The sequence below is a fragment of the Malania oleifera genome, chromosome 1, assembly GCF_029873635.1.
Source record: "Malania oleifera isolate guangnan ecotype guangnan chromosome 1, ASM2987363v1, whole genome shotgun sequence".
Classification (NCBI taxonomy): Eukaryota; Viridiplantae; Streptophyta; class Magnoliopsida; order Santalales; family Ximeniaceae; genus Malania; species Malania oleifera.
In genome coordinates, this window is record NC_080417.1 from 146,991,790 (window position 1) to 147,135,968 (window position 144,179).

The 144,179-nt window shown below is 36.9% G+C and overlaps 5 protein-coding genes and 1 pseudogene across 10 annotated transcripts in view; 1 reads left to right on the forward strand and 5 right to left on the reverse strand.

Moving 5' to 3' along the window:
- Nucleotides 1-40,741: 40,741 nt before the first annotated feature.
- LOC131145849 (microtubule-associated protein TORTIFOLIA1) lies at nucleotides 40,742-51,672 on the forward strand. Its single transcript, XM_058095030.1, has 6 exons — nucleotides 40,742-42,069; nucleotides 43,086-43,277; nucleotides 48,595-48,697; nucleotides 48,789-49,507; nucleotides 49,583-50,467; nucleotides 51,263-51,672. Exons 1-6 carry the CDS (start codon nucleotides 41,362-41,364, stop codon nucleotides 51,458-51,460), a joined length of 2,805 nt encoding a protein of 934 aa, XP_057951013.1. The 5' UTR covers nucleotides 40,742-41,361; the 3' UTR covers nucleotides 51,461-51,672.
- Nucleotides 51,673-53,580: 1,908 nt separating this feature from the next.
- Nucleotides 53,581-56,210, reverse strand: LOC131145857 (uncharacterized). Its single transcript, XM_058095038.1, has 2 exons — nucleotides 55,003-56,210; nucleotides 53,581-54,824 (listed from the first exon to the last, which is right to left on the reverse strand). The coding sequence occupies exons 1-2, from the start codon at nucleotides 56,043-56,045 to the stop codon at nucleotides 53,687-53,689; spliced, it is 2,181 nt and encodes a 726-aa protein (XP_057951021.1). The 5' UTR covers nucleotides 56,046-56,210; the 3' UTR covers nucleotides 53,581-53,686.
- A 17,472-nt stretch (nucleotides 56,211-73,682) lies between these two features.
- On the reverse strand, nucleotides 73,683-99,644 carry LOC131145865 (DNA polymerase I A, chloroplastic/mitochondrial). 2 transcript variants are annotated; one of them, XM_058095044.1, is made up of 13 exons: nucleotides 99,237-99,644; nucleotides 97,311-97,717; nucleotides 96,042-96,490; nucleotides 95,666-95,857; nucleotides 93,048-93,721; nucleotides 92,243-92,714; nucleotides 82,589-82,684; nucleotides 82,083-82,175; nucleotides 81,803-81,997; nucleotides 79,681-79,773; nucleotides 79,370-79,582; nucleotides 79,172-79,261; nucleotides 73,683-74,313 (listed from the first exon to the last, which is right to left on the reverse strand). In XM_058095044.1, exons 1-13 carry the CDS (start codon nucleotides 99,338-99,340, stop codon nucleotides 74,152-74,154), a joined length of 3,240 nt encoding a protein of 1,079 aa, XP_057951027.1. In that variant the 5' UTR covers nucleotides 99,341-99,644; the 3' UTR covers nucleotides 73,683-74,151. The 2 variants fall into 2 exon arrangements, with proteins under 2 accessions (XP_057951027.1, XP_057951031.1); XM_058095048.1 differs by having other exon boundaries at nucleotides 73,683-74,320.
- Nucleotides 99,645-107,038: 7,394 nt separating this feature from the next.
- Nucleotides 107,039-107,792, reverse strand: LOC131149642 (putative germin-like protein 2-1; annotated as a pseudogene).
- A 1,778-nt stretch (nucleotides 107,793-109,570) lies between these two features.
- On the reverse strand, nucleotides 109,571-113,263 carry LOC131145874 (probable serine/threonine-protein kinase PBL23). 5 transcript variants are annotated; one of them, XM_058095056.1, is made up of 6 exons: nucleotides 113,085-113,263; nucleotides 112,173-112,320; nucleotides 111,123-111,304; nucleotides 110,834-111,023; nucleotides 110,221-110,612; nucleotides 109,571-110,039 (listed from the first exon to the last, which is right to left on the reverse strand). In XM_058095056.1, the coding sequence occupies exons 1-6, from the start codon at nucleotides 113,106-113,108 to the stop codon at nucleotides 109,803-109,805; spliced, it is 1,173 nt and encodes a 390-aa protein (XP_057951039.1). In that variant the 5' UTR covers nucleotides 113,109-113,263; the 3' UTR covers nucleotides 109,571-109,802. The 5 variants fall into 5 exon arrangements, with proteins under 5 accessions (XP_057951039.1, XP_057951035.1, XP_057951050.1 ...); XM_058095052.1 differs by having other exon boundaries at nucleotides 110,221-110,651; XM_058095067.1 differs by having other exon boundaries at nucleotides 110,221-110,651; nucleotides 112,173-112,323.
- Nucleotides 113,264-143,514: 30,251 nt separating this feature from the next.
- The window catches only part of LOC131145896 (uncharacterized), a 2,434-nt gene continuing 1,769 nt past the window's right edge, over nucleotides 143,515-144,179 (reverse strand). Inside the window, exon 1 of the mRNA XM_058095079.1 lies at nucleotides 143,515-144,179. This exon is cut by the window's right edge and continues 1,769 nt beyond it. Coding sequence (XP_057951062.1) covers nucleotides 143,707-144,179 — 473 coding nt within the window. The 3' untranslated portion in view covers nucleotides 143,515-143,706.

The window sequence follows — 144,179 nt, forward strand, 5'->3', positions numbered from 1 at the left end:
TAAATTACAAGTAAAGAATTGAACTTAAGATTTGAAAGTCACTCAAATACAACTTTAAAATAATGAGTCTTGTGTTTAGGGATGGAGGAGGTGGGGGAGGGTTGTGTATTATTTATATTATTTGGAATATTTATACTATTTCATAAACTAGTTAAAATGCAAATGAGGTAAGAGCCAAATTAAAACGTAGTTGGCAAAAGAATAAAAAGTCAAGGGGAAAATTGGTTTTTAAAGTTAAAAGTTACTTTTAAAGTTGTGCTACTATACCGTACCTAACATTCTAAATGAGTTATTAGTAAGTAGTTGATGACATAGTGAATTAGTGAGACCTGTGCTCTTAGCCACGCTAGCCTAAAGAAAATCAATATTTGTAAAATCGAAAACTAGATTTATTCTAGGCATTGATTTGATGTCTCACTTTTTTTTTTTACAATGTCACAAGTCTTTCAAATTATAATTATGAAGACAACTAAATATATCTAATAGGTATTAACTGTTAAGGATATCAAGGATATGAATATAGAAATTACAGGACCCATTCATTGATATGAAGATGTCATATATATATATATATAGTACTTGTATAACGTATGATTGTTACAAATTTAAAAGTATTTGAATACCAAATTAAGAAAATCATAAACTATCAAATACAAACAAATATTGCAGACTATCGGATATCAATCAATTTTCAACTGCAAGGATTATCGACAATTCAGCAACCGGTAGAATTGTCAACAATTTCAGCAAGCCATCGATGGTTTTAGTATTCCGTCGACGATTTGGTGGAAATCGTTGATGGTTTTCTTCTAGAAATGTTTCTGTTTGAAACCGTCAGAGTAACCGTGGATGGGTATATAGTAACTATCAATGGTTAGTTAAAAAACTTCACAATTTCCTTGATAATCAATCTTGTGCTTCCTACAAATTAGGCTATTTGATTTTCAAATTTTGTATTCTATTGGTGTATATCCCGCATATTATGTTGGTTGTTATTGTAATCTGATATCAAATATATCAATCTCGTGCTTCTAAAAAACTAGGTAATTGATTTTTTTTTTTTTATTATTACATAGGAACTCCAGCCACCAACGAGCTCTTCGAAACCCCTGGTGCGGCACCAAACCTACGGATCAGTGTCCTCCGCTTCCAGGTCTCGCTGATCAGGGTAAAGTCCAGAATGCGGAAAAGACTTCTATGCATCTGTTGGACGTTCGGTCAACCCGACCCTCGGGACACATCTCCATTACCATCCACGATCCCCGCTAGCTCATAGAGAACTCTCGCCATCCACAGTCCATGCTGGCTCACAAAGCGAACTCTCACCATCCACGGTCCCCACTAGCTTATAGAGTAAACTCCATAGGTACCACTGGCTCCGTGAGTGTATCTACTTGGAATTGAACATCCGATGCTCCTTCTTACTTGCTGATGTCTTTCTATCATGCCATGCCCGTGGGGGCAAGCTATTTGATTTTTAAACTTTGTATTTTGTTGGTGTATAACCTACATGTTATGCTGGTTGTTTTGTAATCTGACATCTCAACTGTAAAGTCTATATAAGCTTAATGATATACACAATTTTGGTATCTTGAAAAAAATATCTTTCCTCTCTATAATCTTTCAAGGTATCAAGCCAATCTAGCTTACACTTTAAGATTATGCTTCCGCTTTTCTAAACATGGTTGAGTCTGGTTCCTCCTCCTCATCCAATTTTGTTTTTCCCAATCTAACGCAACTTGTATCTATCAAACTTGATGAGACAAACTATCTTACTTGGACTGCTCAATTTAAACCTATCTTCAAGAGTCAGAATCTACTTGGTTTTATTGATGATTCTAAGCCTTGTCCTATTATGTTTGTTGACGATAATGTCGCCAAAAGTGAGTCCGTGAATCTGACCTACACTAGTTGGAAGAGTCGTGACCAATTTCTGCTAAGTTGGATCATCTTCTCTATTTCCCCTTCGCTCGTGTCTTCTCTCTATGGTTTGGATACGTCGTTTTTGGCATGGCAGCCCCTTGCTGCTCGTTTTGCTTCTCAGTTGAAGTCCTGAATTTCCCATTTGAAATCTAAGACTTCGACCGAGAAGCAAAATGAACAACAAGGGACTTGGCATTCACTTGTAGTTTGTAGGAAACATATTGGACGGGATTAATATCCTTAACTACCTTTCCTCTCTATTATCTTTCATGAACAATAGGAGACTTTTGACATTTTATTGTACTTAAAATTTATTGAAGCTTAGGATTGATACATATACTTTTTGTTTGGTTTGCTGAAAATGGAATGATGTAAGAAAGGAATGAAACAAAAATTTGAATGGTAGAATGATGAAATCAAGTAATAGATCCATTTCATCATTACGTACCAAACATATAGTTAGTGTCATGGCCTAGAATTAAGAATAAGATAAATAATATGTTCAGTTCTTTAGAACTAAACCTCCCCCTCCCCCCCACCCCCGCCCCCCAAAAATTTACTTGCATAATGAAATTGAAGTAGGAAAGAAATTGATGAATGAATGGAATCAAGTTAGAAATGAAATTGCATTTGAAATAGTTTTTTTATTATTATCTTTGCTCATTATTATTAATGTTATAGTAATGTATATTATTGTTATTGTAATAACTATTAGTTTTTATTATTTTTATAACAACAATAATAAACTTAGTATTATTATTTGTTACTAGTTTTGTTTGGTTGTTATTATTTATATTTTCATAATAGTAATCATTATTAGTGTAATTATTATTTTTATTGTTGTTATTGTTATTTAATTATTTTTATAAAAATAATTATTTTTAAAATAATATTTTTAGTGACTTTTTATGTTGTTATTGCTCCTTTTGCTATTACTATTTTATAGTAATAATTATTATTTTTATTATAAAGTTATTTATAATTACTACAATTTTATTTTTATAATTATTATTATCCTTAAATAATTATTTTGTCTTTTTATTGTTAATATTATTTTTTATTATTTTTAAAATAATAAATATTTTTATTTTAGTTATTATTAGTTATTATTTTTTGCTATAATAGCAATAACAATTAATATTATTACTATTTTTTGTTTTTCAATAATATTTTTTATTATAAAATGAGTTTGATTTCATGAAATTGAAGATGAATTTCAACCTCTAAATTTTGCATAGAGGAAATGCACATAGACCTCTTTGGTAGTGTTAGATTATGTTTTTAAATAATCCTAGTCTAAAAATTATGCACCTTAATTTCTTTGGTGGAAAATAAAAAAATTGATTGATACATAAGAAGGAAATGAAATGAAATGAAATATAATGAAATTGGTCTTTATAATTTTACTAATTCTTTAGAATTATCAATATATATTATTGCTAATGTTAAAAATTGACTTTTCTAGGCTACTTTTATTTGACAGCTCATTATTTTTGTAATAAAATTTAAATGTAAAATCTCCAATATAAGTTTATGTACTTAGATTATTAGGCTTTTGCACTATTCATAAGAAAGTTCTTCAAATTTTCTTTTCTCCTATTCAAAAAATTATTTTTTCTAGATTTTAATTAACGGACAACTAACTATCACAAATACTAAAATTGTGGCTTTATAATTGAGATCAAATATTAATATTTTAGTGAAAAAAGTCTATTGTTTCAATAAATTAATCATATTATCGAAAAAACCTAAACATGGGAAAAAATCATGTAATATTTCATCCCCATTGCAACAAATTTCTAAGCAAAATGACGCTACATTAATTTGGAGTCCTTGCTCTTAAGAAATTGTTTAATATTATTATTTTAAGAAAATTTTTAAATAATGATAGTCCGGTGCACAAAGTTCCTACGTATGCAGGGTCTGGAGAAGGGGCGGACTACAATGGGTCTATAGTACGCGGTCTTATCTTACATTTTTGCAAAAGAAGAATATGAATATAAAAATATTTTCAATAATTCTTATTTTTTATTTATTTTTGAAAAAAATAAAATCTTCCGATGCCCCTTATCAGTTTTACACATGTATACAAAAATTTCAAAATCTATTTTTGCTCAAATTCAAAACTTTTAATCTTTAAAACCTTATCCTCACAATTAGGCAATTATTAAAATTATTAAACTCCATTTTTAAAGTTACATTTTTATTTTAAAATCTATTCATAACTCTCAACTCCCTTGCTATGTCATAAAAAATAGAAATGTTATTTTAAATTTAAAATTTAGAAATTTATTCACATGTGTCTGTTACCTCAGCTTTTTTTAAATTATCCTAACTTTAACAGCTTTACACGTACCAACAAGTTTATTACAAAAAATATATATATTTTTTTTCAGAATTACTTTTTTTTAAAAAATTAATTCAATTTTTTTTAAAAATAAGAGATAATTTTTTAACCACTTATAAGTGACAATATTTTTATAAATATAATGAATGTAAGTGATGATTTTATAATTTTTTTAAAATATATTAAAAAATAGTCATATAATATTTTATTACGCAGATTAATTATTGATGACATATAGTTCAATTATGGAGAAAATCATCCATTAATTTGAATTAATATTATTAATAATAATACAATTTTAACATAAATCAATATGATAATCATATGTCATAAATATGAATAAGATCATTGTTAATTAAGAATAACAATATTATATTATTTTACTTAATAAATTTTCATTCAAGATTTAATTAAAAATAATAATTAGCATGATTATTAATTTATTTACAATTAAAAATATTCATATTTTTAACATTTTAAATTTAAATTATATAAAAAAAATGATAAAATATTATTTTTGTCATGCATGTATACTATAACATATTAATTATTAATTAAATGTAATTTAATTATAAACGGATAAGAAGAACCATCAACTAACTCAAAATAACATTAAATAAATTAAAATATTAATTTTAACATAAACTGATGTGGTAATTAATGTTATAAATATACATTGATAACAAGACTATTGTTAATTTTAAAAAATGATATTATTGTATTGTTTTACTTAGAAAATACTTAAATATTAATTAAAAATAACATAATTATCAATTTAATTTTTTTGTTATAAAATTTTAATATTTTAATTTGAATATATTAGAGAAAATTTATTTATTATTTTATACCAATTTTTATTTTTTCCCAAAAAAAAATACTAGACTAGCTCAAAACACAGAAAAAGTGTGAATAACAAAAAGGATTTCATATAGAAATGTGTGAAGAAATCAACATATCAAATCAATTTTCACAAAACTTTATTCTTCTTTTTTGTTTGATTATAATTGTTGTAACGTCCCGAAAAAGGGTCTAAAATGTCCAATGACGAGAAATAATAATATTGAAATTTCGATGGAGTCATCATTAACCTATTATTTTCCTAAGTGCGGTTATTTCACCTAATTACTTCACGATAATTGGTCTCTAGACTAATCCTAAGGTCAAGAAACCAGTAGTCTTGATCTGCATTTGTTAGAGCTTGGATTGTGAGTTCAATTATGTGAGGAGAAGGTACTAGCACACACCTGGTCTACAAACGATACCTAATTAATCATGAATTATCCCTAAATTGAATCTAATGGTCTTAATTAATTCCTTAAAACAACAAATAAATACTAAATTTAAAAAGAAAATATGAAATAAAGTACGATCTATGAATGTCTAATAAAACCTCCAAATGAGGAATCTTATTAGATAAACCCTTTCAAAACTAATGTAGGTGAAATTTGAAACATCTCTTTACCCTTTATTTAATCATTAGAATACACACATACAATAATGAAATATATACAGATAAAAATCAAATAAATTCAACAAATTTGATCAAAAAGAACTTTAAAACATTCCCAGGTGTTGACCTTATAGGTCACGTCCGGTTTTGATAATGACAAATACTCATGTATTTAATGAATATCTAGTTCATGTGCAGGTTTATATTAGCAAATATATTGATGACACGTGAAAGCTTAAAGTTAGAAGACCCAATTTATATTATATTCTATTTCATGTTGTAATATAATTCATATGCAAAGAGTCTGTAATAGTAAATATGGTTTGGTTTGTAATAAGCTCATACACATCATATGCATGATATAATAAGTAAGCTCAAACCAATCGTAAATTAAAAATGACCTTAAGGTTTAGGTCGACTGACACCGAATTTTTTCGGTGTCTTTAATTGGACATAAATGACCTTAGGACACACACCATTGCACCTATGTTGCTAGGCACTTGAATAGGGTTTGTGTGATTCAAAACAGGACCGAAATGCACACATTGTGCACTTTCGGTCGACCGACCTTGGCAGTTCATTCTGCCCCGATCGACCGAAACAGGCCTGGGTCAAAGTTGACTAAGGTCCTAGTCGACTGAATAAGTGTAGTTCAAATCCCCCGATCGATTGAAACCTCCTCAGGTCAACAAATTGACCATCTGGTCGACCGAGCCAAATTTGTATTACAACTACCTGGTTGACCGAGGGTCCTCGGGAGAAATCTCAACTGTCTAGTCGACTAAACCATTCAGTTCAAATGGCTTGGTCGACCGAACCTCGAAAAAATGAAAAATCGTCCTTTGGACAGGCACTTTCAGCCGACCGAGTCTCCAGTTCAAAAGTGTCCTGGTCGACCGAACCATATGAACTCAGGTTGACCGAAATTGTTCTGGTCGACCGGACCTCTCGGGTTGCCCTGATTTTTACCGCTGTTAAATATTTTTAAATAGGGTTAATTAGGGTTAAAATGATCTTAAACAATATTAATAATACCCTACATGTCCTAATGACTATAATTCTTCCAATGTCTATATATAACCCATCATTTGATAAGATTAGTAAGAGATTAGCAGATTTGATTAGGGAGAAATTCTCTGAAAATCCCAAAACCCATAATACTCATCTTTGAGCCTCCAACACTTATTCTTACCAGATCTTACTTCTCAAATACTTTGGTAAGTGTGATTTAATTGTTGTTGTTCCTTAAGGATTACTCTCTCAAGATTGTGCTTGTGTGAAATTATTTTATTTGAGAGTACATTCTCAAGTGTTCTTAGGTGACTTTATCAATAAGTTTTTCCTAAGAAGACTTCATTGGAGCTTCTGAGTATTGCATCGTCATTGCAATATCTTGAGAAGTTTATATTTGATTTTGGTTGCAAAAATTCTTTTCAAATCACTCTCAAATATCTAGTGTGTTCCATCTTGATAAATCTTTGAAGAGATATTTGTTTGTGTGACAAAAATCTTTATTGCAATATTCATTGATTTGCATCATTTGTTGAATACAAAGATTAAACTCTTTTTTCCAAACAAAACATATATATTACTTGAGCGTCATACAACTAAGAAGATCTGCTGATTGAAATATACATATATATTGTCTGGCTAGTATCTTTGTGTGAGCTATTAGATTGAGCACATATTGTGATACAAAGATCATACTGGTTGATACTCTCACACACTCATTACACTGATAGTAAATATATATATATATATATATCTGAGAGTTGAAACATTAGACCACACTGAGCTTACATATTAAATCATATTGCGGTGTATGTAATTGTGCGTAGTTGGGTACACATCTGCTTTACTTGAAAGCATAATCACTGTACCGTTTCATTTATTGAACAAAACTGTTGTATTCCAGGCACGGGCCTGAAGAGGGAGACTAGCCCTGGAATAGTCCCGGATTGGCTTTGACCCGATTAGGAAAGCTAGGTGTGCCATCCTGTTAAGGTGTGTAGGTTGAGGTCAGCCTCGCTAATTGACCTGATTAAGGTTGAGGTCAGCCCTGTGCTAATTGACCTGGTTGTAATCGGTGCCGCTCCACCCTTAAGTGAGCTATTAGTGGAATCCTCAGGCTTGCGAGTTAGAGGCAGGGACATAGGCACAGTTGGCCTAACCTCGATAACATATTGTGTGTCTATTCATATTTCCACACTTCATATTTACCGCACGTGTATGTTATTATGTGAATGTTGCGCTTGTTTTAAATTTCTGTATAGTATATTTATTGGCGTATTTGGAACTGCATAAAAAGACTCTAAGTTGTAATATTCAACTAACATCTAATTCAACCTAAGAGAAAAGTTTAAAATTCCAATTCACCCTCCCCCTCTTGGGAATACACCAATTCTAACACTAGGTTTTTCAAAAAAAAATTTAAGATTTTTTATAAAATTTTTCCAAATTTTCTAGAAACTTAAAAAGACTTTTTCTCAATTTTTGGTCCTTTTTTTCTTTTCTTTTTTGTTATTTGAGTCAAAATAACTTAAATATTTTTTATTTATTTTTAAAATTTTTAAACATTTTAATAATTTTTACTATTTTTCTAATTTTTAAAATTAATATTTAATTTTTAAATTAAATAAGTGAATCAGCGATTCAGAAGGATCAAATCAATTTAACAAGTCTAAATCAGGTAAACTCAAGTTGACTCGATTGGGAAAAGGTGGCCATGTGTCAGCCAGCAATGGTGACACTTGGCACTACTTTTTATTACTTTTATTATAATTTTTTTAATTTTCTGTAGTACGGTGACGTCATCATGATGTCGCCCACCATGTGATAGAACGTGGTTGGTTCTGAGAATTTGGCACGAATTGCTAACATTACAACAATTCGGCCATCCAAAAAAACACAAGCTGGACAACCAAGATAGTGCCACATTGCTCCCTAAATGCACGGTCTTGAGTGTGCCACGTGTCCTCACCCGTATGGTGATACATGTCTCACTAGTATATATGAAAACCTCTCTTTTTTTCTCTCTTTCTTCTTTTCTCTTTCTCTCCCTTATGTTCTTTCTCTCTCTCTCTTCTCTCCCTTTCTTTCCGCTTCTATTCTTTCTCTCTATTTCTCTCGCACAAATCACTCTCTGTCTCCCACTCTCTCTTTCTCTTCTCCGTTTTCTCTCTCTCTCCTTCAATTTTCCTTTCTCTATTTTCTCTTTATTTCTCCTCCGATTTTCTTTTTTTGTTTTCTCTTTCCTTCTCCTCTAATCTTTCTTTTTTCTTTCATATGAATCTTTATCTCTGTCTTTCACTCTCTCTTTCTCTTATCCACTTTCTCTTTCTTTCCCCAATCTTTCTTTCTCTTCTCTATTCCGATTTTATTTTGTTGTTTTCCATTCTTCTTAGATCTCACCCTCTCTCTTCTTCATTTTGCAGGTTTGGATCGAAAGAGAAGCACGAGCAGAGAGTTTTGGGCTCTTTGCTTTCAAATTCAGACTCGGGTGAAGATAAGTTCTTTGATTTTTTTTTTTCTTATTTTTCTTTTAACTTTTTTGGCTATTTTCCCGAGTTTTTCTAACACTTTCCCATGAGCCAAACAAGATGGAGTTTTGTTTCAAAATGGGCTAGGCTAAACTAGGGTTAGGCTGAGGTTTAGGCTAAGTTTGATTTGGTTAAACTGAATTTGGGCTAACTTGTTCAGGTTAAACCTTGTTTGGGCTTAGTTTTTAATTTCAGGGTTGGGCTTGGGTTGGTTGGGCTCAAGCTGGTTTTGAGCTAAGCCAAGTTGGAATTAGATTGGGCTCTCGGTTCGTGGGCTTTAGGCAGAGTTTAAGTTTGGACTAAGCTCGTTTGGGTCTGGATTTATAGATGTGTTGTAGGCTAATTGAGTTGAGCTTATTTTTTAAAAGGTTAACTAATTAGGCTTAGATGTAGGTAGGTTCGAATCAGAGTCAAAAGTTAATGGACCCAAGTCAAAGTTGGACCTGGGTCTTGGGTCTTTTTGATAAGCTAATTAGGACTCGAGTCAAGTTGACTTGAATTTGGGGCATTTGAATCCAGGTTATTGAATTCGAATATGAGTATGGGTATGGGTATTGGGTCAAATATTTGATTTGATTTTTTAATATTTTAGGAAAATTTTTGGATTTGTTGATTCATATTTTGTTCAAACTTAAACTTAAATTTCAAAAATTTAAACAAGGCTAATATAAAATTTTAAAATACCAACCTCTACTCCCGAATTCTCTAATGTGCAACCTTTTCTACCTTTGCCTAACCTTCTTGAACTCTTTCACTATTACACCTTCATTGTTACCATAATTCAAGCCTCTGAATTCAAATCTGAACCTCTCATTTTAATCATCAAAATCTCTGAATTCAAATCTGAACCTCTCATTTTAATCATCAAAAATCTCAATGAACAATTGTTTTTCTTTACCCTCTCTGTATCTATCTTAGTCTTTGTGTCTTCCCCACCCCCCTTCTTAAGTTCACTATTTATCGATTTGAGGGATCCAATTCAATCAATTTTGGGAGCATTTAATTTCTCAATCTAATTTAAATTGATAACTCAAATTATGCTTGTATTAAACTCATATTTTATCCATATGTTAATTATACGATCCCACATGTCTAACTCTTTTTTTTTATTGTGCTTGCAGGTTTAAAGATGCTACCCCACTGGATTTTCTACTTTATTTTCCTTTTTTGTTTTATTTTCAATGTAAAAGTTTCATTTTCCCTATATTTTTTATTTTTCCTATATTTTCCTAATTTTATTGCATTAATGGATTTTACCCAATTTATGTTATATAAGTCCCCCCAAAAAAAAAATGAGGTGTCTCAGTAGGATTATAAATTTTGAACTTAAAACCTGTCTCATGAAAGTTCAGAATTTTAACGAAAAGGGTACCAAAACTTAAGATGCTAGTCGAAACAATTTATTAGTAAAATCTCTTTTTTGAAAATATAATGTGTATCTTAGATAAATATTTTTACTTAATTTACTTATAAAATTTTCAAGAAATATGACATTCACACATCGTTATTTTTTAACCCAAACTGAATATGAAATATATGATGATTTGAGCATTATGGTGTTAGACTATCAGAAACTTCAACAGAAAATTCAGGAGCATCTGCACCAATTCCTCACTCCATCCATTCTGTTACTAATTCAAAATGATCCTGTTGTTAGCGTGATTTTCTCCTACAAATGTGCATTTGATTGTTTCCTTATTTTGCTCATAACCGTTAGCATGATTTTCTCCTACAAATGTGTATTTAATTGTTTCTTTATTTTGCTCATTTTGTTTCCTTATTATACGCTTGACAGTTCAATTGTACAACTATAAATATAATGGAGAACTATACAGTTAAGGTGTGTTAGCCAAGTCAAAGATATCTTGTGTTCATTTTTTTCTGTTGAATTATTAAGGTTTTACATGGTATTAGCCTAACCTCCTATAAGTATAAGCTCACGCTTTTCAAACAATCCTTCTGCAGCTTCCGCATCATCCAAATGGCCAACACCGATGACACCTCCATCCCATAACCTATCCTACCACCACTATTTCTGTTAAATTAGATGGCTCCCACAATTATTTGGCATGGAAAATGCAGTTCCTTAATATTTTCCGAGGACACGACTTAGTTGGCTTCATTGATGGTACTGAAGTCTATCCTCCAAAAAATCTTACCTCCGGTTCATTGAATCCTGCCTATGTTGTTTGGCAGAAGAAAGATGTTTGTCTCCTTAGACGGATTCTTGCATCTCTTTTGGAAAAACTTGTTTCCACTGTTTATGGATTGGAAACATTTAAACAAGTCTGGACTTGTGTTCATTTTTTTCTGTTAAATTATTAAGGTTTTACATACAGTACCAAAATTTATGAGGAATTTACGAACCATATATATGTCACCTAAAATATAAATAAAATTAAGGATGAGCATAACTAGATTAGAAATATCTAAGGTTAGATTATTTTTAAAACTTTTTAAAATTTCACCCTTATTAATAGGTTTAAAGATAACAACATGAGTTACGTGAATAAGGTAACAAAGTATTTATTTTGATTCGTTAGAAGAGTTTTATTATTAACGAAATACACGTGAATTTAGAGGTAAAGACATGAAAAAAGCACTAGTTAGAACTAATATTAGGAGATTACTAAAACTTATAAAAAAAATAAAGATGAAAAACTATTTTTGTTGCATTTTATATAAAAAATACTATTAAAAATAAAAATTTATTCTAATATTATTAAAAATTAAGAAAATTAAATAGCAATAGTGTATAGGATTAAATTTTATTTATTCTTTCTCACTTTCTTTGGTAACTAAATAAAACCTTAAAAAAAATTAAAAAAAATCATGCAACCTGAAGAATATTTGATAAACAAATTCAAATCTAAATACTGAATTGAACCAAATGTAAAACAATTTACCATGAAGCTTGGGCCTATTTAAGCTCAGTTGAAAGAACCTATTGACCTCAATAGTTGTAGCTAGTTAGGCCCTAACAAAATTGGGTTGGACACTTGGGCTTAGCCCAGTTAGAGCCACAGCCCAGAGAAGGAAAACGGGCCCAAGGTGACATTGCAAGTTAAAGTACAATTATATTCCCTATTTCTCAAGGTTATGGCTGCATATGTGTAATAAATCGAAAGAAAAAAAATTATAAAAAATAAATAATAATAAAAAAACATGGTTCGGTATGTGCTTGTATTCATGAAATTTATACCGTCCCTTCTCAAAATATTATAATACCATATGGATTTTCTACTTATTTTATAGCTTTTAACTAAATAGTTTTCTTAAATATAAATTGTAATTCTAACAATTTGTTATAAAAAGAAATGAAATAAAAAAACTTTTTAAGCCAGATAATATTGACTCTTTAAAATTTGACAGAAAGTTTTTTGAATCTCTCGTACTATCTCAAAAATCTCACATATTTCAATATATAATTCTAAGATAGTTATAGCGGAAGACTCTCAATAAACTTTGAAATTTTAAGATAAATCTTTTTAATCTTAAGGGGTGGCTAGTGTATCTTGCACTTGTTCACTAGAAAGAGAATTACTTGCTTACTTTGCAAAGTTGTTTTTTATTTTTATTTTTTGTTTTAAAATATTGTTTAAGCACAATACCAAATAAAATAGGGCAAAAAATATAAATCTCAAGATGCAACTTCCTTTTTTTTTCTTTTTTCTTTTTTCTTTTTAAAGAATGACGGCACCTCCATTTATTTATTGATAAACCATCACTTTTGGCGGAGGAATATCGTGATTACAAGATAATCAAAGGGAGAAACAAAAGACAAAACTTTAAAGGCCTCCCAAATAACAACATTAACATCCAGCCAAAATAGAATTACAAATCCAATCAAAACAAAACAAAACAAGAACCTACAAAACAAATATCACGCAACAAAACAAACAAAAGATAAACAACATAAAACATAGACTAAAACCAACAGGAAATTAGCTAAACATACCTCATATAAGCCGTACCTATCTTTTCCAATTTATACAACTCATTGATAACTCTAGGGAGTTAACTATTATTTGTAAACAACTTATCCCTCCCCCCAACACCTTGACGAGCCCAGGCATCTGCCACTTTATTTCATTCTCTATACCAATGTTTTATCGAAAAGTCTACTCCCTCTAACTTCCTTCATATTTCAAAAGCCTCATAAATCTCTTGTGAGACTTAACAAATTGATACAATCCTTCCCAGTACTTGCAAAACTTAAGCATCTATGTTGTTTTGTGTCGTTTCTGTTTTCAGTTTTCTATTTCTATTTCTCCATAGTGAAGAAAAAAATTTATAAAAATGAGTTTGTTTATATTGTTAGTTTTCTATTTCTGTTATTAATTTTCAATTATTTGTCAAAAAAATAAAAATCAAATTTTATGATTTTCAGTTATTTGCCTAAAAACTAAAAACTAAATTTTATGGTTTTTAGTCGTTTTGACAACCTACTGTTAGAAATTTTAATATCTTGAAATAGTTTTTTGGATTAAATTATTCATTTTACATACTTTTTAATAAAAATAAAAATTAAATAATCAAATGAATTTAAATATAATTAAAATAAAAATATACATAAATTTTAAAAAATAATAATAAAGCCAATTGCAAAATACTTTTTACTATTTTTCAATTGTCATGTCTGAGAAAAAATTTATTGTAAAGTAAATATTGAAAGAAAAATTGTTGAAATTGGTGTGATCCTAAGAGGGGGGTGAATTGGGTTTTAAGAACATTTTTGACTAAATTAAACATTTACGCCAATTCACCACATATATAAAATAATAAATGCAGACACACACATGAAGTATATCTCATTTAAAATATAAGTGCGCATGCAAATAATTATAACGATAAATAAAAGCATACACATGCGGAAAATTTAAGTGCAGAAATATAAATGAGATAGAGAGAGTGTGACATAAGATTTGTTATCAAGGTTTGACCAAATAAGCTTACGTCCCCACATTGGGCGAGGAAAATCTCTTTTTACGAGGCGAGAAAAACCTCAACTCAATTACTAGACTGAACCGAACTTGTCTCCCTTACGAGGCAGAGACTCCCTGAGTTCAATTATGGGCTGAACCCAATCGATCTCCCTTATAGGATAGAGACTCCACAGTTCAATTAACAGGTTGAATCCAACCGGTACAATAAAACATTTTTGTACATATAAAAGTGCTTCTAAATACAAGCAGAGATGTACAACATTAAAACTCTAATATGCGCTCTATGATGATATGAGTTGTACTCAGTAGAGTAAAGGTGTTTTCAAAATAAATTTACAATCCTTTAAAAATGATTCATATTATAAATACTCAAGGATTTAAACCCTAATAAGAAATTTTCTTCAAAAAATATTTTTCAATAAAAAGTATAGGAGAACATAGGGTTTTGCATTCAACTAATTTTTGCACAAATAAATATATGTGAATATATATATATATATATATATATATATATATATATGATAAATATGTTCTCCAATAAATATTTTTACAAATAAAAATTATTTGAAGAATCTAAGATTTAAGCTAAAAAAATATTTGTGCAATAGAAAATTTCTCCCAAAAATATTTATGAAGAAAATAATCGGGAGAAAGTTTAATCCAACTCTCAAAAATAATTTTATGAAAAACAAAGCTTATGTAAGAGTAGATGATCTAAAGTGAATGCCCACACAAAAATTTCTCTTTCAAAAATGATTTCACAAAAGCAATAAGTGAAAAAAAATTAGGAGAGAGTAAAATAAATTTGCCAAAAAAAAAAAATTTCAATAAAAATATTGTTGGGGGAACTTTGTTTAACAAAATATTTTGAGAGGATTTGGAAGTTAATCAAAGTCGCTAATCAAACTTATAGAAGGGGTATATATAGAGTTTGGAAAATTATGACCATTTAGGGACACGTTCGTCATTTTGACGTTGTTTAATTAAAAAATTAATCCCAATTAGTGCGGTAAAAACTTGGCAACTCGAGAGGTACGGTCAACCTAAGTACGGGTTGGTCAACCATCCAAGGCAAAATTTATATTTTCAGGCTTGGCTCGGTTGACCAAGGAGCGAGTTAGTCGACCTAACAAAAGGTGATCCGGAACCCTTCGTGGGTTCGGTCGACCATGACAAAGGCCAGTCTACCATTAATGAAGTTCGGTCAACCATGGTGATTTTTGAACTGATAGGTCGGTCGACCAAGGGCAGTGGAAAAGTAAATTTTAAAGGGTCAGTCGACAGTGGAAGCCACATTCAAATAGGTTCGGTCAACTGAGGCTTTGACTTTGGTCAACTTCTTGGGTTGGTCGACTGAAGTGATTTGAACTGGAATAGTTCGGTCGATCAAGACTTTTAATTAAACCTAAAAACCCAACGTCGGTCAATCGAAGGTTGACTGAAGTCTTTGTAAACTTCATTTTGGCCCAAATTTTTGACCCTAAAGTTATTTTAAACCTTTTGTATGATTTTACTTTTTATGAAAAAGGTTTTGTGTGAAAGGTTCGGTCCCTAAGGTCAGTTTACGGTCATTCTAAACATTTCATCTATATCATGCAAATGCATGCATTATTACAGACCAAGGATAAAAATTAAATGCAATACAAATACAATAAATGTCTTCTTCTTTTTTTTACTCTTCAATTCTTCATGGAACAACGAGGATGATGTGAGCTTTAAATCATTTATGACTTTCATCTTCCTCTTTTGTGTGTACATTCCGAATTAAGAACCTGTTCAAAATACTAGACACACACATGAAACTGTGTTTGTCAACATCAAAACAGAGTTCAGACTCAAAAAGCCAATAAAAATAATTAAATAAAATAATTCTAATAAATTTTTTTATTATTGTAAATTTTTAATGTGTATTATTTATAATTATATTATTTTAATCACATGTATAATATTATTTGATTTAAAGATGAAAATGAGTACTTTTTAATTAAGTTTTTAATTTATATTAGTTTCTTTTTATAAATGTTAACCAAATAGATAATTGATTTATAGTTTTCAATTTTTATTTCTAGTTTTTGGTTTTTTGTTTCTAATTTTCATTTCTCTAATTTTTGACTGTGATACCAAGTAGTTTCTAAAAGTCTCAAGAACTTCTTCAAACATTTAATTCATAGGACACAAATATAATTAAGGGGCGGTTTAGTTATGGGAATTATTTTATTTTTATTCTCTAATTTTTTAAAAATTATAAAAATCATAACTCAATTTTTAGTTTTTTAATATTTATAGTAAAACATAGAAATTAAAGAGTTCTTTTAGTAGTACGAAATATTTTTTTTTCAATTTTAGATATCAAAATAATCACAAAAATGAAAACTTGCTTTTCAATTTGTCAAAAATTATATAAAGTGCCATTTGGAAAATGGGGTGACATTTTTATGATTACTTGAAATTTAAATTATAAAATATTTTTTGTTCACAAGTAAACAATGCCAAAACTTTATATTGATATTTATTTTATACAAATGTTTTAGAATTGAAAAATTAGGTAACTTTTTTGGTAAATCTTTAGAAAATTAAAATGTAAAATAAAAAATATTTTTCACAACTAAACAGATCCTAAGTTTTCCACGACTTCGCTTGTGATGCACTTAATGTCCTAATTTTTTCACACATAGCCGATCTCAAGCCCAGGTAAAGGAGGAGGGTTGCGTTAGGTAGCTGACAATTAGTGTAAAAATTGTTAGATCACTATGATATGAATTTTTAACGAATATTTGCTGGGGCGTCCCCTATGAGCGACGCATTGCACTTGAACCACCCGAGTGTAGAGAAAAGTGAGCGAGGGTGGGCTAGGTCGTTGCCCCGAAGTGACGTGCTATGTCGGCGCCCGGATATGGTGTCAAATATGCGAGGGTGGTAAAGACGTTAGTTCAGGAAACTAGGATTAGATTAGCAACTTGGAATATAGGGACACTTACGGGGTAAAAACATGGAAATTGTGGATACAATGATTAGAAGAAGAATTAATATACTTTTCCTTCAAGAAACTAAGTGGGTGGGGGAGAAAGTTAGAGAATCGATAAATAAGGATTTAAACTTTGGTATACTGGAAAAGAAAAACATAAGAATGGAGTAGACGTTATTAGACAAAAAACTTAAAAGATAGTGTTGTGGATGTAAGTAGAGTAAAAGATAGAATTGTAAAAATCAAGATGATATTAGGACAAGAGATAATAAATATCATTAGTACTTATGCTCCTCAAACTGGCTTAGCAGAAAATCTGAAGAGACAATTTTGGGAAGATATAGATAGAATTATACAAGGCATACCAGGGACTGAGAAAATATTTAGAGGAGGAAATCTGAATAGACACGTTGGAAGAGATAATAAAAATTATAAGAGGATACATAGATGATATGGATATGGAGACAAAAATGAGTCTGAAGAGATGATCTTAGACTTTGTTATGTCATATGATTTTAGTATAATAAATATTTGCTTTAAGAAGAGAGGAGAACACTTAATAACCTTTAAAAGTGGACAAAATAGAAGTCAAATAGATTTTTTTTTTTTAACTAGAAGGGTAGATCGTTTATCATGTAAGGATTATAAAATTATTCCAAGTGAAAGCCTAGCCACACAATATAAAGTCTTAGTGTTAGATATATGTAATAAAAAATTTAAAAAAAAATGATAAAATTAACTAGTGTAAGAGAACTAGATGGTGAAACTTAAAGAGGAGAAATTATAATAAAATTTAAAGATAAAATGATCAAAGATGGGGATTGGACCATAGAGGATGGGATAGATACAAATACTCTTTGGAATAGATTAGCCAGCTCTATTAAAAAGATAGTAAAAAGGATTTTAGATGAATCAAGGATAAAGAGGTACAAAAAATCATAAAGATAAAAAAAAATTAGTATAAAACGTGGCAAAAATGTAAAAACAAAAATAACTTTGAAAAATATAAGGAGGCAAGAAAAGATGCAAAAAAAAGCCGTTAGTAAAGTTAAATATAGATTAATTATTAGTTTGTATGATAGATTAGGTACAAAAGAAGGGGAAAGAGATATATTTAAACTTACTAAAGCTAGAGAAATGAATAGGAAGGACTAAGGAAATGTAAAATGTATAAAAAGTGAGGATAATATTGTCTTGGTTAAGGACGAAGATATTAAAGAAAGATGACGAAATTATTTTAGTAAGTTGTTTAACAAAAACCAAATAGAAGGTTTAAACTTAGATTTGTCAAATGAGGAAAATACTAAAAATATAAGATTTATTCACAAAATTAGAGTTAACGTAATTAAGTTTGCACTAAAAAAGATGAACAATGGGTAAGCTATGGGACCGGATAACATCCCAATTGAAGTTTGGAAATGCTTGGGTGATAATGGAATTATATGGTTAATTAATTAATTTAATACAATTGTAAAAACTAAGAAAATGCCATATGAATGAAAGAAAAGCACTTTAATACCTATATGCAAAAATAAAGGAGATATTCAAAATTGAAATAACTATCGTGGAATTAAACTTATGGATCATACGATGAAACTATGGGAAATGATAGTTGAACAAAGATTAAGGTTAGAAATGAAGATCTCAGAAAATCAATTTGGTTTTATACCTAGGAGATCTACCACAGAAGTTATTTATCTTTTAAGAAGATTAATGTAAAAGTTTAGGGAAAAGAAGAGGGACTTGAAATGATATTTATTGACCTTGAGAAAGCATATAATAGGATACCTATGGAAGTTCTACGGTGGGTTTTAGAAAAAAAGGGTGTATGTTATAGGTATACCGATGTTATTAAGGATATGTACGATAGAGTAATGACTAGTATAAGGACTATAGATGAAGAAACTAGAGAATTTCCAATTACCATAGGTGTACATCAACGATTTGCTTTGAGTCCTCATCTTTTTGCTTTAGTGATGGACTAATTGACTAAGAGTATTCAAAAGAAGGTTCCATGGTGTATGTTGTTTGCAGATGATATTGTATTAATTAACGAAATTAGGGACGAAGTAGAGACTGAGTTAGAATTATGGAGAGAAACTTTGGAATCTAGAGGCTTTAGAATAAGTAGAAAATCAGTTTAAGGTCCTGGTCGAGACCATTCCAAGTCAACACGTGTTGTCATACGCGTAGGCTATGTGTGTTCAAGTGTATGTTAGAGTGCATGAATGATGCATGATGCATGTGTGAGCACGAAATGCATGACCATGTGTATGCATGGATGAGCACGTGCATGGATATGCGTGCATGCGCGAATGAGCACGTGCATGAATGTGTGTGCATGCATGGATATGTGTGTGCATGAATGTGTGCACATGTATGGACATGCACGTGTATGAATGTGTGTGCATGCATGATTGGGTATGTGCATGAATGTGTGTGTGAATGACCATTTGCACGTGCCTACATGCATGAATGAGCAATGGCACTGACGCATGAATATGCGTATGCATATGAAGCACGAGTGAGCATGCATGTGCGTGGTGTGTGAACGGGTATGCATATGCGTGTGTGCATGCATGAGTAATGACGTGATGTAATGCATGAATAAGAATGAACACGCATGCATGGTGTGTATGAGCACGCATGCGTGGTGTGTGAATGAACATGCATATGCATGTCAGTGTGAATGGACAATAACCGAAGTGTGATGTCATAGGTGATATCGAGATGCCTAAGTGTATGTGTGCATGGATGGGAATGAGCATGCATGTGTGGTGTGTGAACGAATGAATGAGCACGTGAATGTGTGCGTTTGAGTGTGAGTGCATGCATGCATGCATATGAATGCGAATGTGTGCGTATGTGTGAAATGACATGCATGTACACGCATGAGCACTTGAATGTGTGTGTGTGTGTGTGTGAATGCATGCATGCATGTGTATGCATGTGCATGTGAGTGTATATGAATGCATGCATGCATGTGTGTGTGGGTGTATATGAATGTGTATATGAATGCATGCATATGTTTGTATAGGTGAGGTCACGAGTGATGATGTATCGCATGAGTGTACGTGTGTATGGACAAGAAGGAGCACACATGCGTGGTGTGTACATGGATGTATGTAAACAACATGTGAAAAGTGTGTGGTTGTGGGTGTAAATGTGTGCATGAATGTGTCTAAATACTAGGGCATGCATGAGTGTATGTAATTGGTGTCAAACTCAAACTCCACAACTCAACATCTCTCTCTAACAGCTTGCATGCATCAAATATGTTCCCACATTATCAACATATTTTTTGAAAGCATCAACGAGGAATTGTGAACTATGCTACTCATCCCCAAACCAATCAAGAACCAACATATAAAAAACCTGATGCGATAATTCTAATAAATCTGAACAAGCACAAATACCCAACATGCCAAATACCATGGAAACCCAAGAAATAGCATTTAGGCAGGTTTGGTTCAAGCATTTTATCAAACAAGTGGCAAGGATTTACGAAACTTCTATAAGTGAGAGAATAAAAAACTTGACAGCAAAGTCGGCTGTGAAAATCTAAACCTGCAAACAAATTTTCAACCAAACCAAAAAATCAATAGCCACAGCAAAACAAATTCACACTCACCTGTCGTGATGAATGAAGATCTTACCCAAACGTCACCTCAAAACCGATTCAATCAAAATCTTAGGGGTGAGGTTTAGCCATGGCCGAGCCCAGAGCCTAAAGGGAGAAATAGAAAATGAGAATACCTGCAGAGGCTCAACGCTGAATGTTCAAGACGACTTTGGGTTGGCTGTGAACAGTGCTCACGAGCTCCAGTGCTACTGTGGCTGTGCTAGGCTACTGGCAGCGGAACTTTTGTCATCGAGACCGTCACAATGCCCTCGTGATGCAGGTGAGGATGGAGGTGTAATGACCCGAATAAAATGATAGTTATATAATAAAAGAAAAGGGATATGGGAACTGAAAACAGAGGGAGGCCGTCGACTTTGTCGACGACATTGAACTTTGGAAGGACTAAAGGAAAAGGGGGTCAGCAGGGCTTCGTCAACGAAGGCTTTAAAGATTTCATCAACAAACACAGGGCATCGTCGATGAGAAAATACCGAGAGGGGGTTCTAAGGCAACCTGAATTTCGTCGACGAATACAAGGTCTCGTCGACGAAATTTGTGAAGGACTCATCGACGAAGGTCCCTCATCGACGAAATCCTCTATTTTATAGGTATGAAAAATCTAGAGAAAATATCATTTTTAAGAAGCCTCTCTCTCTCTCTCTCTCTCTACGACTCTCTCTCCCTTCTCTCTTCGTTTCCGGCCCCACCGATCGTCGGATCAACAATCTGAAGTCACCACAATGCTCCTAGCGGAGTTCTCTCCAAATCTGCTAGAGTGGATCGTGGGAGAAAGCTAGTTGAAAATTATCTCAAAGTTGAGGTAATGTTTTTTAAGCCATATTTGGTCTTGTACTAGTTAGAAGAAATGTTATGCACATGAAAATACTGAAGTTTAATACTGGGGGTTTTCAGTTTCAGAGTATTGGTCAGGAAACCCCTCAGGTGTTAAACTTGAATGCTTTTGGGTGAAAACTTTCTACTCAATATTTGAGTTTTTGGCAGTTGAGGAAAATATTGGATGCTTCGAAATACTGAACTTTAATTCTGGAATTTTTCATTTTTAGGGTGTTGAGTTAGGAACCCTGTGGGTGCGGGGCAGTTTTATTAGGGGCTTTCCAGGAATCAGGTAAAGGGATAAACTAAGCTAGTATTGTTTTGAAAAATGCTTTTATATATATATAGTTATCATTTGATTTATGAAAAATGTAATATATATATATATATATATATGTCTTATATTTGCAAAATACTGTGAAAATGATCGTATGTTGAATATGTGGAAAATTTACTGTGTGGCATGAGTAAAAATATTGTGAAATGTTGTTTTTTGGGAATGTGGATGATATGGATTTTTATGATGAAAAATTGGCGTACGGGCCAAGATGTTTATATATATATATATATATATATATATATATATATATATATGTGGATGTGATTTGCTGGCATACGGGTCGTGCTATGTGATTTGCGGGCGTACGGGCCGTGCTATGTGATTTGCCAGTGTACGGGCTGTGCTATGTGATTTGCTGGCGTACAGGCCGTGCTATGTGGTTTGCCCGCGTACGGGCTGTGCTATGTGATTTGCCGGCGTACGAGTCATGTTATGTGTAGCTGGCGTACGGGCCGAGCTATGATAAAATGTGTAATACCGGCGTACAGGCTAATGATTTTCATGATACATGTATATATATGTGAAATGATCTGATTGATGTGAAAATAAATGATCATCTCTCCACCACCCTTGCCCAGATCCTCCCAGCCACGCTCCTAACACCATCCCCATCTCCCTCACAGCTCCCAAACTCTCAGATTAGTCACCATAGCCCCTCACCATAACCCCCACACGGCCGCACGTCCGCCATCCTCTGGCGCGACCACCCAGCCACCTTCATCTCCAAGCAGTAGTGGCAACACCTCATGACCATCTGTAGAGCCTCTCCCTCATCTGTCTCATCTCCTTCATCCTTCGTCAACGCAACAACCAGCAGCAGCGATAGCCACCTGGCCACAGCAAATCACCCCTCGCCCTCACGGCTGCTCTCCATTGCCAACTCGTCGTCACCACCTCTTAGCAAACCGAGCTCCATTCTGTAGGATTTATATCCCAAAGGATAGATCCCACCTGAATGATATGGGTCCCACATGTAGGGTATGTGTCCCATATGATAAGGATATAATTAATGGTTGTATGGATTAACTAAAGGGTTAGCTTATTTAATATGAATAATTAATGGTGGAAGTTTGAAGTATATATATATATATATATATATTAGCTACTATTATGGGGAGTAGCTATAAGGGCATGCTATACATCAAGCTAAGCCCTAAGGGTAAGAAAAGGAGATAGCAAAAGAAGAGAAAGGAAAAGTTAAGCTCTTAAGCTCTAAGGGGTTAGCTACATGGTAATGTTAGCTGCAAAGAAAGGATAGGAAGAAAGGAATTGTCCTCTCTCTGTATTTTCTCATCGATGAGGTCCTGAAGACCTTTGTCGAATAATCCCTGTATTCATCGACGAAGTCTAGAAATTCCTTGAAATTATATTCTCCAAAATGCAATGTCGTCGCGTTCGTCGATGAAGTCTACTGCCTCCTTCTGTTTCTGTTTCCATTTCTCTCCCTCATTATTATTTAAATACTATTATTCTTTGGGTCACTACAAATGGGTTGCTTAATTATGATATTATGGTAATCTCATTGAAAAGTATAAATAAGCTAATGTTTTGTACACATTATGGTTATTTGTTAATCCATATTAATATCATTCATATGAGCCAAGTGGGAGAATGTAGGATTTATATCCCAAAGGATATGTCCCACATGAATGATATGGGTCCCACATGTAGGGTATGTGTCCCATATGATAAGCATATAATTAATGGTTGTATGGATTAACTAAAGGGTTAGCTTATTTAATATGAATAATTAATGGTGGAAGTTTGAAGAGATTCTTATACATAAATATATATACATATATATATAGATATATATGTATATAATATTATATATATATATATATATGTAACGACCCGAATAATAATGAGATTTAAATAATAAAGAGGAAGGGAAATGGAGACTGTAACAATAGGAGGAAGTCGATTTCGTCGACGAAGAAATACTGAGAAGGTGTGAGCTGACTGGATTTTGTCGACAAGGACTGAATTTCGTCGACGAATTTATTAAAGGATTTGTCGACGAATGACGTGGCTCGTCGACGAATCCCCTGTTCTATAAATATCAAAATCCGGATTTTTAACTTACTAATGAAGCTAACTTTCTCCTCTCTCTCTCTCTCTCTCTCCCCTTCGGTTCTTTCTTTCTCTCTCTCTTCAATTTCGGGCTAAATTACGTCAGATCGATAGTTTGAAGCCACCACGACGCTCCTTGGGAAGTTCTCTCCAAATCTATCAGAGCAGATCGTTGGTGAAAGCAAGTGGAAATCATCCCTGAGTTGAGGTAAGACTTTTTAAGCCAAATTTGGTCTTGCGATAATTATAGGAAATGATATACACGTGGAAATACTGAAGTTTAATACGGGGAGTTTTCATTTTCAGGGTATTGGCCAGGAAATCTTTCGGGTGTTAGACTAGAATATCTTGGGGGCTTTCTCAGTAGCCAAGTAAGGGGATAAACTAAGATAGTATTTTATGAAATGAATATATTTATATAATTTATATTTGAGAAAATACGGTTAAAATGATGATATGTTAAATATGTGGAAAATTTGTTCAGTGTGGCATGAGTATAAAATGTTATGAAATACTGTATTTTGGAATGGGATTATGGTACAGATTTTTATAATGGGAAAACCGGCGTACGAGCCAAGATTTTTATATATGTTTGCTGGCGTACGAGTCGTACTATGATGTGATTTGTCAGCGTACGAGCTGTGCTATGATGTGATTTGCCAGCGTACAGGCTGTGTTATGATGTGATTTGCCAGCGTACGGGCTATACTATGATGTGATTTGCCAGCATACAGGCTGTGTTATGATGTGATTTTCCAGCGTACAGGTTGTGCTATGATTCGTCAGCGTACGGGCCGAGCTATGATAAAATGTTTAATTCCGGCGTACGGGCCAATGATTTTCATGATATACGTATATATGCAAAATGATATGATTGATGTGAAAATTAATGATATGAAATATCCATGTATCACAGTTTCAATATATGTTATATGGTATCAAAACCTGGTTGGCTTGGGCTAGGCTAGCACTTGCACGGTACTGTTGCTATGTGTCCATGGTCTTCGTGATCATGATATTTGTGTTAATGCCGCTATACGGAGTGGTGTGAGATTGGATGGTCGATGTGATTTTAAGAAGTGTGTGATCGCCCCTGGTGTATGGACCAGGTCAGGCAGACCCATCAGACTTACAAACTGTACTTTTGACTTGGCAGTGGTCGGCCAACCATTATCAAGTCCCGCCTTCGGGCCACACAACCCAGTTATGTGGGGTTAATACATGACAACAGCCAGCTAACCTACCATGAATGTTTTTATGTTATTATTAATATATGAGATGAAATATGTTTATGAAAATGTAGTATGTTCTGCCATGTTTTGATTATATATATGTTTTCCCAGATTTGACAAACGGTTATCGAATATGTTATGTATGGTATATGTAGAACACGGAATACTCATGTTGCCACACACTGGTATTAGTTTATTTCTCTTACTGAGAGGTGTCTCTCCCCTAAATTTTATAAACTTTTCAGGAGCCCCAAATAGGAGAGCGGGAAAAACCCGCTAAATTAGAACTGTTGTCTGCCCTTTTTGAAGGGTAAGCTTTGGTAGGTACAATTGGATTTTTGGGGGAAATGTCCCTAAATTTTGTTTGAGATGTGTATATGCTAAAATAATGTGGTATAGTGACTCTGGTATTTGTAGTACTGTGATGGATGTTTTGTATTTACAATATTGTGATTATATGTTTCCTGCTGCTTAGGCTTCCGTGTTGTGTTCTGATTTATCTCTGGTACCCACGGGTCCAGGTGGATTATGATCTATTGAGTTGGGATTTGTGATATCAAATTTTTTTTTTTTAATGTGGAAAAAAAGCAGGTCGTCACAATATATATTAGCTACTATTATGGGGAGTAACTATAAGGGCATGCTATACATCAAGCTAATCCCTAAGGGTAAGAAAATGAGAGAGCAAAAGAAGAGAAAGGAAAAGTTAAGCTCTTAAGCTCTAAGGGGTTAGCTACATGGTAATGTTAGCTGCAAAGAAAGGATAGGAAGAAAGGAATTGTCCTCTCTCTGCCTCTACTTCTCTAATCATCAGGAGATCCCATAGATATGGTGAAGGAAGAAAAGAGAAAAAGGAAAAGTGGGAGAAACGATTTCTTCGGATTCTCCGAGTGTTCATCTCGATAGGTTCGATATGGCCGATTCCGTATGTAAAGTTTATAGTTTATGAATTATTTATTTTCTGCATAAAGGTTATTGATGTGAAGATCATGATAATTGAAAATCCTTGGCTGCAATATATTTATAAAAATTTTTCTTACACATTCTCCCTCTGCCTCTCTCTCGACCACTCAAGCTCACCTCCATGGGGCTAAGATCTGTTGGTCATGGTTCGTGACAAGGCACTGTGCTGGCTTTGCTGCTATGTTTGGCTCATCAAGGACATCTTTGCTCGCATTGCTGCTGTGAGCCTCTCCCTCACTCACACTCACGTACACAGCAACACACACACACACACTCACGACTCTCCATTCACCCAACATAGCGAGCCAGTTGCAGCCCAACCATCTCTCGGCTATTCCCCCTTCACAGCACAACCGCCATCCTCCCAGCTGCATTTTCGACTATCCACGACACCACCACTTGCGAGCATCACCGCCCCTCCCGTCACGACCTCCTCATTTTCACACACACACACACACACACACACACACACATATATATATATATATATATATATATTATCAATAAAAATCAACATCATGCACTCCAACTCAGCAGGTCACCATCCACCTAGACCCGTGGGTACCAGGGATATAATAGAACATACAACAGAAGCCTACACAGCAGAAAGTATATAATCATATACATCTCATCATAATGTGCAATACAACACATATACCAGAGTACTACAAACAATATCTCTCAGTATATACATCCCAAAAATAAATCTAGGGACAATTCCCTCAAAACCTAACTGTCCCTACCAAAAACTTACCCTTCGCAGAGGGCAGATAAACAACATTAATTCTGCGGGGCTTTTCCCGCTCTCCTATCCGGGGCTCCTGAAAAGTTATTAAAATTTAGGGGTGAGACACCTCTTAGTAAGGAAAATAAACTAATACTAGTGTGTCGCAACATGAGTAATTCGTGTTCAACATATATCATATATAACACATTTAGTACTGTTTCATCAAATCTGGGAAAACATATATATGTAAATCAACATGGCAGAACATACTGCATTTTCCTAACATATCTCATCTCATATCATAATAATAATAACATAAAAACCATCCTGGTGGGTTAGCTGGTTGTTGTCATGTTTTACCCCTACATGACTGGATTGTGTGGCCTGAAAGCAGGACTTAACAATGGTTGGCCGACCACTGCCAAGTCAATAGTATAGTCTGTAGGTCTGATGGGTCTACCCAGATTGGTCCGTACACCAGGGGCGATAACATCGCACTTCTTAAAATAACTACATCGACCATCCAATCTCACACCACTCCGTACAGCGGCGTTAACACAGATATCATGATCACGAGGACCATGGACACATAGCAACGGTACCGTGTAAGTGCTAGCCTAAAACAAGCCAACCAGGTTCTGATATCATATACATATACTAAAACCGTGATACATAAATATCTCATATCATTTATTTTCACATCAATCATATCATTTCACATATATATATACGTGTATCATAAAAATCATCGGCCCGTACGCCGGTATTACACATTTTATCTTAGCTCGGATCGTACGCCAGCTATAAATAGCACGGCCCGTACACCAGCAAATCACATAGCACAGCCCGTACACTGGCAAATCACCTAGCACGGCTCGTACGCCGACAAATCACATAGCACAGCCCGTACGCTGGCAAATCACATAGCATGACCCGTACGTCGGCAAATCACATAGCACAGCCCGTATGCCGGCAAATCACATCCACATATATATATATATATATAAACATCTCGGCCCATCTGTCGGTTTTTCATTACAAAAATCCATATCATCCACATTCCTAGAAAACAATATTTTACAACATTTTTACTCATGCCACATAGTAGATTTTCCACATATTCAACATACGATCATTTTCACAATATTTTGCAAATATAAGACATATATATATATAAGCATTTTCCAAAATAGTACTAGATTAGTTTATCCCCTTACCTGATTCTTGGAAAGCCCCTAATAAAACTGCCCTGCACCCACAGGGTTCCTAACTCAACACCCTGAAAATAAAAAATCCAAGAATTAAAGTTCAGTATTTTGAAGCATACAATATTTTCCTTAGCTGCCAAAAACCCAAATATTGAGTAGAAAGTTTTCACCCAAAAGCATTCAAAATTAACACCTGAGGGGTTCCCTGACTAATACTCTGAAACTGAAAACCCCTAGTATTAAACTTCAGTATTTTCATGCGCACAACATTTCTTCTAACTAACGCAAGATCAAATATGGTATAAAAAGTCTTACCTCAACTCTGGGATGATTTTCAACTAGCTTTCTCCCACGATCCACTCCAACAGATTTAGAGAGAACTCTGCCAGGAGCATCGTGGTGATTTCAGATTGTTGATTCGACGACCGGTGGGGCCGAAAAAGAAGAGAGAAGGGAGAGAGAGTCGTAGAGAGAGAGAGAGAGGCTTCTAAAAAAATGATATTTTCCCTGGATTTTTCATACTTATAAAACAGAGGATTTCGTCGACGAGACCCTGTATTCGTCGATGAAATTCAGGCTGCCTCAGAACTCCCTCTTGGTATTTTCTTATTGACGAAGCCCTGTGTTCGTCGACGAAATCTTTAAAGCCTTCGTCGACGAACCCTATGTTTATTGACGAAGCCCTGCTGACCCCCTTTTCCTTTAGTCCTTCCAAAGTTCAATGTCGTCGATGAAGTCGATGGCCTCCCTCTGTTTTCAGTTCCCATATCCCTTTTCTTTTATTATTTAAGTACCATTTTATTCGGGTCGTTACATCCTCCCCTCCTTATAAAAATTTCGTGCTCGAAATTTATCGTTCACCTAACTAGTCATCCCTTATAAGGAAAAATGGTCTACTTATTTTATTACCTTCCCTCACTTATGGCGGAGGAATACCATGGTTACATTCCGAGTCTTGGGAGATTACATACACAAAAGAAAACGTCTCCCAAAACTAAAATGCTACTCAAATTAACCATTACATGTACCTGCCATGAAAACTACTTAACTATTTACATTTATCCACTCAGACCTCTTAAAATAAATGTGGATACCTCTGCTTCATCTGCTCCTCGGACTCCCAAAAAGCCTCTTCTACTGCATGATTCCTCCACAAAACTTTTACCTGATGAATCTTCTTGTTATGTAACTCCTGCACCTTCCTATCCAGAATCTGTACTGGTACCTCCTCATACCCCAGTGAATCACTAAGCTCCAATTCATCATAACTGATGATATGAGAAGGATCTGGGACGTACTTCCTCAACATAGCAACATGAAATACGTCGTGGATCCTGGATAACCTAGGTGGCTAAGCTAGTCTGTAGGCTACCAGTCCCACTTTATCTAGAATCTCAAATGGACCGATAAATCTAGGACTAAGCTTACCCTTCTTCCTAAATCGCATAATCCCTTTCATCGGAGCTATCTTCAAAAACACATGGTCCCCCACGTCAAACTCTAATTTCCTGCGGCGATGGTCGGCATAACTCTTCTGTCGGCTCTGAGCTGCACTGATCTTGTCCCTGATAAGCCGAACTTTATCACATGCTTGTTGCACAAGCTCTGGCCCCACTACTCGCCGCTCACCTACTTCATCCCAAAACAAAGGAGATCGACATCTCCTACCGTACAGAGCCTCAAATGGTGTCATGCCAATGCTAGGCTGATAACTGTTATTATACGCAAACTCTACCAGTGGCATGAACTGAATCCAGCTACCCCCAAAGTCCAATACACACGCACGAAGCATGTCCTCAAGTATCTGTATCGTCCTCTCAGTCTACCCATCTGACTGCAGATGGAATGCCGTACTAAACGATAACTGAGACCCCAAAGCCTCCTGCAAGCTCCTCCAAAATTGTGACGTAAATTGTGGGTCTCGATCTGACACAATAGATACTGGCACTCCATGAGAACGAACTATCTCCTGAATGTAGATCTCCGCTAAACGACTGAGGGAGTAGCTGATCTTGATAGGAATAAAGTGGGCGGTCTTCGTCAATCGATCCACAATCACCTAGATGGCATTCTGGCCATGCAACGCCGTCGGCAGTCCTGACACGAAGTCTATGGATATATGATCCCACTTCCACTCCGGGATAAATAACGGTTGCAACTGTCCTGTCGGCCTCTGGTGCTCATCCTTTACCTGCTGGCACGTCAAACACTGGGCTACATACTCAGCGATCTCCCTCTTCATGCCACTCCACCAGTACGACTCTCGCAGATCTCTATACATCTTCGTATTACCAGGATGAACTGTATACAAAGATCTGTGAGCTTCCTCTAAAATGGTCTTCCTGATCTTGATATCTGCAGGAACGCATAATCTAGAACGGAATCGCAAAGCTCCGTCGTCTGTAATACTGAACTCCTCCCCCTGCCCACTCTGTACCCTGTTTATCACCTCTGCTAGCTCTAGATTTTTCCTTTTGGGCAGCTTTAATTCTCTCCTGCAGAGTAGGTTGTAACACAAAACTGGAAATACATACTGGGAGATCACTCTCCACCAACTCTATGCCGAGTCTCTCCAGGTCCATTATAATTTGATGTTGGATCTCCATAGCTGCTAACACCGGTTTCCTGGATTTCCTGCTCAATGCATCAGCTACCATGTTTGCTTTCCCTGGGTGATAGTTGATGGTACAATCAAAATCTTTAATCACCTCCAACCATCTTCTTTGCCTCATATTCAGTTCCTTCTGCGTGAAGAAATACTTTAAGCTCTTGTGGTTGGAGAAGATCTCACACTGCTCGCCGTATAGGTAATGCCTCCAAGAACACGACCTTCTCAAGACAAAATTCACATTTACTGAATTTGGCGTATAACTTCTTCTTCCAAAGTGTCTGCAAAACCTGCCTCTGATGCGTCTCATGCTTCTCGAATAAACTAGTACATCATCAATAAACACCACAACAAACTGGTCTAGGTATCGGTGGAAAACTCTGTTCATCAAGTCCATAAATATCGCAGGAGCATTCGTCAAACTAAACGGCATAACAAGAAACTCGTAATGCCCATACCTAGTCCTGAAGGCCATCTTCACCTGATGGTAGTCGGATCTGAGGTCAATCTTCGAATACACCCGTGTACCCTGGAGCTGGTCAAACAAATCATCAATATGGGGTAGAGGATATTTGTTCTTGATTGTCACTTTATTAATCTCTCTATAGTCTATACACATCCTCATAGTCCTGTCTTTCTTCTTCACAAATAAAACTCGAGCTCCCCACGGAGATACACTGGGTCGTATGAAGCCCTTATCAAGCAGATCTTGCAACTGATTCTTCAATTCTGCTAACTTCACTAGCGTCATCTGGTACGGTACTTTAGAAATCGGCTCTGTACCGGAAGGTATATCAATAGAGAAATCTACCTCACAATCAGGTGGCAAGCCTGGTAACTCATCAGGGAAAACATCTATAAACTCCCTTACTACCGGCGTGCTAGCAAGTTTCGACTCATTCCTTGACATCTCTTTCACAACAGCCACAAACCCCTAATAACCACTCAACAGTAGTCTCCTAGCCTGCACAGCTGAAACTAGCTGAGGCGAGGATTGCACTCGCGACCCTACGAACTTGAATTCCGCTTTCCCTGGAGATCTAAATATCACCTCTTGTGCACGGCAATCTATGCTGGCAAAATTAGCTGCTAGCCAATCCATGCCGAATATAACATCGAACCCGTGCATGTCTAACACTATCAAATCAGCAGACAATATTTTCTCCTGAATCTCTACTGGGCAGTCACGGAGTACCCTACTACACCTCATTACTGATCCAGTCGGCGTAGATACCAACAATTCAACATCTAATGACTGTGTTTCAGCCCCACATAATTTAATACACCCCAAAGGCACAAACGAGTGTGTAGCTCTTGAATCAAATAATGCAATAACTTTAAAAGAAAGCATAATCACCATACCTGTCACCACGTCACCTGCCGTCTCAGCCTCGCCCGGCATCAAAGTGAACACCCTGGCTGGAGCCGTATTCCTCTGCTGGCCCCCACGTAGTGCCTGATAACCTCCCCGGTATGGTCTAGGAGCTGGAACTGCATTTGGTGGTGTAGGGCAGTCTCGTACCATATGCCCTGGTTTACCACAACGATAACACACTGGAACTGCATCTGATGGGGTAGGACAGTCTCGCATAATGTGCCCCGATCTACCATAGCGGTAGCACACCATACCACCAGCTCAACACTCCCCCCAGTGCCTCCTACCACAAGTCTGACAAACTGGAGGACCCTGCCCTGTCTGCACCTCTCGTCCTCCCGTCTCCTATCTCCGTCCTCTACCATGATTACCTCTGCTCCACTGGCCCGGTTTATGACCCTGCTGATAGCCAGTGGATGCAAATCTCTTCTTCTGTCCTTACTCCTCTGCATCAAGACGCTCCCCAATCTCTGCTAAAGCTACCCTGTTGACTAACTCAGCAAAGTCCTAGATCTGCAGCACCACCACCTGCTTGAATATACTCCGCCTTAAACCTCTCTCAAACTGTCTCGCCTTCCTTACCTCATCAGGAACAATATACGGGGTGAAACGAGAGAGCTCGATAAAACGTAATACATACTGCTGGACGGATAACTGTCCCTACCTTAGACTCAGGAACTCCTTTACCTTAGCCTCCCTGACCGTAGCTGGAAAATATCTATCAAAGAACAGATCTTTAAATCGGTCCCATGTCATAGCTATCGGAGTCACCCTCTGCTGCTCCAATAGTCTCACCACAATCCACCACCTCTCAGCCTCTCCTGTCAGTTTATAGGTGGCAAAGAGGACCCTCTGTTCCTCAGTACACTGTAGTACAGCCAAGATCTGCTCAATCTCCTACATCTAGTTCTCGGCGGCTACAGGATCAACTCTGCTTGAGAACGCGGGAGGATTCATCTTCGTGAACTTCTCTATGGTGCACCCATGGACTGCAGATGGACCACTATGTTCCCTTGAACTCCTAGCGATCTTAGCCATAACCTGCTGAGCCACGCTACGTAATACAGCGTCAGAGTCGGTCCCAGCTGCACCGAATGGTCCTGCACCATCACTGCCACTCGCATGGGTACTATTTCCTCCTTCTGGATCCATCCTGAAATAACAAACACGACTTAGAACTTCTATCCTTATAGTTTACTCACCTATCCTCACCACTTATCTTAACATTCCTAACTTATTTCTAATCCCCAGTTCTACATTCTAGGAACACAACCCGACATTAGATTACAATGGTTTTCCTGAAATCGTCATCCCAGGAAAAGCATAGAAACTACTACGGAAGTCCTGCTTCCAGCCTGTAGAACAAAACCTCAAATCATTTCCTAAACTCTGGTATTATTTCTGCTACACTCTAAAGTCTACAGAACCTAGCAACCTAGGCTCTGATACTAGCTGTCACGACCTGCTCATTTTCACATATATATATATATTATCAATAAAAATCAACATCATGCACTCCAACTCAGCAGGTCACCATCCACCTGGACCCGTGGGTACCAAGGATATAATAGAACATACAACAGAAGCCTACGCAGCAGAAAATATATAATCATATACATCTCATCATAATGTGCAATACAACATATATACCAGAGTACTACAAACAATATCTCTCAGTATATACATCCCAAAAATAAATCTAGGGACAATTCCCACAAAACCTAACTGTCCCTACCAAAAACTTACCCTTCGTAGAGGGCAGATAAACAACACTAATTCTGCGGGGCTTTTCCCGCTCTCCTATCCGGGGCTCTTGAAAAGTTATTAAAATTTAGAGGTGAGACACCTCTCAGTAAGGAAAATAAACTAATACTAGTGTGTCGCAACATGAGTAATTCGTGTTCAACATATATCATATATAACTCATTTAGTACTGTTTCATCAAATCTGGGAAAACATATATATGTAAATCAACATGGCAGAACATACTGCATTTTCCTAACATATCTCATCTCATATCATAATAATAATAACATAAAAACCATCCTAGTGGGTTAGCTGGCTGTTGTCATGTATTACCCCCACATGACTGGGTTGTGTGGCCCGAAGGCAGGACCTGACAATGGTTGGCCGACCACTGCCAAGTCAATAGTCTAGTTTGTAGGTCCGATGGGTCTACCCAGACTGGTCCGTACACTAGGGGCAATAACAACACACTTCTTAAAATAACCACATCGACCATCCAATCTCACACCACTCCGTACAGCGGCGTTAACACAGATATCATGATCACGAGGACCATGGACACATAGCAACGGTACCGTGCAAGTGCTAGCCTAAACCAAGCCAATCAAGTTCTGATATCATATACATATACTAAAACCGTGATACATAAATATCTCATAGTTCTGCTCAGGGACTCCCTTTATAGGAGCCTGTAGGTGGTGTTGGGCACACAAAAAGCACGCGGGAAGCAATCCTAACAAAAATATATTCCCTCCCTACTGCACATGGTTCTGTTAGTGGGGTGAGGGAATTAATCCTGTGGATGCCTTTTCCCTTTTTATTGTTGAATTTCTTATTTTATATATATATATATATATATATATATATATATATTGTTGGCCACTTTTATCTTTCCAAAAATGAGAAATTCCATTTAATAACACTTGACTTTCAAAAATTGGGAGGACTCGGGCTCGACGCCACTAAAATACCAGGAGTCATTTAAATTTTAACGGGACTCAATCAAAATACCGAGGCTCGATTAAAATTCACCATGGTTCGATTAAAAAGCCGAGGCTCGATTGAAACTCACCGAGACTATTAAAAATCCAAGGCTCGATTGAAACTCACTGGGACTCAATTAAAATTCCTTGGGACTTCAAAATTTATCGAGACTCAATTTAGAATATTGAGACTCAAATGGATCCTCCTAATCCCGGGATTCAAGAATTTACTGGGATACAATAAGATCCTCCCATTTGTGATTCAAGTCAATTTTTAATACGTTGGGTCTCCTCAAGGTAGCCTGGTTAAAATTGGGGTGTCGACAATAACTATTGTGGAATTAAACTTATGAGTCATACGATGAAACTATGGGAAAGGGTAGTTGAACAAATATTAAGGTTAGAAATGAAGATCTCAGAAAATCAATTTGATTTTATACCTACGAGATCTACCACAGAAGCTATTTATCTTTTTAGAAATGGAAAAGTGTAGGGAAAAGAAAAGAGACTTGCATATGATATTTATCGACTTTGAGAAAGAATATGATAGGATACCTAGGGAAGTTCTATGATGGGTTTTAGAAAAAAAAAAGGTGTATATTATAGGTATACCAATGTTATTAAAGATATGTACGATGGAGTAATGACTAGTGTAAGGACTATAGATGGAGAAACTAGAGAATTTTCAATTACCATAGGTGTACATCGAGGATTTGTTTTGAGTCCTCATCTTTTTGATTTAGTGATGGACCAATTGACTAAGAGTATTCAAAAGGAGGTTCCATGGTGTATGTTGTTTGCAGATTATATTGTATTAATTAACGAAATTAGAGACGAAGTAGAAACTAAATTAGAATTATGGAGAGAAGCTTTGGAATCTAGAGGCTTTAGGATAAGTAGAAATAAAACAGAATATATGAAATGTAATTTTAGTAATGATAGGAGGAATATTGGAGACAAAGTTACACTTGATGATGAAGAAATAAATAACACTTGTAGATTTCGGTACCTTAAATCTATTATACAAGGTGAAGGAGAAATTGAAGATGATGTAATTGATAGAGTTAAAGCAGATTGGGTAAAATGGAGAAGTGTTTCAAGTGTGCTATGTGATCGTAGAATACCCTTAAAATTGAAAGCAAAGTTTTATAGGACAGCTAGAAGACCAGTTATGCTATATAGATCGAAATGTTGGGCGACGAAGAAACATAATATCTAAAAAGTAAAAGTTGTCAATATGAGAATGCTTAGATGGATGAGTGGAATAACATTGAAAGATAAATTAATGAATGAACATATTCGTGGTAAGTTAGGTGTAGCTCCTATAGAAGATAAGATAAAGGAGGGACGACTCAGATGGTATGGACACTTGCAACGCAGGCCACATAGTACACTTGTGAGGAAGAGTGACTTAGTTATTGTGAGGGGCAGTAGAAGGGGAAGGGGTAGGGGTAGACTTAAAATAACTTGAGAGGAGATAGTGAATAAGAATTTAATATCCTTGAATCTATTAAAAGAAATGGTCCATTATTGCATAAATTGGCAGAAAAGAATTCATATAACCGACTGACTTAGTGGGACTAAGGCTTGGTTTTATTGTTATTGTTGTAGGTGAGGTAATTTGTTATGTTTTATGAAAATTTTAAAACTTAAAAAAGATTTGAATCCTTTTTACCTAAGTTCAACAGATGTTAACGATTTTTTGCTCAACAAAATAGAATGACAAAATTATTTATTTACTTTTAAAAAAAAAAAAAACTCTTATGGAAATATAGTCTCATCATGTGCAGCGCCACATTTATCAGTGTGAGATTGTCTCAAATTTGAGAAAATTTGCCTTAAATATATGTATTATCATCAATAAGTTTTGTAAATTTTTAAATTTGTCCTACTAAAATTAATATTATGGGTGTCAAAGTAAAATGATTAAAAGAATCATTTTTTTTTAAAGATTTTATGAAGTTTTAAAAAGTCAATTTTTAAAATTTATTTCAAATGTTGGAATAATTATATATAGAAGAGAAAAGTAACAACCGTAGAAAAAACTTTTTTAAAATTAAAAATTATGAAAAATTAATTGCATAATTGAATGATAATTTCTTCATCATATATAAGTACATTGGCTAAATAATCTCCTAGAAATGGAGGGGCCCAGCCCATTATGTGGTTGAGCTCATAAGTTGGGCTGCTGGGCTATGCAGCAACCCACAGGGCCCATATGAATGGTTGAAAGACCTACACGCAAAAGTGTGCGGGGTGAATTTTATTTCTTAAAAATTATTTATAGGTATTTTCACATTTTTATTTTATGAGATTACTCTAAAAGAATAGTTATATTGAAGATTTGAGGTTTAAATTTTTAAAATTTTAAAATTAAATTAAAAATAAACTACTGTTTTTCTAGAGTTTAAATTTAATAGATATAAGTTTCTCGATAAATCTATAAAAAAAAGTAGGCATGTATTCTAATAAAACTTCGTATTAAATTATACAAATGAGTTGAAAAGTTGTTTTATTTTAAAAATCTTTTTTTTTATTAATAGAATTTAAAAAATATTTAATATTAAGAAATATGTCAATAAATCAAGTATTTATTTATTTTTATCATCTTTTTGTGAGTTTTAATTTTAAAAATTTAAAAACATGGAACTTACCTTGTGAATTCAAGTCAAGCTAAACTTGTTGATTTTAATCTTACCTGTAACGACCTGCTTATCTTAACATATAATAAAATATAATAAATAAAATAGTCAACTCGAATTTGTGGGTAGTGGGGACACTTGTCATACACAGTAGAACTTAGGTAACAGTAAATGTAAATCATCAATCTCATTACCACAAAATACATAATATTAGAGTTAACTGTAATCTCAAAACACAGTATTTATATACAGTCTCCAAAAATTTCCAAAAATATACTAATGTCTAAGGACCTACAATATGAATTTCTCGCCCTTAGATCATAACTTACCCTCCTAACGGGGTAATACCACTCTATCTCAACGGCGGCCTTGATCTATCGGTCTTTTTGGGTTCCCTGAAAATCATTTAATGTTCAGGGGTGAGACACTTCTCAATAAGAGAAAATAAACTAAATACAGCTATGTGATAACATGAATACTTAATGATATTATAGATATATAGTACACACTTCATACTAGAAAACATTCATTATTTAATAATTGCAAAAACGTATACTTTCATATTTCTAATACATCATACTAATCATAACTGTCTAGTATAGTTAATAATACTGAAAACATACCCAGAATGAATAACTAACTGATGTCATGTATTACCCCCCATGACGGGTTGTGTAACCCGAAGGCGGGACCTGACAATTGCTGGTTGACCACTACTGAGTAAAAAATGTCTGTAAGTACGATGGGCCCGTCACACCCTGGTCTAAACTGTCAGGTGGACGTCTACAACTCTACATTGAAAGCCACATCGACTATCCATCTCTCATGCCCTCGTGGGGTGGTTAGCATCAATCTAAACATAAATGTCTGATCTATAAGCTATGGTACCATACTCCTGAAACTGAACTAAACTAACATCGGAGTTCTAATAACATATAGTACATGATAATATAACATTTAACATAAATAGATTGATAGCATTTTTATAATTTCATAAATATGGTATCGCGCCGAAATCATAAGTAAAACACGGCCTCGCGCCGGCTATCAATCACGGCCTTACGACAAATATCTCATACATATCATTCGGAATAAATAAATCATTTATCATGTACTTTAAAATCATAATGTACTGTATTCTTTCATAATATCTGAAAAACATACTTCATCCATAATATTGTCATATCATAATACTTCTCACGTAAAGTAATATTTATGGCACACATATGTTGTATAAAATCATACATTATATTCTAAAATCATAATTTCTGGTATCCCATACATATATATACATTTCAATATAATAGCAGTATTTTCCCAAAATGTGCATTTCCTCATAATATACAGATATAATACATACTTTCCTAAAAATAAATTTACTGATAAATAATAATAATTTGCATGGAAAATAATTGTTTTAGTTTATTCTCTTACCTAACACTGAAAGAAACCCTCTAAAATTTTCGATCCTGCACTCGCAGGGTTCCCCATTCAACTTCTTGAAAACAATAACTCGTAGAATTAAACTTCGGTATTTTCATGTGAATATCATTTCCTATAACTACAGTAAGACCAAATTTGGCATAAAAAACCTTACCTCAACTTAGGGATGAATTTCAACTCGCTTCCACCAACGATCTGCTCCGGCAGATTTGGAGAGAACTTCCCCAGGAGCGTCGTGGTGGCCTCAGATCATCGATCCGACGAGCGACGGAGCCGAAATCAAAGATAGAGGAGAGAGAAACTGAAGGGAGAGAGAGAGTGATTTTTTTCTTAATTTTTTGCGTTTAAATCCGGGTTTTTTCTATTTGTAGGGTCGGATTCGTCGACGAGACACGTCACCTAGTCGACGAGTCCTATAGAAAGTTCGTCGACGAATTTACATCCTCGTCGACAAATTTTAGACTTTCAAAAATTCTCTCTCGATATCTTCTCGTCAACGAAACTTGTCTTCGTTGACGAGACCCTATGTTATCCTCGTCGACGAATCTCCTGTATTCGTCGACGAGTCCTTAATTAAATTTCTCGTTTATTACTTCACGTTCGTCAACGAAGTCTACTGCCTCCTTCTGTTACTGTTTTCATTTCCATTTCTCTCTATTTAAATACCATTATTATTATTCGGGTCATTACATTACCTATATTTAAATCTAAAATAGTTTAGGTTACCCTAAAGAACCTATAGATAAATCAAGACCCATATATTGAAAAATAGAGAGAACTTACATAAATATATATATATATATATTAAAAATTTATTCAACAAATTTTAATTATTAAATTTTTAAAAACCTATAGGATATATATTCCTATATTCCGAATTCTCAAATAAAAATAATTTATTTATTTATTTTTGAAGTTGTGTTAGAAAGTTTTTACAACATTATTTTGCAAAAGATTTTTAAGTTAACATTGTTAGCTTTCTTATTTTGTACCTTAATATCTCATCCAACACATCTAAACAAGCTTTCAACAATTTAATTTTGGATCTAATTCATCAAAACTAATTCCAAAATCGGGAGTCACAATTTTAGTAGATGAACTCTTAAAACTTGTAATCGATCTTGTAAAAACTAATTCTTTATTTAAGACCAAAATCTACTTGAGCAAACCTTAAAAACAACATCAAATTATATTCTCAATTTTGATTAATTCCTAATTGTACCTACAAAAATACTTATCCTCGATATTAATAATCTATCTTCATCTTAGTGTCATTGTCTTTCAGTTAGTAGGTGAAGGTTCCAACTCTTAATATTTGGATGGGGCATAAACTATAGGCTTTTGACGCCAATAATCCACCTTCCCATTCTCATTCGAGGAGATGCGGGCAATCTTCTTGTGAGCATCTTGACATTACTCTGGACATTTATTGATATTTATTGTGATTAGAGTGATCAGGTGTGATTCAGAACTTATCTCCCATCCGACTTCACTTCCATAGTTGGGAGCTCCCTTAAAAAAGCAGTCATTTGAATTATATAAATTTCATGGAAAGGGAAGGCACTTAATCAAAATCTCTAATTATGTAAAGCTATAAAACATTAAATTCATAATAATTGTCAAGGACGGTCCAACTTCTCAAGCCCCTAGGTCTGCTATAGGTTTTGTCCTCATATTTTTTTTTTAAAAAGATTAGCATTATAGCATAAAAGTTAATTAAAAAAACCATGCTATTCTCATGATATGAGACATACAGCAACCAACTAGAAACCTCAGGAAAACTATGAGCACATGACAACCCAATGCTACAAAACATAAAGAGAGGCGACAATTTCTCATGACCCAAACAGAGACCACTTCAATAATTCAATAGAAGCTCCTTTTCATGTGATCTCTCTCCGTCATACCAACTCCCCCTGATTGGCTTCCCACAACCCTACAAAATGTTGACCACCCACAAATTTCCCAAAAAATCAGTGATCCAGATTAGCATAAAGCATTTCTTCTTAATTAATTATTAGTTTCACACGCAATGAACAGTCTGGTGTTTCTAATATTCCATTCTTTGGCAAACGAATCCAACACCCCATGAAGTATGATTATCCAGTAGAAGGTTTTCACATTTTGCATTTCACATTTCACAAATGTTTCAGATCTTAATTTCAAATATCTTCGGTAGTTTGGTTCCCCCAAGGGCAGATCCCATTTTCCCCTTTCCAATGTAGCTTTGATTTTGCTTTCATGGTGGGTAACTCTCTTAAGCCTTAGCTCTCACACTACCCCCACTCCTTTCTCTCTCTCTATTTGGGCCACTGTATTTCTTCTTCTTCTTCTCTGCAAGCTCTCCTCCAGCAACTGCATTTGCGTTGTTTCTCTGTTTCTTAAGTCTTCAACCATGAGTTCACAAGCACCCAAATCCGCAGCAAAACCCTCAAAACCTCCAAACCAATCTTCAAATGCACCTTCTTCAAGGACTTCCTCCGCCTCTCTCTCCTCCCACCTGGCCATGATCGAACTCAAGCACCGAATCCTCACCTCCCTTTCCAAACTCTCCGACAGGGACACCCACCAGATCGCCGTCGACGACCTCGAGAAGATCATCCAAACCCTTTCCCCCGATGGTGTCCCCATGCTCCTCAACTGCCTCTATGAAGCCGCCGGCGACCCTAAACCCGCCGTCAAGAAGGAGTCTCTCCGCCTCCTCGCCGTCCTCTGCTCCTTCCACGGCGATTCCGCGTCGACCCACCTCACAAAGATCATTGCCCACATCGTGAAACGGCTCAAGGACTCCGATTCGGGGGTCAGGGACGCATGTCGCGATACCATTGGTGCACTCTCGGCGCAGTACCTGAAGGGTGGTGATCATGGGGGTCTTGGGCCTGTGGTTTCGCTGTTTGTTAAGCCTTTGTTTGAGGCAATGAACGAGCAGAACAAAGGGGTTCAAGCTGGTTCCGCATTGTGTATGGCTAAGATGGTGGAGTGTGCTTCCGAACCACCTGTTGCTTCTTTCCAAAAGCTCTGCCCCAGGATCTGCAAGTTCTTGAACAATCCCAATTTTCTAACAAAGGCGGCGCTCCTCCCTGTTGTTGCAAGTTTGTCTCAGGTAAGCTCAGTGTGTGTGTTCGAGCGTTTCTTAATAACTCTTATGTGTGTTGATGTTGTTTTCTGACTCGTTGTTACAACAATTCTGTTTAATGTGGTGATTCGGTCAAACTTTGTGCTGGCTTGGTTGCCTAGATTTCATAAGGAAAGAAGTGAGAACTTGGGACATTAATTAGGCTATGGAAGAAAGAAGCATTGAATTTTGATTAACATTCTGAAATATATCTTTGTTTTGATTGTTAAGAACTCTCAGAATTAGAAAAAAAGTTTTGGGGATCTTTTTACTCCTACGCTTATATTTTCTTCCTGTCTTGTAGTTTGTTGAATTCTTCCCAGGGTTGCGTTTGGTTCACAATTTGGAGAGGGAATTTGGTATAATATATCAGTTCATGAAAAAATTAGTGCTAATCTAAGGCGAATGGACACAAAAAAGCGGTGCTATTCTAAACCTTTAGTTTAGGATTATCTATTCCTGAATTTCATCATATGAATGTATATTCTTAAGTTATTTCGGTAGTTAGAATATCACACTCTATTCCATTCAGAGTATGGAACATGATATAGGAGTATTATAGCACTATGTATGTATGTTTGGACTCGTAACATCAGTGATAGAACTCCTATTTTGATCCGATTTAATGCATCTGGTTGAATAAGGGGGCAATTGAATACTGATACTGGCTGAAATAGCCATATGTGTATCTGTATGTGGTTGGTGTGTGTATACTCTATGGTAATAAGCAACATGTTTGTATTTAAATAGTACTCTAATTTATGTTTTTCATCCCTCTTCATTTCAACAGCTTTCATTGTTTGTCATGTGTGATTTTATTTTTGTTGCAGTGTTTGTGTTTTCATGATTGCCATTATTATCTGTTTCTAAGCATGGTTGGTTAAAAGTTTGGGATACTAATGCTGTATGTAAGAACATGAGAATATAAGATATATGTTCTTGAATTGTATAAAAAATGCTGTATCAAAACTTCTAAAGTTCGATGAATCATTAACTTGTTGCAGGTGGGAGCTATTGCACCTCAAAGTTTGGAACTGTTGCTGCAAAGCATTCATGATTGTCTTGGCAGCTCAGATTGGGCAACACGTAAGGCAGCAGCTGATACGTTAAGTTCCTTAGCATTGCATTCGAGGAACCTAGTCACAGATGGAGCTGGCTCAACACTTGCAGTGCTTGAAGCTTGCCGCTTTGACAAGGTAAAGTTCTGCCTATCTTTCCTGGTTAACAATTATATATATGTATATATAAAAAAACAAATTAACAGTCCTATCATTTACTTTTTGTGATCACTATATCAAGTACCCTTATCTATATCTATTTCTAATAGATTACCACTTTACCTAAAAGCTTAGACTACTAGGTTGTGAGCCAATAATGTATATCAAGCTTTAACACTCTCTTGCATGTGCAGCTTGATAGCATGTGGGGAGATAAACACACGATTAATAACACCCATTACATGGAATACAATACTTTTTTAAACACCACATAATAAATGCGGACAACGAGACTAGAATCCAAGACCTCCTTATAACCAACTTTGATACCATGTTAGATAGCACTTTACTTAAAAGTTTAAGTTATTAGGTTGTGGGCCAACAATATATATCAAACTTTAACAGTGTCAAAACACCTTCCCTTGTGTGAACATCTAGGCCTTGTTGCAAAGTCTCCCTTTTCAGTGGGCTGCTATGCTATATTTTTCTTAGCACCTCAGTTTTAGTTGTTGTCTTCTTATGGAAAGTGGAGAATGTGAATGTGAGCTTGCCTTGAGGAACAAGTTGGAATTGATCCTTATTCCATGCATAAGTGACCTTACTATGAATACCCTTGTTTTTTTTGTAGTTATATGCATAAAAAATAGAAGAGAAAGGGTAACATAGGTCATTGTAAGAGACCGAGTTGATGGAATCTAGAGGGGTAAAATATAATAAAATTTAAGATAAAAGATGGTGATTGGGCAATAGGAGAAAACTTAGACATGGACACTCTTTGGAGTAGGTTAACAAGTTCTAGAAAATTTTAGGTGAATCTAGAGAAAGATGCTTGACTAGTAAAGAGAGTTTGTGGTGGATCAAGACGTCCAAAAAGCCATTAAGATAAAAAGATTGTGGTTAGACATGGCAAAAAATATATACACATGGCAACTTTGAAAAGTATAAAGAGGTTAGAAAAGATGAAAAAAAGTTTGCTAGTGAAGCTAAATATAGAGAACATAATAATTTATATACTAGTCCATATACAAAGAAGGTGAAAAAGACATATTTAAACTTTCTGAAGCAATAAAGAAAGAGGATAGACTTAGTTAACATCAATGTGTGAAAAATGTGGATGATGGTGTTTTGGTTAAACAAGAAGATAAAGGAAAGATGGCAATCTTATTTTAATTAGCTATTTAATGAGGATCAAGAAGAATACTTAAACTTAAAATTGAAAAATGAGAAAAAATCTAAAAATTTGACATTTGTCCACAAAGTTATGGAAGTTAAGTTTGCACTAAGGAAGATGAAAATGGGAAAGCTATTAAACATGATGACATCCCAATTGAAGTTTGAAAACACCTAAGTAATAATGGAATTATATGGTTGACTAATTTTTTTAACAAAACTATAAGAACTGAGAAAATGCCAGATGTATGGTATGCAAAGATAAAGAAGATATACAAAATTTTAGTAACTATTGTGGAATTGAACTTATGAGTCATACAATGGAACCTTGGGAAAGGATAATTAAAGTCATTAAACAAAGTCTAAGGTTAGAAATGGTAGGTTTCAAAAAATCAGCTTGGTTTTATGGCTAGGAGATCAACTATTGAATCTATATATTTATATAGAAGATTAAAGAAAAATTTTAGTGCATAAAAGAGAGATTATATTTGCGTCCCCCAAGGATGGCTCAGGTGGTAAACTCAAAGCTCTCTTGGTTAAATGGTTAGGGTTCGAGTTTTGGGGGCTACAACTTTCTATTTGAGATAATATCTTAGTATTTAAGTGGAGAAGGGTAGAGGGGCGGGACCATTATCCTAGTGGATTAGTCGAGTGTTCAAAGGACCTCAAACACCTTCGTTTCAAGAAAAAATAAAATAAAAGAGATTATTTGCGCATGATTTTTGTTGACTTAGAGAAAGCCTGTGGTATAGTAGTTAGGGGAATTCTATGGTGGGTTCTAGAAAAAAGGAGTATGTATCTGATAAATAAATATCATCAAGGATATGTATGATACAGAAGGCAGATAGTCTAGTGAATTTCCAAACATAATAGGTGTACGTTAAGGATTTGCTTTGTATCCTTATCTTTTTGTATTAGTGATGGATGAACTTACTAGAAGCCTCGAAGATAAGGTTTCATGTATTATGTTATTTGCAGATGATATTGTCTTCATTGAAGAAACTAAAGGTGGAGTAGAATTTAAGTTATAACTATTGAGGGAAGCTTTAAAATCTGTATTTTAACATGACTAGAATAGTATAGAATATATGGAATGTAATTTTTGTCATATTAGAATATTGGAAAAAAAAATTAGACTTGATGATGAAGAAATTAATAGCATTGTTTATGTGATAGCGTTGTTTTTCTTGGTTTTTTTTTTGGGCTCATTCCTAGGGTAATTTTCTTTTTGGGGATTCATTGTCTAATCCCCAAATGAATTAGTACTTTTGTAATGGCTTTTAGTTGATTGTTGGAGGATGTCTTGCCCTTCATAGCTTGTATTTTTGTTTCTTTTCTTATGAATGGAATTTTCCTTATAACAAAATAAGAAATTAATAGTACTAGTAGATTTTGATACCTTTGATTTATTGTGTAAGTTAAAGGAGGAATTGAAGAAAATGTAATACAAAGAGTCAAAGTTGGGTGGGTAAAATAGAGAATTGGTTTTGGTGTGTTGGGGTGATTCTAGAAGATCCATTAAATTAAAAGAAATGTTCAATAGGATGACCATAAGACCAGCTGAGTTATATGGATCAAAATGTTGGGAATTAAGAAATACAACAACACAACAACAACAACAACAAAACCAAGCCTTAATTCCCACTAGGTGGGGTCGACTATATGAATCCTTTTTGCCAATTTATGCGATCATGGACCATTTCTTTTGACAGATTTAGGGATATTAAATCCTTACTCACTATTTCCTCCCAAGTTATTTTAGGTCTGCCCCTACCCCTTCTATTACCCCTCACAGTAACTAACTCACTCTTCCTCACTGGTGCACTATGTAGTCTATGTTGCAAGTGTCCATACCATCTGAGTCGTCCCTCCCTTAGCTTATCTTATATAGGAGTTACACTTAATTTACCGCGAATATGTTCATTCCTAATTTATCTTTCAATGTTATACCACTCATCCATCAAAGCATTCTCATCTCGACAACTTTTACTTTTTGGATATTATGTTTCTTCGTCGCCCAACATTCCGATTCATAGAGCATAGTTGGTCTTAAAGCTGTTATATAAAACTTCCCTTTTAATTTTAAGGGTATTCTACGATCACAGAGCACCCTTGAAGCACTTCTCCATTTTACCCAACCTGCTTTAACTCTATGCATTACATCATCTTCAATTTCTTTTTCAGCTTGCATAATAGATCCAAGGTATTGACAATTCATATCATAGTGATCTGACAAATTTTATGTTGATTGTCAGCTACCTAACGCAACCCGCCTCCTTTACCCGGGCTTGGGACCAACTGTGTGTGAAAAAATTAGGACATTAAGTGCATCACAGGCGGAGTTGTTGGGAACTAAGAAATAACATACCAAAAATGTAGAAGTAGCTTAAATGAGAATGTTAAGGTAAAATGAGTGGTATAACTCTTAAAGATAATGCTTGTTGTTTAGCTGTCCCCTTAATTCCAAATTTACTTTCTTGTCTGGACAACATATTTCTTCCATTAGTGAGGATGAGAGAGTGTGGGTCGATGATTCATCGGGTATGTTCACTTCTAGATCCTTTCTCTCACACCTTTTGGAATCCCCCTTTCCTAACCTTTTTCCTTGGAACCACATTCTTTGGAGGGCTAAGGTGTTTGGGATGATTTTGGGCCTTTCTCTAGACCATTATACTAGAAAGGATTAACACACATGATTTGCTTCAGATGAGAAGGCCCTATAAGGCCCTTAGTCTTGACATGTGCACCATGGTTTTGTGGAAGCATGAAATGAATGGCCATCTTTTCATGCATTGCAGGGTGGTATCGCAGCTTTGGAATGCTCTTTTTTCATTTGCAGGGGAAGAGTGGGTGGCACCAGGATTTGTGGGAGAGTTGTTATTGGTTAACTTCAGGGGCTTTGGAAAGGATTGTAATGGTAGAGCCCTTTGATGCCTGGCTGTTTTTGCCATCCTTTAGACCTTGAAGCTTGAGAGGAATGCTAGGATTTTTAAAGGTTGCTCAACCTGCTCATGGCTATTATGGGATTATTCCTCACTTCCTTTTGGGTGCGCTCTTTTGGATTTTTTTTGGGGACTATTGCTGTTTGACCTCATAAGTGATTGGAAGGAAGCGCTTTTGTAGTTAATACGGTATTGTTGCCATTTAGCCCAAAAAAGGAGAAAAAAAAAAAAAAAACTTTGAGGCTCTAAAACATAAATTAAGGAATGAGCTCTCTCCTTGATTCCAAGTTTACTTCTTGGAAGAAAATGTTTTTCTTAAATATTTGACCTTGTTCTGCTGTCTATTCTTTTAACTTACAAATAAAATGACTGTTAAAAAATATGAATTTTCTTTTAAATTAAAATTAAAGGACTGTTGAAAAATATATAACTGTAGATCTGCAGCTTTTGAGGTTGTGGCTAGAGGCTACTGGTTTAAGCAAATAAGCAATTTTGCAGTGATGTGGGATTTTTTTTTTTTTTAAACATATGACTGGGCTGTGGCTAATGATCTATCTGTGTGTGATAGAATGACTTAAAATACATGTGATTTGTATGAAGTCCATCTCCTTACAGTGTCCTTTGGAGAACACAATTTATATAAATCTCTCCATTGTGCATTGAGATTTGCCATTCCACTTTTGCAAATATATTCAAATAGAAGAACTGATTATCCCATTTAGCTGTGGATGTATACTGATTAACCCAGGCATATGTCTTGATTGCTATATTGTAGAGATCTAGATTATCCCATTCTCCTATAATAAAAATTAACCTAATCTATTGGTTGTATGCATCATTCAGTTATGCTTGTGAATCTGTGTGATTTAAGTTCTGGAAAAAATGACAACTATAAGAAGAAACTTTCACAGACTAAATGGTTAAGTTCAATTGATCAGATGCTCTTATTAAAGGTGATTGTTCTTTGCAGTTATGTATATGCCTGTAGCCTAATATTCTTAGTGGTTATGTGGTTTCTATAGTTATGTTTTAAATACCTTTCCCTGCTTGGTGCAAATATGTAATTCAATAAACATGCACAGTAGGTCTAGGTTAAAGGTGTGCTGCTTTAAAAAAAAAACACAAGTTTCCTTCATTTCTGAGACTTGTTCTGCCAAGGTAATTGTTATTAATTGGTTTTTTAGATAAAACCAGTTAGAGATAGCATGACAGAGGCATTGCTACTATGGAAGAAGATTGCGGGAAAAGCAGATGGAGCTGCGGAGGACCAAAAAACTTTGTCTCATGGTAAGCACAGGAGTTATATTTTCTCTTCAAGATCCTCCATTTAGCTGGATCTGTGTTTACATGGTTTGTTACTCTATGCTTAATTCTTCAGAGGATGAAAATTCTGAACCAGCTGAGTTGTCTCAGAAGAATAACCCTAAAATTACAAATCCTGGTGAGAGAAGAGGGGATCCATCAGCAAAAGAGTCATCTAATGGTTCTTCACCTACTTCTGATTCTGTTACCAAGGTGAAGAGCAGCAATATTTCAGACAAAGCTGTTGGGATATTAAAAAAGAAAGCACCTAACTTAACCGACAAAGAATTGAACCCAGAATTCTTCCAGAAGCTTGAAAAAAGGGGTTCGGGTGATTTGCCTGTAGAAGTGATTGTCCCCCGTAGGTGTATTAATTCTTCTAGTTCACACAATGAAGAAGAAACAGGACCAGATGACACGGATTCAAGGGGAAGGTCTAATCATATGGGGGATATCCATCCTGATGAGAGTCATGGTTCTGTGAACATTAAATATCGCAACATGGAGAAAGGAAATGCTGGTGTTTTTTCTAGACAACGAGATTTTGATGACTTTGCACGGGAGAAATGGACTGAAGAGAGAGTAAGTGGAAAAGATTTAAAGACGAGAGCATTTGATGTTGATGATAGAATTGATCCGAATCAGAGGGAGCCACCTGGTATTCGTGCAGGTTTTTCCAAAACTGACAGTCAATCTGATGGATCTTTCATGAATAATAAAGGAAATTGGTTAGTCATCCAGAGGCAGTTATTGCAACTGGAGAGACAGCAAACTCATCTCATGAATATGCTGCAGGTTTGTTCAACTAATTTGTCCTAGAAATATGGTTTCCAAATCGGCATTTCTAATAAAAGCTCTCTTGTTCTGCAGGATTTCATGGGTGGATCTCATGATAGTATGGTAACTTTGGAGAACAGAGTACGGGGTCTTGAAAGAATTGTTGAAGACATGGCACGGGATTTGTCAATCTCATCAGGTAGGAGAGGTAGCAATTTTATGGTTGGATTTGAGGGTTCGTCTAATAGGTCTTTGAGCAAGTATAATGGCTTCCCTGACTATGGTGCCAAGTTGGGAAGGGGAGGTGATGGGCGGACTCCGTTTGGGGAAAGATTTGCTCAGTCTGACAGTCTTGCTTCGGGCATTAGGGGAAGGGGCCTATCTTGGAGGTCTGATGTGTCTGAGGCTTGGGATTTTCAGAGTTATGGTTCTTCTAGAAATGGACAAACAATCTCTCGGAGAGGGCTTGGCGGCAATTCTATGGATGGTAGGTCCATCAAATCTGAACAAGAGAATGATCAGTCTGGCAGCAGGAGAGCTTGGGAGAAAGGAGCTGGATCAGTTAGGCTTGGTGAGGGACCCTCAGCGAGAAGTGTCTGGCAAGCCTCAAAAGATGAAGCCACTTTGGAAGCAATTCGGGTGGCGGGGGACGATGGTGGAACTGCTCGAACTGCAAGAGTAGCAATGCCGGAGTTGACTACAGAAGCTATGCTAGAAGATAATGCTGTGCAAGAACGTGACCCAGTTTGGACTTCTTGGAGTAATGCAATGGATGCTCTTCAAGTGGGTGACTTGGATTCAGCTTATGCTGAAGTTTTGTCTACAGGGGATGATTTCTTACTTGTGAAGCTGATGGATAGATCTGGCCCTGCTGTTGACCAACTCTCAAATGAGATGGCAAATGAGGTTTTGCATGCTGTGGGACAGTTTTTGCTGGAGCAGAATTTGTTTGACATCTGTTTGTCTTGGATTCAACAGGTATGATTTGTTTTCATTTCCCAGTTTCATCTTTTACCTGCCTGATTTTGTTCCATTCATTTATTGAATTCCTTGACTTGCCAAAATAACTAAATTGTGGTAAGAACCTGTTCGATTATGGAATTTTATATTGTAAATTTTTTATGGGCAAAATTTCTCTGACGAGGAAATATCCAGATGTTTTATGTTATGAGGTACAGGCTAATGCCATTAATATAAAAGAAAACCTTGATTAAGAAGCAATAATAAGTTGTGTTGAGGTAAAAAAAAATAGAATTTGAAAATGTAAAAAGTTATTTTCTTTTACTCAAGGCAGTTTTACTCTTTAGATACATTTTTATATCTGTAGTGTTTCATTCAGTTTTAAATTAAGATTGCTTTAAAATAATCCTATACTACCTTACCATCCCCCTCCCTCCTCTCTCTCTCCCTCTGGTAAGGGGTGTTCTGATGGAAATTCTTCAAGCCAAACTGCAGGGGAAGAGGAGCTTTGCACTACCAAATCAATCCTTGATCTCTCTCTTCTTCCCCTGACCTGGCCACACTGCTCATCTGACCCTTTTTTGCTCTTATAATGGCCAAAGATAGAAGGCTACTTAGGTTTCTGATAATTGATGGACTATTATTTCTTCTTTCCTTGCATCATTTTTTGCTCTTTTAGTTTATTCGCATTGAAAAGTTTTTCTATATTTCTGTCATTCCTTTTATTTTATACAAATTAAGTATTGGTTGGGTTTCGATATTCCCATCATCGATGGCCTGCTTTCTGGTCTAATTCTGTTTTGTGTTCTCCAGTTGGTAGACATAATAATGGAAAATGGACCCAACGTATTGGGCATTCCTGCAGAAATTAAAAGGGAAATCATGTTGAATTTACACGAAGCTTCTTCGACTATGGACCTGCCAGAGGACTGGGAAGGTGCATCACCTGACCAACTCTTGTTGCAGTTGGCATCAGCCTGGGGGATTGATCTGCAGCACCTTGAGAAGTAGTTTTTTGAGCTGAACAGCTCATCTGGTACCGAATGAAGCTTCTTAATATTTGTCAATTGGGTTGATGCATCTTGTATTTACATACTGAAATCAAGAACCAAACAGAGTCTACAATTTTTGAGTTGATATGTAACAGAGGTTGAGCATTGTGCATTGTTTATATATTGATTTGATTGAATCAGGAAATAGAAATATGTTTTCTTATTCTAATATGAATTTGTTGTAGCTGTTGCTGATTGTTAAAAATGGAGAGCAGTGCCAAATTTCTCTGTTTCCCTTGTTGAGGACACATGCCATGATTTTGTATTTCATGGCATATATCATGCGATGGTATAATGCATTCATTCCAACTATTTGGGATGCACTAAGATTAAGGGGACACAGATTTCGTCTTGTTAAATATGTTTTGTGAGTCAAAATTTGAGGAGTAACACATGAAATATAACGAGGTGGGCCTACGATAGAGCAGGGAAGAAAGAAAAAGAAAAACTCAGCTACAAAAGGAAACATGTTTGGTTAGTAAAATGTTTATTTTTAAGAATAGAACAATAAATTACAAGAAGAAATTTATTGTTATTATAAAGCAATTTATAATGTAATGTTTTATGTGGGATAGAATAAAATATAATGTGATTTTTTGTTTTCTAAATTACTATATTCCTGTGTAATCTTTAAACATCTTGTAAACCAAACATAACCTTTAATCAATACTATTAATTCAAGAAACTTAAGACAACTTCAAATATGGACTATTTTTTTCCCTCATTGATTCTAAATAAAATTCTAAATTAATGGATAATTTAGTAAAATAATAATATTTAAAAATTACCCAAAATTTTAAAACTTTTTCATCATTTATGCAAAAAATTTTATTATATTTTAAAATTTTGTATCTTGTAGCACATAAAAAATCGAATGAAATTAAAATGTTTAATTCTTGATTTGGTTTCTTGATCACATTTGTGCAAATTAGTATGAAGTTCATCTAGTTATTTTAGAATCATTACTTGAAATTTTAATGCAAAATCATTTATTTATAATATATGAAAATAAGGTAGCATTTATAGAAAGGCCAAAAAAGTTGCTTTCTCTCAATTTACTTTTCTTTAGGTTTTGTTTGCCGTTAAGAGACCATAAATTCATTTCTAGATTGTTCTTTCTTTCTTATCTCATAAATGACACTGATACGATTTTACACAACTCTCCAAGAAATTATTCAATTTCATTATTTTCATTAACTATCAATTTTAATCATTTTAAATATTTTTATGCTATGTTTGGAAGTATAGATTTTAGACGTTAAATTTAGATTTGGGTGGACTCACACAAATTTTAATATAATTTTATATTACAACTTACTATTTGCAATACTCATCGTATTTTCTTATACTGAAAAATGTGAATTTTTGTTTTCGTTATGTTTTTCTCTTTTTTTAGAAGATGAAAATTGTCTTCCTCATATAAACATGCCCTTAATTTTAGATTTGCTTCAAATTATATTTCTATCTTACATTTTAGTTAAACCATAAAGTTGAAATAAGTATATAAAATTTAATTTAAATACATGTATTTGTTATAATCAAAGTGTACATGGGCTCTATTCCCATTCCCAAATCTGAATTTTATTTTACATGTCATGAATTTTGATCAAGGGCACATTATTAAATTTATTGGGCAGGCAAACAAAATTCTCAGAGTTAAAGTGGCCAAGTTATTTCTATTTTTCCTTGGTCTGAATTTAATCATTTTAAAATGATGTCGCATGCAGTAGAATCTTCAACCATGACGTTACTTAGGTTTTGTTTTGCAGGTTTTTGTTTCAATTTGCTCGAATCTTGTTTTTGTTTGTGTTCGTTTGTTTTGAACTCATTTGGACATATTTAGTTTGTTTTAGTTGATCATGACTCTTGGTGCTGAACTGATTTTATTAGTTATTTGTAAAATGACATATTTGTAATCATGGTTTTCTACTTTTCTTTGTCATAAGTTAAAAAAAAAAAAATAAGAGTTCCGACAAAGTCTCATCAGTTGAATTTTTCCAAGCCCATAAGAATCGTTTGGGGTCCTTTCCATTTTACATCATATTTACAAGAGCAACAGAGAAATAATAAAATTAAACATGCATCAAATAAATTCCATTTATTACTAGTAACTGATCAGTTCAATGAATTACACTTGCAAAAAATGAAAAAGAAAAGAAAACAATAAGGATCTCTCGAGTCAAACCTAAAACCCTTGCGGTTCAATCCAGCAACAATTTGTTTGCTCAGTCGTGCCATAGAAATTCTCCAAAGATACCTCACAGCCATGACAGTGAAACCTCTTCGTTTCGAGAGAATAGAAGACAACATTCTGAGACTGACCATAAAATCTGGGGAAATAAATTTTATTCTCCATTTCTGGGGTTCTAGCCACTGCACAGACACAGGATGAGCGGCTAACGAATAGCACATAATTTCCCAAACTTTCAACTTTGACCCAAACCATTGCAGGCCAATCTAACTGGAAGACTTCTACCCATTCTCCTGAATGACCCACAAAAACTGATAATACCTCCCCATCACAATCGGCCAAGTAGCCATAGCGAAAAGACTTGCAGGGCCTTTTAGGTTTGGCAAGAACATCCCACTCGCCATAATCCACGTTTAAGTCGAGAACTCCTAAATTCCCATCTACACCCAGAAAGTAGAAGGTGTCATACATGAACACTGGGTTGCAGATTGAGGTGAAATTCGTACTGTTGATTTCCTCAAAATCTACCCATTCCCTCTCCTCTGATTCTGAACGAATATAAGAAAAAATTGCACGTCGCTCAGTACCGTGAATCGCAATGGTCAGGCAGTCTGAAGAAGTTGGCAATGTTGAACAGCAGATTCCGTTGAATGGCAGTGGGAGTTTCTCTGGATATTTAATCAATTCCCCTGACATTGGATTGAAGAGACACATGGATTGCCTATCCTTGGACATTAGCAACCATCCATCCCTCGAAAAGAAGACCTCAGCACCCAATAACAATTCTGGCAGGCCCTTTTTAAATGTATTATAGCCATTTGCCGGATCAATAAAATTGCAAAATCTGCTGTCATTCTTAAAAAACACGAGCCATGGGGAGAGAATTAGATCTTTTAGCATATGAGAGGCAGTCTTCCAATTCATTGAAGGTGCAGCTAATTGAAATTCTTTGTGGACCTCTCGGAAGTGCAGGTAGTCAAATAGATTAAGATGCTTTGCAACCATAGACCACATATCAAAGGGAAGATCAGACCAATTTACGGCATGATCAGTTTCTTCATCCTTCTTGCTGGCATACTCTACTTTCACAATTTCATTGTTAAGCTTGACTTCTGCTTGTTTACCAGCCAACCTATATGCAATGATGACAATAAAAATAAATGAACGAACATGGGTATATAAAGAATTAAAAACCTTCAAACGGAATCGATGAAGTAAAAATTATGGAAGAACATCTATGGAAGGATGTGGACCTAGCTTCCATAATTGTCCTCCTTTGATCAAAATTGATTAAGAATTTAAAATATTACCTGCCATCCGCATCGGGCATCACCCATGCTGGAGGATACCATGGTTCAGGTAAATCCGGCCATGGCAAATAGGCTGAAACATTTTGTTGTTCCATGTTGAATGAATACAAGCTTTTGTCTTCGGGTATAGTGAAATATATGCGATTCCCTTGGGTTCCTGTCTCTGTTGCTGGACAGGAAACGCAACCATAAGGGCTCAAAAACAGCATTCTGTCCTTCAAACCTTTAACCTCCACCCACTTCATCCGAGACAAATCCAGTCTATGAACCTGCATATTGAATACTTCCCTCATTTGCGTTCCCCGAAAGGCCTCAGTAACTACAAGGACATCCCCAGATGATTCCAGCATGTATGTTGACGAAGCACTTGAATTTGGCGCGATATTTGGTACATACATGAAAGGTATGGATCTCATCTTCAGGCGATGCGGTTCATCATCTTTCTCTTCGACCTTAATGACTACTGTGGATCCGCAATAAGAAGTCAATGCATATAATTTTCCATCCAAGCCAACAGCATTTTTGAACGACACGGCACCGCCATCTCTTTTCCCTAGAATATCTCGGAGCTCCTTCTCGTAGTCCTGGACCGCCCACTGCCGGTCGCCGGGTCGGCAAAAGACGATGCGAGGAGTATTATTATGGAAGATGAAAACTGTGCAATTTGGGTTTCCCGGCGGACAAGACAACGTGCAAAAATTGATAGCAAAATTTGAATCTAACACCGGCAGATTGATGGTGGAGAGGGTCGCGGGATTAAAGAGGAAGCAGCGATCGTAGTCGTCCCCGACTAGGAGCCACCCATAGCAGGAAGCCCAGAAATGCTTTCTACGCAACTCGGGTATGCTCTTCTTCATCATCAGTTTGTTCGGTGGTGGCGCAGAAGAACAGGGACGGGCGCTGTGAACGAAATCAGGTATTGTACAAAAAACCTGATTTTTACGGTCTTTACCACAAGGGAAAACAAGCAACGGCCAGGGAGTGCAGCCGCCTTGAAGTGGCGGCCGACCCCGACGATCTTTTCTCTTCGCACACTCCTTCATTCTCCGATATGCGGTCAATTTTGGTTGTCTTCTTCCCTCCTCCCGGCGAGATCGGTGTGCAGAAGAAACGAAGCTTAGCTAGGTGGGGCGGGAATGGGAGCGGGAATTTAAATAAAAGCAAAGAGAGTCTCTCCTAATTCTACAAGAACACAAACTCAAAACATCCCAGCCAATTTTGATCATAACACTAGCCGAAGGGGTATATATTATCTTAATAATAATAAATTTTACTGATGATTAAATAATAATTGCAATATAAATAATATATGAATTTATCATGAGGCTGGAATTTCATAATATTTATATTATGAAAGTAAATAATGTAAAATTGTGTGGAAAACCTTTTGGCTTTAAATCTTAAATTTTAATTTTTTAAAACTTTGGATAATGTGGAATCATGGATATAGATTTAAAAATTTTAAATTTAAGATAAAATTTTATTTTTTAAGATATATATATAGTAGGGGTTTAAAATAAAATATTGTTCTTATTTTTTTTAGGATATAGTTGAAGAAATTGGGATAATGTTATGGAAAGATAAGTTAAAATTGTGTGGAAAGCCTTTTGGCTTGAAATCTTAAGCCTTCTTTTTAAATTTATAAAATTTTAGATAATGTGAAGTTATGATAAATTTAAATTTTTAAATTTAAGATAAAATTTTTATCTTTTAGAATTTAGTAGTGGTTTAAAATTTAAATTTAAAATGATGTGCTTATTTTTAGAATATAGTTGGAGAATTTGAGATAATGTGCTGGAAAATATATAAGATAAAAAATGGACGTAGATCGTTTAAATTTTTAAAATTAAAATAATTAGGTATATTATTTTTTATTTTCTTTCTCACTTTCCTTCCTAATCAAATATGAACAAGTGGAATCCTTAATTTCATTTCTTTTCCCTAATATTTTTCAAGTTCCAGTCCATTCGCATCAAGGATTTTGCTAGGCAAAAGAAAAAGAAAGGAAGATAAGAAAAAAACTCATTTTCCTTTATATATTTTTTTTCTCCATTACATACTAACAAAAATGAAAGTTTATTTTAATGACTAAATATTAGAAAAAAAATAAATATTAATAATATGTATAATCAAAATTTTATTCATAGGTTTGGTATATCTTTTATTTTCTTTCTCACTTTCCTTGATAACCAAACATAAAAATATGAAGGGAAGTCGTGAAGGTGGGATAGAGATGAAGTCGCTAGATAGAATAGTGGTCTCTCACTACTTGATTTCTAAGGAGAACAACGTAGCTTCTCACTACACAATCACAAAGATTGAACAAATCTTAACAAGCTTCACAAAGGAAATACCCTTTAATTCAATATCAATACTTTTCTCTCTCTACATAATTCTTACAGTGAAGGGGTATATGTATAGGTAGCATGGGTCGACAAAGCATTAATAAGCTTAGTTAGCATGGGAGGATGATATGCCCATAATAATCTAGCTAATGAAGGCAGGTCAACACCAATCTCGCACTTTCTCCGGATTTGACATTCTGACGAATAATTAGCTCCGATCCAATAAAGAGGAAGAGAGATCCACGCCAACGTCCTTAATAACCGAGTAATAGGTGCACTCATTTATTGTTGGAGAGCGATTCACGCCTCCGTACAATAAATGCGAGCCAACCGGCGGTCAACTCGAGCCCCTACAAGAAGGGATTTGGAGAAAAGGCAAAGGTAAGTCATTGAACACAATCATACTGTTACATTCAGCCTCTCTAAAAGTATTCCTCTTACTTAGGCATCGGAGTGACCCCCCGGAGTACACTCCGGGTCCTCCAAGCCTTTATTTTCTTCCTCTTTCAGGTCAACGGGAGTCGAAGGAGCATCCCAGCTATTTTTACCTCGCAACAGTTGGCGCCATCTGTGGGAACTGCTTTTAGGAGGCGATATTATCTTACTCTCGACTTTCAACATTCCAACAATGCCAACCTCACGCAATTCTACTTCCCTCCCTGCTACAAAAGAACCATCCCAATCCATCAAATCCGCGCCTGCAGAATCATCGGGTGTCAGTAGGGAGGAGTTCCTTGCTTTCTAGAAGGAAATGAAGGACATGCTTAACCAACTCTTACAACAAAAGGGTCAAGAAGGGCACGTCCTCCCCCAACCGCAAGAGAATCCCAGCGCAGACAGGCAAGCTAACAAACCAGTGGAGAAAGAGGAGAAAACTTAACTCAACAAGAAGGTAGAAGATGCAAATAGCGTGGACGTCAACCAACAAAGATCCACGGAGCTTGAAGAAAGAATCAAGAAGATAGATCATATAGAGAAGATGATGAAATAGGGCAGAACCAAACCCTACCACGGAGAAGCATCCCTGAGGTCTTCGGAGCCGCCATTCAATAAAGAAATTATGGAGGCTCCATTGTCAAGTAGATTCAAGATGCCCACTTTTGACAGGTACGAGGGTTTATCTGACCCAATTGATCACTTAGATAATTTTAAAATGTTGATGCAGTTGCAAGGAGCTCCAGACGCAATTATGTGTCGAGCTTTTGCGACTACCCTTAAGGGTACTGCCAGAGATTGGTATCGCACATTGCGACCCGGATCCATCGGCTCCTTCTCAGACATGGAACAACTCTTCACCGGCCACTTCCTTAGCAACAGGAGAGTTGCTAAAACAACTGGCCATCTCATGAGCATGGCGCAAGGAGAGTAGGAGACTCTTAAAGATTTTATGCATCGCTTCAACACGACAACCCTAGAGATCCGCAACTTAGACATGGGGGTGGCATTAGCAGCCCTGACAACGGCTCTCCAGCCTGGAAGCTTATTATACTCGCTGGGGAAAAAAGTCACCGATAGACATGGGGGAGTTGATAGTCCGAGCACAGAAGTACATCAATCTGGAGGAGATGATGGATACGAGAGGAAGTCGCCTAGAGCGGAAAAGGAAAAACAGTAGTAGAGAAACAGGGGATCCCTTTAGATCCGCAAAAAGACACGAGGCTAGTGCGCTGCACCCGGGTCAAAAGATGAGAGGACAGCACAACAAGTTCTCCACCTACACACCCCTGAATGTACCGCGCTCAGAGTTACTGATGCAGATAAAAAAGAAGGACTACATCTCGTGGCCTGAACCTATGCGAACGCCTATACATAAGCGGAACATGTCCAAGTTCTGTGCATTCCATAGGGATCACGGCCACGACATAAAAGAATGCATTCAGTTGAAGAAAGAAATCGAAGTCCTAATAAGAAGGGGACATCTGTCAAAGTTTATCAAGAAAGAAAATCCACAAAGGGAACCACTCGAGCAGAGAAGGCATGGCGCAAAAGAGAAGGAAGAGCAGGTCATTGGGGAAATTACGGTGATCTTCGTGGGATCTGCCAGTGGAGGAGATAGCGGGAGTGCACGCAAAAGATATGCTAAACAGGTGCTGACGATGGAGAAGGGAGAAACCAGTAGCAAACGAAACAGAAGAGATGACATCATAACCTTTGACAGCGGAGACGAAGAATGGGTGCAGCAACCACATGATGACACACTAGTGCTCTCCCTACTCGTGGCCAATTACATGGTTAGACGCATACTAATAAACAACGGGAGCTCGACCAACATCATGTTCTGGTCGGTCCTAGTTGGAATGAAGATCGGCAAGGAACGACTGAAGCCCGTCTCGACCCCCTTGGTAGGATTTGGGGGAGACACTGTTCACCCCTTGGGTACAATCACGTTATCGGTGACAATAGGGACGACCCCGCAGCAGGTAATGACGTTGATAGAATTCCTGGTGGTCGATCGACCTTCGGTATACAATGTCATCTTGGGTCGCCCTTTCCTTAACGCACTTCGGGCGGTGACATCAACGTACCACCTCAAAGTCAAATTCCCTACACCACAAGGGATAGGATTTGCCAAGGGAGATCAGGCAGCTGCTCGGAGTTGCTATGTAATGGCCTTGAAAGAGAAGATGGAGGCTAGAGAAACTTTAACGGTGGAAGATCTAGAAGTAAGAGGAGAGTATCCCCAGATCAGTACAGTACATGAAGATATCAAGCACATACCCCTGAAGGGCCACAAGGAGAGAAGTATACAGATCAGGAATCACTTGCCCGACACTTTGAAAGCGGAGCTGACTGAACTTTTGGATGAATTCGCTGATTTGTTCGCGTGGTCAGCCGCTGACATGCCCGGTATCGATCCTACTGTGATAGAGCATAGGTTGCAGGTCAACCTCAACCACCGACCTGTGAAACAGAAAAAAAGGAGCTTCACGATGGAGCGGATCAAAATAATCGACGAGGAAGTGACAAAACTGTTGCAGGCCAACTTCATCCGAGAAGTAGACTACCCGGAGTGGCTGAGCAACGTGGTCCTGGTAAGGAAGCCAAAAAGAAAATGGTGCACCTGCATAGACTTCACGGACTTGAACAAAGCGTGCCCGAAGGACAGCTTCCCTCTCCCTCGAATCGACCAGCTAGTGGACTCGACCTCGGGGCACGAGCTCCTCAGCTTCATGGATGCTTACTCAAGGTACAACCAAATCCCTATGAGTCGAGCTGACGAGGAAAAAACTTCTTTCGTCACTGATAGAGGCTTGTATTGTTACCGGGTGATGCCCTTCGGCTTAAAAAATGCAGGGGCCACATATCAGAGGTTGGTAAACAAGATTTTTAAAGACCAGCTCGGAAAAACAATGGAAGCATACGTGGACGATATGTTGGTGAAAAGCATGGAAGCAGGGCAACATTGTAAAGATTTGAGGGAAACGTTCGAGCTCCTTCGCCTGTACCATATGAAGTTGAACCCATCGAAGTGTGTATTCGGCGTTTCTATAGGAAAATTCCTGGGCTTTATGGTGACTCATAAAGGTATAGAAGCAAACCCAGATAAAATACGAGCGTTGCTAGAAATGGAAGCTCCAAGGACTAAAAAGGAGATCCAAGTTCTGACTAGGAGGATAGCCTCCCTCAGCAGGTTTATCTCCTGCTCAGGGGACAAAGGCTTACCTTTCTTTAGAGCACTACGGAAGAAGGGAGGATTTGAATGGGGGGAGGAGCAGGCCAAAGCCTTCGAACAGCTTAAGCAATACCTCGGATCCCCTCCTCTCTTAACAAAAGCAAAGAATGGGAAAGACCTCTATCTATATATAGCTTCCACAGAAAATGCCGTCAGCTCGGTCCTAGTCCGGGAAGAAGGCAGGAAGTATCAACCCGTATATTACACAAGTAAGGTGTTAAGTGGTGCCAAAAAGAACTATTGTATGGTGGAAAAAGCCGCCTTCTCCATCATCTGTGTAGCACGAAAGTTAAGACCCTATTTTCAAGCCCACAGGGTTGTTGTGTTAACAAACCTACCAATGAGACAAATTCTACAGCGGCCGGAGAGTTCGGGAAGGATGACGAGGTGGTCAATCGAATTAGGTGAGTTCGACATATGGTATCAACCAAGGCCCGCAGTCAAGGCTCAGGTACTCGCTGATTTTACAGCAGAAAGGCTCCCCGAGTCATCCACTAAGTCAGATGTATGGACACTGCATGTTGATGTGTCCTCTAATGCTGCTGGAGGGGGAGCTGGATTCATCCTTTCTGCCCCGAATGGCAATGAAACTCTCTTCACACTAAAGCTCCAGTTCATAGCAACCAACAACGAGGTGGAGTATGAAGCTTTGTTAGCAGGCCTGCGCCTAGCAGAAGCATTAGGGGTGGCACAGATCAAAGTATTGAGTGATTCCCAGCTGGTGGTAGAGCATCTTAAAGGAGAATTTAAGGCTAGGGATCCAAGAATGAAGAAATATCTCTCTAAGGCCAGAGAATACACAAAGTCATTCGTTCAGTTCGACATAGAACACGTACCAAGGGCAGAGAACAAAAAGGCGGACGCACTCGCGAAATTGGCCTCGGCAACCAGTTCGGAATGGAAAGACACTATCTATCTTGAACGCATAGGGAAACCCTCATACGAGGGGGACAGAGTTAACTCAGTAGAGTTCGAAGTCAGCAAGGACAACTGGAGAGCGTCTCTATTCCTATACCTCCAGGACGGATCCCTACCAGAGGACAATAAGGAAGCTCTAAAGGTGAGGAGGAAAGCCGAGAGATATACGTTGATGGGCCAGGAGCTCTACAGGCGATCCCTAACACTGCTTTACCTTCGATGTCTAAGCAACGAGGAAGGGGAGTACATACTACGGGAAATCCACGAAGGAGTGTGTGGAAACCACCTTGCCAGTAGGGCCCTAGCCCACAAAGCCATGCGGCAGGCATTTTACTGGCCTACAATGAAGAAAGACGCAGTTGAGCTTGTAAAGAAATACGACATATGTCAACGATGTGCAGCTGTACCACACGTACCCTCTAACTTACTCTCCCCTTTAACCAGTCCTTGCCCCTTCGCACAGTGGGGAATAGACATCCTTGGACCTCTTCTGCAGGCGACAGGTCAAAGAAAGTTTTTATTAGTAGCAATATATTATTTCACTAAGTGGGTAGAGGCTGAACCTCTAACCACCATAACAAAGCGGAACATTATATGCTTCGTGTGGACATCAGTGGTTTGCCGTTACGGCATCTCCTGGGCGATAGTTACAGACCACGGGAGGCAGTTCAACAATGACCGCTTCAAAAAGTTTTGTTCGGACCTCTCTATTAAGCTCCTCTTCGCGTCAGTGGCACACCCCCAGAGCAATGGACAGGTAGAGAACATGAATCGGACGATACTGCACGGATTGAAGACGCGACTCGAGTCCATGCAGGGTAGATGAGCAGAGGAACTCCCTTCCCTTATATAGGCGTACCACACTACCAAGAGAGCAGCAACAGGGGAAACCCCTTTCATGCTGGTCTTTGGCGCAGAGGCTGTCATCCCAGAAGAGGTAGGGATACCCTCTTGGCGAAGGCAATACTTTAACGAGCAGACCAACAATGAGGAACTTAGGTCAGAAATAGACCTGCTGGAAGAGAGACAGGATCAGGCGAGTTTAAGAGTTGCAGCGTACCAGCAGAGGGTAGCAAAGTACTACAACAATTGCGTCAAAGTACGGAATTTCCAGCCAGGAGACTTGGTACTGAGGAAGAGGCGAAACAACCCGTTCGAGTCAGGGTGGCACAAGTTAAAGCCCAACTGGGAGGGCCCATACAAGGTCACAACAGAGATAAGACCAGGGACATACAAGTTGGAAGATGTAAGGGGGATAGAAATTAAGAACACATGGAACTCGGATATGTTGAAAAAGTACTATTCATAAAAAGTGCTTCTTACGTTGCAATAATAAAAGTACCAGTTACAATAGCTGTACTATATCAATAAAGTTTGAAAAATTCGTATTACAAGTTCGGTTCCTACAGACTAGTTGGCTTTACTCCCCTCTCCAACCTCCTCCTCCTCCCCTTCCTTATCCTCCTCCAATTCTTCCACGGACTCAAGACTCTCATTGCCATAACCATGAGAGCTCACACCGTGGAGTGGAAGCTCAGGATGTTTGGTCTTGACTTGACCCCGGCACTTCCTGAATCCCACCCGGTATGCACTGGAGGTATCAATGACGAACTGGTTGGAGTCCTTGTACTCCCTTACTGTAGTTCGGCAAGCTGTAGCAGTAGTAGCAGCTTCTCGGGCAGGTAGCTCCTCCCTATGAAGGCGCTCGACCTCAGCTTGCAGAGCCCGCTCACGGACCTCAGCTTCATGCAGTTCGTTCTGAGCAACAACATATTTTTCCCAGGCATCGAGGGTCTGCCGATACATCTCGGCAACCTTCTCCTCTTGGGCGGTGGAAGAATACAAAGTACGGAACACAGTTAACAAGACTATGTATAAGGCGAGAAGAATAAAGCCAATTAAAGAATAGATACCTAGTATGAGGTGTGGCGGATCTTCGCGGAGAGAGTGTCAGGAAGAGTACACTGAGCTTGCACAAAGTCCTTAGCATGTACCGCTCAACGGAAAGTAGATGCAGAATGGGTCGGCTCGTGAAAAATCGCTTCACTAAGAGGCTGAGGGATCGGAGGAGGAGCAGCGTTGATCTCTTCCTGATGGATACCTGAGTCACCTGTAGCGGGTGCATCCCTTTGGGAAGATTCCCCCTCGATTTCCCTTCTCTTCTTCCTACTCCTGCTCACCCTTTGCTTTCTGGCCTCCCCCATGAGAGATTCATATCTGCTGAAGTCCATATCTGCAAGGGTAGAAAGAGAAAGAGTTAGCACTAACAATAGAGATAAGGTATGAATACATACATATAGAAATTAGAGGCGAAGAGAGACTTGAAGAAATGGGGCTGATCCCCCACTGAACGAGGATGCGCTCTTGGAGCAGCTCCTCATGAGGGACAATACCCTGCTCGCCAAGGGTCTGAAGTTCTTTCAGCATGGCCTGCTCATCGGGTGAAAGCCTTGGAAGAAGGTGGCGCACCCGAACTACAGAGGAAAAGGGATGAAAGGAAAAAGTTGAGTTAGCGGATAACCTAGTGGTAACCCTGCAGAAGAAGGAGGAGAAGGGTGAGACTACGTTACCATCAAGAGGAGAAGACCAGACCAAAGAGCCCTTGTAGTTCAGCTCCCCCGAAGCAAAGAAGTAACGATACTTCCAGTTATGTATGGAAGAGCTGCCCGGCAAAAAGAGTTTATAGCCTGGTAGAGAGTTGAAATAGTACAACTCATTCTCTACAGAATGTCTTTGCATCTGTAAACAACTCCTGAAAAGAGGAACTATTGGCTGGTGTCCGAGGCGGAGCAGAAGAACGGCAAAACAGGTGAGCGAGAGATAGGTATTCGAAACAAGTTGGGAAGGTGCTATCCGGTAGAAACGTAGTACACTAGAGACAAAGGGGGAAAAAGGAAGCCTGAGACCCAGATCTAAATAATCCGTATAGAGGCAGAGCTCTCCGAAACCTGGATCAAGGGTGGACTCGGAAGCAGAGGGTAACCTAACAGTAATACCCTTGGGTACAGCAAAGAAGTAACGAACATTCTGTAGGTCGGAAGGATTAAGACCACAACGGGCATTTCTCACAGTAGTAAGAACCCTCATAGGCTGTGAAGAGGACTCCATGAGGGGAAACAAAGAGTGAATAAGACAATACGTCACCAATGGATCAAACGAGTAAGCACCCAACAAAAACAAAAAAGAAAAAGATGTCAAAGCATATCAAAACAGTAAAATTCCCACACAAACAGCAAGGCCGTCTTACAAAAAAAAGATCAAACACACAAAGTTAACGCAAGAACAGCTAAGAACATGAAGAACAACAAAACAAACACATAGTAGGGAAGGGCAGCATACCTAACGGCAGATGGGAGAACCGGTGGACTGAAGAAGAGAAAAGAACGAAGCAGCCCTCTACTCGAAAGAAATGTGCAGAATGAAGGAGTCTCCTGGCCCTTATAAAGAAAGGAGGGCATGAATCCCTGAGGCGGGAATCTCCAAATCTCTCATCTCCAAAAAAAATTGCGTCTCGAGGGGAAAAGGGACGCAGAAAATCATATTATCGATAGAAGATCTCTAACACAGGTACAGTGCGACTTCCCGAGGAAAAACGGCGCCTCGGAAAGACTACATCGCTTCAGACACAACGTCAGACAAGGAACCATAAATGAGAACGCTCCATCCGACACGTTTCCTAAGGTAGGGTGCTTTTAAAATATGCATTTATCACTTTTGTAGGAAAAGAAATATGCGACGACGTCTCGGGAAAATGGCTAGACACCTAATAAAGGAGTGCGACTCACTAAGCATGACACACCCGGGACTGAAACGACGAGCACGACTCGTAAAGCCAAAGTAGCCTAGCAGATGAGCACGACTCATCAGGCTTCTAGATTCAAACTGGCGAGCACGACTCGTAAGGCCAAAACAGCCCAGCCGATGAGCACGACTCATCAGGCTTCTAGATTCAAACTGGCGAGCACGACTCATAAGGCCAAAACAGCCCAGCAGATGAGCACGACTCATCAGGCTTCTAGATTCAAACTGGCGAGCACGACTCGTAAGGCCAAAACAGCCCAGCAGATGAGCACGACTTATCAAGCTTCTAGATTTAGACTGGCGAGCACGACTCGTAAGGCCAAAATAGCCCAGCAGATGAGCACGACTCATCAGGCTTCTAGATTCAAACTGGCAAGCATGACTTGTAAGGCCAAAACAGCCGACCAGGTCGGATAGCTCTGCCAATTTCCCTTCGTGGGACCGATCGGGCAAATTCCCTTTGTGAAGCTGGGCAGCTCAGCCAATCTCCCTCTAGGGGGGGTTCGACCAAATCTCCTTCATAAAGCAGGTCAAACAGGTCGGTATATCTACTCTCATGTTGCAGGTTGGACAACTCGGCCAAATTCCCTCCATGGGAAAGGTCAGAAAAATTCTCTCAAGGGGATAGGACGTCAAATTCCCTCCATGGGAAAGGTCGAAAAAATTCTCTCCAGGGGACAGGACGTCAAAACTTCACTCTAGGGAAAAGGTCGGACAGCTCAGTCAATTTCCCTCCGTGCAACAGCTCGGTCGAACAGCTCGGCCCGAGCAACGCTCGAAAAGCTCAGACAAAAAGCTTTGCACAAACAGTTCAGCCCAAGCAACTCTTCAAAGACCTCGGACGAAGCAGCTCGGGACAAACAGCTTGGCCCAAGCAACTCTTGAAAAGCTTCGCACAAACAGCTTGACCCGAGCAACTCTTCAAAGAGCTCAGACGAAGCAACTCAGGACAAATAGCTCGGCCTGAGCAACTCTCGAAAAGCTCGGACAAAAATTTTTGCACAAACAATTTGGCCCGAGCAACTCTTCGAAGAGCTCGGACGAAGTAGCTCGGGACAAATAGCTCGGCCGGACAGCTCGGCAAAAACAGCTCGTCCCGAGCAACTCTTGAAAAGCTCAGACAAAAAGCTTCACACAAACAGCTCGACCCGAGCAACTCTTCAAAAGGCTAGGACGAAGCAGCTCGGCACGAACAGTTCGGCCCGAACAACTCTTCAAAGAGTTTGGACAAAGTAGCTCGGCAAAAACAGCTCAGCCCGAGTAACTCTTCAAAGAGCTTGGACGAGATAACTCAGCATAAGGAGCTCGGTAAAAACACCTCGGTAAGAGCAGCTTGGCACGAACAGCTCGGCAAAACAGCTCGGCCCCAAACAGCTCAACAAGATACCTCGACGAAACAACTCGGCACGAGCAGCTCGGCCCCAAACAGCTCAGCAAGATACCTCGATGAAAAGCTCGGCACGAGCAGCTCGGCAAAACAGTTCGGTTCGAGCTGCTTAACTATTCTCCCTATAAAAAAAAAAAAAGCAAAATAGAGAGAGGAACACGATGAAGTGTTAAACCCTTTAAGGGGAAAGATGCAGACAAAACCATTATTCAAAATTCTATCCAAAAGTTTGAAACAAAGGGGGGAACAACTGATATGCCCATAATAATCTAGCTAATGAAGGCAGGTCAACACCAATCTCGCACTTTCTCCGGGTTTGACATTCTGACGAGTAATTAGCTCCGATCCAATAAAGAAGAGGAGATATCCACGCCAACGCCCTTAATAACCGAGTAATAGGTGCACACATTTATTGTTGGAGAGTGATTCACGCCTCCGTACAATAAATGCCAGCCAACCGGCGGTCAACTCGAGCCCCTATAAGAAGGGATTTGGAGAAAAGGCAAAGGTAAGTCATTGAACACAATCATCCTGTTGCATTCAGCCTCTCTAAAAGTATTCCTCTTACTTAGGCATCGGAGTGACCCCGCGGAGTACACCCTGGGTCCTCTAAGCCTTTATTTTCTTCCTCTTTCAGGTCAATGGGAGTCGAAGGAGCATCCCAGCTATTTTTACCCCGCAACAGGAGACAAAGACATTAAACAACTAACAATTCTCATACAAGCAAGGAAGACACAAATAATAAAAATACCAACTTACTAGACATTATAAATACTCACACAACTTACAACACTCCAACATAGAAGACCTTACTAACACACACAACTTACTAAGACATGCACATGCAAGCAAACAAGTTGTCCTATAAGATTATAAATTAAATATAAAACAAAAGTCAAAGGGAGACCCAATTCTGTGTGGGGCTCACATGGGTCTTGAACTTGAGCTTGTTTCGACATCTCTACTCGGATCTTTCTCACACTGAAAAGTCTTCAAAATAAATCTTCAAATAATCCATTCAAAATCTAAAAACAATTATAAACCGATGTGGATATTGGGAGGTCGTTCACGTGTCATCATGTCGGCAAAGGAAATGTGGAGATCGGGAGGCCGTCCAGGTGTTGATCCCCATCATCTGGCCTGTTCGAACCCCTGGTTCATTTATTTAATTTAAAAATTAATTTTTAATTAATTTTAATATTTAAACATTGGGGAAAATAGTTCAAAAATGAGAAAAAATTAGAAAAAAAATAAATAGAAATTATTTAAATTATTTTGACTATGATAAAAAATTAGAAAAATAAAAATACTAAAAATGAAGAAAAAAGTCCTTAAAAATCCCAGAAAATTGCAAAAAGATGATGAAAAAATTTCAAAAAATTCTAAAAAATAAAAAATAAAAATTTGGTAATCTTTTAAAGATTCTTTTTGATCAAATTTGATGATTTTGTTTAATTATTATATGTATATATTCTCTTTTTTTTTTTGTGCATCCGAATGATTAAACAAATGGTAAAGAGGTATTTCATACCTCACCTATATTAGTTATGAGGGGGGGTTTTATCTAATAAGATTCCCTCCTTTAGAGGTCTTATTGGACATTCTTAAATTGCACCTTATTTTACATTTTCTTTTGAAATGTTAATATTTATTTTTATTTTTTTTGAAAAGAAGTCAATTAAGATCATTATATTCAATTTAGGGATAATTTATAGTTAATTAAGTGTTGTTCATAGAAATAGGTGTGTAGGGGGTGCTTTTACCTTTCCCTCAAATAATTGAACTCTCAATCTCAACTCTGGTAAATATAGACCGAAATCACTAGTTCCTTGGCCTTAAGATTACCCTAAAGACCAATCAATGGGTAGTAATCAGATGAACTAACCGCACCTAGAAAAATAACAAGTTAGTGGCGACTCCATCGATTGAATTCTCAGCATGAATCTCTCATGATCTCATTTCCTATTTCTTTTTGTTTTTTTTGGGGGTCGTTTCATGACCTTTTTACTCCTTTTATCCATTTCTAACTGTTAAGGGTGATCGGAATGTTTTAGGGAGGCCTCAATTGCATGCAAATCAAGATTTACCTATTTAGGGTTTTCTTTTCAAACATTTTGGCTCCTTTAGGTTTTTTCTAAAATTTTTTATATATTTTTTTTCTGCACACAAATAAATGTTTTCACTGCTAAAAATGAAATATAGTCAAATTTAATTAGATACCGCCATAAACTAGGGGTGAGCATAATTCGGGGAAAACTGAATTAACCGAATTAACCGACCAAAATTGATCGGTTCGGTCGGTTCGATTATGTTTTCCAATATTTCGGTTAATTAGGTTTCGGTTCGGTTAATGGAAAATATTAATTCGGTTAACCGATTAACCGATTTACAAATTAATTAAATTTTAAATATAAATTAGTAAATTAAAATCTGATTTCACTCATTTCCTCTCATACTCTCAATCTCACACTCTCACAGTCTCACTGCTCTCAGTCTCAGAAGTCAGAACTCGTAAGGCCCTCACTGCCTTTCTGTGATGACCCAAAAATATATATATATATATATATATATATATATGATTAAAGTACAATAATAATAAAATAATAAAAATAGTCATTAAGTTAATATCAATACAAAAGTGTTTTCTGTAGGATCCTTGATTCCATGTTTGATGCCTAAGAAAGACCTTATCTTAGCGAGTGCTCAGAGACCATTGCGGCTCAGTCGCTCCCTGGAGGTCGGCCTGGTCAAAATGGAATTTCATAGGATAAACAGGATAGACACTGTTTGTACACGTAAATAAGTATATATACATAAAATAGTGTTTTGACAGACATAATTTGTAGAAATACATAATAAGATGATAATAATATAGGTATCATATGTGGGGCCCACAAGATTATGTGGGGTCCACATGAGTCCCGGAGCCACAAGACACTGTTTATATACGTAAATAAGTACATAAAATAATGTTTTAACTGATATAATTTGAAAAAATATATGATAAAATAATAATAATATAGGTATCCTATGCGGGGCCCACAAGACTTTGTGGGGCCCACATGAGTCCCGAAGCCGTATGGAGGTTTACACAAGTCTCAAAGTTATGTAGGATGCATAAAATCGTATAAGAGTTATTCAAGTTACGTATGATCCATTCGGGTCTCGAAGTTGTGTGGGGCCCACAAGACCATGTGGGGCCCACATGAGTTTTCAAAATTTAAATTTAATTCTTGTTCAAAAATAAATAATAAAATAACTAAATACTAAAAGTAGTTTAAAATTTATAACAATGATAATAATGATTAGAAAAAAATAATAATAAAATAATAAAATAATTAATTAAGTAATTGATTAATTAATTAGGTAAGTAATTAATTAAAAAATTATTTAGTGGGATTAGTGGCAAGCACTCCCACATGGCCTCCATCCCTATCCCATACACAACCCATACCTTGCCCATTCTTTAATTTTTAATAATTATAATTTCACCAATCTCCCCACACTTTTACAAATTCCATTTCTTCCTCAAAATTTTCCTATAAATAGGGAGCTCTCAACCTTCATTTTTCACAACAATTTTTCAAGGAAGAGAAGGATTAGTGAGTGAAAGAATTTGTGGTGGAGAGAGAATTTTTGAATAAATTCTCAATCACCCACTTTTTCCGATCTCATTTTTTAAAGATAATTATTGTGTTCGTAGCACACGGTAAAAGAAGAAGGTAAGTAAATTTTGATTATGTTAGTTTCTTTTTATTTTAAATTCATACCCGAATTTATTTTGTACGTAAATTTTAATTATTTTACTTAGTTCCACAAAATTTTCATGAGTTTATTTTTACGCATATTTAATTATACCAGTCCTATCTTTAATATACTTGTATCTATTTTTGGGTTAAGAAATGTTCCAATCCCCTTGGGTAAATTTTCAGCATTTCTTTCTATTCAAAAATAAAATTATATATATTTTTAACACAAAAATTGTGTGGCATGAGTTTATTTTTACGTTGCATTTTTATGAAAATATGAGTAAAGATGAGATTTTCACGATATTATTTTTAAATTGCATAAAGTATAATAAGATGATTTTAAACCCCTTATGGCAACGAAAGTTCAAAGTTACAGATGCTCGGTACCACAGCTTAAAGTTTATACGGATCAGAGTGCACCCACACTGTTTACAGAGTGATTATTTATATTAGTGGATTTCTCCTAAGTGCACACCTGGTTCCGGACCAGGACTTAATAAGGAAAATCTCACTTAAACTTTACGTACGTTGATTTAGTTTGGTCGGCCAGCCAGCTAAGTCCAGTCTTCGGACCGCTCAACCCAGTCATGGGGGTAAACATGACTTACGGCAAACAGGCCTAAGGGTGGGTTTTTATAATATATGTTTATACATATTTAATTACGTGTATAAAGTTACTGATGATTTGAAGGAAAAGTGTAAGTTTACGTGAAAAGGATCATTTTGGTGCTTAAATGACGATCTAAGGAAAACGTATAAGGAAAAGTATATGTATGTTTATCATTAAATATTTTTACAGTTTTAAAGTTAAAAGTTTAATTTAGCAATTATAGTATATGATTGTAAAAATTTACTGTTGAAATTGATGACAAAAGTTTTATGCAGAAATTTTTTAAACTTATGTTTATTCTAAAAGCAGTCTTGAAGTTATAGTATTAAATATTGTTTTACGAAATTCTTTAAAATCTCATTTTAACCACACACTAATAATAATCTTATTTACTTACTGAGCGTTGTCTCACCCCAGTCATATTTTATTTCAGATAATTCTGAAGGACATGTCGGAAATCAGGCTTAGTAAGCATGCGGGTGGGGATTAGAAAAATAAAGATTGATTAGAAATATTAGTATGGTTTCAGATATTTATGTTTGTGTAATTTTTTTTCTTTTGAAATAAATGATTGTAATATGGATGATTAGCGCTCTGGTTTAATAAAAATTGAGTTTATTTTGCTTCCGCTGTAAATGAGTAGTAAAAAGTTAATATCCCAGGCCCCTCGGGGTCGGGGTGTTACACTTTCTCTCGCTCACCCGAGCTTGATCCTCTGCACCACCAAGCACCATCTTCACATGATGCCTTCGTCTGTGTCCATCGCCATCGCCGTCTCCGTCGTCGGCCATCATCACCAACACAGTCACTGCTCTCTGAAGTCGAAAGCCATCGCCTTTCTCTCGCTCACCTGAGCTCCGTCCTCTGCACCACCAGGCACCATCTTCACGTGATGCCTTCTTCTGTGTCCATTGCCATCGTCGTCACCGTCGCCGGCCATCATCACCAACACAGTCGCTACTCTCTAAAATCGGAAGCCCTCACTGAGTCACTGCCTCTCTCTCGCTCACCTGAGCTCACTACTCCGCACCACCATCTTCACGATGTCATCGCCTGCACCCATGGCCATCGCCGTCGCCACTGGCCAGCCATCGTCACCAGCACACAAGCTCCCTCTCATTCTCATTTTTCTTCTCTCGTGCACAGACTAGCTCACTGAGAACCACCCCCGACTCCTCATCATCATCGGCGTCAAGCTCACCCGAGCTCAATCGTCTCCCCCTGACTCCTTCCTGACTTCCCCCTTCCCTTGTTCTAGATTCACCTTCCCGATTCCCCTTCCCTCATTTTTCGGTTAAATTAGGTTAACTGAATTACCCAAAAAATTAATTCGGTCTGGTTCAGTTCGGTGAGGCCCAATGGTTCGGTCGGTTCGGTTAACACTATTCTTTAACCAAATTTTCGGTTAATTAATCGAATTTGGCCGAAACGACCGTTTGCTCACCCCTACCATAAACACATTTTTTGTGATCTCCATAAGTTTGCATTTAGTGACACTAGTTCTAAATTTCAATAGCTTCAAATATGGGAGTAAATTTAATTGTATTAGGCTTTAATCCATGTCCGAAACAATAATTTTTACCAACTTTGTGCAGACTTTTAGCGACAAAAACATGTTGTGGCTAAAAACTTTATTAAGTTTTCTTTACCGGCCTAGTCACGCCATCTCACCCATCTAACAAAAATATGATGCTTCTAAAGTAACAAGCAATTTTTCATATGGAGCTATAAGGAGACAAGCACTGTCTATAACCATCCTTATGCTTCATTAATTATGGACAAGCACCCAATAAATAAAAAGGAAAAAATGTATTTATGTTGTGAGCAATAAGTTTGCCAATTCAGTAAATATATCTTTTAGAAATAATTAATAGTTCAAAAAAAAAAACACACACACACAATAAAAGGCAGTGCCGTGAGACCATGAAGCTACATTTTCAGATTAAGTGTAACTTATATCCTATTTCCTAATAACATTTAAAAAAAAAAAATTAAAATTGAAGGGTATGCAAAATCCACTCAAAATCATGGATAGTATTTTTTTTAAAACCCAAACTAAATTTTAAAGAGTAATTTGTAAGTTGATCCTTTAAAAGAAAAAAATATATTTGATAATTTCAAAAGTTCAATTTCTTTACATTATATATAATAAAATATGCCTATTTCATGTATCCAACTTGATTCAGATCCAATATGGTTTCTTGTAAAGATGAAGTGGAGTTAGAACACTCTTGATAGAAATAATAGTTAGAGATTTACAAACCGTCACAAGAAAATAGAAAGAATAATAGCTCCCAAAAAAGCAAGAACCTTTCTATACACAGCACTGTCCTCCCCAAGTGCCCCTTTTTTGTCACACAGAATTACAGAACTGCTGCCAGTGAAACAACCTAACCCAGCCACAACCGTTACATGAACACAAGCAGAAAACCAGCGGGAAGTAAACAGACTCCTGCAGCAAAAACCGTCCCAGAAGTGAAAAGTCGAATGCAGTCGCTGCATTGGCATTATGACCGCACTTGGCAAAGAATTCTGTCCTCGAGGTGCAAGGGAACCTCAGCAAGAAGGCTTGTCTGCTACCAAAATTCAAGCTCTCTTACCATGCCAAAACCCACTGTTATCTGCTGCCAAAATTCAAGCTCTCTTGCCATGACGAAACCCACTATCTACTTCGCAGAATACCAGTTTTGGGCACACCTTGCGTCAACGGAAAGGCCGACCCTTAGAATATTCTTGCCATAAAAGGGTTTGGACATGCAGTCAACAACTATAGCCTTTGCAACCTCAGCTGACTCGGTTGGCCCTTCCAAAATAACTTCATCATGCACCTGTTCTCTAGGAACAGTTAATAATAATCGCAATGGATCATTCAACGTAAACCAAAAACATTCTGAAAAAGCATCCTGAATAAATATTAACAAGAAACCCATGAAAATAAAATTCAGAGGGTGTTATGCCTCAAAAGTCACAAGGCTCAACTCCCCTGAAATCCTCAGTACACGTTATGACAGTTAGCCGAGGACACCGGGATAAGTATTGACATTATCAATTAATACGCGATATACATCAGGGAGTAGAGCCTTTATAAGGTCTCCTACTCTCTAGCATAAATTGTGGGTAAATTGGTATCAACTCTATTAAGTAATGCCAAGTTGCCAACCAAACAAACGCCACAGCCAAGGAATGTTAGCTCTCCAAATACAGTTGGCAAGAAGCAAAAAGAAATATGAGAACCAGTTATATCAGAAAAAAGGATTTGCAAGGGAGGACACTAAAACTACCCAAGGTGCGCACTCTAGAATCCTCCCTGGATAAAGATCAAAAGCATCCAACAAACTGGGACATATGTAGCAAGGAAAGATGGTGAAGACAAGGACAAAAGAATATTGGTCAAAATTTTGTATGAATTCTTAGGATTGTTGAAAAAAAAAATGTGCTATTCAAACAAACCGCATGAATATTGTTCAATTTTTTGTAAAAATTTAATATTATGTATTGCCAAATTTTTTCGCATATTCAAATAAACCTTATGTTTGAGTAAGGAATTTGTGGTGGTAATGGATTTTGATCTTTGGGAGGCTGTCTTAGTAAGTTGGTTGAGCTGGACGGATTTTTTTTTCCCTTGCTAGGGTGGGGGTGGGGGTTTTCAGTTCCAGCTAAAAAATTTTTGTTCATACTCTGATTTGTTTTGGATTGTTCTACTAGACTGCTGTTTTTCTTGTTCTGATTTTACCCTTTTTTCCTTAAAATTTCATGAATATTCACATAATGTTGAAATTTTGTTTGGGCTGAGATTTCTTTTTGGTGATAATCCAGTTTTAATGAGGTTGTTCTCATGACTCAGTAGAGCTGCAAAGATTTTTTTTTTTTTAATAGGGGCATGGTTTTCTTCTGGCAAACATAATCTTATTAATAATTTCAAACAGCAGTTTAACTTCATGTGAGGCAATGCAATGTAATGCAATGCAATTGGTGGCAGTTGGTAGGAAGGCCTTTGACCTGGTGCTTGGCATAACCAATGTCAATCTCCTTAGAATTACAGAGTATCAAAGGGCAGGAGGATTTTAATTTTCTTGGAGTTTAGGTGAGATTGAGTGGTTCTTAGCTGCATGGGAGGATTTCCAGGTGTTCAGTGACGAAACCCAGGTTAACCTCCTGGTTTCATCACAGGTGGAACATGGATAAAACACAATTGCTTCAACCCAAGGCAACAAGTTTGGTAACTTAGACCTAACAGAGATCAATGGTGGCAGCTGGAGGAACATAGCCTTTCCAGAAGGCTTCGACTCAATTGGTTGACACAAAGTCTTGTATTCAGCAGCTGATCTAGATTCCCCCTCTGACAGAGAAGACCAAGGTCTCCGCACTAAAGAGAGATGTTAAGCAACTTGCAACTGGAGAAAAGGAAGGAGATCATCACTCATGTAGCAGGTCCTATGCCAGCCCTGCAAGAGGCTGAGTGCTCTTGCCCCCATCGTGGCAACTCCCTGAGATTCTCCTTGTTTGCTATGCAGGAACAAGACAAGCAAGAGTTGGGATGAGGACTGGCGCTACATGCTTTCTTTGCAAGTGTCGTTGAGCCAGCAGCAAAGGACAGGTGGGCATTGTTGACCTTTTTTCTCAATCTCCTGGGCAAGATCCCCCCAGGGCCAACTCATTTTCTTCGTTTGTGGTCCTTGGGGTGAACCTCATTTTGGGTCCCCACAGCATCAATCCTGGGGCATCACTGTTTGGCCTCCCCGCCCACTGGGCCCCCTTGTCAGCTCACTTCCTACTTTCAAACATTATGAAGCTGCAGTTGTGCCCATGAAGATACTAGCCAGCTTTGGGGCCCTCCCTACACTGCAGGAACCCCTCCTGCAGAATACCAGAGCTCAGGAGGGAGATAACCTGGATCTAGAGTCTACCAAATCTCAGGAATATAATGATTGCTTGGCATTAGTTCTAGACCTCAACACTTGTGTTGAAGTCACCACCAACACATGACAGCCCCTCCCTTAATTTTGAGGTGCTGAAAGGGCTAGAAACAAGTAGTTCTTGTTTCAAGAAGCAGGTTTCTGATTGCGCCCTTCTAAAGCTTCAAAGTCAGGGCCTTGAGTCTGTTTCACGGGAATAGAAGAGAGAGAGAGAGAGAGAGAGAGAGACTAAACCCCTGGGCAGTAGCAAGAAGATGGACACTAATTGGGAACACAAAAGTTTGAAAGTTTCAGTGAATTATGACAAGGTGGATCGAATCTCTGAGGTGCAGAGACTAGCAGCAGCCAGGGTCTTATGGTGAAGTGAAGAATCTATGTAGACAAAACTAACTTGATGGCCTGTGAGGGTATTTAAAAACAGATTAAAAGGGAGTTTAATCAAGTCTTTTCTCAAGGATTGGAGAGGAGATGTTTACTGGCAGGAAACCAAAGTGGAAGCTGTGGATCAGATTGGATTTTCACTGAAACGGTAATGCAGGGGGCATTCTTGCATTATGGAAGCATAATTTGTAGAGATGTTGGGTCATTCTTTAAATCCTCTTGCAGTTTCCTGGTTGTTTAGGAACCTGGAGGATAACTTCCAGTGGATCCTCACTGGTGTCTATGGTCCAGGCCCTTTAGACAGCTCTTCTAGAACGAGCTCTTGGATGTTAGAAGCAAATGGGATGCTCCTTGGAATTTGGTTCATTAGGGGACACTTCAATATGGTTCTGTATGCTCAGGAAAGAAGTGGGTGAAATTCAAGATAACACTTGCACAAGAGAGTTTCATCAGTTAGTAACCTCCAATTTAAGATCTCTGCTCCAATGAAGATGAGAAAGTGGAGATAATTTACTTGATTCATAGTTAGGCAGTCAATCAAGGGCCTGCATAAAGTGGTTGGTGAGAGTTCCCACTCAACTGAAAATGATGAACTTATTTGTTTCGATTGAAAGATCCCATATACGTTTCATGAAAGTACAGGTAGAAAAAAATTATGGACAGTGTGCATAGGAAATTCGAGACTCACACGGCGTGGAATTGGATGATGCACTTTATTGGAAAGGAGATATTATTATATTTCGGAAGATGCTATAGCAAATAAACTATTCAAAAATAGCCATAAGGGGGCAAAGTTGCTGCTTGTCTAGCTTTCTTGAGGACAAAACATGGAGTTACAGATTGCTATGCTAATTTTTCTTTCAAAACAGATTCCTTACCAGTTACTTAGTCAACTAAAGATGTACCAAAAAATTATCTGCTATGTGCAAGAGTTTTCACAAATGCATTTGAGCAAAAGAAGAGTTACTTTCTTTAGTGCAGTACATCATAGAAAAAAGGGATCGAAAGCATTATTTGAGACTTCATAGACCACGGGAGGTGGAAGCCAAACTTGTGGACAAGGAGAACTGATGCCCGACAAACGTGAGGAGGACAAGGAGAACTGAATGCTACAATTTTGCATGGCCATTTTCCTTAAAACGTATTTTTTCGTAAACTATGACATACAAATCGCTATTCAATTCCTACCCTATTCCATGCCATGAACAAATTGTAACATTGCTGTTTGACTAGAAAACACTGACTCTTCTGGCAGCGTGAAGTGTCAGTGTCCGACACATCAGACCTCAACACCTACCCAAGACTCCCTGACACATGTCAGAAACTAACTAATTTATTTTTATTTTTGGACATGGGAGAGACACTTCCCAACACAGTGAGGAGTGAGGACACCTCAAGAGACTTCTTGCACCAGAATGCTGGGTCTCATTGTCCACTTCAATTCTATTAACAAATCCCAAAAAAATAAAAATTGAGAAGTCAAGAGACATGAGAGTCGATAGGTTCTTTGACATTGGAGTGGTTGGATTTTGGGGACTGAGTGCCTCTGAGCCAGCCTTGTAGAGCACCATCGGACCTTCCAGCCTCCAGAATTCCCTCCTCTCTAAAAGGCCATTACCAGTTTATCTCTTTTTTTTTTTTCTTTTTTAATTTCTTAATGAGCCATGCCTGTTGTCCACCGTAAGCCATGCCTTTGAGTTGTTTGTTGTTGTTGGAACAATATTCTATAATATGAATGCAGCTGATTATTGTGTGTGTAGTTTGTAAAATGTGTAATTGATAATTTTGTAAGAGTGGTGCTTATAAATGGTGCTTCTATTTCATTTTAAATCAAAATTACACAACATTCATCATCTAAAAGGAAAAACATGCCTACATATATATATTTATATTAATTAATTTAATGTATCCCTGTCGTGTCAAATCCTTATTTTTTTCAAAATTTCCGATCACTATGTAAGTAACGCATAGTATCCATTTCACATGTTGGTATTGGTGCTTCCTAGCGCTTTTATCTTATTTTAAAATAAAATATTATGAATAATGTATGCAGCTTGACTTTTATTATCCAGAAAATGTTAGCTTTTGGCTTTAAGGTTATCTTAAGAACACAAAGTCTGAGGTTTACAAAACCAGTTAAGAGGGAGAAAATGATCAACTGGCTGAAATAGTTAGGAATTTTTACTTTTTTGGAAAGTAAATTTTTATTATTGGCTGAAATATTACATGGGGAAAATGATCAATTGACGATGTCAGTATCTGAATCCAAGTGCAGGCAGTATAAGGTAATGATGAATAGACATACAATCAATCAAGGATGTAATTTATCATTGTAAGCGCCAAGGGGCAGACTAAGGAAAAACAGAGAGAAAGGAAGTAGGAAATGGACCTGTAAAATCATCCTCCATCCAAGCTCCTTTAGATGTGCATTCCTTGATATTTGCAACATGGCACACATAGCGACATCAGCAGCACTACCCTGTCACAATCACCAAGATCAGAATTTTCCTTTTTCTTTAGTGTGTGGGGTGGGGGTCAAGGAGGGGCATAGGTGTCAACAGCAAACGTGATTCCATCAAGAAAGAACCTGCACTGGAGTATTTATAGCAGCACGTTCAATGTGAGCCTTTTGAGCGGAAGTCACATTAACAGTGGATGGGAACCTGCGACACCGACCAAGTAATGTGTGAACACGTAGAGTTTTAATAGCTTCTTGTTTGCGTTCTTCTTGCCAATGCAGCACTTCTTGTCGCTCTCTGTACCAGAGATCAACTGTTTCCTTTGCTTCCTTGAAAGAAACCTGTGAAATATAGCAACCACAATGCCTTAAAGTGCATTAAATTGTTTCAGCTTACAATAGGCATTACTCATATTTTGCATTTGGTATTGCCATAATACCTTCCAATCCCGGGCAAGCCCAGCTGGAGTTTTTCCATAAGCAATGGAAAAGTTAAGCATTTTAGCTTTCCTTCTTTCAGAACCAAAGGCATCCTGAAACAGATAATTGTAATAATTGTTAGACCACAAGCTTGAACACAAAATATGCATGTATGTAATTATTTCTGTACAGAAAAAAAAAATGGTTGCATTAGCTCAGAGCTTCAGTGGTCTATATAATCTAGTTTTAGTGAAGCCCATTTTATTAAAATTGAGCATCAACAAGGTCGAAAACACCAAATCAGGCAGAAGAAAAACACCCTCAATTTAAAATTTATTAGTCAACCCAAGTCAAAATAAGCTATAACATAACCTCATGAAAATCATATAATAGAAACAGAATAAGTGTCATGTCTGCATTTGGATAAAGGTTTGCCCGTTTGTGAAATTTGTGCTGTTTCTTCAAATAACATAAACATTCTGTTAGCGCAGCAGCGAAAATAGAAGTTTGCATTGGCGTACTGAAGAACACAATAATAAGGGGTCATAATAACAAATATAAACACACAAAGTATATACTATATCCTAATATACATATTGTTCATTTCATAATAACGAATACAAACACACAAAGTATATACTATATACTAATATATATTGTTCATTTGTACAAGTATGCAACATTGCATTATCAAAATATCACACGAATGTTTCTGTGATTCTTCCTCCTTTTTCTTCAAAATCATTCCACCACTCTCTTCTATTGTAAAAACAGCCAAATTTATTACAATTTTAAATTACAATTAGTGTGGGTTTTTAAAATTTATCATTGTAGTCTTTGTTAAGAAAAAGAAAGTCGTTTTTTATTAGAGTTCATCTGGTTCTCATGATCTTTACAAATTTTCATATCTTTCATGAGATGCGGAAAAATATTAAATTACTGGAATTCATAGAATGTGCACAAGTTAAGGAATCAACCTCTCCAAATGTGGAGCGAAGCTGCATTCGCCATGTCCTCCCATACAACAAATATGGGTGGGACCTTTGTGCACTGAGTGTTCCATTAATGTGAACAACATTGATCTCAGATTAAGTTATGCATAACGACAAATCAAGAAATTCAAATTAAGTTAGATCAAATAAAGATTTTAGAAATGTAAAACTTTTTTGGAGTATTGGATTCCACATATCAAACACCACCTTAGAATCTCAGAGAAGTAAAAATAAAAAATAGTCAGAACTAAGGGCAAAAATGTTGGTTCACTCAGCATGATACAGACAAAAATTTCAGTAAAAATAAAAATAAAAATTATGTGCCAGCACATCATAACATCATTCATGCCATCCACCAATCATTGATCATTTTTCCACCTGTGAAAACCAAAGTAGGACCACCATGTGGAGAACTATCACAGGGTATTTTCTGAACAGTGAGCCGCATGTCTTATTTTCTACTATTTCACACATGCAAAGTCCTAGACCTCACATAATTCCTCAATATAGCAAAATGGGTTAAAATTCATGGGAGAAATTTCTACTCTCTCTAAGGACACATATACTTTTAACGAATACAAGGGTGAACAAGCAATTTTTTTCATTATTCTAATATCCTTCCTGAGCACAAGCTAACTGCTGATACATATCATACAATATTCAATGCTCTTTCATTTTTTCCATCATTACTTTCATGGTTTGAAGAGTGCAAGTTGCTCTCCAAAATTTAAAAACATTTTACTATATATATGCTTACTTTAAAAACCACCAGACAATGGACGCCAAGTCCTAAGTAAGCATTTATATTGTCCCCAATTTCTTTCGTCTAATCCAGTATCACCTACTCCACATGCCCATCCTTATATTCAAAATCCTTAACTGCTAACACTAAACAAAACTCAGGCATAAATCACTATCCAGTATTTTACATCTATAATGGTGTTTTAAACCACCAACACCCTCCACGCCAAAAAAGAAAAAAGATAAATGGATGATTATTTTTCCATTGTAGGAAAAAAAAAAACCCTCTTAAGGCCAAATGATAGACGAAAGCTTCTATCAGTATTTCTGAAAATGTTCTCCATCAATCAAGGGAAAGAAATTTATTTATTTATTTTTTTTAAATAGATGGGAAAAGACTTTTTAATACCTTTAATAAAGGAACTGGGGGTTTATCTTCACCGGGTTGGGGATGCCACTCAAGAAGAACTCGTTCTTCTTCAACAGCTTCACGGATGTGTGAATACATATTCATTGCAGTCCTTGAATGAAAATCTCCACCAGCTTTGAATGCATCCAACATGCTCCTACAGTCAGCTAGATGTGCAAGAATCCTAAGTTCTAGCTGTAATATGAAAAAAAAAAAAATCAATCAATATAAACAAATTAGCTGGGACTACTTATTGTAGGTTGAATGTAAACCATCTTACCTGACCATAATCAGCCACAATCAGGGAATTCCCAGGTGCAGCAATAAAAGCTTGGCGGATCTTATATCGATCCTTCTCTAAAGCAGGCTGATTCTGAATTGAAGAAAAGAAAACATGAAAACTCAAACTTCTAAAGAAAAAATATTGGAAAGCTTTGCCTCTATTCCTATTATAATTGCACTGGTGGGTAGAACGGAATTTATAAACACCACTAATATCCATGGCTCAATCTAAACCTATGTTAGAGGCAATCTTTCAGCCATATAAGGGTTGGTGAATTGTGGTAGACAGTGAGTAGACTTCTGGTTTGCATCTCCAAGAGAAAACACATTAAACGCACATGTGGCTGTAAATTTCAGATGATTCACCCTCATGGGATATAAGACTTTAAGTGCGTGCTTGTTTTGAAATGAAACTCACTTCTGAATCATGGGCTTTAGGAAGGTACAGAGAATTGGAAAAGCAAACATTGCAGAGCATAGAGCTCAAGCTTGGAGCAGGCAAACCTGCAAATTTGGCCTCCTAGCTGATAATCGCCCAGTTTCTGTGTTGATATTCAGTGAACAATGAATACGCCCATTCTTGCCTGATACATCACTACCCTGATCAGGAAGGGAAAAAAAATGTCATTAAAATAACCAATAGATTCTAGCTCAAGTTCTGAACTAAGAATGAAGAGTATTAGCACTTGCTGTAACTTAACAGAGAATTAATCATGGTTTGTCCCCAGACCCCACATGCCTAACCCCAGGAGGAAAGGGAGGGAGTGGGGCTGTTTTTTCCAGACAACCAATATGATCACTGAATTTTCAGTAAAATTATTGAAATACACTGTATCCTTGTGTAAGAGCTGAGGAGCACAACACAATGAACTAAATCATAACCATAGAATAGCAACTATAAACTAAATCGAGAAGGGCAATAGGCATATTGAAGAATACATGTAGTTTTTAATAGAAAAGGGAGATCCAGAAATAAATTTATAATAAACTGCCAAAAGTAAACTGTATTGCACAATTTTTTTTTTCTATTGACTGACAATAAATACTCTGAAAATTATAGAAAAATGTTGCATGGGATAAAAATGGAGATCTAACCACATTAACTTGTCCACTTGAAAACTTTATTCAATATGAATAGAAAAACTTGTTAAAAAGGATGCTAAGAGGGCATCCCCAAGAAAAAACAATAAAGAAACGGAAAGGCAGTCATCCCAGCTTAAACCTATTTAAAACCGGCATAAAAGAATAACAAGTCTCCAAGAAGAGACTAGATCTAAAAAAAAGTTAAGTCCACAAAGCAAGGAGTTGCCTTAAAAATCAGTATATTGACTTGGACACAAACACCTTTTGCCATTCAACGCTTTCAAACCAAGCCTGGTCATCAAACCATAGAAGGGACTATAGGGTGAAAATCAATGGTCAGAGGTGGAGCTGAATGTTCACTTGGGATTGAATCATGAAACATATTATTATGTTATATGTAATAAATATATAAATGAATATGTAAAAAAATTTTGAAATATAATGAAATATATAAATGATAAATGATGTTATTTAAAATTTTAATCAATTAAAAAATTCAAATTTTACTTACTCTTTCTGGTTTGGATCATTATGTTTAATATTTGTAACAATTTATAAATTTATGTTACAATTCCTCTACCACATTAGTGCCGAAAAGTGATAGGTTATATTGAGGAAAAAAAAAAACTGACTGTTTGTATCATTGGCAGCCAGCTAGTAAACGCATTAGTTCTCAAACATTGCACTTGCAAAAGAAAGTAGATAATGAGTGTTCAATCATAACTAGGGTCCTCTTGATTGTGAAGGTAAAAAACCTTCTAACCATTCACAAACAGTAAAAAATATTTAATTCTTTAAAACTCAAAAACTAGCCAGCTGGCCAATCAGCTATTTTAAGGGTCGACAGGACAGTTCAGTGAGGTTTGAAAGGGTTTGACAAAGAGTAGGTCTTAGGGTGAACCAAACTGGATCAAGGACCCTTCCCAATCAGCCTAACTCAAGTGGCTACTCTGGTTCAGTTCTAAAAACATGGGTGCTGCCCTTAACAGTTCATGACCCAACCTGGATAAAATCCAATCAATCCCAAGGCAAAAGAGAGAGAAATGGCATGTCTCAAAAGCCCAGGCAGCAACTTCCCCATAAGAACCATACTGGTAGCTGATTAGGAACAATCAAGCTCCTCATAATCAGATTACAACAACAATAATGACCAACCTTTAGTTGCACTAGATGGGGTCAGCTGCAGGAATCCTCCCCCATCATTCCCCAAATCTAGGCAATATCCTTAGAAAGTTAAAATGATATCCTCGTCCACAATCTCAATCCAAGTTATCCTAGGTCTATTTCTCCCACTCTTACAAACTTTAACAACTAAATCACTCATCCTAACCAAAGCAATTTTTTGGTTTACGTTGCAAGAACTACCTTAACCAGCATTCCCAGAAGTCTTCATTCCTTCATCTTTAATGTGGTGTTTGGTTCGCAGATTCAACTCTTGGTGAAAACTAGGCACCAAGAGGGAATAGAGGCACAAAAAAAAAAAAAAAAGAAAGAAAGTAAAAGGAAAATAAAAAGAAAAAGGTCAGCCTCTTTGCCTTGACATTGGGGCCATTTTTATTTTAAGGAAGAATGAACTGGATCCACCGGATGAAATACACAAGCAGGCTACTGTTTTAAAGTACATGGTCGGTGCAACCAATGCTCGGATCTCTTGATGGACTTTAAACAAGACAAAATGTGGCCATAGGTCACAAAAACTCAGAATGGAGGTATAACAAGCTCAAATGCACACCTACATTAATGTGTTCCAAATGCTCTTAGATGATGATATTTTGGAGTCGACCTAAGCAACAAGTTTCCTAAGTACCATATGGTTCAAGGTCCTTATGTAGTTCGTTCTTGATTTAACTGGGACTTAGATGATAATCCAATCTAAGAGGACATTCTTTTTCGTAGTAATGAGGCCAAGATTTGGGGGTAAAGAAGAAAGGAACCAATAAGGTTCGCATCTTAAAGTAAGTTGGAAATCTTATTCCCTGGAATCATACAAATTCCCGCAAAACTCTTCAACACCGGCATTCCTATTCACCTTTTAAAATGTGGATATCCAGACTCCCAACATGTGAAAATCACAAAAAATTATTTAAGTGACAAAAAGACCCCAGCAATATACTTTAAAAATCCAAAAATACATGAACCCATTTCAACCCATGTTAAAGCTCTCTCCCTCTCAGTCACACTCTCCTCCACATATAAGGATAGAAATTTAAAATAATGTGCAAATTGGAACGTAAGTTAGTGTTGACTGGTGAATTTTGTTTGTCCAAATAATACAGAATCCCCAAAAAATAAGACATGGTTAAACGATATAACTTGACATGTATGAAGTGCATATTATTATTTAAAAATAGTTGCACTGTAGAATTAGCTCTGAATTATGCAGTAATTTATAATCTTATTTTAATTATTGTTTAGTTGGGCAATTTTAATTTTTACAACTTTATTTTATCAGTTAAATTTGTGCTAAATATTATGTACAAGGTTTTTCATTTTGCAAGTATCACTTGTCCAAATTAAGGATTTTTTGGGAATAGAAAGTAATTTTACCACCATTCTCAAGAATAAACGAAACATGACAATACCGCATGCCCAAGAATCTATCAATAATATATATATTCATGGGAATCCTGTATTACAGGTATCACAATCTCCCAATGCCACAAACCAAAAGAACCACATTAGAGTCATACCAACAATCCATTTTTTTTTCTTTTTTCGATAAAATATACCACTCATCCATCTTAGCATTCATATTTCTAAGGCCTCAACTTTTGTATACAATGCATAACATTCTAATCCATAGTCGGGACTCATATTATAGAGAATTGACAAATTTTACACTGGCTGTCAAGTGTCAACTACCTAATACAACCATCCTCCTCCACCCAGCTTTGAAAAGAGCTAAGACAACATAGGCAAAGTTTCCTGCCTTACCAAATTATTACACCATAACTAAACACGCCATATGAAACACAGCCCTGCATCAATTGGCCGCATTTAGGGTCTGTATGACCAAGCTTTTCAGATTACAGCATTATGCAACCATACAACATTGATTGCATTGTTATAAAAACACACAAGATTCTAGCAAGCAATAGCAATGTATATGATGATACTATCTAAGTAACTGATATTTCTATATTACTGTTTTACCATGATTTTGAAATAACCATAACCCCGTAAAACTTATCTGAAAATCTGAATAACTAACTGAATATTTAGTTTTGTATAACTGAATAGTTGTCTAAATATCTGAGTATCTAGGTGTTATGGTTCTGAAATCATGATATTCTGAAATTAGTGAAAATATATGTTTCTAAGTATACTATATAATTTCTATTTGTATGTATACTGAAAATTCATCATTCTATAAACATGTATATATCATGATATTTCTGCTAATATACTATATACATGGTATTTGTAAACTGTATAAATACTGTACTGTTCTATTACTAACTCATGCCACACAAATAAATATTAAGATTCTCAGACTTTGAAAACTATATTTTATGGTCTAAATAATAATCAGATAAAAACATATAATTTATACTGAAATCATACTAAGATTTTCTAGCATAGCATATTTCTCTTACCTGATTTCTGCAAAAGTCCCCAACTGTGACTAGTCCTACACTCGCAGGGTTCCCCACTCAACACCTTGAAAACAACATTTTTCAGAACAAAATATCATCATTTTTTCGTATATTATGTTTCTTATAACTGTGGGAAAGACAAATTCTGAATAAAATGTCTTACCCTGAGATTGGGATGAAATTCAAATCAGCCCCACCAACGATCCGCTCCGACAGACTTGAAGAAAACTTTCCCAAGAGCATCGTTGTGGCCTCAGATCGTCGATCCGGCGAGAAACGGAGCCGGAATTGAAGACAGAAGAGGGAAAACCGTAGAGGAGAGAGAGAGAGGGGATTTTGTTGAAAAATTTTGTGTAAAAATCCGAGTTTAGGACTATTTATACCTTGGACTTTGTCAATGAGACACGTCACTTCGTCAACGAGGCCACGAAGGAAGTTCGTCGATGAATACCTACTACTCGTCGACGAAGTTCAGAAACTGACATATAGTCTCTCGGTATCTTCTCATCGACGAGACACGTCCTCGTCAACGAGCCCCTCATGTGTGCTCATCAACGAATCCCCTGTGTTCGCCGACGAGACCCTGTTATATTCTTTCTTTAATTTTTCTTTTCTCTCTCCCTCCTGTTATTAAATTATGATAATTATTCGGGTCTCTACATTCTCCCCTCCTTATAAAATTTAGAGATATTCAGGAGAAGTTTGAAACCAATAATATAGCTAGATATAGATCAACCAAATACACTTTACCATGCCTGCATTATTGGACCAGTAGACCTACAATTTTGGTTGAGAAAGACCACAACTGTTTCAAGTGAAACTTCATTTTTGTCTAGCAGAAGTTTCAAGAGAATTAATGTACTCTAAATCTATAATCTAATGAGTTTGTTTTTATTTTTTTTCAACTTTCAATAGTTTCCTCTTACATATTTTGACAAAGAAGAAAACTCTAGCAAGCATTGCACCTCCAAATACATAAGCAGAAAAGCCCACATTCAATGTGCCCAACACACGCCCACAGAATATTAGGGATAAAAAAATCTAATGACTTCAACATGGCATTCTTCCAAAAGTACAAGGGGATCCTCAAAGAGGACACATTATTGGTGTGTTCAAGGACTTCCATGGATCTAGTAGATTTGTGACTAGCATCAACTCAACCTTTGTCTCCTTGATCCCCAAACAAGCAGGAGCCTGCAACATCAAAGATTTTCACCCTATCAGCCTGTTGGCAGCCTTAATAAACTCCTCCCAAAGTCCTTGCGATTAGGCTCCAGCTAGCAATTTCAGAAGTCATAGGGAAACACCAGCATGCTTTTGTTGCAGGTAGGCGAATCTTGGATGCCTCCTTGATTGCGAATGAGGTGATGCATGACTACATTAAGGGCAGTAAAAGAGGAGTGGTGTCAAAGCTGGATATGGAGAAGGAATTGACAATGTGAATTGGGATTTTTTCCTGTATATCCTCAGGAGAAAGGGTTTTGAGGAGATCTGGTGCTGGATCAGTCATTGTAATACAACCCATTCTTTGTGTGTGTAAATGACTACCCAACATATTTCTTCAGGTCTTCGCGAGGTCTGAGGCAAGGACACCCCTCCCCTAGTTCTGTTTATCATGGTGATGGAAGTTTTGAGCCTTATGTTGTTAAACAGCAATGAAGGGCCTAGCATCCAGGAATAATGAAATTATGGTAGCTTCCCATCTTTTTGTGGATGACACTATCATTTTCTGCAAAAATGACCCTGACCGAATTAGATGCATCCTCATCGGGTTTGAAGAATTCTCAGGCCTCAAAGTGAATCTGGGCAAAAGCGAAATCATTCCAATAGGGGGTTGTGATCATGGGCCTTTTCAAGCCGGTCTTTAAGGCTGCAAGCTTGGAGAATTTCCAATCACCTACCACGGTTTCCCCTTAGGAGCCAAATTCAAAGACAAGACATTTTGGGACCGTATTATCGGCATATTGGAAAGGAAGTAGGCTGGTTGGAAAATGAATTACTTGTCAAAGGGGGACAGGAGGCAAACTCACCCACATTAAGAGCACTCTTTCCAATCTTCCAGTCTACTTAATCTCTCTTTTCTCTATTCCTAGTGTTGTAGCCAAAAGACTGGAAAGCATTTAACTAAGATTCCTTTGGGGGAAAATGGGCGAGCACTTCAAATACCATCTTGTTAGACGGGGAGTTGTCAAACAGCACAAGCAAAAAGGAGGTTTAGGGCTCAAATCCCTTCTCACTTTTAATAAGGCTCTTCTGGGGAAGTGGCTATGGAGATTCATGATCCAAAAGGAACATTTCTAGAGAGATGCCATTAAATATGGCATCCACCACAATGGCTAGATGTCAAAAGAGGTGAAGAACAGGTGTCTGGAGATACATCAGATGAGGATGGAATAACTTCTTCACTCTCATTTTTTTTTCAGGTGAGAAATGGGGAGGATGTGTACTTTTGGCATGACATCTGGCGTGGGGAATCCCAGCTCAGTACCAAATACCCATCTATCTTCAGGGTAGCCTGCAACAAAGATGTCCTTATTAGCCAGCACCTGAAGTTCTCTAGTCAGGGGTCGATCTGGAACAACTCTTTTGATTGCGAACGCTTTTGACTCGAAGATGGATATTCTGGCAGACTTCTCCAGTTACCTTCATAAATTTCAGTGTCAGGACAACTTCAATAGGCCCATGTGGTCCTTGAACAAAGATGATTTTTAAGCGCCACTTCTTACTTCAATCACCTCAGCTCCACGGTGGGTTGCAGCTCCGAGTTCCCTTGGATTTCCATTCTGAAAACAGCAGCCCCCTCAAAGGTCGCCTTTTCACATGTCAAGGAACTCTTGGCGAGATCCTTACCCTCGATAACCTTCAAAAAAAGGCCTACCGCTCGTGAATAGGTGCTTTCTTTGTCTGGAAAAAGCTGAATCAGTTGCAAATCCTTCAGCATTGTTCCTGGACCAGAAATTTCTGGAGCTTGGCCATTTCCATGGTCAGGCAGAGGTGAGTCACTGCAGCTTTGGTGGAATGAGTCATGGGCTTGGGCACAGTAAGATGAGTGGGAGGGACATCTAAGTAATTCTTGATTTTCTCGACACCATTCAGTGATGTTTGTGTACTTTTCATTTCTCTGTTGTACTAGGGCGCCATCCCCTTGATGCCTTTTTCCTTTTTAATAGATCGTCCCTTTGCTAATTGGAAAAAAAAAAAAGAATCTAATATCCAAGAGATCAACCAATCCATCAACAATGAAAATCATTATTGATTCCAGTAAAACTATTTTTTTTTTTATAATAAAGCCAGGGGTTTGCGTTGAGAATGAGATCCTTCAAAAGTAAAGGTGACATTGAAGAAATAGACATTTGAAGCAAAATTCAGGATATAAAACACCACAAACTTATCAAGTAAGCAAGTAGCAACCTCCCAGAGTATTCACTGAGATCAAATATGCTAATCTGAAATTTTTAATGTTTTAAAATGATTGTCACTGTTGGAAATGAAATAGGAGTATGGCTTCAGGAGAAGGACCTGTAAACATTTTTAAGCAATTTGATTTCTTTAAAAAAATAAATATTGTTCATATATTTCTAAATTGATTAAAGCATTTTATAGTCTCCAATGGAATCAAAATAAATCTTCCAAAATATGACTTTATCAAGAATAAGCTCTTGATATTTTCCAACTCAATATAGATCAAACAATCATGCCCAAGCAGCGCATGTAACAAAGCATTTTCAACTAGCTAATTAAAATTGGAACAATTTTGGAGTTTAGAGTAATTGAGATATAATTGAAAGTTAACCGAGTTTTTCAGATGCGAGCACCAGATTCAACACATTTATAATATATTTTTTTTTTATAAAAACAATATACAATGAAACAAGTCAGGTTTAAATCCAGTTGATACATGCATCTCCAAGCACTTGTAATTTCAAACCTTATATTTAGAAATTCTTGTCAAAACCAATTATTTGTAAATCAAGCAAAACCAAAAACTTTCATCCATCAAACCAGTAGCCCTAAGCATCATTATTTTTGAATTATGGATCTTGGTTGGACCAAATAGAGGAATCCAAATTTTGCCCAGATGACCCAACATACGCAACATTAATTAATTAAGTCCATTTTCTTTAACTTCCGGTACCCAAATGTTACGCCAAATTATTGAACAGATGAATCCTTTGATCAGTTGAAACCCAAGTTTTCCCCAATATAATGAGGACAATATAATCCCACAGACATAAGATATATGGACCTCTAAGATAATGACAGAAAAGGATAGTAGTCTGACTTCCAGGCCATTTAAAGAGGAAGATGTTGTGCATGCCCTAAAGCATCTTAATGGATAAAAAGCACTGGATGGAATGACTAACTTTTTTCCAAAACATAATTGGCAAGATTTGAGGTCTTTTCTTATTATATGCTTACCCCATCAAGTGGAGGAGAGAAGGGGACAGAAAAGTATATGAAAAAGTAAAACCCTGTCTAAAGTGTCTTTCTTTAGTTGGAAGCATCTTTGCAGCCGATTCAAACTATAGACAACCTAGATGCTAGAGGGTAGATTTAGGTGAACAAATGTTGTTAAGGCTCATTGTTGCCCATAACCTAACAGCTTAAGCTTTTAGGTAAAGTGGTGATCTAACATGGTACAAGAGCTACATTGCTAGGAGGTCCTGGGCTGTAGCCTTCTTGCCTATGTTTCCTGTATGGCTGTTAAAATTATTTATTACCTGTACTGCGTGTTATTTATCATTTGTTTGCTTCAATCTGATTGCGCATGCAGGGGCATATTAAGGCTTACTATACGTTGTTGGCCACAACTTAACAGCATAAAATTTAAAGTAAAAAATTATCTACTGAATGTCAACCGTGTAAGAGGAGTGAAGAATCTGTTCATAATATTCTCTTTCAAGCTCCTATGGCAGATCTTTGCAGGAGTCGGTGTATGCCTTTTTTGGCAATAAATGAGTGCAAGCTGGAACAGTTATTTATGCTTACGCTTGGGTAGGAAAGACAGGGTAAGTGCTGAGATCTTAGAAATAGAGTCCCTCGGGTCATTTTGTGGACTATTTGATCAAAGAAGAATTGTACAGATTTTGACAGCGTGGAGTCTTTGATTGAGAAACTTAAAGAGGGATGGATCAAAACTATATTTCTTTGAACAGAAGGAAAAGATGCTCACTCCCTCCCCTAAAGCTTTTTTGAAGTTATCAGATACCTTCTCTTTTTACGGCTGCTTTCAGTTTTCATCATTTTCTTCTCCTTTGTTTAAACAAGAACATTGGTTGCACCCCCTTCAGACTTTTGATGACATATTTACTTACCCAAAGAAAAATGTGGAGGTAAGGCTGCATGTATCATACCCCCCAACCTCCAATACCCAGACACCTAACACTGTGGGAGTCTTGTGGTCTGGTTTGCATTTTGTTCTTAAGAGAAAAACACTCAGATTGATTGAAAATGCATGCAACTATGCAGAAGGTACTACCTGCAATGGAAGAATGAAGTTGGATATCAAAGAGTCAATAGAGCACATTTGACATAAAGCAGCAATGGCATGGCAAGCCTCCCTTCCTTCCTGCCCCCCTCCAAAAGCAGCATAAGCTGTTCCATAAGCAGATATGTCTATGTTCTGATTGTTCTTAAATCCATTGTCCCATGAAACATCACCATCCGAAGTCTCAAACGAATTTCCAACATTCTCTTCTGACTGCAGATCATGAACTTCGTCTGTAAAATCAAAATCTGCAGCAACCCTTCCAGCAAGGGTCTTCAGCACATCTCCACTAACTGAAGGCCAGCCAGATGCAGTGTACATCTCACATTGCATATCGTTAACAATGGTACGCAAAGTAATATTGCGAAATTTTGTGGGAAGCTTCTTGCCTTCTTCAATCACTTTATCAACATTGGGAACTTTGAAAGACCTCTCCACTGGAATACTCTGATTAGGGTCCTTTCTGCCAAAAATTAGAAAAGAAAAAATGTGGGTATTATATAATATATAAGTACCTTATCCACCTTTGGGCTTCATCAGGTTAAGATGGAATTAAAAAACATAGCAACTCTTCTGCAATTCAACATTATCCCTGCAACTAAATGGCATGGAAACAATAATTTTCATCCAGATAACCTAGATACATATCTATAAATTTTTTGCAGGGAAGTTAAGAGTAGATAGCATACCACACATCAACAACTATCATCTGCATTACCAAAACTTGAATATGGTATTCAACAAAGCAAAGTTGCAAAGAAAACTGGAAATGCTTTCATAAGAAAATAAAACTTACCTGTTAATAGTGCCACCAAAAAAGAGCTGGCGCAACTGTGCGTCACTTCCCACATTCATATATCTTGCGTCAGGGCAATGCCTAGATGCCCAACTGCGGAATCTATTAGCAGCAACCTGTTGCTCTGCATGAGCCACTTTCTCAATCTCGGCCAGGTATGCACGATCAACCAGCATCCCCTCTGTTTCCATTTTAACCAGAATATCCCCAAATGGCCTCAAATATTCCTTGTAGAAATCAAGCATGGTTCCTCTTTTCATGCCATCAAGAAACCAAGCTGTTGCAAATAGTTTTTTTCTCAAGCTTTCATAAAGATTCAGCGTGCTTATTGAATCTAAGGCAGAATAACAAATCCATAATTTCCGCTCTTCTCTCTGAAGCTTTTCAACAGGAGCAATTGTGGTCATTTTGCCTTCAGATCCATCCTTCTTCACCTTTTTACGTCCGAAGATGCTTTTCATTGATATTTTACCAATCAAATCTTTTTGCGGGCAAATTTGAGTCCCTGACATCACTGATGGATCACTAGTGAGTGCTTCAAGAGAATACCCACCTTCACGTCGTCTTGAAGAATCCCATAACCGTGCCATATGCATCGTGTCAGCATGAAAACCAGAGACTTTAAGCCCAGAGTTCTCTATAATATGCTTATCAAAGCTATAGTTGTGCCAAACCTACCAAAAGGTTATCAAAGCTATAGTTATCGAAGCTATAGTTCTCTATTACATGCATATAAGTGGTTGCAAATCTGCTGTTTTAAGATTACTCTTGTCCACTTTCCTGTATCATTCACAGCAATTTAACTTTGAGTAATAGGGTTTGGTTCTCACAAGAGCATAATTAACATGAGTACAAGAAAGGTCTCCATAACCCATACGTGGGGAAGGATAGGGGGCATTGGAATCTAGTGCAGATGTTGAATGCAATCTTATATCCAAATTCAATGGACCAATAGAAAAAGATGAAGAACGCGAAGAAAACAAAATTGAAATTCAAGGGGGAAATAGAAGCATGATCATCTAAATAAACCACCACACATAACTAGTGCAATAACATTTGGTCCACCTATGAGTGAATTATATGAAAAGAAACTTTTTTTCTTTTTTTCCAGGATAGGCAAGCAACCTTGTACATAGAAAAAGTGGCATATCATAGCATCTAAAATGACAAATAAACTACAGCTGTGTTAGAACACCAATTATCCCAAAAACTTAGGCTGTTAGGAATTAACAATGTATATCAACCTATCCAAAGCACCTAATAAAGTGTAATCCCTTTTGCACATGGAAATATGAATAAATAAAACTTGAACAGGTTCAAATGAAATGAAGCTAAGTGTATTATAATTAAAAAAAATGGAGTCTGACACAAGATAGAACCTTGCACTGTTGCACCTCATGGAATCATAGCTTTCTTCATGGGGGAAAAAAAGTAAAGGATAAAAAGAAAAAAAAAGAGTGGAACAAGGAGGATAAGACATCCTCCTGCAAATAACATAAAAGAATAAACACATAGGGTTAAAGATACAACAATAAGGCTGCCCAATCCCACTGGAGATCCCATTAAAACAACTAAAAGAATAAGCCCACAGAGAAAGAAGAAAAACAATTCCATACGAAAGAAAATGAGAAGGCATAAAACGACATCTAAAAATGAGAGCATGTCTCTCCAACAATAGTCCTCAAAACACTGCATGGACTACCCAAAACCACAATCAGCTAGCATCTCTTTACACCTTTCTGATTGAAAAATAAATAAATAAATAAATAAAAATTCCCTAATGAGTTTGGGCATAACCCAACATTCACTTAAAAGTCAAATAACTTATTCCAGAATTCAAAGGCTCCAACCATTTTTGGTGTTAAGTTGTTAACCATATTAAGATTGGTTGATCAAACTGAATCTTTGAGTTTTGAGGTAACCTTGGCTTTCCAAATATGATTAACATGAGGAATGGAAGTAGATGAGCAAATCTATGAATAAAAAGTTCATTTGCAAGAAAACAACACACAATTGTCCAAAGCCCAAATCCCAAGGTCCCTACTCAAAGAAGACCGAAACAAATCTAATCATTAAGTAGCCAGGAAAGTTCTCCAACTTCTTTATCATTCAAGTTTCTGCAAAAGTGGAAATCCTTTATGGAACCATTGCTTTGATACCATGTTAGATCACAATTTGTGCCAAATTTTTTAATATGTTAGGGATTGGCCCCAACCATGGAAAAACATGCAGCTCTAAAAGCTTAAGCTTGCAAAGAAGAGCAGTTTAATTCCTTTTATATGTATTTTTACACACCCCCTCGTGTTTGCCTCCTCTTTAGGTTGGCAAAACTTGTGCATTCTTAATACCTTTTTGGAGATCTAGTGGTTCCAACACAAAACCCCCCTATATCCTTACTCTGATACCATGTGGAACAAGTAGTTACTCTAAAAGCTTAAGCATGCAGAGAAAGAACTGATTAATTCCCATTCTATATATCATTGAATGGGTTATGCCAAAAATATATATCATGATAAAATTGATCATTCGATCCGCAAGCTCTAGAACAAGAAAACATGCACCAAGTACAAGATTCGGAGGCTAAGATGATGGCACAATCAAGAGGAAAAATAGTTTACCTTCTTGATGGATTGGTCCTCAAAAAAAGGAGCAAATTCCTGCAAAATATTCTTACCATCACCATCAAGAACATCTACCCAAATACAAGACTTCCCATTTCCAAAATCTGCTTCTGGTCCAGAATAAATACTGAAGCATATTATCTCTCCATGATCAACAGGAGTTTCACATTTCACATCAATCTTGGCCACCTGAATGGAAATTTTCAGAAAATAGATAGTGAACAAGATTACAAATGAAAAACTTTAGAATAGTACCATCCACAAACATAGGACACCATGGATGTAAATTAAATCAAACACAATATGAGCCTTTGTATCACTTGACAATATGACAATTATCAAAGCAATCTGAATTTAGCCCAAGGTTACTTGCCTCTGTGTCGCATGCATGTACAAGATGCCTGTACTGATTCCTGAGCATCCTGACAACTTTCTGTGCATCAGAGACATTATCAACTACAAGAACTTCATCGTAGATGCGACAAAGCCTATCATGAAGATCTTTCTGAACAACATCTTGTGTCTTTTTATCAGCATCAGTAATGAGCTTACTAATGTCAATTTCTGGTTTTTCAACATTCACACCATTAGTAGTAGTAGATCTTCTCTCAACTAACTCCTTTACATCATCTGTTCTAGGGTCAAACATTATCTCTCGTCTTTCCTCCAAAGGCTTTGGAAATGACAACCTGTTAGACTGTACACTGTTGCCTAAATTGTGCATTAAGGAGAGACTTGTCTGCCTGGGATGATCAAGAATGGGATTCTTCACACAATCCACATTGGTAATTTTGTTCACTCTGTATCCTGGTTCATTAAAATCTGGCACATGCAAAGCATCACATTCTGTTACATCATCACCAGAAAATTTCATTTCTGACTACAGCATTTATGAGTAGACTAGAAAGACATTCATTAACATGGTCAAAACACACATATTCTTGGCCATGTGAGCTTCATAAGGCCCTTTCCTTTCACTACAGTAGAAATGTTCCTTGCAATTCCTGAAGCTACATTTTTTATTCCTAGAGCAAGCCTGTGCATGACCATCAATGTTTTTGTAGCTATATTATTTGGCAATGAAACCTAAAACACTCATCAGAAACCGCACTTCCAATCTAACAAACAAATTAATAAAAGTAAATTTCAAGATTAAAAATTTTGACTTTAAAAACTGAAAATTTCAATGTTGCTCTCAAAATCAAAAAATTACTTCAAAACATAATGTTACATTCAGATCTAAAAGAAGTCATTAATTTTTTAGATGGCTGCCAACTTTAAAGAATATTTTTGGTTTCAACAACATTAACCCCTAATTGCTTCAGCAAACCACTGGTTTTGAGGATATGGTTGTCCATTACATCTTTGCAAAACCATAGTCCTCCGTATGTGCATGTTTTTTTTTTTTTTTTTTTTTGGGTGGGGGGTGGATTTAAGACCAAGTTTTGAAAAAGGGGAGAAAACTGGAGCAGAAGCCCTACCTTTACCCCTTTCATAACCTATAAAAAGAAAATGTTCACCCAAAAACCATGTATCCATCACTAAACAAGCTTCAAAAAAATTTTGTAATCATGAATAACAAGAATCACTAGAGCATTCTTTAGCATTACATTAACAAAACATTGCACATACTTGAGCTTACCTTTTACAGCAACATCTCCAGATTGATTCTTTTGATTGAAGATGCTGTTCTTCCTATCACAAATTTCCATTGTATTTTTCCTAATTTTTACAGTTTCTTCAAGCCATGCAAGTTTATTGCTGCGCCTATCATTCTTCAGAGGCATTATTTCAGGTACAGAATTTTTTGGTTTCTGAGAAGGAATAAACCTGTCTTGGAGCAGCATTCCGCTAACATGTCTAGTAAATTGTTTTCCTTCCCTCCTACTTTGAGAGTGAACATATTCCCCAGAATCCACTTTTCTGTCAAAAATAATCTGATTTGGGAAGCAAGGGCTCTGGGTTGATAAAGTAGAAGGCGCCTTTGACCTGGCATGAGATACATGCTTCCACTGTGGAGATTGATTGTAATACCTTGGGCCATCAGATCTGTGCATTCCAAGTATTCTAGTGTAACAATTTGAACTTCATTTATAACGAACAGAACTTGTAAGGTAGCAATATTAGAAAAATAACAATTAGCAACCTGGTGTGTCCACACTTCTTTTCTGAAGTTGGAAATCAATGCGGACGTTCGAGGAAAGCAAACAATAATTAGATAAATCAGCAAACTTATGTTTGCTCCAGAGTAAGAAAACATGGCAAAGTAATTAAAAAGTTCATGGCACTGATAACATCAAGATTATAGCATGGTCGCATAATCTATAAACCCAAAAGAACCAATGTACTGATCTTAATAAGAAAAAAAGATAACAAGGCAAAGCAAATTTGATCAATGTTTTCCTCCAGAATTCATCTTCGATTATGAATAGGAATCAACTCAAACTTATGTTTGCTCCAGAGTAAGAAAACACGGCAAAGTCATTAAAAAGTTCATGGCACTGATAGCATCAAGATTATAGCATGGTCTCATAATCTATAAACCCAAAAGAACCAATGTACTGATCTTAATAAGAAAAAAAGAAAACAAGGCAAAGCAAATTTGATCAATGTTTTCCTCCAGAATTCATCTTCAATTATGAATAGGAATCAACTCAGTTGATTACCTTCCAGATTTCTAAATATCCTTCAGTAAGTTGAAAGCATGGTTACAAGAATTTACACAAACTTGATGCAAGCATGCAACCACATCTGAACACACTAGGGATTGGAAGAAGATTATTAAGACTTGAGAATAGGTTGGTTTTGATTATTACAATTCCAGTGGACCCATAGCAGCACTTAATCTGTTAAACTTCAGGCGTCCATTTAAAACCATCCTTTGTATTGATAACAACAATTTTCTCACGGTTCTAAAACTCATCAAATAAATATATAAACCCCAAGGGCTTAAAATTGAACACCTAGACTGTCAAACGTCTAAACACCAACACCATCCATGAACTAAGAAGTAGCATAGAACAACACCTTCAAAGGTATGCTTGATTTGCATTCCTCTAGATTCCATTCCATTCCTACGTACCAAATGTGCAGTAAGTACTTTCCATTTTGTAACTAGCAAGATAGATGAGGGAACATTAAGCTCAAATTGTATTTTTTCCCCATTTGTAATAAAAAATAAAAAATAAAGCAATTAAACCCATCAATTATAACACCAAAACGAAATGAGCATACAAAAGTAAAGGGAAAAAATGGCTACAGAGATCAAAAAACAGCATAGAAAAGAATGGACCCAGCCTGCGGAGGGGTCTAGTGGAAGCATGGAGTAGCACAGAACAGCACCTTTAAGTACTTTCCATTTTGTGACTAAAAAGATAGTTGAAGGAACCTTAACCCCAAATTTTATTCCTTTTTTCAGTATAAATAACTAATGAAGAGATTAAATCCATCAATTATGACAAGAAATAAAATGGCCATAACAAAAATAAAAGGAGAAGGGCCCGCCGGGGGGGGGGGGGGGAGCGACAAAGATTATGAAACAGCATATACAGAAGATAATGGAGCGAACCTGTGGAGGGGTCTGGTGGAAGCACGGAAGACGCGCGGAGATGAATAGGCCACAGAAGAAGGGCAGGGGTGGTTGGTGGAGGCGACCCCCGTTGCCATCATCATCCCTGCAATTCTCCCCAGCTTACCGCCGCCGATGCTGCCGCGACCGATACGGGGAGCCGTCTTGCTCTGTTTTTGGTGGGGTACCTGTAAATATGGCGTCCCTGAGGGGGCTATTCCTCGGCTGATGAAACAGGTAGCTCTGTGTGGTGTGCAGAAGAGAGAGGAGCCATGAAGATTAAAGGGGGAAGACAGAGAGGCCGTGAAGGGAGGGAGGGAGGGAGGCAGGCGAAGCAAAGAGGTTTAAGGTTAAACCCTCGAGTCGTCAACAAAAACCCCCCAAATATAACGGCCAATTTTATAACAGGCTGATTTTTTGCCCCCATCTTCTAAATATGTCCTATGCATTATCTTAGCTCTCATTCTCAAGTTTGTGTCTTGTAAAAAATAATTATTATAGGATTAAGAGTATAAATCCTAAATTTTTAATTTTAATTTATGTAAATTTAAATAACTTTAATATAACTTTATATTACATTTTATCAAATTTAATTAAATTTAAATTTAATGTCTCTTCAAATGTAAGATTAAAATAGTGCTTCAAATAAAAATTTTGAATCTTAAATTTAGATTTATATGAATTTAAATGAAACTTAATATAATTTTGTATTATGTTTTCTGTAAATATATACAAATTTAAATTCAAAGCTTGAAATAAAAGCTTCCAAACCTAGGGAAAGTTGCAATAATTTTTTTATTTTTGTAAAATTTATAAAAGTAACATTTGGCAGTCTAAATTTTAGGATTTGAAATAAAGTTTGTACATATTTTTTAAAAATACAATATAATTTTATATAGTGTTTTATTCAAATGCGCACAAAATTAAATTCAAGCATCGAACTCTCAAATATAAGGAGGCGGAATTTTTATTTTTTATTTTTAAAGAATAGAAACATAAAAGAATTGTCTTCCCTAAATGGTAAAATTAATAGAATTTCTAGTTTCAAAAGCTTCAATAAATACTTTAAAAGGAAACCTAATTTAAAATAAATTAGTGACAATGGTGAAACTAATTTTGATGGTATTAAATGGGTTAAATCGTAACGATAATTAGGGTTGTTTGGAGTTATATAAATCCCTAATATGTATTAGAAGAAAAACTGATTTAGTATTGTACCACTTCTAAATCTTTACATATTAACATTAGTTTTATTTAAATCGATGTTGTTTGGTGCCATGTAAATCCCAAATATGTAACATTTTCTTTAAAGAGTAGGGGGATGACTTATCATTTCCTTTTTTTTTCCGAGCAAACAAAAGGGAAAATGTAAACAAATACCGGCTTCCTTAGTGTCATTAAGAGCAACACAGAAGTCTTGCAAAGGACTGGGATCAGAAGCAGAGGGCAGAGACAAGCCCACAGCCAAGAAGATAGTGGATAGAAGCGTGTTGGCTGCCATCTTGTTCATGACTATGTATTAGGTTTCTTTTGCTTTGGATATTGAGTTGTGAGGGCAGTAGCTGTTTATAGCAGAAATGGCTTTGACATGTTCACATTTGAAGTAGTGTTCTTTCCCATATCCAAATAGAAAGTAGATTAGGTACGCCTGAAGATTTTTTTAACCCAGCCAAGCAACTAAAAGAACAAAAAGATATATAAACCAATCAGATGCATTAAACTTGTTCCTATTTCCATCGGATGTATTAAGATAGACTTGGCAAATGAAAACTATTTCCTCGACAACTTCCATTTGAAGAAATTAATTTCTTATTCAATTGTGATGATGTCTCTTCCTAATTCTCGTGTGGTTCCTATAAGAATATGTCTATGTTCCACATGAATGATAAGTGCATCATGTGATAATGGAAATGAAATGACTTATGATAAGGGAATTGAAAGGTCTTATCTAAAATGAAAAGTCTTATCTATGAATTAACTAATGTGAGATATAATGGCCGGAAGTTGAAGAGTTTCCTATGAATCTATATATAGCTATTGTTATGGGGAGTAGCATGATTGTTAAGATATTCTGTAAAGTAATAGAATAGATTAAAAGTGAGGCATATAGGAATTGTCCTCTCTGCCTTAACTCTCTGTTCATCAGCCATATTTCCATAAATCAGGTGGAGTACGAAAAGAGAACGGGGTGAAGCGGGATAAACGATTTCTACAATTTCTACAAGCGTTCTTCTCGATTAACATACACCATGAATGATTTCGGTATGTGACTTTATGACTTTCTTATTTTTCTGCATAAAGATAACATATATGTGAAGATCATGACGATTTAAAGATCCCATGTTTATAGTAAATAATAGCATATAATTATTTACATGTGGCATTAGAGTAATGTTGAAATTATTGTGATCTTCCTTTTACGATAAAGATCGTTTCCGTTAACCCCTTACGATCTCGTTAATGTTTCGTATAATATCGAAAAATTTATATGATATTTGCTGGTTTTATTGGGTTTTGTTGGTCTAAAATATCATAGTTCTAAAATCGTGAACTTGCTAGCATCCCGAAACCGTTGATGGCTTTCCCCTGTATAGTGATACTAAAGTGGACTGTTAAATGAAAATGCATGCAAACAATTTTATTATTTGATTAAGTATGGAACTCTCATATGTTTTATAATAGTAAGTTGACAATGTTGACAATGTTATGGACCTATTTATATTGGGTGATCAATTGTATTTATGCATGCATGAATTGTCGAATTTTACATAAAAGTAAGCATGTAATATTCTTATAGTTGGGTGAATAATTGTATTTAAGCGTGTATGGTTAATTATCTACTTTTAAAGACTAGTTTACATTATGGCCGATTCTATGGTATATTGTACTAATTACGTATCTAAAGAAAATTCTGTCTAAGAAAGTAAGACTTAAGCGATTCATTGTGACTCCCCACTTACTTGAGAATTGACCTAGTATAATTTAGCACCATCATCACTGGGCCACACTGCCACGTCATTAGCGCCACCTCAGCAAAAGGCATCATAATAGTCTGGGAATTTTTCTTTTTGCATGCTTTATTGTTTGATTTTAGTATGGACAAATTTTCTCTTGGATATTTATCCATCAATGTTTATATTGTAATCAGCATGTTGTCACCAAAGTGATCTTGCTCAGAAAGGTTATAAACATTGAATTGAATTATGTTTTTTTTTAAATATTATTACAGAATGATTATTTTATTATTACGATTGATCCAAAGGTTCACCAAATTTCAAGTAATCATTAAATTAGTCAAGATAATTGAAAAAATGGTAGTGAGATTGGGATGTATACCCAAAGGTGATAGACCAATCGAACTTTAAAAGGTTATCAATTATGCCTGGATGGGTGTAAATCACCAGTAAATGTGAATGTTAGTATATTGGTTAAGTTGATCCAAAGATTGAACACAATTTACTAATGAAAATGTTTTACTCAAAGCATTAATGTTGTGATCATTTTATCATAGTGTTTGTTCCTGTTTCACTACATTCACTAGCTTCTTCTGTTCCGATATTTAATGGAACAAATTTTTCTAACTAGAATGAACAGATTCAATTTCACCTTGGTGTTATGGATCAAGGATTGAAAGAGAAAACCTCTCAAAAAGTTCCCATAGACAGCACCAACTGTTGCAGCCGAAAATTGAACAAGCTTCATGAATCGATCCTTGATCATGACCACCTAAAAAGAGACAAATAAAAGTGGCTTGGAGGACCCGAGGTGTACTCCAGCGGACCTCTCCGATGCCTAAGTAAGGGATGAGCTTGAGAGGTTTTTATGCAAAAGGGTGTTAGGATGAGATGCCTGAGCCTCTTCTCCAAATCCCTATTTATAGTGATGGAGGTTGACCCAAGGGTATAAACAACAACAACAACAAAACCAAGCCTTAGTCCCACTAAGTGGGGTCGGCTATATGAATCCTTTTCCGCCAATTTATGCGATCATGGACCATTTCTTTTGATAGATTCAAAGACATTAAATCCTTACTCATTATCTCCTCCCAAGTTATTTTAGGTCTACCCCTTCCCCTTCTACTGCCCCCCATAGTAACTAAGTCACTCTTCCTCACAGGTGCACTATAAGGCCTACGTTACAAGTGTCTATACCATCTGAGTCGTCCCTCCCTTATCTTATCTTCTATAGGAGTTACACCTAACTTACCACAAATATGTTCATTCCTTAATTTATCTTTCAATGTTATACCCCTCATCCATCTAAGCATTCTCATTTCGGCAACTTTTACTTTTTGAATATTATGTTTCTTCGTTGCCCAACATTCTGATCCATATAGCATAACTGGTCTTATAACTGTCCTATAAAACTTCCCTTTCAATTTTAAGGGTATTCTACGATCACATAGCACACTTGAAGCACTTCTCTATTTTAACCAACCTGCTTTAATTCTATGCATTACATCATCTTCAATTTCTCCTTCAACTTGCATAATAGATCCAAGGTATCGAAATCTACAAGTGCTATTTATTTCTTCATCATCAAGTTTAACTTTGTCTCCAATATTCCTCCTATCATTACTAAAATTACATTTCATATATTTTGTTTTATTTCTACTTATCCTAAAGCCTCTAGATTCCAAAGCTTCTCTCCATAATTCTAACTCAGCCTTTACTTCGTCCTTAGTTTCGTAAATTAATACAATATCATCTGCAAACAACATACACCATGGAACCTCCTTTTAATACTCTTAGTCAATTGGTCTATCACTAAAGTAAAAAGATAAGGACTCAAAGCAGATCCTTGATGTACACTTATGGCAATTGGAAATTCTTTAGTTTCTCCATCTATAGTCTTTACACTAGTCATTACTTCATCGTACATATCCTTAATGACATCGATATGCCTACAACATACACCTTTTTTTTCTAAAACCCACCATAGAACTTCCCTAGGTATCCTATCATACGCTTTCTCAAGGTCAATAAATATCATATGCAAGTCCCTCTTATTTTCCCTAAACTTTTCCATTAATCTTCTTAAAAGATAAATAACTTCTGTGGTAGATCTCCCAGGCAGAAAACCAAATTGATTTTCTGAGATCTTTGTTTCTGACCTTAATCTTTGTTCAACTACCTTTTCCCATAATTTCATCGTATGACTCATAAGTTTAATTCTAAGGTAGTTATTATAATTTTGAATATCTCCTTTATTTTTGTATATAGGTATTAAAGTACTTTTCCTCCATTCATTTGATATTTTCTTAGTTTTTACAATTATATTAAATAAATTAGTTAACCATATAATGTCATTTATTGGCGAGTTATGGTGCGGGCGTGAATCGCGCCGGTTCTTACCTCATTGGCGTGAATCGCTCTACTTATTATAAGGCGGGCATCAATTGCTCCGGTTGGGTGGTTGACTTGGGCGGTAACTGCTTGCATAATGCTGTGCTCTGGTCTCTTTTAGGTAGGTGATATATTTGGGGTATATCAAATAACATATAATTATTTATAGTTCCAAGTTTCCTGTGGTTCTTTACGATTTGAGCATGAGCAATTGGTAATATTTCAAGATTTTCGGAAATATGATACCCGGGGGGCGGGGGGGATATCATATTTTTGTTTTACTAAGGGAACTAAAGTGGCGATAATGTAATATGCATTAATCTCACACTTCTATTCATTATGGGATCCCATTCCTATCATCACTTCTGATTTTCATGGATATTTAAGTAGTTGTTCATATCATTTTTTGCTTTTCATCATATTTTTCGTTCTATAAAGTGAAGAAACAATTTTTTATGCCAATGTGTTTGTTCATATTACTTTCTATTTTTCTTGTTAGTTTTCATAAAAATTGAGAATTAACTATAATTTTATTATTATATGATTTTCAATTATAAATTATATTATTATTCTTATATGTTTTTTTCAACTATATTCATAAAATGATATAATTGTACTTTAAAATTATGTTGTGAGCATATATTTTAAGCCTTGAATTTGAGTTTCTTAGGATTTGAGCGAAACTAAGTATAATTTTGTATTGCATTTTATCCAAATTTATACCAAGTCAAATTCAATCTACAAATTTCAAACTTCAAACTCCTAAACATGAGCGATCTTGTAATATATCATGCCCAAGTGATTACGAATTGAGTTATTCATGATAATAATTTTTTATGATATTAAAAATACACTATAGTGTTATATTATATTATAATAATATCAGATTATTATAAAAAATATGATAATACAATTGTAAAAATATAATAACAAATATCCATTGGAATTATTAATTTTTATTATATATTTATAGTGATAGATTATGGGGTTTTGTAATAATGATATTTGAAATACATGATGATTTTCTTGGTGCAGCGAACTAATTCATGGGCATCTTATAACACAAATCAAATACAAATTTTCCATTGACATCTTATTTGGAAATCTCATTCGAATGTGCAAATAAATAGAACATAAAATTTTGAGTTTGCGAAAAAAGGAAGTCCCTTTTATATATAAATCTTTGGGTAAACTAAACCCTATTTCCTTCAAATAGTTCACAGAGTGGGAATTGAAAACAATTTTTTGGTGGAAATGGTGTAGGAACTCAAGCCATCTCCTTAGTAAATGCGGATTTGTATCAAAGTGAGTGGTACTATTCAAAATGGGGAAAAGGGAATATGGAATCATAAAAATTATAGAAATAGTAGGAGGGAGGTGATGGAAATGTATTGGAAAAGATAAGTAAAGAGAGAAAGAAAGAGAGGATAAAGAAACAAAGTCAATTAGAGATAGGGAAGAGAGATATAAAATGGTGTAGGCCCTAAAAATAGATAATTGGTCACACTGTGTTCATGTCAAAAGATGTTTGTCTTTACTTCTTCATTGCTTGCCCATTTATAGGCAAGTAGGTCAAGTGTCTCAATAATTTTTGAATTTATGGTGATACTCTTTTTTATCTTACTAATTAAAAATTAAACCACGCCTTCCTCGATGGCCGAATCCTATATATTTTGCATTTATTACAAATTTAAATCCCATAAGTTACAAGTTGACTCTAAATCTTGCAATCTATCATAAAGTCTAATGCAATCTCTACTCGATTTTAGAAATTGCAATTTATAGGCCCTTCTATACATCAAATCTGTGCAACCAAATCTTAGTTGGATTCAATAATTGCAAAAATCGGATATAATTTTTCTTTGGGCAACATCTAGCCTATTAATCCTAGGGATGTCACATGCCTAGGTTGAGGTCTAGCTTTTAGGTATTAATTGGGTGGTATTTATTGCCAATCAAAACCATCTTGATACTAACTTAAGCTTTCATTAAACATTATAGGGAGGTGCACAAATATTACGCAAATAAACCTACGAATTCTATTTAATAATTTTGACAAGTATTTCACTCCAACACAAGACTTCCTACTTTAATACTTATGCAGAAGAGCTAATTATTCAAAAAATTTAAGTTTGTAGAGAAGTAACTTTATTCCTTTTATATATATATATACATACAAATTTTAATGGGGAGTGAGCTTGTTAGTTGCTGACGGCCATTTTAAAAACATAGGAAACCCTCTATGTTTTTATTTTTTATTTTATAAACAAAGGAGCTCGAGGTAGACAACAAGATTCTTTATTATATTAGAATTGTCAAGGTATCACAATTACTCATTCAACAAAACTCCAACAAATAATTAGTATAATATAGGTACAACAATTGCTCATTCAACAAAATTCCAATAAATAATTAGTAACATATTATGTAATGGCTATGTTGGTATGATAAATCTTCTTAGCTATTGTTGTCCATCCAAAATTAAGCGTGAAGATAGTTAATAACTTTTTGGTCCACTTGGAGGGCCTTGGTCAAAACATCAGAAGAGATGGATGACTTTGAACCAAAGACAACATTTGCAATAGTGATGACTCCAGGGTTTTGGCTGCTTAATCCTGCGATAGCCACGACATTAGTTTACCCAATATTGAACTGGAAGTGAATGAGTCCTCCTGAGAATACAAAAACGTTGCCCTTGTAAAGAATCTTTGTGATCAGACGATTATCTGGGTCAGAAGTAATGAAACCAACGTAGAGGGTTCCCTCCAAGACAATGAGAAGCTCAATGGCACAGGGATGTGTGTCACGTGTGGGGGTTTGAGACCATAGGGCGCAAAATCAAGACGAGCTATTGAGACACCAAGGGTGTTAAGTCCGGCTAGTTTGTCAATATTTACTAGTGTAACATTAGAGCCAAGCCGGTTCGATGTGCTTCCAGGAACAATAAATCCCGAGAAGAAGAAATCATCAGCTATGGCAAGCTTTGGGTCCTTATAGAATTTTCCATTTACGAGAACAAAAAATATTTACAATAGAAAAAGCAATTACAAGATGGAAACAAATTAGATAATGATTTTAATGTGAAGATAAGGAAATGGACATCAAACATAAGAGCAACACAAAAGTCTTGCAAGGGACTGGGATCAGAAGTAGAGGCCAGAGACAAAGCCACAGCCAAGAAGACAATGGATACAAGTGTGTTGGCTGCCATCTTGTTCATGGCTATGCATACACTAGATAAATGTATATTAGGTTTCTCTTGCTTTAGATATTGAGTTGTGAGGATAGCAGCAATGTAGCCTTCATGCTGCTTCCGTCTTCATGCTTGAAGACAGACATGAGCACATCATTTGTCTATACACTGGTTGAGATGCTGCCTCCGTCTCCAAGTGGGAGATTGTTGGGAATTCTGGTGTGGAACCGTTGGCAGCAGCACCTCCCCATGCAGCCTATGTTGACATTGAAGAATGGCGGCCACCTGCTCTGCAGACTTTGCTGAAATTGCAAGCCACCGTCTTTGATTTTTCACTCCCCCCTTGTGTATATATATATATATATGTGAGAGAGCTATGATGCATTGTGCTGTGTAGCTGTGAGTGTGGAGTTGTGCGCAGAGTGTGCTGCGTGTGAGAGTAAGTTGTGTGTGTGCAGCAGTGAGTGAGTTGTGAGAGGTGTGAAGTGTGTTGCAGAGAGCAGTGTGAGAGTGCTGTGCTGTGTGTTGTGTGCAGACAGCAGAGAGTTGTGGTGAGAGAGAGAGAGAGACAGTGAGAGTTGAGCAGTGGCTCCTCCTTGTATTTTTTTTCCCAGTTTATAGTGCAGTGGTGTGTGCTCCATGGACGTAGGTCAGATTCGACCGAACCATGTAAATCCAGTGTTCTAGTGTGGATGTGCTTGAATTTTTCTTCGTGTATGATTGTTGCTCCAGGATTATTCCATAACATACATCTCATGATTTACTAATTAATTTTCTTCTAGAATGAAAATTTTATTATGTCTAAACTTTGCTTTACTCCTTTTTTAGTTATGTTGATATTTGATACTACTTAGTAATTAATCACATGTTTTACGCGACAAATTTACGTATATAATCATGTATTGATAACATTCATTCTAAGTCGGCCTCTCTAAGGACCTTAATAATTATCATAATACATTTGAAATAAATTTTAGCATAACACAAATTAAATAGAGAAGTATTTTTATTTAATATTTTGTTTGGAAGTAGGGAGGAGGTGGGTGTTGGAGGTGCCCTAGTTTTTCTCTTCCTGCTTAGGCTTTTTCCGAAAGTTAGGCTTAAAATTTATGGTATGATTTTAGAGTAGTCCTTTTTTAGGTGGAATTTTGATCGGTTTGCACAAGGCATGAAGTTGAAGCCAGATGCTAGTAACAAGAGAAGATTTATATTACACTTGATTTGCAGAATGAAATGGAAATGAGAATATAATAAAATATAAAATTGAATGAAGAACATGCATAAATCAAGTGAGGAATTAAAACATTTCTACTCAATTTTATTCCAGTCCCACATGATTAATATATAGTTAATCATAAACATATTCATCATAGGCATCAATACAATCATCATTTAAAATGGGAATGCATTCTTCCCACCCTGAAACCACCTGATCTAGGCTCACTCCTTCAAGGGGAAAAAAAGAGAGACGAAAATAAGTGACTACAGCATTTTTCCTAATCACTCCTTGAGAGGGAGAGATCTCCAGTAACTTTTTTGGTATAGCTTTCTCAATGGTCATTAGTTGGTATGTATTTTTCTTTCATGCTGCACCTTGGCACAGCTTCTCCCTGCATGTCCTTGGCAAGTTAGTGGTACCAATGTCACCTCTTCCATCTTGATTCAAGCATGAAGCATTTAAAAAGAGTGCACAAAACAAGAACTTGTTAGATCATGCTCCATTTTTGTTTGTGGATTGTGTTAATCCAAAGCCCACATTCTCCCTATTTTCATCCATTAAGATCAATGTGCTGTGATTTGAAAATTGAACTCGAAGACCACAAGAAATCACAAACATCTCAGCAAACCATTTACTGGGGAGGGGGGGAATATTGAAAATTGAGTTGATGATAATGGGGTTGCCCTCACAGTTAGGCCTAGATACAAAACAGGCTACTTCACAAGTTCCATCTGCATTTCCTCATATTCTTCATCCCCAAAACCATCAGGCCTATTTGGTCTTGATACCTCTATCTGCTGCTGTTTCTATCAAGACTTGGCAGGTTCTGTAGTTTCTTCTTCAGATTCCCCGTTGTCTTTGTTCAAAGCCAAGTACTCTAGAGCTGTCACGACGTCACTGATTAAAGGTCGAGTACTAGCTTCCTCTTGGAGGCACATGGCTGCAACCGCAAGAGCTTGGTAGAGACCCTTTATGGGGTACTTCCCATCAAGCAATGGGTCGGCCATTAAAGTAAACTTCTTTCTGTCCTTAAACAAAGGTTGTGCCTGCAGGGAAAAGGAGTGCATTTACTTTTAAAGCATTTGAAATTAACTTGAGTACTCCCCACCACACTTCAAATTCTAGTAATAAAAGGTTCAAAATGGAAAAACATTAAGTGAACAATTTCTAAATCTATTGAAGTTTAATGCTCGTACCAAGTTCAAAATAAGGATTTTATGAACATACCCATGTAACTAAATTCTGCTCACTAGTTGGCCTGGAAGTGTCAATAACCCTCCTCCCTGTGATTATCTCCAAAAACACTACTCCAAAGCTATACACATCTGACTTTGTCGTCAACTGACCAGTCAGTGCATATTCAGGAGCGCAGTAGCCATAGGTCCCCATCACCCTGGTCGAAACATGGGTCTTATCACCAGTTGGACCTAGCTTGGCAAGCCCAAAATCAGATAGCTTTGGATTGAAGTCCTCGTCCAACAATATGTTAGATGATTTGAAATCACGATATATCACAGGGGGATTTGCTATTTCATGCAAGTATTCGAGTCCTCTCGCTGCACCCTCAGCAATTTTCATCCTAGTATTCCAATCCAAAGGCTTCTTGTTTGGAGGTAAATCTGAAGAAACAGTTTCTCCATCAGTTAAATCCTGAGAACCTACCATACCAAGACATAATATTGAAAGATGTAAAAATCTGAGAAGTGTCTCATGGTCCTGATAGAAATGGTTCGCAATAGTTTACAGCATTTGAGATGTAAAATGTAAAGGCTCATTATTCATGGTTGAATTTAATGTGAAAGCGAATGCTAATTCAAAATGAACATATTTTTGGGCATACCAAGAAGGTGATCCTCCAAGGAACCATTGGGCATGAACTCGTACACTAAAATCCTCTGATCACCATCGGCACAGTATCCAACCAAATTCACAAGGTTATTGTGGTGAAGAAGACTCAACATCAAAACCTCCACGAGGAACTCTCTATTTCCTTGGAATCCATTCCTGTCAAGTTGCTTAACAGCAACAACCTGAGGGGGATTTACAAAACATGTAAGGATGAGTTTGACTTCGGGATTTTTTTCCCAACAAGAAAAAATGAAGCAAAGGAGTTAGAAAAGCAACAGTACTTGGTTTTTGCTTTCAATGAATCCTTTGTACACCCTCCCAAAACCCCCCTCACCCAGCAGAGAATCAGGGTTGAAGTTTTGTGTTGCAACACATAGCTCGCGGAATGCAAAAATTTGAGCAGTAATATTCCCTTTTCCAATTTTTGATATCTCTTCAGTTATGAACCTTCTCTTGCTGCTATCTACATGAAAAAATATGTTTGTGCTTGAATCAGCAATTGAGGTTTTAATAAAACTACAGTTGTGTAATTAGTTCATAAGTGCAGGGGTGTGATCAAAATTTTTGAAAATTTTTAGGTCAAAAGGATTTGATCAGTAGCTTCTGCTACGTGAGATTTCTGCTGAGTATCAGGACCTCATGAATAAACATAAAAAGATAATAAATATTTACTGCTGATTAAACGACATGATCTCATCACACAAAATACAAGTACCAACATGAGACTACAAGAACCAGGTAAAGAATGTTCCTAGTATGGAGTAAAATGGTGAGCCAACCCAAGGGTGATTTTTTTTTTTTTTTCACAGGATGATAGTTAGCGATTTTGGCTGTTTGTCTTCGAAATCTAATCTCACTCAAAACCATGGCATTATACTTTCGGAGGAAGAAAAATTACCAACAAAAAAAAAAGTAAGAAAAAAAAAGGCCTTGAATCCCACATTCAGAATGAAGAAAGAGACAGAGGGTAAAAAATTTATCCTATCAAACATGTTTCGTTTACAGAAGGCTCAAATACCCAACATAAGATAGAACCATGAAACTCATTTAAATAGAGTTGTTTCAAGAGAAGGATATCTATCAATTTGCCCAAGCATCAAGGAGATATCATGGGTGACCCAGATCAAGAACTATGCTAATCACAGATAAAAAGGAAAGATTAATGCACCTTTGGACAATGCATTAACAGATTACATTACACCACTCATCAATTAAAAGTGGAACATGCCTTTAAGGTGGAAACAAGATTCAAAGACAGAAAATTCGAATATTGAGACCATATGATATAAGGAAGAGATCAGCATTGAAGCAGAGAAATGCAGAATGCATACCGGATTTGAAGGAGATGTTGGCGAATGAGGCTAAGGTTTTGGTGTCTTGATATTCCTTAATGCTTTTCTTCAAAGACCTTCTGGTGATTTTCTGTTCTGACATGCAACATGTAAAGCAGCTCATCTTCACTTCTTCCCCTCTTTGCTTCTACTTCAGCCCAGCGAGACCCAGATTCAACAACCATCAAAATGTTTGAACAGAAACAAATCCCTTTCACCCTTTAGTTTGAAAAGCAAATCAGATAGAAAGAAAGAGGTATATATACATATATATGCACACACACAGATACATACATGTATACACCCAATTCTGACTACCCACAGTGCAGCCTGACAGAAATGAATCCAGAGGATAAAAAAAAAAAATACCCAATTCAAAATCAATGACAGCGGACATAAATCAAACAGCTGAGGAACTGATGAAACCAGACCTCAGATGGGAAAATTTTAAAGAAGGAAAAAGGGGTTTTCCTTCTTCCTGGTGGCTTAGGACAAGAAAAAAAAATTTTCCATAATGTTTGCATTGCTTCTGTCTTCCTCTAAAACCCATTTGACAAAGTCAAATTTGCTAAATTCAGAAAGAAGAGGCGCCCATCTTGGCTTAACTCTCTCTCTCTCTCTCTCTCTCTCTCTCTCTCTCTCTCTCTCTCTCTCTCTCTCTCTCTCTCTCTCTCTCCCTCCCTCCCTCTCCATCTATAACGAATTTTCAAAATATTGATAGTACGAAGGAGACGAATTGAGCTGGTAACCCGCGCTTTCTTTTTTCTATGGCTAGACTAATAGATGACTATGAAGATAGATGGGATGGTAGAGATAAAATTAATCTGTGAATCTGAACAAAATCTAAAATGCACAATATCTATATACATATTATATTTTATTTAAATTTAGGACCAAAGGCACAGTTCTCACCTCAGATTTGGCACCAACCTCCATTGAGCTTCAAAATTTTCATAGACCTGTCATATGAACTTTCAAAACCTCATAGACCTCTCTTGCATTTGATTGGTGGAATATTTATACCCCTCAAAAAATTTGTCATTCACAAAATATAATGAGATGTTTATATATATATAACAAATTTTAAGAGAGCTTTTTGAAATTTTTGAAAGGAGATGAATCAATATATATGAAATGGGAAATTCATATATATTTCTAGCAAGATACTTTTATGGATGATATGATTAATTTGATGATTTTGTCAACTCACCAGCATTTATAATTTACCATATGCCAGCCAGAAAATTTGTGGCTTAACATGTATGGCACAATCTTTAATCATTGGTATTGTCCTAAGAAACCTAACCAAGGAGCCACATTTATTAATGGGGGCATAGGAAAAAATATTTAAAATGGTTAAAATAAATAAATATTTGTAGGAAATATAATTAATGCATTGATAATTTTAAAACATTTGGAAAAAAAAAACTAGAATAAATATATATTTTTAGGAAATATAATTAATGCATTGATAATTTTATAACATTTGAAAACAAACTAAGATTAATAATGAAAAAATATTTTGTTGGGGAAAAAGTTTAAAAACTTCCGAATATATAGCTTTTAGAAATTTTCCAAAAAAGGCTTTTAAATTGATTTTTAAAAGCTAAAAAATCTTTTTACCAAATGATTTATGCCCAACTTTTACTTGAGGAATTCGGGGGAGAAGGAGTGTCAAACTCGCTCGAAGCCATTTTTGGTGTGTGGAATAATACATACTTACATAGTTGCAGTAAATGCACAATGTATCATATTTTACAGCAAATCATTAAAAAATTCTAAGGCTATGTTGTGAAAAGCATATTTATTTTTTATTTTTCAGTTTTTTAAATAATTACAAAATTATCACATTATTTTTAAAAATTTTAAATTTATATAAAATTTTTTGAAAAAATATATATATTTTTTCATTATTTTCTAGATTTCTTATATAATTTTTAGAAAAATAAATAATAGTTTTTCCTTTTTTTAAATTATTTAAAATATAAAAATCAACAATAAAAAATATTTTTCACATCCCGAAAGCCCTTTAATATTTGTTATTTTTTTTCCTGAAGAATTTTTTTTTGAGAAACTATAATAATAATAATAATAGTAAGAGAAACTATCTTTTTATTATATAGTATAAATATTATAATAATATATTGTTATATTATTGAAAGTATGAAATTATTGCGGGATTTATATTATACTAATATCATATTAAAATTATAATTAGAATATTAGATAATACTTTGATAATATAAATTATAACAATTGGAGGTCCTAAGTTAGATAATACTTTGATAATACTTCAAATCTTCGTAGAGGCTAGGCCTAGGGGTATGAATTTTTATTTTTCGTTTACCTTTCATTATATAATACAAGTTCAATGTGCTTTCAATGAACCCAAAAAAAAAAAATCATATTATTTTATTATTATTATTAAAAAATATTTTTTAATATCGCATTAACTAAATAAATATTTAATTTAAACATTATAAAACACCATTCTGATCTCGATAATTACTAATACTTAATTATTAACAATATTTATTAAGTTTTTTAATATCTTTCATTCAATGCTTGTCATATTAGTGATGTCAATGGAGGTGCATCTGTGTAGGCTGTAGCTCATCTGTCGGCAACAGCAACACTGCCATGCTTCACTCTGGAAAACAGATTTGGATCAAAAATTCAAAATGGAACTTTGAAATAAATGTAATCATAAAACATTCATGAATTAGAGCATATGCCTATCTACTCTTTTACTTTTTTCTCCCATTCTCCACCATAGCCTCTTCCATTTCTATTGAAAAGAGATCATTCCTGAACTTGTTTCAAATGTGAAACCGCGTTGCATCTGTTTGAATGGCATGATTCAATTTCACATAGCTGGAATCATTTTTTCAAAACAATGTCTGAATCATTTGATACTGCTGGTCTTCGTTGAAACCCAAAATTTATCTGTTCTTCACTTCTTTGAATCAAAGCTGTTTCCCTCTTTTCTTTACCCAACCACCCCCACCCGCAAATGGTTTTCTCAGACATGATTTCAATGGAAATGTGAAGTAAGAACTGTTTTTGACAGCAGTGGTGCTGTTTTCTTTTTATCGGAAACAAGTAAAAACATGTTGTGTTGTTTCATGGAAAAAAAGAATAAAGTACGCGTACATGTGTCTATGAGGATGCCATAATTTTCAATCTCCCACAGATGGATGTTCTCCCTAGTTTTATCTCGTTGATGTTAGACAACTTAATGCTTATCACTTTGCATAACACATTTTATTTTTCATTTGAATACATTAAGAAATTCTCAAGCACACTAAACCCACTGCTATCCTGCTTTAAGGTTTTGATTTGGATTTGTGCAAATTTGGATAAGTCTGATACAAATTTATTTTATGTTTTCTCCATGGTGAGGCTTAAAATTCAAGCTCCCAAGCATAGGGTTAACGGTGTTATCTATTCATACCATTTTGTAGGTGGGCAACAAGTTCAAAGCATCAAACTTCACAAAAACTTCATGTTAGTTAAACCAGTTAGGCATAACTAGATAGCAAACCTGTTGAGCAATTTCTTGGCAACTCAGGAAAATGCTTTTTAAATGTAACAAAGTAAGATGGCTAAGAGTTTTGAAACTAACCTGAAAAAACAGTATTTATAACTGTTCAAGTACCTGAGCTTTAGACCTCAGGTGACTAAAGATTTTTTTTGAACAATTTTTGAATAGGTAGTGTAGGTCCAGGCGACTGACCTCTGAAACTTCAGGCACCTGACCTTGTTTCAAACAGAAAATTTACACTGTGTTCAGAAGGATCGGGCGACTAACCCTAAAGCTTCAGGCGTCTGACCCTCATTAACGGCTATTAATTTTAAAGTTTTTAAAAATTCAAATTTGAGTTGCTTGTGCCCCAAACTTCGTATAAACTTGGGAAACACTCCAAGTAACTTGGGCAACACGAATTAAACACTTTTTGAACCTATAAACACTTTTTGCGCTCAACGCCTCCATTTGCATCATTTTATTCTTTATCCTTCGTGAACCCCACATACGCGGCTCTTTCAATGAAAAGCTATGGCCCTCGCGTGCATGGTTCACTTTGCATGCATGACCCGGTTTCTCTCACGCATGACCTGCGTACATTTTAATTTCAACTTTAATGTCAAAAAAAACATCCTGCAATAATAAAATACCAAAAATCCATAAATTATCAAATAAAAACCCAAATATTATAAATTGAGCTCACTGTTGAAATATTTAACATAATCTGGCATTTAATTTAAAGTATAATCTTTAATGCATGAATTTAAATGCTCAATTACGCAACTTTGACGCGTAATCACACCCCCCAACTAACGTTTTTCTAGTTTCTAGCAAATAACGTGAATGCAATTCAGGGCGATACCCACAAACACCAATTCTAGTGAATATTAAATGAATACACATGCAACACAAATATACCATTTTCTATACAGGAATATCACTAGATTACACACCATCTCATTCATACACAATTCATGCAACTCCAAAGCAAGTCACTCATGCAAGTTTCATCATTATATAACCATTAAGAACATTATACTCAGATAGATTCAACTAGAAATTACAATTCAGAGTTAATGTAGCCATATAAATTCGAGTATAAATAGGTGAAATCTCGAAGCATATGTAATGTGTATAACTCGTTACACCCAAGATACTAGTGGACACCTACAGAATGATCGTTTTGACTCGACCTAACTAGTATACCCTCAAAAATACTCAAAAAAGATGGGTTCACTCATCATATGTGAGGAAGAGTGTCATGATCAAACATCCCGCATATTGCAAGGAGCAAACGCTAAATGTATGAAGTGGACTAGTCTGAAAAGGATCCAGCCTATTTGTGAGGTGTCGGGTCCTTCACCCTAACATCTTCTCACCTACTCGCCATATCCAACCAAGAACACCCTAGATCAATTTATTCACAAACTAGAAAGTGATTATTTCTGAAGCATTAAGCGATTGAGGAGTCTTCATATGTGGAGAACATGTGTCGTGTCCCTGACTTTTTGTTGTAGTTGTGTGGAGCAGGTATTAATCTTTCACCTCATTCTAGTGCATTTCTATTTCTTTTTTATTTTTTTTTTCTGCTCATTCTTTAATTTATTTCTTTTCATGGCCAATTATGACAATCATTATACTTCTTTTGTTGTCTTCATACCACCTATGTGAATTAAGCTCAAACAGTAGTCCATGAACTAAGTTTATTTCTAGGGGCGACTCTGTAGTAACTGGGAAAAATATATATATATATATATATATATAATAAAATAATAAAATAAAATTAATTAATTAAATTAACAAGTAAAATGAATAGTATGATAAGGAACAAATATATATATATATATATATAAATATTAAAGCATGTATATATATATATATATATATGTGTGTGTGTGTGTGTGTGTGTGTGTGTGTGTATATATATATATATATAAAGTATAAAAGCTTCTTCAAGAAGCTACACTTTAATAAATGTTTACTATTATATACATATATAAAATAACACAAGCTTCTTTAAGAAGCTTTGAGTTCATTCTCTCTCTCTCTCTTCTCCCTCTCTCCTACGACTCTCTCTCTCTTCGATTCCGGGCTAGTTTTATGCCGGATCGACAAACCGAAACCACCACGACGCTCTTGGCGAAGTTCTCTACAAGTCTGCCGGAACGGATCGTCAGGAAAACGAAGTTGGATTTCATCCCAAATCCAAGGTAAGGCTTTATATTCAATATTTGGATTTTTGACAATTGAAGAAAGTAATATACGCGTAAAAATACTGAACTTTAATACTGGAAATTTTCAGTTCCAGGGTATTGATTGGGAACGTTGGGAATCATCCCTAAGTTGAGGTAAGACTTTTTAAGTCAAATTTGACTTAGTGGTAGTTATAAAAAATGTTGTACGTACAAAAATACTAAACTATAATTCTGCGAGTTTTCATTTTCAGGGTATTGAGTTGAGAACCTTGTAGGTACGGGGAAGATTTTCTTAGGGGCTTTTCAGGAATCAGGTAAGGGGATAAACTAAGCTAGTTTTGTTTTGAGAAAATGTATGTATATATATATAGCATTTGGTTTCAGGAAAAATAAATATATTTATATATATGATTTATATTTGGAAAATACTGTTTAAATGATGATATGTTGAATACGTAGAAAATTTGTTTAGTGTGGCATGTGTATAAAAATGTTGTGAAATACTATTTTTTTTTGGAATGGGGACAATATGGATTTCTATGATGGAAAACCGGAGTACGGGCTGAGATATTTTTATATGTCTATGTGATTTGCCGGCGTATGGGCCGTGCTATGTGGTGAGATTTGTCGGCGTACGGGCCGTGCTATGTGATTTGCCAGCGTACGGGCTGTGCTATGTGATTTACCAGCGTACGGGCTGTGCTATGTGATTTGCCGGCGTATGGGCCGTGCTATGTTAAAATGTGTAATACCGGCGTACGGGCCGATGATTTTTATGATACACGTATATATGTGAAATGATATGATTGATGTGAAAATAAATGATATGAGATATTTATGTATCACGGTTTTAGTATATGTATATGATATCAGAACCTGGTTGGCTTGGTCTAGGCTAGCACTTTCATGGTACCGTTGCTATGTGTCCATGGTCCTCGTGATCATGATATCTGTGTTAACACCGCTGTACGGAGTGGTGTGAGATTGGATGGTCGATGTGGTTATTTTCAAGAAGTGTGTTGTTATCGCCCCTGGTGTACGGACCAGTCTGGGTAGACCCATCGGACCTACAGACTACTGTTTGACTTGGCAGTGGTCGGCCAACCATTGTCAGGTCCCGCCTTCGGGCCACACAACCCAGTTATGTGGGGGTAATACATGACAACAGCCAGCTAACCTACCAGGGTTGTTCTTATGTTATTATTATTATGATATGAGATGAGAAATGTTTATGAAAATGCAGTATGTTCTGCCATGTTTTGATATGCATATGTTTTCCCAGATTTGATAAATAGCATTAAATATGTTATGTATGGTATATGTAGAACACAGAATACTCATGTTGCCACACACTGGTATTAGTTTATTTCCCTTATTGAGAGGTGTCTCACCCCTAAATCTTATACATTTTTCAAGAGCCCCTAATAAGAGAACGGGAAAAACCCCGCTGATCTAGATCAATTATTGCCCTCTTTGGAAGGGTAAGTTTTTGGTAGGGACAGTTAGGTTTTGTGGGGATTGTCCCTAGATTTCATTTTTGAGATGTATATACTGTGAGATAGTAATTGTAGTGACTCTGGTATGTGTTATGCACATTATGATGAGATGTATATGATTTTATACTTTCTGCTACGTAGGCTTCTGCTGTATGTTTTGTTATATCCCTGGTGCCCACGGGCCCAGGTGGATTGTGACCTGCTGAGTTGGAATGTATGATGTGATGATAATTTATTTATATATATAAAAAATATATATATGTGAAAAAGGAGCAGGTCGTTACAGACTCAACCTTCACATCTTGAGTAGGCTACAAGACTTAGATTTCTATCTCCCTATTGGATGTCACCTCTAGGCTAGCAAGTCAAAAATCGAGACTAGTGTACAAAGAGTATCTAGAAAAAAAAAAAAAAAGGAAAATTTGCGTTTCATGAACTCTAAGCTAACGTCAAAAACTTAAAAGAACGATAAATGACTTAATAGTACCTCACAAGGTGTCAAAATTGCCACATGCGCTCTCTCGATGCTCACAAGAAACCCTAAGTGTTACAAGTCACGTGAACGTTTATTTTCAATCTCATGAGATACCATGTAAATACAAGACTTTATATAGTCAGATTAAGACAAATGAACTACTAGTCAACCTACATAGAGTTACAATTCCTAAATTAACCATATAAAGAGAAACTACACATAAATAACCCACTATACAACTTAAGTGTGTAACTCCTAGCTTATATGCAAGTATGTAAAGGGTATAAGTCAGTGTTAATCATGGCCTAATCATCCATATTCAAATTTTTTTTTTCAAACTAAAGTGGAACATTATCCTCAATGTGAAAGCATAGAGGAACTAGAAAAATGTGCACGGGGGAAGTAGAGCGTACCTAGGTGGTGAAGTAAGGGAAAATAAAAATTGAAACTAAGGAAAAATGTACTTGAAAATTAACTAAAAATAAAACTAGGTAAAACAAAATGAAAAAAAAAAAAAGGAAAGAAAAACATTAGTCTGTCTGGCGGAGGCTCTGGAGGAATTTCATTTAGTGGGTGCAGTTTTATAAATTGAACTGGCGGATCTCCAAATTTGAGCTGCCATAATGAATCAGCCTTATTACCTGTACGAAATTTAGGCTCAAATGAATTAATTCTCTTCAAAATGCCAGACAATACATGTGTAGATTGACTTTCTTATTTTAACAAGAAAAGATCTTTATTCAGTATGTTTTCTAGGAAATTTACTTCTTTAAGAACTGGTTTTTGAGGAAAAGTTGTCGGAACAATTACCTTTAGTTCTTCAGAAGCATCAACATTAAAATTTTTACCTGGTTCCTTTAAAGTTGAACTCTCACCATTTCGCTCCATTTCTTCATCTGGTGCACCAATTACCTTACTGTTCCAGAGATGTGCGAAGCATTGCAATCCTTGACATTCACTACAATAGGTAATGACGGTTTCATGGTTGTCACTTGCACTTGAATATCTAGCTGGGATGACGGCTGTAAAGACCCAAAAAATATAAATAATAAAAGAAAATGAGAAAAGAGGGTTTTTGGCAGGAATAGGAGAAATGCGACGGTTTTGGTTTTAACCGCAGCCGAGTAAAAGGTAAAACGGTAAAATAGCGGCCGATTAATAGAAAATTGGCGACGGTTTTCTATGAAGCCAGGAAAACCGTCAACGATTTTTTAGCTAGTGCTGAAAGTATTAAAGGATACCGAGAGATACATTTGAAACATAAAAATTTAACCCTCTCTCTCTCTCTCTCTCTCTCTCTCTCTCTCTCCAAAAACCACGAACTCTCTCACTTCTCTCTACAGTTTCGGCTTCGTTAAGCCTCAGTTTGACAATCGGAAGCCGCCACGTTATTCCTGGGAAGATTCTCTTCAAATTTGTAGGAGTAGATTGTTGGTTAGGCCATTTTGGACACCATCCCAAAATTTGGATAAGTTGGTTATTTTAAGTTTGATTAAATTATTGGGTATTTCTGCACTGAGGGAAATGTAGTAAATGGAATAATACTGAAGTTTGTTGAGGGAAAATGTAAATTTCAGGGTGTTGAACTAGGAACACCACATGAGTAAATTTGGTTAATTTGTGGGCTTCTCAATAAGTTAGGTAAGTGGATAAACTAATTTAGTATTTTCCATAAAATTATTTATCATTATAACACAACAACAACAAAACCAAGCCTTAGTCCCACTAAGTGGGGTTGGCTATATGAATCCTTTTCCTCCAATTTATGCGATCATGGACCATTTCTTTTGATAGATTCAAAGATATTAAATCCTTACTCACTATCTCCTTCCAAGTTATTTTAGGTCTACCCCTACCCCTTTTACTGCCCCCCACAGTAACTAAGTCACTCTTCCTCACAGGTGCACTATAAGGCCTACATTGCAAGTGTCCATACCATCTGAGTCGTCCTTCCCTTATCTTATCTTCTATAGGAGCTACACCTAACTTACCACGAATATGTTCATTCCTTAATTTATCTTTCAATGTTATACCACTCATCCATCTAAGCATCCTCATCTCGGCAACTTTTACTTTTTGGATATTATGTTTCTTCGTCGCCCAACATTCTGATCCATATAGCATAGCTGGTCTTATAGCTGTCCTATAAAAGTTCTCTTTCAATTTTAAGGGTATTCTACGATCACATAGAACACTTGAAGAACTTCTCCATTTTACCCAACCTGCTTTAACTCTATGCATTACATCATCTTCAATTTCTCCTTCAGCTTGCATAATAGATCCAAGGTATCGGAATCTACAAGTACTATTTATTTCTTCATCATCAAGTTTAACTTTGTCTCCAATATTCCTCCTAACATTACTAAAATTACATTTCATATATTCTGTTTTATTTCTACTTATCTTAAAGCCTCTAGATTCCAAAGCTTCTCTCCATAATTCTAACTCAGCCTCTACTCCATCCCTAGTTTTGTCAATTAATACAATATCATCTGCAAACAACATACACCATGGAACCTCCTTTTGAATACTCTTAGTCAATTGGTCCATCACTAAAGCAAAAAGATAAGGACTCAAAGCAGATCCTTGATGTACACCTATGGTAATTGGAAATTCTCTAGTTTCCCCATCTATAGTCTTTACACTAGTCATTACTCCATCGTACATATCCTTAATGACATCGGTATACCTACAACATACACCTTTTTTTTCTAAAACCCACCATAGAACTTCCCTAGGTATCCTATCATATGCTTTCTCAAGGTCAATAAATATCATATGCAAATCCCTCTTCTTTTCCCTAAACTTTTCCATTAATCTTCTTAAAAGATAAATAGCTTCTGTGGTAGATCTCCCAGGCATAAAACCAAATTGATTTTCTGAGATCTTTGTTTCCAACCTTAATCTTTGTTCAACTACTCTTTCCCATAGTTTCATCGTATGACTCATAAGTTTAATTCCACGATAGTTATTACAATTTTGAATATCTCCTTTATTTTTGTATATAGGTATTAAAGTGCTTTTCCTCCATTCATCTGGCATTTTCTTAGTTTTTACAATTGTATTAAATAAATTAGTTAACCATATAATTCCGTTATCACCCAAGCATTTCCAAACTTCAATTGGGATGTTATCTGGTCCCATAGCTTTCCCATTTTTCATCTTTTTTAGTGCAAACTTAACTTCGTTAACTCTAATTTTTCTAATAAATCTTATATTTTTAGTCTTTTCCTCATTTGACAATTCTAAATTTAAGCCTTTTATTTGGTTTTCGTTAAACAACTTACTAAAGTAATTTCGCCATCTTTCTTTAATATCTTCGTCCTTAACCAAGACAATATCATCCTCACTTTTTATACATTTTACATTTCCTAAGTCCTTGTTCTTCCTTTCTTTAGCTTTAGCAAGTTTAAATATATCTCTTTCCCCTTCTTTTGTACCTAATCTATCATACAAACTATTAAATGATTTATATTTAGCTTCACTAACGGCCCTTTTTGCATCTTTTCTTGCCTCCTTATATTTTTCAAAGTTATCGCTGTTTCTACATTTTTGCCACGTTTTATACCAAATTCTTTTTGTCTTTATGATTTTTTGTACATCTTTATCCCACCACCAACTTTCTTTGCTATTTGAGAATCTTCCCCTTGATTCGCCTAAACTCTCTTTTGCTATCTTTTTAATAGAGCTAGCTAATCTATTCCAAAGAGTATTTGAATCTATCCCATCCTCTAAGGTCCAATCCCCATCTTTGATCATTTTATCTTTAAATTTTATTATATTTTCTCCTTTTAGGTTCCACCATCTAGTTCTCCTACACTGGTTTATTTTATCCTTTTTCTTCCATTTTTTAATGCATATATCTAACACTAAGACTCTATGTTGTGTGGTTAGACTTTCACCTGGAATAACTTTACAATCCTTGCATGATACACGATCTACCCTCCTAGTTAAAAAAAAATCTATTTGACTTCTATTTTGTCCACTTTTAAAGGTTATTAAGTGTTCTTCTCTCTTCTTAAAGCAAGTATTCATTATACTAAAATCATATGACATAGCAAAGTCTAAGATCATCTCCCCAGACTCATGTTTGTCTCCATATCCATATCCTCTATGTATCATTTCATAATTTTTATTATCTCTTCCAACGTGTCCATTCAAATCTCCTCCTATAAATATTTTCTCAGTCCCTGGTATGCCTTGTATAATACTATCCATATCTTCCCAAAATTGTCTCTTAAGATTTTCTGCTAAGCCAACTTGAGGAGCATAAGCACTAATCATATTTATTATCTCTTGTCCTAATACCATTTTGATTTTTATAATTCTATCCCTCACTCTAGTTACATCCACAACGCTATCTTTTAAGTTTTTGTCTATAATAATGCCTACTCCATTCTTATGTTTTTCTTTTCCAGTGTACCAAAGTTTAAAACCTGATTTATCGATTTCTCTAGCTTTCTCCCCCACCCACTTAGTTTCTTGAAGGCAAATTATATTAATTCTTCTTCTAATCATTGTATCCACAATTTCCATGCTTTTACCCGTAAGTGTCCCTATATTCCAAGTTGCTAATCTAATCCTAGTTTCCTGAACTAACGTCTTTACCTGCCCACGTCCAGAATGATGCAAGAACCCTCGCATATTTGACACCGTACCTGGGCGCCGACACGGCGCGTCGCTTCGGGGCAACGACCTAACCCACCCTCGCCCACTTTTCGCTACACTCGGGTGGTTCAAGTGCAACGCGTCGCTCGTAGGGGACGCCCCAGCAAATATTCGGTAAGGATTCATATCATAGTGATCTGACAAATTTTACGCTGGCTGTCAGCTACCTAACGCAACCCTCCTCCTTAACCCGGGCTTGGGACCGGCTGTGTGTGAAAAAATTATTTATCATTATACAACATTTATTTTCAGGAAAATATGCATAATATGAAACTGTGTTTAGGAATACTGTTGTTGAACAAGGAAGTGATTTTAATACATTTCATTAGGAAACATGATTTTAGTTCAGATTTATGCATAGAATATTATTTACACTTGTGTGGCATGAGTATGACTTTACATAATAATTATGTTAAATCAGGAAATTATGATTTTTCATAATAAGCATGAATTCACAGTTTTTAGGAAAACTATAAAACAATACAATAACCATGATTTTATGAATATTATGTAAATCAGTGCTAGAATTTCATATTTAGTACGTTGTGATATGTTGGCGCAGATGCCATGATTTTCATGTTATGATATGCCAGCGTAGAGGCCATGATTCATGTTGGCTTAGATGCCGTTATTATGTATGATATGTAAGAATTCATGAAATATTAACATGTCAGATATTATTATGATTATGAAACAATCATGTACCAGTATATGAAACGTACTATATGTTATCAGAACCCGGATGACTTAGTTTAGTTTCACGATGCACGGTACCGTAACTATATGTTCAAGTTCATGTTCATGATTAGTGCTACCACACATCTTATGTAGAGTGTGGGAGATGGTAGTCGATGTGGCTTCATGGTAGTGTAGAAGTCCCTTTGGCAGTCCAGACCAGGAGGGGCAAGCCCATCGTAGTTACAGACTCATGTTTGACTTAGCGTGGTCGGCCAACCATTACTAGGTCCCGCCTTCGGGCCACACAACCCTGTCATGTGGGGTTAATACATGACATCGGCTAGCTATCCATCCTAGGTATTATTCATGTATTTTATAGTTATATAAGATGATTTTCATGTACAGAAATTTAGTACGTTATGTAATGCCCCAACCTGGGTCTACCAAGGAGCACTGCGTCTCTCCTCCTCTACCTGGACAAGACAACAGGGGAGGCGAACCTTATCGGACTAATGACTGGCTTTACAGACCAACACGTGTCCTTTTCAGTGTGTTTTTTCCCCACTCACACTATAATGACCTGCTTATATCCTCATATAATATAAGTAAAATAAATAAAACAGTCAACTCGAACACGTGGGTAGCGGGGACCCAAGGCACACTATTTATATACAGTCTCCAAAAATTTCCAAAAATACACTTATGTCTAGGGACCTACAATATGAATTTCCCGCCCCTAGGTCAAAACTTACCCTCCTAACGGAGTAGTACCACTCTATCTCAACGGCAGCCTCGATCCGTCGGTCTTTCTAGGTTCCCTAAAAATCATTTAATGTTCGGGGGTGAGACACTTCTCAGTAAAGGAAAATAAACTAAATACAGTTGTGTGGCAATATGAATACTTAATGATAATATAGATATACAGTACAATCATTATACCAGAAAACATTCATCATTTAATAATTGCAAAAATGTATACTTTCATATTTCTAATAAATCATACTAATCATAACTGTCTGGTAGAACTAATAATACTGAAAACATACCCAGGATGAATAGCTAGCTGATGTCATGTATTACTCCCCATGACGGGTTGTGCAGCCCAAAGGCGGGACCCGATAATGGCTGGCCGACCACTGCAGAGTAAAAAATGTCTGTAAGTACGATGAGCCCGCCACACCCTAGTCCAGACTGCTAGGTGGACGTCTACACTCTACACTAAAAGTCACATCGACTATCCATCTCCCACCTCCTCGTGGGGTGGGTAGCACCAATCTGATTATAGATAGCTAATCTACAAGCTACGGTACCGTGCTCCTGAACTAAACTAAACTAACATCCGAGTTCTGATAACATATAATACATGATAATATAGCATTTAATATAAATGGATTGATAGCATTTTCTATAATTTCATAAATACGGCCTCGTGCTGAACATTTCATAAATACGGCCTCGTGCCGAACATTTCATAAATACGGCCTCATGCCGAAATCATACATAAAACACGGCCTTGCGCCGCGCCGACTATCAATCACAGTCTTGCTCCGAATATCTTATACATATCATTCTGAATAATAAATCAATTATCATGTATTTCAACATCATTTTGTACTGCAATATTTCATATTCCTAAAAACATGCTTCATTAATAACATAGTCATATCATAATACTTCTCACGTAAAGTAATATTCATGCCACACATTTGTTGTACAAAACCATACTTTATATTCTAAAATTATAATTTCTGGCATCTCATACATATATATACATTTCAACATAATAGCAGCATTTTCCCAAATGTCATTTCCTTCGTAATATACAGATATAATACATGTTTTATGAAAATTAATTTACTCATAAATAATAATAATTTGCATGGAAAATAATTGTTTTAGTTTATTCCCTTACCTGACACTGAAAGAAACCCCCTAAAATTTTCGGTCTTGCACTCGCAAGGTTCCTTATTCAACTCCCTGAAAACAATAACTCGCAGAACTAAATTTCGGTATTTTCATGTGAATATCATTTCCTATAACTTCATCAAGACCAAATTTGACATAAAAAGTCTTACCTCAACTTAGGGATGAATTTCAACTCGCTTCCACCAACGATTCGCTTCGGCAGATTTGGAGAGAACTTCCCCAACAGTGTCGTGGTGCCTCAGATCATCGATCCAGCGAACAACGGAGCCAAAATCGAAGAGAGAGGATATCGAAACCGAAGGGAGAGAAAGTGTGTGATTTTTTCTTAATTTTATGCATTTAAATCCAGGTTTTTTCTATCTATAGGGTCAGATTCGTTGACGAGTCCTATAGAAAGTTCTTCGACGAACCTGCACCTTCGTCGACGAATTTCAGATTTCCCCAAAATTCTCTCTCGGTATCTTCTCGTCGATGAAACTTGTCTTCGTCGACGAGGCCCTCTTATACCCTCGTCGACAAATCCCTTTTGTTCGTCAACGAGGACCCAATAAGTTTCCTTAGCTATTACTCCCAAAGTGCAATGTCATCTTAGCTGCCTCCTTTTGTTGCTGTTTCCATTTCCCTCTCTCTTTATTATTTAGATATCATTATTATTCGGGTCATTACACACACACTTCCTGAGAAAACTTCTCAGAAGGTCACCCATCCCAAGATTACTCTAGGCCACGCACGCTTGATCATGGAATTCTTATGGGAAGGCTCTCGAAAAGAAAGGTACACCTTGTTGATATGGGTAGTAACATCTAATCCTTTTTAAGCATTTCTTCCACGGACTATCATATTCTCCCCCACTTATAGAACGCAACGTCCTCGTTGCAAACCCATATTTCCAAACCCAGACGATGTGAATCGCATCACACTTTTGGCTGAGTAATTTCTCTGATACCATTATTGTAAAGCCCCAATCTGGATCTGCTAGGGAGCACTGTGTCTCTCCTCCTCCACGGTTAAGTGTGCTTGGTTTGGAGTAATCTTAGGATGGGTGACATTCTAGGAAGTTTTCTCAGAAAGTGTGAGAGTGAAGATAAAACACACTGAAAAAGACACGTGTTGATCTATGGGGCCATTCATTAGTCCGATAAGGCTCGCCCCCTATTGTCTAGTTCAAGTGGAGGAGGAGAGATGCAGTGCTCCCTGGCAGACCCAGGTTGGGGCGTTACACGTTATATCATGTTATAATGAATCATGTTTTATTAAGATATAATACAAATAGTTTTTACCAAATATGATTTATGTACTACTATTATGTATAACACAAAAATACTCATGTTGCCACACATTGGTGTTAGTTTATTTTCCTTAATGAGAGGTGTCTCGCCCCAGCTTTACAACCATTTTAAGAAACCCAGATAGAAGGGCGGATAGAGCTCCACGACAGTAGAATCTAACTGTGCTACCCTGTCAGAATGGTAAGTCGTTGAACTAGGGTCAGATGGGTTTTTGGGTTATGACCCTAAGATACCTTTTTAGTCTTTTTGAGATGTTTGTATATATATATATGACAGATTTAGCAGAACTGTGGTATTGTGACTAGTTGGATAGCATGTATGTAATTTTACATTTTCCGCTGCTTAGGTAACGTGGATGTATGACCGGTTTATCCTTGGTTCCCATGAGTCCGGCGTGATCATGACATTATTGTTTTAGCAGGTTTTCAAGGTAATCATGAATGTTATTAAATGGAAAAAAAATTATATATAGTAAATAGGCAGGTCGTTACAATGACTCCTTCAATTCCGAGCTCGCTTCCTCTGATTATTCTTTAGCTTCATTTGTCTCAGTTGCAACTTCAGGTTTCGGGACAACTGTTTGTCTGTCGATGGGTACCTCAGGTTGAGAAACTTCTTCTTCACTTCTCAGAGTACTAACGACCTTCTCTGTCTCAAGAGAATCCCTTGAGATATCATGTACCTGTTCATGTTGTTGCCGGTATACTAGGATCAAACTGAGGTTGTGTTGGAAATTCCCCTTGTTCTAGGGTACTTAATTGCATGCTCAACTCATTAATAGTGCCCTGCAATTCATTTATGGTTTAAGTATTAATCTGCATAAATTCCTAAAGTGTATTAGCCATTTGTGGCATAGCTCAAAAGACGTCATCAGTTGAACATGAGCTTCATTAAATTGAAATCCTAGAAGTGCATAGCTTTGATAGATATGTTGTGGTGGATACTAATGCGAAGGAGCATCTGGATAATATGTTGGCTGCAAAGGTAGTGCATAAGACTCAGGAGGCTGTTGAAACTGTGAAGAGTATGGACCAGATTGATCATTTTCTCATGAGAAATTCAGGTAATTCCTCCATTTTGGATTGTAGGCGTTCGAGAATGGCTGATTTGGAGCTTTGTTAACCTAATTTGCTAATTGTATCTAATCAAAACTACTCTCATTTTTTAATTCTTCTACCCTCCTTTCCAGTGCAGCAACAAGATCTTGGAGATCATATTGCGCTGAGAGGTTGCATTGCCATTAGTGCTCAATCATATTGTGTATTCCAGTGTTTGGCATTTTCAGCTAAGTAGTCAAGGAATGATAGTGCCTGATCCGGTTCCTTTCTAAAGAATTCTCCATTGCACATATTCTGGACAAATTGTTTGCATTCAAAAGTAAGACCTATATAGAAATATTTGGCTAACCTCCAAGATTCTAATCCGTGATGTGGACAGATATTTATCAGATCCTTGAACCTCTCCCAACAAGCCTTGAAAGTCTCGTCACCCTTCTGCATAAACTGACTGATATGCTACTGCAGGAACTAGGTTCTCTAAAAAGGGAAAAATTTTATGTAAAAACTCACGCCGCATTTCAGTCCAATTAGTAATAGAGTTAGATCTTAAAGAGTTAAACCAAATTTTCGCCTTATCCTTCAAAGAAAAAGGAAATAAGCGGAGCTTGACATACTCATTAGTTTCAATAAAGGTGGTGTAAGAACCCGAACCGTGATAAATGGGTTTAAATATTAAGAGAGGAGCAAATTGGGAATTTGGTAGAATTCGTCAACGTAGCCTTTGTTCTTCTCATTGACGAAATTCAGAGACTCGTTGATGAGAAGTCGAGAAGTTTCAAAAAACGAGAAATATCTAGATTTGTCGATGAGGACACCATTTCGTTGATGAATTTGCCCGGGTCAAAGGGCTATAAAAGGAAATTTACATTACTTCTTCACTAAGTAACTTAGAAAATCTCTCTCTCTCTCTCTCTAAAACTTTCCCTACTCTCTCTCTCTCTAGATTTCTTCACCGATCGTTGATGGAATTAGAAATCTGAAGTTACCACAAGGGTCGTGGAAGGATTATCTACATTTTCTACGGATCGAAATCTCGTTTCAGAGATTTTTTGGTTTCGGCGTAAATTGGAGGTAAGGCTCGGTTTCCAATTCTGATTTGGTAGTTTTGTAGGTAATGGTCTTGTGAAAATATTCTGTACTGTGATTTGTAGGTTTTGGAACTCGGTTCGCTGTTTAGGGGCCTTGGAGTTTGGGATTTGCTATTTGGGGAAAAGGTAAGGGGAACTATGTTTATATTCGTTATTTTTGAAATCGGACTCGGTGGAATTGTGGTCCACAGTCCTGTGTGTGTTTTGACTACTCATTTGGGGGGATCTAACGGGGAAAACTATGAGTTTTTCATTATTGCAGTTTTGGGAAAAAGGGGGCGACGGGCTAAATCCCGGGTTTTTTTGAAAATTGAGTATATGTGTGCTTTATACTGTGATATTGGGATGGCCATGCCTTGACTTTGTTTAAACTGTATTTTTTTGGAAAACCATGATTTAGATTACCAAATGAGTGTGGTTTGTTTGGTTATATGAGCATGCATGTGTGTGTGATATGCGGAATTGCTGATGGGACCGCGATTCCAATGATTCTAGGGACTGAGAGTGACCGGCTCTACATCCGAGGGCGTGTATTTATCGCCTGCCACGTAGGCAAGAGTGACTGGCTCTATATCTGAGGGCGTGAGCCTATCCTGGCAGATCAGGCCGAAGGGAGTGGATCCACCAGTTAGCACCGGTACGATGCCATGGGAGTCGAGGACTAGCCATGTGCCGGTGGCGCCGTGCTTCGCGGGTTGGCTACGGGCCAATGCCGGAATGCCGGACCGGCTTCAGGCCGAAGGGTGTGACAACACCAGGAATATTGATCATGTGTTGTGTGTGCGTGTATGCACTATGTAAATTAGTATTAGATTTGCATTTAACTGCGTGTATGTTGTATCATGATAACACTCAAATGTCACACACTGATATAACATGTGTTCTTCCTTACTGAAAGGTGTCTCACCCCTGCTATACGTACATTTTTATAGGTCCTTCGAGTAATCGGAACTAGCGTCTTGGTGTAGGGAGCGTAGTGGCCGGTGTACTGCGTTAGCGCTTGGGTAAGTGCTAGGACTGTAGTTTGTTGGGTTGCCATTTTGAGTTGTATTTGGGCACCCAGTTTGTACGTTTTGATAGAGCCATGTTTTGCTTTTGTATAGACTCTGGTATGGTATGCATATGTGTATATAGATGACCTTTTCCGTTGTGTATATGTTTGTGATTAGATGTGTTTAGGGTGCCTGGGAACCCCACATGGTCGGACCCTCATCGATTGTAATGTATCTTTGGATGTTTGATCAGATACAGGGACAGGTTAGACTCCATTATCACCCCCGAGTCCCATTTCTAGGTTTGGGGCATGACAACTTGGTATCAAAGCTAACCAGGTTACTAGATCTTGTAGACTTGGTTAGACTTAGTTATGAGTACATACTAGAGTATAGGATGTGGATATGGGTAGAGTTGGTTAAGGGATGTTTGGTTTCTAGACCGGGATTTGTTGACGGTATTCCATATTTTTCCTGGGATGACGATTCCGGTAAAAGTAGGGTAGATCATTGATGACTTTTGTGTCGGTGTGATAGGACAGACCTAGACCTGACAAGGAGTAGTTAACACGATTAGTGTAGATCATTGTGTTAACTTAATGTGTCATAGGGATACTGATACATTCTTATTGTGCTGCAAAATGGAGCCCAAGGATAATGACTTGGGAAGTGGCTCCTAGGAGACTACGAGTGATGAGTCTCCTTCTGTGCCTCGAGGTTTGACGAGGCAGGTATTACGGGAGATCGGGCGGAGTGTGAGGAGACGCGAGCGCTCTTCTACTGCTGCGGGGTTCACCATTGAGAGGTTCACATGCATGCATCCTCCGACGTTCTCTCGAGGACCTGACCCAACGACAGCAGAGGATTGGGTGGATAAGACTAAGACGATCTTGGAGGTCTTGCACTGCACGGATAGGCAACGAGTCCTTTATGCCACTTTCCAGCTGTCTGGGGAGGCGGGTTGATGATGAACTGCAGTGAGCCTGCTGGATTAGCAGAGAGCCAGTCCTGAGGAGATGACATGGAGTCGTTTCAAGGAAGTATTCTTCGACGGATACTTTCTGGCTTCCGTACATGATGCGAAGGCAGATGAGTTTTCTGCTCTGACGTAGGGGAGTTTGACGGTGCAGGGGTATGCGGCTCGATATATAGAGTTGTTCCGCTTTGCACCATGTATGATCTTGAGTGAGTATGAGAAGATTCGGAGGTTCGAGAAGGGTTTGAGGAAGGATATCCTCAGACTAGTGGGTATGCTTCAGATCCCCGAGTTCTCGGTGTTGGTGGATAAGGCCACAGTGATTGAGACCGGTATCCGAGAGGACGAGGTGGATCAGGAATCAAGGAAGAGGATAGTACCTTCTAGTTCTTAGACAAGATCTTGTTAGGGATCATGAAAGAAGAGGAGCAAGGGCTAGGGTTATCATCAGAATACCGAGCGCTAGGATTCTTAGATGAGCCAGACTGGTGGTCGTTGTACCAGGTGCTTCAGACGGTACGAGGGTGAGTGTCGGTCTTTTAGAGGTAACTGCTATAATTGTGGTCGACCTGGTCACATGGCTCGTGATTGTCGTGCACCAAAGCGAGATGTGCCAGCATATAGTGGGGACCAAGGGAGTAACCAGATACCTCGAGGAACCATTCAGACAAATACAGCTCCGGCTAGAGTATATTCTCTTACTCCAGCAGATGCTGAATATGTGGGTAACGTGGTGACAGGTACCTTATTATTGCTTTCAAATAAAGCTTCTATGTTGTTTGATTCAGGTGCAACCCATTCCTTTGTGTCTATGAATTTTGTGGGACGGTGTGGGGTTGAGACCCGAGACATGAATGAAATGTTATTTGTTACTACACCATCTAGGAGTGTATCTTTCTGTAGGAAGATGTTGGTAGATTGCCCAGTGGCAATTCAGGGGAAACTGCTACTGGCGAATCTTATGGTATACGACATGTTAGGGTTTGATGTCATTCTGGGGATGGATTGGTTGTTCTCCAGTTATGCTATGATCGACTGTCGTAGAAAGGTAGTAGTGTTTAGACCTCCTGAGGAGCAGGAGTATGAATTTGTGGGATCGTGTGTGCGTTCAGCGCCACATATTCTATCGGCTTTGCAGGAGAGGAGGTTACTCTTAGATGGATGTCAGGGGTACCTAGCTTGTTTGGAGGAACCGCCGCGGGATGAGTTGAGACTCAAGGACATTCGGGTAGTCAGCAAGTTCCTGGATGTGTTTCTAGATGATTTACCCAGTTTACCTCCAGATCGTGAGGTGGAGTTTGCAATAGAGTTGTTGCTTGGTAAGGCACTGATCTCTAAAGCTCCATACCAGATGGCTCCGGCAGAACTTCGAGAGGTGAATGAGCAGTTACAGGAATTACTAGACATGGGATTCATTCGACCTAGTGTTTCGCCCTGGGAAGCTCCAATACTGTTTGTGAAGAAGAAGGACGGGTCGATGCGGATGTGCATTGATTACCATGAGATTAATAAGGTGACTGTGAAGAATCTCTATCCTTTACCTCATATTGATGATCTCTTCGACCAGTTGCAGGGGACGCGAGTCTTTTCTAAGATCGATTTGCGGTTAGGATATCATCAGGTGAGGGTTAGAGTGGAGGATGTGGCGAAGACTGCTTTTCAAACCAGATATGACCACTACGTGTTCTTAGTCATGCCTTTTGGGTTGACGAATGCTCCGGCGGTGTTCATGGATCTAATGAACAGGGTTTTCCATGAGTACCTGGATTGGTTCGTGGTGGTGTTTATTGATGACATTCTGGTATACTCGAGGAGTACAGAAGAGCATGTGGAACATTTGAGGTTAGTGTTACAGACTCTGCGGGAGAAGAAGCTGTATGCTAAATTGAAGAAATGTGAATTTTGGTTGAGTCAGATTGCGTTCTTAGGCCATGTGGTTATTAGGGATGGTATATCAGTTGATCGTAGCAAGATTGAAGTTGTGGTCGACTGGGTAAGGCCGAAGAATGTATAGGAGGTTTGGAGTTTTCTGGGACTAGTAGGTTACTATTGTCAGTTCGTAGAGGGTTTCTCTAAATTGTCTGGACCTTTAACACGTTTGATCAGGGAAGGAGTGCAGTTTGAGTGGACCAGTGATTGTGAGCAGTGCTTTCAGGAGTTGAAGCACCGACTGGTTACTGCTCCGGTGTTGACCATTCCTTCAGGGGATGGTGGGTTTGTGATTTATAACGACGCATCTCTGAAAGGCCTGAGATGTGTGCTTATGCAGCAAGGTAAGGTAGTGGCGTATGCTTCTCGACAATTGAAAGAGTATGAGAAGAATTACCCTACGCATGATTTGGAATTGGCTGTTTTTGTGTATGCACTAAAGATCTGGCAACATTATTTGTACAGGGTGCAGTGTGAGATCTTTATAGACCATAAGAGTCTGAGGTATTTCTTCACACAGAAGGAGTTGAACATGAGGCAGAGGCGTTGACTAGAGTTGATTAAAGACTACGATTGCACGATCAGTTATCACCCAAGGAAGGCTAATGTGGTGGCTGATGCGTTGAGTCGGAAGTCAGGGCCTATGGCTGTATCTGCGGTTATAACTCAGTGTCACATCAGACGATATTTGGAGAGCTCAGGTATAGAGTTAGTAGTTGGTGATCATCAGGCTTATCTTGCTGATTTGGTGGTCCAACCAACCTTGTTTAAGCGTATAAAAGCCGCGCATGCTAATGATGCAGAGTTGACAAAGGTTAGAGAAAAGGTACAGCAGGGACTGGCTACAGAATTTAACATCTCTGAGGGAGGTGTGCTGAGGTTTTGGACTAGGCTATGTGTTCCGAACGATGATGAGATCAAAAGGATGATTCTGGAGGAGGCACATCGTTCTATGTATACGGTACATCCTGGTAGTACAAAGATGTATCGGGACTTGTGCGAGACCTTCTAGTGGTCTGGTATGAAGAGGCAGATTGCTCAGTTCGTAGAGCAGTGTCTAACGTGTCAATAGGTGAAAGCTGAACATCAAAGGCCGGCAGGGCCGTTGCAGCCTTTGCCTATTTCGGAGTCGAAATGGGAGCATATTTCCATGGATTTTGTGACCGGTGTGCCATCAGCGCTTCACGGGCAAAATGTTATTTGGGTGGTCGTGGATAAATTGATGAAATCTGCTCATTTCATACCGATGAAAGTTAGCTATTCTTTATGTAGGCTAGCAGAGTTGTATGTGCATAAGATTGTGAGAATGCACGGGATACCAGTGTCCATTGTGTCAGATCGAGATCCGAGGTTTACTTCTCGATTCTGGACGAGCTTGTAGGAGGCATTGGGGACGAAGCTTACTTTCAGTACGACGTTCCACCCCCAGACTAATGGACAGTCGGAGAGGACAATACATATATTGGAGGATATATTGTGAGCTTGTGTGTTAGACTTTAGTGGTAGCTGGATACAGTTTATGCCACTTGTGGAGTTCGCTTATAACAACAGCTTCCAGTCTAGTATCGGGATGGCACCATTCGAGGCTTTGAATGGTCGGAGGTGTCGATCTCCCTTGTGTTGGGATGAGGTTGGTGAACATCAAGTGTTAGGACCTGAACTTGTACAGCAGGCGTCTAAGAAGGCAGGTTTGATCCGGGAGAGGATTAGATCAGCTCAGATTTGGCAGAAGAGTTATGTAGATGTTCGTCGCTGTGATTTAGAGTTCGAAGTGGGAGGTAAGGTATTTCTGCGTATTGCTCCGATGAAAGGGGTGATGAGATTTGGGAGGAAGGACAAGCTGAGCCCGAGGTATATCGGACCATTCAAGGTACTTGAGCGAGTGGGTTCGATAGCCTACAAAGTTGCATTACCTCCAGTACTTTCAAGGGTCTACGATGTGTTTCATGTATCCATGTTGAGGAGGTACATGTTGGATCCTTCACATGTTATTAGTTATGATGAGTTGGAAATTGGGGATACTTTATCGTATGAGGAGATACTTGTTTAGGTTCTAGACCGTAAAGTTCAGAAGCTTCGTACCAGAGAGATACCGTTAGTGAAAGTATTGTGGCGAAACCACGAGGTTGAGGAAGCTTCTTGGGAACTGGAAACGGAAGTACGCCGAAAGTATCCATAGTTGTTTTGAGCACTTGTACATGATCCTACTATGGGTTGGGATGGGTGGTTAGTCGTCGGGAGTATGTGTATTGTGAACTCCTGAGACCGTTGTATATGTAACCACGATATTCCTCCGCCATAAGTGAGGGTATATAGGTGTATGTGTATGACGAGGTTGCGTATAAGTGGTCGTCGTATTCTCTAGAGTATGTATGTATCGTGACAACTTGGTATCATCATAGATTGTGTATATGTATTCGATTGTATGTATGAGTTATGTATGAGAGAGTACAAATTTCGAGGAAGAAATTTTTATAAGGAGGGGAGGTTGTAAGAACCCGAACCGTGATAAATGGGTTTAAATAATAAGAGAGGGGCAAATTAGGAATTTGAAAAAATTCGTCGACGAAGCCTTTGTTCTTCTCGTCGACGAAATTCAGAGACTCGTCGACGAGAAGCCAAGGAGTTTCGGAAAACGAGAAATATCCAGATTCATCGACGAGGCCACCGATTTGTTGACAAAGGTTGTGTAAGATTCGTCGACGAGGACACCATTTCGTCAACGAATTTGCCTGGGTCAAAGGGTTATAAAAGGAAATTTCCATTACTTCTTCACTAAGTAACTTAGAAAATCTCTCTCTCTCTCTCTAAACTTTCCCTACTCTCTCTCTCTTTCTAGATTTCTTCACCGACCGTTGATGGAATCGGAAATCTGAATACCACGAGGATCATGGAAGGATTCTCTACATTTTCTATGGATCGGAATCTCGTTTCGGAGATTTTTGGGTTTCGGTTTAAAATCGAGGTAAGGCTCTGTTTTTAATTCTGATCTAGTAGTTTTGTAGGTAATGGTCTTGTGAACATATTCTATAGTGTGATTTGTAGGTTTTGGAACTCGGTTCGCTGTTTAGGGGCATTGGAGTTTGGGATTTGCTATTCGGGGAAAAGGTAAGGGGAACTATGTTTATATTAGTTATTTTTCAAATCGAACTCGGTGGAACTGTGGTCCACGGTCCTGTGTGTCTTTTGACTACTCATTTGGGGGGATCTAATGGGGAAAACTATGAGTTTTTCATTATTGCAGTTTTGGGAAAAAGGGGGCGACGGGCTGAATCCCGGGTTTTGTTGAAAACCGAGTATATATTTGCTTTATACTGTGATATTGGGACGGCCATGCCTTGACTTTGTTTAAACTGTATTTTTTTGGAAAACCATGATGTAGATTACCAAATGAGTGTGGTTTGTTTGGTTATATGAGCATGCATGTGTGTGTGATATGCAAAATTGTTGATGGGACCACGATTCCAATGATTCCAGGGACTGAGAGTGACCGGCTCTATATCCAAGGGCGTGTATTTATCTCCTGCCACGTAGGCAAGAGTGACCGGCTCTATATCCGAGGGCGTGAGCCTATCCCGGAAGATCAGGCCGAAGGGTGTGGATCCACCAGTTAGCGCCAGTACGATGCCATGGGAGTCGAGGACTAGCCATGTGGCGGTGGCGCCGTGCTTCGCGGGTTGGCTACGGGCCAACACCGAAATGTCGGACTGGCTTCGGGCCGAAGGGTGTGACGACACCAGGATTGCTGATCATGTGTTGTGTGTGCGTGTATGCACTGTGTAAATTAGTACTAGATTCGCATTTAACTGCGTGTATGTTGTATCATAATAACACTCAAATGTCACACACCGATATAACCTGTGTTCTTCCTTACTGAGAGGTGTCTCACCCCTGTTATACGTACATTTTTACAGGTCCTTCGCGTAACCGGAACTAGCGTCCTGGTGTAGGGAGCGTAGTGGCCGGTGTACTGCGTTAGCGCTTGGGTAAGTGGTAGGACTGTAGTTTGTTGGGTTGCCATTTTGAGTTATATTTGGGCACCTAGTTTGTACGTTTTGATAGAACCATGTTTTGCTCTTGTATAGACTCTGGTATGGTATTACATATGTGTATATAGATGACCTTTTTCGCTGCGTATATGTTTGTGATTGGATGTATTTAGGGTGCCTAGGAACCTCACGGGGTCAGACCCTCATCTATTGTACTGTAGCTTTGGATGTTTAATTAGATACAGGGATAGGTTAAACTCCATTATCACCCCCGGGTCCCATTTCCGGGTTCGGCGCGTGACAGGTGGTGCATGCCAACTCAAAGTCTGTTAAATGCTTATACAGACTCTCAAAATCTACCCCAAGGAATTAGGGTATCACTAACAACACCCCAAGCTTAATCGTGAAATTCAATGCGTCATGTGGTAAAGCAATGCAAGAAGGTGTGGTGGTGTGTGTAGACTGTATAAAATCCATAAGCGTGCGTGGTGCAGGTGCAGCCATATATATTTTCAAAACCCTTTTTTTTCATGAAGGAAAAAAAATAAAAGGGAAAAATACTAGTTTGAAACTAAATCTGGCATTCTCCGATAACGGCGCTAAAAACTTGACTCACTCTAAAAATAAGCAGCTTGAGAGCTATCCCAAGTATAGGAGTTCAGTAGTGTAATAATTAGCCCAAAGGTCAGATCGTCTCTTCAGGGAATACAATTTAATTCCAAACTTTGTGTAATCCCAAAAGAAATTAAGAAAAAAAAAGTTTACTGAACATGATTCAGAATCAGTTTCTTGGATTTTTGAGACTTTTGTGACGAAATTAAAACGACACAAGATCTAAACTATAAACCTAACACACACAAAATTAATGACAAGAAACGGGAAACAGACACAATAAGAAAGACGATAACAAAATTAAATGCAGAGCACAATCCTAGTTTAACCATTCAAATAGGAAATAGATCCTACGTTCGAAATTTCGGATAAACGCCTAAAAATGAAAACTTTATTACTTAACTTAAATATTCAACCATAAAATTAAATATCAACTTAAAAACTAAACTTAACTCAATTAATAACTTAAACAAAAATTAAACTCAATCCAACACTAGTTTAAAAAAAAAAAAATTAACTTAAACTTCAATAACGGATTAACAAGACTAAACCCAACGATGAACTCAACACCTTAACAACTTAAATGGAAATTAGCAAACTAAGGCACAATAATAACTAAAATTTCAAATAAACTAAACTTAAAAATAAATATAACCCAACAAATATTTCAATTCCAAAAAAAAAAACTTTAAATAAAACAAAATTGAAGTTAACAATAATAATAACTTAAATAAAGATTTAAATGCAAGAGAGAGATTGAAGAGATTAAACAAAACTTTATTTAATAAAAGGTTCTTAAATTAAATAAACTTTCTTAAACAAATATTTAATTCAAGCTTTGACTTGAAAGAAACTAAAATCTTAACAATGAAATTAAATTCTAACAATATTTAAGTCAATGAGAGAGGGAGAGAGAGAGAAGAAGAGTACGAAGAAGAAGAAGAAGAAGAAAAAGACAAATCGTGTGGAGAGAGAGCCTCCATTGCAGCGCACGGCCTTCCAAGGCCCCCTAAAAGAAAACTTGGCTACCAAACCAAAAACAAACCCTACTTCCTTTTCCAATTAATGCCCCATTTTTTGACTTTTCTAAATTATCCTTTCGTTGACTTTTCAAAATTTTCCCTCACAAATCCTTTGCAATTGGCGCAATTCAGCGCATGAATGTGGGTCTAGCAGCCCACTCACCACGTGGTCATATCATGGGGCTCCCATCATATCATGGGATCACATATGACTTTTCCTTTTAATTCAAAAGTATATGATCTCATCTATACTTTCAAGCTCAATTTTACCTTCTTATCGTATCTCTAAAACTTAAAATATAAAAATTATAGAAAATTTTCTTAACTTTCCATATCATCATGAATCATCTCAATCTAAGCTTGGATGAAAATGTTATGCTTAGATTACAAAATAATTTTGAAATTATCCATAAAAAATAGTGTATGGTAACTTCACATCCGATTTAGACCTTGATGCACCCAGTATATTTTAAAACGCAAAACATGAAAGTCGTATATCGTTTTATTTTTTTTCTATAGCATCTTGAATCATTTGAATCAGAGATCGGATGTGAGAGTTATGCACAGATTACAAAATAGTGTCGAAACTATCCATAATCGCCCAATTAGCTTTATTTTGCGCTCAACGCCTCCATTTGCATCATTTTATTCTTTATTCTCCATGAACCCCACATATGCGGCTCTTTCAATGAAAAGCTATGGCCCTCATGTGCACGGTTCACTTTGCATGCATGGCCCGGTTTCTCTCACGCATAACCCATATACATTTTAATTTCAACTTTAATATCCAAAAAAACATCCTGCAATAATAAGATACCAAAAGTCCATAAATTATCGAATAAAAACCAAAATATTATAAATTGAGCTCACTGTTAAAATATTGAACATAATTTGACATTTAATTAAAAGTATAATCTTTAATTCATGAATTTAAACGTCTAATTACGCAACTTTGACGCGTAATCAAGAACTGGGGAAGTATTTGTGTAATAGCAATGACTATAGGACTCTGATAATGTATTTGAAGATGTTTAAATTATTTCCGCTACTTTTATATGATGATTGTGGTATCAGGAATACAGATATTACTAAAGTAGCACCCCATGTCCCACATAGTGGGTCGGGGCGTTACATAGGGTGTGTATTATTGCTGCTAGTTAATTTGAACTAGGAGGAAAAGTTTTTAAATTTCAAATTCACCCTTCCTCTGGGGAATACACCAATTCCAACAGTTATGATTATCACAAGAGAAGTACATTACAAAAGTATTTCAAAGGTTCAATATGGACAAAGCTAAAATGGTGAGCACTCCTCTTGATACACACTTTAGATTGAGAGTCCAGAAAAGTCCTTCCACAAAAAAATAGAAGGAAGGCATGTTGAAAGTTCCTTATGCTTCAGTCGTGGGTAGTTTGATGTATGTAATGGTATGCACAAGACCAAACTTAGCCTATTCTGTTGGTACAGTCAGTCGGTTTCTTTCTAACCCAGGTAGAGAGCATTGGAATGCAGTGAAATGGATTATGAGATATCTTCGGGGCACCTCCAACTAGAAATTTTGTTTTGGTAATGAGAAACATATTCTAGTTGGTTATATTAATTGTGATATGGCTAGAGATATTGACTCTAGAAAATATACTTTAGGTTACTTGATCACTCTTGTAGGGGGAGCTGTGGCTTGGCAACCCAGATTGCAAAAATGTGTTGCATTGTCCACTACTGAATCAAAGTTTATTGCAATGACCGAAAGTGTGCAAGGAGTTGATTTGGATGAAGATATTTATGCAAGAACTTGGCTTTACACAGGAGAAGTATGTGTTATTTTGTGATAGCCAAAGTGTTATTCATCTTGGTAAGAATTCGACCTTTCATGCTAGGTCTAAACATATTGATGTAAGGTATCATTGGCTACAAGATATTCTATATGCTAAACTGCTACAACTCGAAAAAATTTATAGATTATAATGGTGCTGATATGTTGACTAAAGTCTTACTAAAAGGAAAGTTTGAAACTTGTTGCTTGATCGCCGGGACGGCAAGCACCTCCACATAGTTAGGAGGGGGAGATTTGTTGGATTTGGGTATCTCTCCTATGTGGAGAAACTCATTCAACCTTTTAGCCCATATTCTTTGGATTTTTTTAGAGGTCTTTTTACACCTCATTTTAGTAAATAAAATTAGGTTGGGTAGTGTATAATTCCATAAGAAAAGTGAGAGAGAGTGTGCGACAAAAAGAGGGAGAACCACGTTGAGAAAATATGGGTTTTTGTAATAGTGTGCAGTTTTGATCAACTAATGATTGGAGGGTCCTACATGGTATGATCGAGCTGATTTTTTATCAATAGATAGAGGACTCATAGACGCTGATTTTAAGTGGTTGGATTGGTCATCCAAGTACTATAGCTTCGTAACCATGTTAAGAAAATCTAGATTTTTGCAATAGTGTGCAGTTTTGATCAATTAACTATTGTAGGGCCATATGTGCTCTGATCAAGTTGAGTTTTTGTTAGTAGATAGAAGACTCATAGAAGTCGATTACAAATGCTCGAATTGGTCGTCCAAGTACTATAGCATAAGATATCGAGTTTGAATAGTAATGATGTTTTTAGTGAAAATCACAACTTTTCCTCTATGATTTTTAAGATCTCTTGTTATTAGCTAAAAATAGAGTTATATACTCATTATGATAACTGAAATTAAGATCTTTTACCCACAATTTTATCGTATTGAAGTTTTTGAGTGGACTCTCAAGTCTCGTGGTTTTTACCCTTTGATTTGAAGGGGTTTTTTTCACATAAAATTGTGTGTCTCGTGTGATTAATATTTGTGATTATTTTTAAGCTGATCTTGTGCTGCTGAAATTATATATTTTTGTGCTATTGTCATATCATAAGAACTGATTTTATTAATTGGGAGAGAAAGAACTTTTAGTTGTGTTTCCGCGATTTTTTGGTAAGATTCGTTTCTTCCCAACATGAAGCTGTAGAATCAGCTCAGTCTACACTGAGTTTCTCATTTTTGAGTTAGATAAACCATGATCAGCACATGATACAGGACTGAAGTTACTGCCCCAAGTTCCATAACAAATTATAGAACTTCAGTACCAATTCAGGCAGCAGCTGGTGAAGCAAAGCCCCATGAACAAAAATATACAGAAATGAGGCATGCATAACCTACAGCAACACTTCAAGACATTTTCTCTTTTGGGATCAAGTCATTTCTCATCCAGGGCGACCAAATGAACTCAAATATGCAGCCCCAGTAGGTCTTTTCTTTTATTTTCTTTGAAGGGTTTCACAGGCACATTACATCCTGATCTGATACTCCTTTTTTCCCCGGGGAACTGAACAGTAACATGCATGAATAGGAAAAAATCACTTGTTCCTGCGTAAGTGGAAAACAATAGGGAAAAAAAAGAAGGAAATAAATTAATTGCAGGCCTAATTTACATATATGACTTACCTAATCTTGCAATCAGCCATTGTGGAAAATAACCCATTAGCCATAAGTACAACAATTCTACCAAGAAATTCTTAACTTCAAAGGGGTCAAACATGATGAAGTTTCCAACAAAACGGGAAACTGGAGAGGAACTTTTATGGATCAGCTAGAATGTCAGAGAAGATTTCTCTCAAACCTATCGCAAGCTCTTGCTTTCAGGCTGGAAACTATTTTCTCAAGCTTGCTAATCCGAGCTTCAAGTTCCAATCCTGGTTTCTCAAGCACAATGCAGCTGCCATTTTCTTCTTCTTTGCCATTATTACTCAAAATATTATGGACCAAATTGTCTGCTTCACATGCATCTTCCACGGCACTATCTGCTCCCCCTATTGCAACTTCACTCCTAATAATTTCTTCTACTGATTTCATCAGTGGCTTTGTCCTCCTAGCAACGCTTCTAGCAAGTCTACTAGAAGAAGATAACCAACTGCTCGGAGAGCAAGCACTTGCTGAATGTTTATTGCCACCCTGTCCATTTCCAACGCGCTTATGCCTGTAATTATATTTCAGAAGTTCTGCAACTGTGAGTCGATCTTCCTTAATATGACCCTCTTCGTCGTCCAACTTTTCTACAAGTGTCGATTCAT

Coding starts and splice junctions, on each gene's coding strand:
- LOC131145849 (XM_058095030.1), top strand. CDS start 41,362: ATGAGTTCACAAGCACCCAAATCCGCAGCAAAACCCTCAAAACCTCCA. Junction 48,698..48,788: donor CCAAAAAACTTTGTCTCATG/GTAAGCACAGGA, acceptor TTAATTCTTCAG/AGGATGAAAATTCTGAACCA. Junction 50,468..51,262: donor GTTTGTCTTGGATTCAACAG/GTATGATTTGTT, acceptor TGTGTTCTCCAG/TTGGTAGACATAATAATGGA.
- LOC131145857 (XM_058095038.1), bottom strand. CDS start 56,045: ATGAAGGAGTGTGCGAAGAGAAAAGATCGTCGGGGTCGGCCGCCACTT. Junction 54,825..55,002: donor ATGCCCGATGCGGATGGCAG/GTAATATTTTAA, acceptor CATTGCATATAG/GTTGGCTGGTAAACAAGCAG.
- LOC131145865 (XM_058095044.1), bottom strand. CDS start 99,340: ATGATGATGGCAACGGGGGTCGCCTCCACCAACCACCCCTGCCCTTCT. Junction 82,176..82,588: donor CTAGGAGGCCAAATTTGCAG/GTTTGCCTGCTC, acceptor TCTTCAATTCAG/AATCAGCCTGCTTTAGAGAA. Junction 81,998..82,082: donor TTGTGGCTGATTATGGTCAG/GTAAGATGGTTT, acceptor TTCATATTACAG/CTAGAACTTAGGATTCTTGC.
- LOC131145874 (XM_058095052.1), bottom strand. CDS start 113,108: ATGGAGGTTGGTGCCAAATCTGAG. Junction 111,305..112,172: donor CAACATCTCCTTCAAATCCG/GTATGCATTCTG, acceptor TTTTTCATGTAG/ATAGCAGCAAGAGAAGGTTC. Junction 111,024..111,122: donor TCATTGAAAGCAAAAACCAA/GTACTGTTGCTT, acceptor AATCCCCCTCAG/GTTGTTGCTGTTAAGCAACT.